The 144,179-nt window shown below is 40.9% G+C and overlaps 5 protein-coding genes across 6 annotated transcripts; 3 read left to right on the plus strand and 2 right to left on the minus strand.

The window, feature by feature from the left end:
- Window positions 1-18,226: 18,226 nt before the first annotated feature.
- LOC118114119 (lysophosphatidylcholine acyltransferase 1) lies at window positions 18,227-39,841 on the plus strand. The gene is made up of 14 exons (XM_035164367.2): window positions 18,227-18,742; window positions 24,816-24,955; window positions 26,241-26,455; window positions 29,334-29,446; window positions 29,908-29,968; window positions 30,248-30,306; window positions 30,745-30,779; window positions 31,579-31,633; window positions 31,945-32,027; window positions 33,564-33,689; window positions 34,189-34,342; window positions 34,697-34,795; window positions 35,233-35,374; window positions 35,582-39,841. Exons 1-14 carry the CDS (start codon window positions 18,620-18,622, stop codon window positions 35,803-35,805), a joined length of 1,629 nt encoding a protein of 542 aa, XP_035020258.1. The 5' UTR covers window positions 18,227-18,619; the 3' UTR covers window positions 35,806-39,841.
- Window positions 39,842-40,884: 1,043 nt separating this feature from the next.
- LOC118113689 (transcription factor 7-like 2) lies at window positions 40,885-43,772 on the minus strand. The gene is made up of 6 exons (XM_035163625.2): window positions 43,137-43,772; window positions 42,097-42,161; window positions 41,903-41,989; window positions 41,549-41,708; window positions 41,145-41,252; window positions 40,885-41,027 (listed from the first exon to the last, which is right to left on the minus strand). The coding sequence occupies exons 1-6, from the start codon at window positions 43,770-43,772 to the stop codon at window positions 40,965-40,967; spliced, it is 1,119 nt and encodes a 372-aa protein (XP_035019516.2). The 3' UTR covers window positions 40,885-40,964.
- Window positions 43,773-46,544: 2,772 nt separating this feature from the next.
- slc6a3 (solute carrier family 6 member 3) lies at window positions 46,545-61,717 on the plus strand. The gene is made up of 16 exons (XM_035162479.2): window positions 46,545-46,888; window positions 47,733-47,875; window positions 48,179-48,389; window positions 49,460-49,591; window positions 51,694-51,910; window positions 53,066-53,204; window positions 53,441-53,575; window positions 54,319-54,422; window positions 55,868-55,992; window positions 56,506-56,618; window positions 56,793-56,921; window positions 57,129-57,228; window positions 58,838-58,938; window positions 59,491-59,658; window positions 59,824-59,895; window positions 60,049-61,717. The coding sequence occupies exons 2-16, from the start codon at window positions 47,789-47,791 to the stop codon at window positions 60,070-60,072; spliced, it is 1,857 nt and encodes a 618-aa protein (XP_035018370.1). The 5' UTR covers window positions 46,545-46,888; window positions 47,733-47,788; the 3' UTR covers window positions 60,073-61,717.
- A 4,499-nt stretch (window positions 61,718-66,216) lies between these two features.
- On the plus strand, window positions 66,217-89,227 carry LOC118113914 (doublecortin domain-containing protein 2). Its single transcript, XM_035164038.2, has 9 exons — window positions 66,217-66,990; window positions 67,965-68,019; window positions 71,246-71,322; window positions 71,988-72,122; window positions 72,602-72,751; window positions 73,666-73,720; window positions 74,095-74,278; window positions 86,728-86,798; window positions 87,602-89,227. The coding sequence occupies exons 1-9, from the start codon at window positions 66,704-66,706 to the stop codon at window positions 88,817-88,819; spliced, it is 2,232 nt and encodes a 743-aa protein (XP_035019929.2). The 5' UTR covers window positions 66,217-66,703; the 3' UTR covers window positions 88,820-89,227.
- A 2,410-nt stretch (window positions 89,228-91,637) lies between these two features.
- Window positions 91,638-100,081, minus strand: nrsn1 (neurensin 1). Of its 2 annotated transcripts, none has more exons than XM_035162835.2 (6): window positions 99,966-100,081; window positions 96,637-96,752; window positions 96,315-96,407; window positions 96,069-96,187; window positions 95,524-95,711; window positions 91,638-95,380 (listed from the first exon to the last, which is right to left on the minus strand). In XM_035162835.2, the coding sequence occupies exons 2-6, from the start codon at window positions 96,733-96,735 to the stop codon at window positions 95,277-95,279; spliced, it is 603 nt and encodes a 200-aa protein (XP_035018726.1). In that variant the 5' UTR covers window positions 96,736-96,752; window positions 99,966-100,081; the 3' UTR covers window positions 91,638-95,276. The 2 variants fall into 2 exon arrangements, with proteins under 2 accessions (XP_035018726.1, XP_035018728.1); XM_035162837.2 differs by having other exon boundaries at window positions 96,637-96,755; window positions 99,966-100,077.
- Window positions 100,082-144,179: the final 44,098 nt, after the last annotated feature.

Raw genomic sequence — 144,179 nt, forward strand, 5'->3', positions numbered from 1 at the left:
GAACAAACTGGTTTATGATCCAAGAAACACAGGGAAATGTCACAGTCTACAATATGGGAACTCCCCCCTTGTTTCAGGGATTTGTGTCATACTAGATTAGCTAGCTGCTGACAGTATAACTACTATATACTTAAGAGACTTTTATCAGTCTCAGCTTGACTTACTGCAGTAGCAGAGAAACGCTCAGATATTCCTATGAACTCGCACTGAGTTTGAAGAACTTGCCTTGCATGGTGAACAGACTGGAGGAAAATGTTAATTTTTTTATTTGTATTCTGTTTACTTTGTACAAATAGAAAGATTCACTTTATGGAGACATAGATTTGACAGATCTGATAACTGAAGTGTTGGATCAAAGACATAAAATGTGAAAATATCAATAATGTTGTTTCATCTGTTTGAGGGAGGACTGTGAGAAAGAGGTACAGAGAGAATGGCACTGAGAGAGAAAATGGGAGAGAATTAAACCGTTAGTCAAATGTTATTAATGACTCGCCCATATGCATGTGCTGGTCAATTAACCATTCACAGGTGAATGTATCCGATAGGCAATGCGCTTTCTCTGTGGCAAATCAAATGAACTTCGATAGCATCAATGGCATCCCTCTCTTATTCCTGCACTCATTCATTCTGCCCGTTCTTTTAATGCATTGTCGGCGGCGCGCTGGTGTCCTTTTGGTTATCAAACTATCGCCAAAATTTGCCCACCCCATCTATCGAGGCAGAGAGAGGGAAGGAGGGCGGCGAGGGAGGAGAGAGGGAAGAGCCTAATTACTTTAGCCTGTTCCTCTGTCAGGTCATTAATAAAACCTAGTTATCTTCCCGTGACACCCAGCCAGGAGCCTCCCTCCGCCGTATCTTCACCTTATCTACCATAAAATATTTGGGAATTTTTTTTTTCTCTGAAAATAATTCAAGATATTTGTCTGGGTTAGATATTAAGAAAGTTGCCCCGTGCCAGAGATATTCATGGCATAATGGAAAAATCCCGCTAAGTGTGGGAGCTTGTGTCTGCTCCCATGTGCATGTCTGCACACGTGTGTGTTCCAGCTGGATAAATGTGCTAGAATTACACTGGCCTCGGCTTCATAAACATTGATGGATCTGGGCAACCTGCAAATGCAGATAAGGACTGTGGAAAAATCACTGGGGCAGCTTTTTACTTCTTGGCCAATGTATATTTAAAAAGGAGTATATATAGGTTACATATGCATTACTTATTCCTTTGCCCACATACATCAATGACAAGCGGGGGGAAATGAATAGTCAATAATAGCATGGCGGGGGTTGTCCTGCCGAGTCCAGCCTTGCATATTTTACACCTGCCTCTATCAAAAAGAAATAGTAGCGTGATATTGAGTTCATTTCCTGTAGTCTAACCTGTTTGGCCTGTTTGCTCGGGAGTCTGGTAGATAGAAAACAGAGTGCAGACTCTGTAAATCAGGTAGAAAACATGGGCCGGTCCTGTTTTTTTGTTGCCTGCTATCATTTGTCTAGCTACAAACCAAGTTTACATTTTAAATCCACGGCCAGCTGTATCAAATCGGACAAACTGCTGACTGGGCCTGTGAGAGCTGGATAGCACCACAGTGTAGTAAAGTGATCATTCATGGATATTATGCCAAGGTCACTTGGGTAATTTGTCTTTTGGTTTGTGTTAACGAAGTGAAATTGGACCATTTCAGCTGTGTGGCTCAGGTTACTCAGGTATTACTATGAAACACACATGTGTGTGTTTGATGTCCCCATAATCCTCCAGATATAATCCATATAATACCCATCCACTTCCCTCTCATCTCCCCCGCAGCTGATGACAGATCTTTTCCAGCTGCTTTGAAACAGTAGCGCCCTCAGCTGTGTTCAGGTCTCTGATCGCACAAGAGCCGTATTCAGCGGGAAATGGAGTCACTCGATAACTTGGATATGGATCATAAAATATGCTGTTCGCTCAGAATGTCTCATCCAAAGCATTCCAGGGGAACTTAACCCGACAGGCGAGGGAGGAGGACAGAGAGCTCAGAGTGTCTGGAGAAAACATGAACAGGTGTCTCCTCGTGTTCACCGGTCAAAGAGAATGAAAAACTATGTTCAACCAATTTCAGCTAATAAAATATGTTGTATCTAAGAGCAGCAACGTAGGCAAAATATCCTCTAATTCTCATGAATTGAAGTTTTCTCATAGATATAACTCTGTTATTATATATGTATAATATATTGTCTTATTGTATCCAATTATACCCCTCTAAAACATTTACATAATATGTACAAAAATGTATCATCTGTGCTGTGATTATTTGTGTTTGTTGATTTTGACTTTATGGAGTCATTTTCCATTGGAATACATCGTAAAGGACATATGTTTAATTTCAGATACTCGTACCAGTTCTTCTGCATGTCTTGTGCTGTGGGTCTTGTCACCTAAAATGCAACCATATTCTAGTTGTCTAATCCCACCTCTGCCTTAACCATGACCTTTACCACACCATGGTTTCCATGAACAAGCACATAATTAACAGAATTGGTTCAAATTTAAACATTTGATGTTTTATTAAGATACAAAATTGCTTTAACCTACAGCGACCCACCAATGGGACACTCTGACCTTGGTAACACTATTTTAAGTTTGTTCTGGTCGGCACTGAAATCAATCTTCACGCAACCTTGACAGAATACACATTGTCTGAAAACTCCACGTTTATTGGGCCTATCCGTGCAAAGCATTTTCTGATTTGATTGCAGCATGTTGGCACACAAAACGGAAAAGCTTCTTTGTAAGAAGATTACAAAGACACACGTCAAAGTGGTAAAGTGGTTCCAATGAACCAAATATTTTTATGTGTAGTCAAATTACATTTTGACAGTGGGGGAAAAAGTCCAAAAACTTGACCAGTCTTGTTTGCGATTACTGATAGTGACGCTGAAATGACCATAACCAAAAGTCTTGTAGAATATCAACTATTTTTATTTTGCATATATTATTTTCAGGCTTGGGCCCAAAAATGGGGTTGTCCACAAATCAGTTGAGTTAACAGGTAATTTCTCATTGAATTACATATTGTTATTTTATCAGTCTCAACCTGAACTGTCGGACCTGTACTAACATATATTCCGTTTTATCAATTCCATGAAATCAATATTTTATGTAGATTTGAGGGTAAAACGTGCATAACAACCAGTTGGATAAAGATTTAAGGATCCGATCTTTTCATAAATGTGTGTGTGAAATTGTAGTGTATGATGAGAGCTAATCAAAGTTGACTATATCCTTAAAGTACCCCTGCATGAGCACACGCTCCACACTCTCTACCCTCACTGTCAAAACTGGGAGTGCGTGGGCACGACGAAAGAGCATGTTTTATAAATAAAGATTGCATATGCTCTTTGTTTATCTTAGATGGCCCTGTAGATAAAGTCAACATCGCAGCTGGCGCGCACCAACTTTGATTCAATCACACAGCTTTCATCTAATATCCCCCAACACACACACACACACACACACACACACACACACACACACACACACACACACACACACACACACACACACACACACACACACACACAGAGCCCACCCCCTATGATTCAGGGTCAGCCATGCCCATCTCCTCTACTCTGCATTTAGGACTCATGAATAAGTAATGACGTCTCTCATCACCTCAGAGCACTGACAGTCAGGCCAAGAGCTTTCATCTGCTCCAGCCCATGTTCAATGTTAATGTTTTTTCTTCCTTCCTGATCATGTGACAGACAAGCAGCTGACCCGAAACCACCATAAACAGCAGCAACCTGTAAGTGCATGACGGTGAGGAAATGGAAATATCTCACCAGATCATTTGATTTTCATTTAAAGTCATTACTCAGGCAGGGTCAGCTCTCAAGTTTGCAAAGTTTTGTCACAGCCCAGTGCAGAAATGTGTGGGTGCTAAAATGAATTTGTGAAATATACCGGAGGAAGAAAAAAGGAATTGAATTTGTAATGTTACCGTCTGAGTTGCTTGAAAGTGATATAGGATCTTAAATACAGCCCACATCTGCCAGGAACTAGAATAAAACAATGTTTTTAAGTCTCAGAATAGCAAAATAGATGAAATATCTTAGTCAAGAGAGAAAAAATGGGCATAAAGTTAGTAAATGCTTGTGGTTTTATTACCTCCAAGGATGTTATGTTTTCACCTGTTTGTTTGATTGCAGGATTTGCCAAAAAGTGTTGAGCTGGTCTGCATCAAACTCAGAGGAAAGATGAGGATGGGGCCAAATAAGAGCCCATTCAATTTTGGTGCGATAATGGTCCAAAAAGCTGATTATTGATTTGTTTCTTTCCTCACTAGCGTTTCCATGGGCACCAATATTCCCATAATAACCTTATTATACTAAAAGTGTGAATAATAGCATTTTCTGATGACCTCAAGACCTCAGAACATCATCTGACACATTGGTGTAGTGGACGTAACAATGTGCATCCTAATCAGACTGTGCTCTTTGACATGTAAATGGGAATATGAATGGAATATTTAGCAACTCGTGTAAAAACCATAATAAAACAATGTCTTGTTTTGATTAAGGTCAATAGCTGTTCATGTAATGGTACTCACTGAAAGATCATTTTGATACATTTTTAGGAAATAACACGAATATTGATGTGAAAAATCTGATGTTTATGGTGTTAAGATCTATGAGCTTGTACAACTTCATGAAGATTATCACACTTCTCTCTTGTTGGACAGACATGTAGGCTTGTTAGGCCTTGGAAGAGGTATGAGCTCTACTGATTGTCACTCTAGTTATAAACATGTCTCCGAGGTCACAGTATTGAAAGAAGCACCTAATTCAACATGTGACCTTTTGATGATTTTGAGTCACCCTAGAACCCAATAGTCAATCTTGCATGTTCACGGATTTATAGACACATGCCGTCTTCAGACATGTCAAAGCATCATCATTAAAGTTCCTAAACGGGATTTTATTGGGTGATCAGACAGCTCTCGTCCATATAGGATTACATAATCAATACTTAAACCTTTCAGTTCAATACCAGACCAATCAAAGTCAGTGTTAATGTTTAATAACTGGTCTGTGTCTATAGCCTCATCATCCAACGTCACCGATATATCGATTCTATCACCATCGATGTAGCTCCAACTTATTCACATAAAATGTTCAGTATTAGACTGTCACTAGATGGTAACACAAAGCTTTCACAAATATCACTCTATAACCTATAGCCTATAATTTCTCCTCTCTCTCCATGTGATGAGATTAGTTTCACGACCAGCCCGTAGGAATTCATAGTAGGGCTGACACTTTTTATTCAAAATCCAAACAATTATTCAAACGTGGGGGTAAATTTGAACTGTAAATTCAAAATGTACAGTCTAGAGGTGGGTGCGGCAGTCTTTTGGGTTCTACACCTGATAGCAAAGTAATAAACACAGGTGAGGCTTTTTGTCATCTTGGTACTGTGCATCTGCCCGACATAACAAATCTGTGGGCTCACCTGTTAGCAGCATTGAGGAGATGAGCGGAGCAAGCTCTAATACATAAACCCTATAAATGAATTGGAATTGAGAGCCGGTCCCAGTTGAGAACCAGTTCTAAATTGACCAAAATATCAGAATCATATGCTTTCCAGCTAAGTTACATTTTTACTGACGGATGCACATTGCAAATCAATGATGTCAAACTTAAGTGTCTGCTCTGCTGGAGGTCATGGCAGAGAGGACGAAACTGTTCAAAATGTGGCTTCATTTCACAGAGAATGATGTTTTAATTACAATTAAATACAGGTGGTCCTGAATCCAACAATATAAAGGTCTAAATTAAAGATGGCCTATGGAGCTTTCTCTATAACTTTACCCACAAAAACCCTTTGAACTGATGCTAGACACAATTACTGCCGTTTTCTTAGATTCATGATTACTTGCTAGCAGTCATCTTCTTTGTGGGTGCATTGCTGCATTTCTTGGAACACTACCGCCACCTCTAGATGAAAGGAAAAGTGAAAAACTATTCTTCTACTTTTTAATGGGTGTTGACATTGTTCATTTACTAGTGGTCAAACTTTCCACAGGGTACCTTTACCATTATATTTAAGGTTGCAGTCCCCTCTCTTGCTTCAAGTCAGTGTTCATCTATCTACTAATTCTAGAAACATATATAATGACAACCAGAATCTTTTTGGTGTGTGTATCGTTAAGGGCCCAAAGAAGTGCGGTGTCGAATTTGGTGCAATTTGGACGCGCACTACCTCATCAGCGTAAGTGACTTTGTCAATCACAGCAACAACATGTTCAGGACGAGTGTGTTCATGTTAACGGCAATGATAACTGATTCCCGAGTTCGGGGTTTCGCGTACAGAGTCGACCTTCACTGAACTTTGAAGAAACGGGTGAACAGCTCTTTGTGCAGCAGCGGTGGTGCAGCTTCAGGGTCTTGCACACTGAGTCGTCCAGCCGGTCTTTGCTTGCCGCTGCTCAATCACTGCAGGTCACTTTTACAGTTTCAGAAAGAAAGCCTCCACCAGCATCACCACGGGTCAAACAGTCCCTTCCAAACAGGCAGGTGCAGATCGGCCCCTGCACTCGTTTAACCAAAACCACAATCTCTCACCAACGTACCCCTCGGCGTACCTGGACCTTGTTCCAAAGTTGTCCTACATACATTCAAGGCATTGTGAGTGTTGTCCTTACAGGTCTGTTGATTCATCTCGAACAATGTTACGCAGCTGATGTCTTCTCATTAGGTGATTTATTGATGCAGGCGACAATGAATTGTGACCGTGATTCTGGCTCCAGCGCATCTTATCTGTCATGTTGAAATATGGTGGAAAAACAAAACATCTGCTGATGGATTCGCCTTGAAGATGAGAGTGTATGGCTTTTTTTTTTTGTAGGTGGTAACTAATAATACAAACCCATCCCCATCCATTACGTTCTCTCTTTCTCTCTCTCTTTCTCTATCCTTTCATTTATTCGTCGTCCTCTTTTGTCACTGTTGAAGAGGTTGCCCTCCCTTCCCCGACAACCCCCACACACACACACCATTGCCACTTTTGCATTTTGCATATTCATTTCATGTTAAATTGATGGATTAAGTTATCCCTGGCTCAAAATCAATCGTGGCTCGCCGTTCCGTATTCCCTTACACTGGACCACAATCCCAGAGAGAGCGAGGGAGAGGGACAGTGGGAGAGACTGGGAGAGAGCGAGAGAATGCATTGAGACACTGATAAGGCTCACTCCCATTATATGTCATTTTAAACAAAGAAGCAAAGCAGCCTGTGGAGACTCCCTATCAGCTATTAAACAGAGACGTAGCATGCAGCCTGAGATTGATGATTAGCATTTTCTCCTGGTAGAATAAAGATGCCGGCCTGGACCAGCGATAACCGCAGAGAGTGGAAAGCTCCCCCCTTTTTCTCCCCCTCTTTTTCTCCTCTTTCTTCTAATATTTTCTCCTTTCTCTTGCTCTTGATTCCATAAATATTCATAACTGGAAATAACTATTTCTTACTCTTTTTTTTTTCTTTTTCTTACACTCTCTTTTTCTCACCCTCTTAACCTCCAGCCGCTCTCCCCCCTCGTCTCTTTTCCAAGGCAAATAAATGCACAGGCCTTGTTGCCGTCCTTTTGTCTTCTGTCCTTGTGTAATCTGTTAGGAGTGGACAACATGGAATCCCTTATGTCACAGCCGGAGACTTGTAAGTCCTGGCCAGATACAAGGCGGAATGACACAGAATGAAAGCAGGGTAAAAGGGGGGATTTCAGCGAGAGTTTGATAGCAGCGTGTCGGCCCATTGTTTTCTTTGCTGCAAGACCAGTGTCGACCATTGTGCTGGGACAGTTTTAACAGCGTGTAAGGGCTACAAGACAGCCGGCTTTTAGATGCGAAGAAAGGATGGTGGTGCTTGATAATCTGTCTGCTGTTGAATGTCATTGTATTTAGCCACATTGGGAAAATTACATTTACTCTTCAAAACTGTTGTGGAATTCTTCATTTACCCTCCGGAGTCCTGCTTTTTAAAAACTTTTTCCTTTACAAAAAAGTGTCACTCTGACCTTCACATCTTTACTTTCCTCTTTTTTTAAACCACTCCCTGGGTCATGGAATTATTTTATGATGAACAAAGACCTCTCTCTATATTATTTGAGCCTTAATTCATGATGCCAATTCCTCATAAATGCCCCTTCCTCTATCACTTTTACGAAAAAAAAACCCATTTAGATTTATTTTACAGGTTTTATTTTTACCTGATGTACTGAACTTCCGATGTACTGTATGTTGTTGTCCTCAGATCCTCGTCCACATGTGAAACCTTGATAACTTCGATCTAATAGTGCTGTGTAATAGGACAGTTTATACATTTTATAGGCTTCTTATATCAAACCTGTATTATACTCCTTGGACTCTGCTTTTTCTGTTTGTTTATTTTGTTTATTTTTGTTCCTATTGTATGGTTTTGCACATTGTATACAGGTCATTAAAGAGCAAACTTTCATTTTTTCTTCACCTTGTCCGTTATCTCGCTTCTCTTTTGAGATAAACTCAAATAAAACTAAAACTATGAAAATAAAACTGCAGCTAAACTAATCTTATAGTTTCCTGATGTTGTACATGTGACACCTTAAGTCCAAATACAAACTTGGCTAATATGTGGTAAATCAGTGCTGCTATTGCTCTTTGACACTTCCAGTTGCCTGTTATGATCTCCATTATTACTTACATGGGATTTTTTTTTTTACTTTAATCAACATCGATAGAATTATTAACATTGTACAATCTAGTAAAAACTCTCTGTCAGATAGTCCGTTGTGTGACTGGCACAACCAAGCAAATTGTACCCTTGGTTTTATTTTGACTTAAAAGAGCAACATTTTACTTATGACCAAGGCACCAGACATTCTAGAAATGTATTTGTTGCATCCAAAACAGCATTGTTTTTATTTAATGTGCTAGAATTCACATTATCGCCCATGCATAAACAAAATGCACATTGGGACATGCATGTATTAAACACGAGTATGCATATACATAAAACCACACTCCCCCAAAAAAAACATGTGCACAAATGCATTTGTGCCGTGGTTTCCACACATAATGTACATGCAGTAGTAGCTCGTAAACACGAGCAGGGAGGAGGCTTGTACACACGTTCATGCAAATTTAGATGTTCACAGACACACAGAGACGCAACATTTGTCTTTTGGTCGTCCCAGTGGCCCTCCCCAGTGGTCCAAAGAACATCACTAGAGCTCCTCCTTTTGCTCACAGCTAGTACTGCAACAAAGAAAAAAAAAATCTTTATGAAGGGTTTCACCTTTTTGCAGTTGATAACCAATATGTATCTATTTACATATATTTTTTAGAAATATAAATTAACTTATTGTGTATAACATTGTAACAGGGGATTTTTCATATCATAAGAAAATGTCCTCAGTTTCTAAACATAGTGCAAGATTGATTTTCAGTCACATGATTATTTTATTCTACAAAAAAACTTAATTATACTGTAAAAATGGTACATATGTGATTATGGACTTTAACATACAGATACAGTCCTACAAGAACTTGCATAATTTTTTTTTTACAGGATATGATAGTCTTGTAACACAAGCTTAGATATCATGTACGAGGTGTTAAACTATATGTTGACTTTCTATATTTGTCATATACTATGTATCTTGTAGCTTAGGAAAAAAAGCAGTAAGTAAGTAAGCAAAGTATAAGCAAATGCAAAGAAAATAACATAGATTATGTATTTGATAAATTTACACAAAAACAAATGTATTTGCAACTTTACCAAATAGGTATATTGTTTATTTCTATCAAAATCTACACATTTTTCCCAAGTCTCAGAATACAACCGTCTTCCCTGTAATCACAAAGTTTAACTTCAAGCTTGTCCCGATAGACTTTCACTAGATGTCAGAAGATGAGGAGGTGACTGAGAGAAGGGGAAAGTCCAACAGGAAACGAGAGCGTGGAATTGAAATCCCAGTGCTTTGATTCCTTTGTCATCACCGTAGATGGTTGAATTAGACTAAACAGTACAGAACAGGACACGATGACAAGAGCGTCTGACAGAAGCAAAGAGAGAGAAAAAAGAAACATCTGTTGCAGTGTTGACAGATGTGGGGACACATAAGGACATTTCCCCCCAGAAAAACTTACCAGGAACATTTAACAGAAAAAATGTGACATCAGCCTTTCATCAGTCTGACTAAAAATTCATCCTCCCCACTTGTTTCGATCAAAGGGGAGTAATTTCGGTTTTGTCAACATTTTTCTGCTTGTCAAGAAAATAATTAACCCTCTGTCTCTCTCTCTCCTTCTCTGTCCAGCCTTGTCTGCTTGATATCTGTTCTGAGTGTTGATGTGATGTTAGTGTTCGTCCTGTAAAGTGTCATCTAATTGGGACAAAGCTTTCTTTTGAATGACTGGTGATGTATTGCACGTTACTACAGATGTAGTGTACATTTCTCCGAGAGAGTCCAGCGTAGACAGAGAGAGGAACTGACAACAGCCAAGAACGAAAGCAGGAAGAGAATGAGCTCAATCACTCACTCCCAATCACTCAAAAGAGTCTTGGGAAATGCACATAACAAGGGCCTGTGGCTACATTCAAAGAGACTATAAAGTCTACAAAGATGGACGGTGCATCTCCACTTCCTCCCACTATCCAGAAATAAAGCTAAGTATCCTGGATATGAAAATAGCCATCTTGCACAGTTGGACAATGGAGCTGTGGTAGCGAAGTCCCGTTGTCGTGAGTTAGTCTCAGCTGTCATGACCCCAATTTTTTTTTTCAGTCTATTTATTTTTTGTTAAGCTAAACGTCTTATCTTGCTAAGTTAAAGACAAAGAAAACGTTCCCCTGATCTGGATCTGCACCAACTTTCATGGGTTCTTTCCTGAACCATAATGCATGATTCCATCAAGTTTCTGATAATCAGTCCAGTTGTTTTTGCGTAATCCTGATCAATAACAGACAAGAAACGGTCGAAAATATAACCTCCTTATTAGAGGTAACTATTCCTGTAACTTTAATGTTCATGCTTCACTGTTGATAGACAAAGACCTTTGTGGGCACATGCTTTTCCAAAACATAAAATATACCATAAAATGCCTTTCCATCTTAATCTCAGGGCTTCAACTCCTGTTCGTTGTCAAATGAGAGACACACAGGAATTTTATATTTGGCAAACTGCAGGCCATAAATGGAACATATTAGGATTCCAAATTTCATAGTTCTCTTCATCTAAGAGTAACAACAGAGAGGTGGATGTTTGTGCCTTTTAGTGAGTATCATTCAAGCCAAATGATATACATAATGGATAATCCCTGCTAAATTATGAAGCATAACACCTGCCACACTGTGATGATTTCAGTGTTGTTTTATACTTTGAAAGCCAGTGTTGAAAGATTTGGTTCTCGACCAGAGGATCATGGCCGTCTGCTGAGCATTGTCGGGCTGCTCCTCATATGGTAGAAAACGTGATTTTCTCACTTCTGTTACAACTAGAGAAAACAATATTCACAGCCCGTAGCTCTTGGGTTTTTCTTTCTAAAGGGAAACCCTTTATTTTCATGGGCATTTCTCTCCCACTACACACACACACACACACACACACACACACACACACACACACACACACACACACACACACACACACACACACACACACACACACACACACACACACACACACACACATACAAATACACACAGACAGGTCACAGATGTCCTAGTGCCTTATCAAGGTTTTAGCACTGAGGCAGATCAGTGGTTTCTGTCAGCTAACACTCGACCCTTGATGATAGCACAACAGGGTACATGTATCTCTCTCTCTCTGTGTGTGTGTGTGTGTGTGTGTGTGTGTGTGTGTGTGTGTGTGTGTCCACGCGCACAATGGCTGAATGCAGGAGTTTATCTGTTTCCTCTTCCTGCTCTCTATCACCCAGTCACATTCCAAAGCCATGACCTCCGCTTTCATCCCCAAACATGTTTGTGTCTCTATTTATTGTCGCTCTTCTTTTTATTTAACATTTTTCTTTTCTTTTCTTTCACAAGTGAGAGTGAAGCTTTACAAGGAGAAGATTAAATCACGTCAGAAAACCCAGATGTTCAGCCACCCAGTGCTCTCGTCGGTCGCGGCCCGGCTTCCTCTCAAGGTCAAAGGCCATCTCGCGAATATTCCAGCGACATCTTTTCGGTGTCAAGTGTCAAATGTCACATTCATTTGATCAGTACATCAGTCTCACCTCCTGAGAGGCTGACCCTTTTGAGGTGGAGGGTGATGATGTCCCCCGTCAAACATTACCCTTCCGAAGAGGCCACTCAACACCAGTTACTGTGTTCTTTACAGAAACACGCGGGCACAAACACACGTCTGTGTATTATCCGCCTTTACTCGCCTCCCCCCTGTGTCGCATGCCTTTGTTTTTGCTTGTGTAAAATTACAGTTGTACAGGTGTCCAGCCGGCGAAGCAGCGCCGACAGACAGGCATGCGAGAGCACAGCCAAGCACTTCTGTTCGCCACAAAGATCTTTTCTTGTCTTACAACTGGCCGTCCTGCCCAACATGTGGCTTTGGTTACAAAAACCCCGCTCTTCCAGCAGGAGGCCCCTTCATCTCCGCGACGAACACAGAGGACGACGGAAGGTGCTTTCCAGGATGAAGCGGCAAAGTGGCTTCCTCTTTCAAAGGGCCGCAGACGTACACGGCTCACGGATTCCTGTGTTAGCTGTGAGATAGCGCGGCACCTGGAGAGGCCAGACAGGAAGAAAGGACAAGAGGCGGGAGGAGGGAGATGAGAAAAAGGGGGGGACAAGAGAGAAGCCGCTTAGATTTGATGCCAGGGACGAGACTGGCAGCTCTCTCAGATTTCACTTGTCCGTTGTGTGAAAATGTGGATTCAAATGCGAACAATCCGACTGCCTTCCCACCCCTATACCCCTCTCATCCTGCACTCATCATCCCCGTATCATGAAATGCGAGGATGCACATTGAAAAAAAATTAAACAAAAGCGTGCTGCACCGAGATGAATTGCACCCTCACCTGTGGCTTTTGACAAAATCCCCTTTACTGAAAAAAAAAACCCTGTTTCTTTCGCCTCAATCCAAAGGCAAAACAAAAAAATCCACGTGTTTACATTCAAAACAAAGACGAAGGTAAAACGTCTTTGTTCTCAAAGCTCGGGACAAGGGTAAAAACAAAGGGCCGTTGGTGATTGACACGTCCAGAGAGTCCCCCTGCCAATCTTGCGCACAATCCATTTCCTCAAGCCAAAGTGTTCTCTTTGTGTGTTGAATATGTTTTGGAACATGCCGCCCATTGATTGACATGGGCGCAGGGGCTGGTAAAACATTACTGTGGTGTGAAGCAAACAACGGTCCGTCTGTCACTCGGCCTCAGATGTTTGGCCTGAGGGGTATAGTGGTATAATAGTGGTACGGAAATCTGGACAGTCTCTCTCTTGTTCTCATTCTCCCTCCTCTCTCTCCCCTTTCACTCATTCTGGCCACGGTAAAATGATCATTCTCATGTTTATTTTAAATTCTTTCATTGGCCACTGATCTGCTGTACGTCGTTCTCTGAGGGCCTCTTCTTCTGTTTCAACAAGACACAGTTGGTCTTCGAATTTCCTACATGGCAAATTATTAACGTGCAAGAAGCTGTTCAAGTTTAAAGGAGCACCTACTGAGTTCAATGCCCACTAAAGTTTATTTTGTATTATTTTATTTCTTATAATTACAAAAAATCTTTGTACATAGCTATCAACTGGCATGAATAGGCCTGCAATGTCAATGTGGAACGATAAAGTCCTGTACCCCTATGTCCATTTTTGAGGGTCCCGCTTCACCTCCCTCCTCTCTACTGTTGTACTCAGAGACATTTCAGTCATTCAAGTTTTAGTGCGTCATCCTGACAGAATAGTTCTCCACTGACCTCTACTTTGGGAGGAAACATATGAATAATAAAGGCTACTTTTAATGATGATATACCACTAACATTCACTGATAACTTTCCCATTTTGGGTTATCCAGTATCCAGCTCATACAGCTTTTGGGTAAATACAATGTAGAACAATGATAATAACACATTTATACTCGTTTAGGATATTGAAACTTTTTTTTTTTCTCTCTTCAAACAGTTGGAAGGCATAGCAGTGACACCCAGTGTGAGTCACCACCTTACACCTTTTTGTTTCAAATGAAAACAATAGGGGAAAAAATGCCGTCTATAAAACGTCCTGGTACTTGTGTATTTCCAAAATGTCATATGGATTGATTCAACACTGGCATTACAATTTTAATCAGCAGTGTAGAACCAGGTGTTAAAACGCATGCGGCAGCCCTCCAGGCCATAAGAAATTGGACAAGGCAGCAGGAAATTGTGTCTCCTCCAGAAACAAGTGTTTTGTGATTGTTTACCCCATGTCTTTAAATTGCATTTCTTCCTTTTTAATTTAAGCACCTCAGCTATGGGATTGAAGGGGGAAGAGTGAGGGAAGGGGGTGTGGGAGGAACAGGGGAAACCTTTTCCACTATTTTTTTTTTCTATCCATCCACTCTCTCCAGTATTAACCCTGTCTGATGTGATTCCTGTCAAATGCAAATGTCACGACCTGATATGGTCAGCCCACAGGGCACTTTGACGACATGCTCCACACCCAAATTAAAATAAGAAGTCGAATGGAGTGTGTGAGTGTGAGTGTGTGTGAGTGTGTGTGAGTGTGTGTGAGTGTGTGTGAGTGTGTGTGAGTGTGTGTGTCTCTGCCCGCAAAGTATGCAAGCCACATTTGTGCACATGTGTGTGTTTGACTAGTTGATCTTGACATGGTTGCAATTACAAAAACGTAAGCAAAACATGATTGCCGTGAGAACAAAGAGAATTCAAGTGTGATGAATAAAGCCTCCAAAATACAACACTTTTTTCATACTATGCTTGAGTACCTATATGAACATGTAGTGCAGTCAATTGGTTTGCGAATGGTGAAGTGCTGTGCGTGCACAATTCAGCTTATAAACACTGTGGTGCAGGTGAATGATGCTTTTGTCTTACTCAACAATATGTTCCTTTTGTTTCCAAAGAACATTTCTCTCCAAGAGGTTATTGCTCAGATTTTTTTCAAAACTGACCACGTGACAGCTTTGGTCTGAAATAAATGTGAAACTAAACTACTGCGCTCACATACCCTACATACTCACATACTCTCACATACCCCCCCTCACAAACACACGCACACAGACACACTCACACTTTCCTTTTACACCCCTTGGCATGGTTTAAAAGAATCAATAGGGCATAGGATATTATGATAGAGAACAAGAGTTCTTTAAAACAATGAAGCAATAGTGACAAAGAGGTCACTGATGACATTAATGGTACATCCAAATCAAAGACTGGTGAATTTTTGCTGGCACATATATCTATAACAGAATTGCAGCTTTTGCCGGATGTTGTTCTGTAGCTTTCTGAATTTTCTCAATCATTCTATTCCACACTACTTGGTCAATGCAATATTTGTTCTGTGTTGAGGATGGAAATCAGCCAATAATTATGCACCATAAATGCAGTATGTTTGTTTAAATGATAAACTTCCAATCCATCTCTATTGTGCAATAAAACATATTAGTTATTATTCTCATTCAAGTCCATACTGACCATGGCTGCTCAAAAGGAGGCTGTACCTCCTTCACAAGTGAAAGGGTTTGAGTATTATAAATGGACGATAATTACTCTCCAGCTCTTCTTAAGGAGTGGGTGAAAATATACTGGAACTTGCTTTGAATGATCCATGAGAACTAAAGTGTGTGTTCACGTGTGTGTGTGTGAGCATTCTGTGTGATCGAGAGGGCGGAGCTTTCCATCACTCAAGTACAGCTCCTCTGGTTGTACTGTGAGACTTGTACCACTAGATGGAAGCACATAATCATTCACGAAACTGAGACCAGGCTCAAAACTAAATGCAAACGAAACGAAAAACATATCAGGCCTCCATATGAGAACGAAAATGATTAATGATACATCTGTAGAGTAATAAGTATTAACCTTCCTTTTAAAAGAAAATCTCTCAATATTTATTTTTACTGTGAAACATATATACAAAAGATCAATGTCAAGTGCTCACACTTCTCATTTAGAAGTTTATTTTATGTGGGTCATCATTCAGTAATTAAAAAAAAAGTGGCATAACTTCACCCTTGCTAAAGCAAATCATAAATAGCACAAGTCATATGCATTTGATTTCACTGGAATGAAATAAATGAAACAGCTGGATATATTTTACCCTTTTTGCTTAATTTTAATATGTTGGCTATTAACTTCTAGCTTCAGTATGCAACTTAGAATTCCATGCAATTACATGAAAAACATCTACAAACATAATCTATGAACATAATATCTATGATGTCATGACAAATCCAGCTGTTATGAGTCATTTCATAGAACTAACTGCACTCAGTGTTACACCCACTCGATTGTGTGTGCGCGCCGCGTGTGTGCGTGCGTGCACACACCCACGCAAAAGACAAACAGCTCTCGTGGCCCTTATAGTACATTTTCATCTAGCCATCCAATAATATAGACCAACTCTTATAGCCCACAGCTCCCACTCTAATGCTACATGAATACACCAGTTCTAGTCCGCTAATAGTACTGTAGGTATAATACTCAGGAAAGTGGATGGTACTACCCTCACATTAACAGCCCTACATGCTGGAACACACATCATTAGTCGGACAGAATATTGATGAAAATATCAATAAACAATAGATCTAATCCAGAGAGCGTGCTCGGTAATCAAAGATGGTGCCAATCTTTCAGCTGGTTGCACAAAGATACATGGAGCTGCAGGTCTCTCTACATTTGTCTACTTTGCATTTGTGCACTCTACCCCTCCATGAACCCATTAGATGTAGCACATGGTTAAAATGCTTTGTTCATTTCAACTTCTCAAAGAAATACAAGAACAGCATTGCCTGAAATGAATGGCAGCAATACAGGAAGCTACATGTGCTATATTTCAGCACTTTTTATCCACACTCTGTTTCAGCAACATACAATACTCTGTTGCAGTGGTCTCTTGTTATGACGTCTACAGTTAATCAAGATCAACTATGTTCTTGCTTAACTTTTCTCACAAGTATTTGCAACAATGTGGGTTAATTCAAACTGAGAATAAAAGAAATGTACAAATGTTTGAACAATTACAATTCCACTTCCATTATACACTTTACACAGATCAGGGTGCAGGGCACATTTAAAAACAACATGAGATACGTCATCCATGTAATGTTTAACAATACCAAACAGAAAAAGAGAGCAGAGTTCAAACTTAGAAGGCAGTTAGTGGATATTTTAAGAGCTATGCAAACTATGCATATTTGTCAGTGGACAGTCCAACCATTGCTGTATTTCAGACTTGTGAGTCCATATCACTATGAAGATAAAATTAAATAAATAAATTACAAAATACAGTACAGTCAGACAATCTGATATACGCATCTTCATTATAACAATCCAGGGTTGCAAGGAACAGGTAGTGAAGCATATATAGTTCAGTTAAGGTTACAACATAGGGTGAGTTTTTCTTTCCTAAAAATAAAAGCAATAACGGTCACAACATTTTCCGAACATATAGTTTAGATAAACCTGGTTTGTACCTGATTATATTTAGTCCACGATAATAACATACACCACTCATATTGCACATATCCTTTTTTTGTTGTTCCTTTTCTTTACCTAGTTTCTAGCATTTGTAATATTTCCTATACTGTTTTGATATTTTTAATATTTTATATTCATGCTTGCACAAACACACCACAGCAAATTCTTTGTATATGTTTACCTACTCGGCAATAAACCCAGATTCTGATTCTGCGATGTTATGTTAAGACTTCCAGTCTTTACATGTGATGTGCACATAAATTACACACAGCAGTTGCTGGCAATGAAATTCTTTGGTCACAAGCTTCCTCTAACCATTCTTTAAAATATTTAGAAAGAGAACCGCACAAGCAAATAAAATAGAATATAAAAACTTAAATAGATGTATAAAATAAAAATAGAACTAAAGTAATTAAAGTAATAAAATACTGTGAGGTGGGCTGACCCCAACAGACGTGCTGTGAGGTGGGAGACTGAGAAACATCTGGTGCAGATGTGAAATCACTGCGATCACACCGCGAGAGACACCCTGGCGTCCTCTGCGCACGCGCCCCCTGTCAGAGCGGAGGAATCGTGGCTGCGCTAGCATCGGGCTAGCATTCCGGAGCTAACACACTGGGAGCGCGGTGTGTGCGCGGAGGGAGGAAGGCGTCCTGCACACGGGGAGGCACAGAGACAACGGCGACTTCAAATACCCCCAGCTAATCCTCGAGCTAACCATTATCCCTCCATGCTGCCCGGGGAGGGAAGATAACGTTAATAACCCCGGCGCTGCCACCTCAATTAGCGAGGCGGTGTGAGGCAGATAAAGAGGAGGAGGAGGAGGAGTGGGGGGGGAGACTGCGTTTTTTTTTTTTTAAAGCGTGAAGACGACCCTCTCTTCCCTGACGGAACCACAGGTTTCTTCCAGCGCTGAGGAATCCATCCGCAGCCTCGCCTCGTCTTCAGCATGAGGCTGCCGAGCCACCGACAATGCGCGACGGAGGCAGACGGGAAGAAGATGGACCAGGCGCCGCCGTTCAGGAACCCTTTTGTGCACGTCTTGAAATTCAGCCCCCTGGAGAAGGCGAAGGTAAATGTTGTTGCCTGCGGACATGTTGCTCCGCACGCTGCCCCGCTGTAGCTGCTTGTTGAGCCGTGTTGCCACCGGTGCCACCCGGTGCAGAGGAGGCTGTCACCGCAGGTTAACTTGGCAGGGTTTTTTTTTCTTCCTCCTCCTGATTGCTAGAGTTAGCCATCCTGCTAACGTTAGCTGCATACATGTTGCTCGCTGCAGCCCCCTAAGTGCTGCTGTACGTTTTAAAAATGGATGCTCGGCTGCAGCCGCGGTGTGTGCTTCACATGCGGGTGAATAAAATGCGAAATTCAACATGTCACAACCCCCCTGGATTAAAATGCAGGTATTTGAGCACGGCCGCTTGACCAGGATGGGCCTAGCTTGTTGCTCTTTAGCTGTTACCATAGTTATTGTGCATCAACAGCACGTGTCTTTGCGGGGAAATTAGCATTTATTATAATAATGGCACAGACCTCTAGCTTCCTATGCATTCGCACCTATCTCTGTTGCCTAATATCGGGTCGTCCCAGTCAGCCAGCGGCCAACACGTGTGGATGTGCAGGCTGGAGAATGGGATGGGGAAACTGACAGTCATGTTCATATTTGCCCCTCATCTGCAGCTCGGATGGATTTCCCCCCCCTCCAGCTGTTCAAGTTCATAACAGACCAGTCACCTGATTGAATTCAAATCAGAACAGTTTTGCAGACATGCTGCCCAGTTACCCGTCAGTGCTGTTGATAATCAGATTTAGGGCTTTCAGGCTCCCCTGGAAGAGGTGTTCCCTTGCAGGCTACCTCCAGCTTGAAGCCACAGGTCTTGTGTTTTTGAGCTTCGCTGGTCACAAACTATGGATATATACCATTTGAATGCAGCTTGCCCATACATTAAATACAGATAACTTAAAGGCTCTGTAGTCTGATTGATAGAATCGTGTCTTTCTTTCCAAATATTACAAAATGAGAGTAGAATTATGTGCAGATGATGCAACTCTAAACTCATCCTGTATACGTCTGAGTGTCGCAATATCCTCCTTTAAAACTGTAACTGCTCACAGTTTGGAAAGACGTGTGGGCCCTTGAAGTTCACCTCAAATGATCTCAGTACAGCTTAAATGGTTAAGGAAGTGAGTATGTGATCATCCTGAGCCCGGAGTTGGCAATAATCGTACACCGAGTAGATCCTGATCCATACATTTGGAGGGATTCAGATGATGTGCCTGTCCCTGCTGAACATCATATACTACATTTTATCTTGTTCAATTGTGTTTAGTTCATTCGCCCCAGGTTAAAAATGTCACAAGTGTATTTAAAATGTCAGCCTGTGTTCTAAAACAATTTGATATGAGTGTCTTGTTGGTGAACTCGTAACTCTCACTCACAGCTCCAGGATAAGACAGGTGAAGACATGTTTGCCTTTTAATCGTAAAGCTTCCACAGCTTCCCAAAGTTGCAGTGTACTGACTTGATGCCATTACCATGATTACATTGTTACCTGTAAGCACAAAACAGTAGAGCATATTTATTTCTTAGCATGTTGAATGACAAAACTGTTACCTTCAAGATTAGAACATAGAGCATTTGCTGGGTTAGAGTTAGTAAACAGTGTGGAACTGGGGCACAGGTGTGAGGTATTTCCAATAACACTAAAGTATATTGGGCGAGCCTCATTTTATGAATGGCGCTGCCCTGGCATACAAGGTGTGAGATCTTGTTACAAGTAAGAATAGTGCCTAGGGGAGGTTCACACACATTTCTTTCCTCTTTGCTTTTCTGTGAGAGGTTGAAAAATTAGAACATTAGCTAGGTCAAAGCGAAGGAGAAAGTATGTTCTCTCCTAAGTATAACATAACTCTACAAACAGAACATTAAATGCACCTTATTTCTTTAGACTAATCACATGCTGCTTGTTTGTTTTACCATGAGAATATATGTGCATATTATAATTTGCAGAACGTTTTGACAGCTGGGCCAAAAGTAGATATCGCATGCGACTCCCTCACTTTAACATAGGATCACATTTAGTTGGCATCTTCTTGGCAACAAAGCTTTTTCAGGACACAAACGACATGTGTTTTAACATTACATTAAGGACGTCACGGTAGCTGGGCACTTAAAACCCGTTTCTTGTAAACAGTAAGTGCTGAACAAAAACTGGGTCATGGAATGATGGAACATGGTTTCCTAGTAGTTCGGATGTTACTGGGAACAGCTGTTTTCAGCATGTTGCGCTGGTCTTGCTTTCACATCCATGAGGACGATGCAATCTGAACTGAAACCCAGAGAACTAGAGCAAAACATGATACTTTTGTGTGTGACCTGACCAGACAATACATTGACAAACCCACAGAATCAGTTTCAGGTTGAAATGAGTATTGAATGACACTGTGAGTCAAAAGTATTATGATACCCAATTTCTAGTAATTTCTATTGAATTTTAAACAATACAAGTTGTTCATGAAAATTCCTGCATGATTAGAAATACATTTTTCAGGGATTAAGAAATTAGTTGCAACTTTCCTGCTGCAATGGAGGTAAATGTAGCCTTGAAAGTTAGTGCAAACAATTCTTACAGGTTCCCCAACAACTGTCTATACAAAAGGCAATGTTGGAACAAACTGTTACTACACCATCTGTTGGTTTATTAAGACAATACTGTACTGCAGGAAGTAGTGCTGTATGTTGTTGTTAGAATGGTGAGAAAAAGACAAGTGAGAGCTGATGGTCAGAGGATCAACCTACAGCAACATAACAAGGCAAAACATGAGAAGGAAAGATCCAGATGATGGAAGAGCAGCTCAGTCTCCAGACTTGAACCCCATGGAGCTGGTTTATTATGAACTGGACAGAAGCTGAAAGAACAGCAACCTGCAAGTGATACACAATCTCAAGAATTCTCTGGGCAATATTTGATTTTCATTGTAGATAAAATGCCACAGGTTGTAGGTGACAGACTAAATGGATGATGTATGAGTACTCATTTTGAATTGTTTGTATTGAATTGTTTGTTTTTCTGGTGTCACCCTCACTATAATGAAACCTATTTTTTGTGTTGCAATGGTTGGCCACAAACACATATGAGTGTCTCATAATTGTATTTTGACAAATAAGGACCATAAGACCATTGCATATAAATGCAGGAGCTAATGAAGCACTTCTTTTTGTAAAAAGTCGAATTGGCATCGTGGTTCACAGTGCGAGAGTCTGTTAGGTTCTTTTTGAAATCTATGATTCTCGGTTTTATCAAAAGGAACAGCTGTTAAGAAAAGGGGACGTAGTTAATAACATGGCAATTTCGGACTAATAGCCACATTAGTCAATCGCCTGAAACGTTGGTTTGAGTGTGGTGACTTGCAGATGCTCATTAGCAGGCTCTACTGTAATTCAGTATCCTGACCTTTGAATCCACATAAAGATTTGCTCGCAGTTTTGCACTTTGATGAGCTAATTAATGGATCGACAGAGGTTGGCATAGCCCTTACATGAAATCATTTTGCTGTGTTCTTTTGAGATTTGAGAGTATGTGAAAACATTTCAGTCCCAAAACAGCCACAAACTCTTAAGACTGTTGTTGTGGTGTCAGACTGAAAGCCTCAAACGTTAAAGTAAATGTAGTTGCCAGCTTAGCTTTGACAAGCCTAATTTATATTCCTGTGTGATTGATTGGGGAAATCCAACAAAGACCTAAATCTGTTTTGATCCTGTCAGAGTCAATAGATTGTTCCCACACTATATAGATCAGTATTTCTGTCTATTTGCGCTTTTGATTACATGAGTAGTTACATTATCATCGAATGGATTTAGAAGGTAATGTTTTCTCAGTTTAAAGCCCTAGGTTTAAAATGTCAGGTGTCAGTAACGTGAAGTATTGCTTTCCATTAAGCCCAGAGGGTGTGGTTGAAGTAAAGCCAATAAGGTCTCCACTATAAAATTGCTTTTCCCGTTTCTATTTCACTGTGTTCTTCCATCTTACAAGTTTTTTAACTCATAGATATATTTTAGTTTTCCTATTCTTACTGAATACCTGAAGTAACTCAGGATGTTTCCTGCTTTGACAGTTACATAGTTTCTCTATGATGTGTACTTGCACATTTTAGCGTAATAATTTGAGTAATAAATTGTTCTGCATGTCCAACTCACACAGAGAGAAACCTTGATGAGTTTGAGAAACTAAATGCATCGCTGCATCTTTCAAGGAAATTGCTTTCAAGTGTGCAACATGTGCACTTTGGGAAGAGGAAGCTCATACATGCGTCTACTTGCAGTGAGCAGTTGGTCAACAAGGTAAACCCTGAAATGAAGCCTGATCTGTAACCATGGTTGTGTGTTTGTCACTGACAGCACATATAGACACAGTTTATAACAACCGGAAACGCATGCAAATGGTATTCCACAACATAAAGCCGGCCCTGAACGCCTGAAGTCAGTGTAACTTCTAAGTAACCTCTCTGCTTTTTGTAGCATTGGCTGTATTTAAATTCTAAGTGACATTCATGCATTCTCATGCTTTGGGTCTGAATAAATCTTTTAACAAATGCATTATCCAGTGGCTCTCAAACATTTCTAGCAAGACCTTTTTATAGTAAAAAAAATTCTTGACTACTTGCAGTGTTTGTTCTTTTCTTGAAGCACATAATTCATGTAAGAATCTTTGTAAAGTAAACAGTTTGCATGTCTATAAACAGAGAACTGAAACTAATGTGATGTGTAATGTGAAGTGGTAGTATTGGTGCATAATGTCCTAAAAACCACATAATATAAGTATGGTCACGGTTATGTTTCGGGTTTACTTGACAACCAAGACAGAAATTATTTTGGTGCTCATTCTGTGTCAGTAGTTTAACAGGCAAATCTTCAGTTGATTGATGTCAATTTACAATACCACCAGACAAGAACTGTCTCTGGATAAGAGACTTCATACTCATTTGTAGTGGTTGTTATCAAGGCAAATATTGACATAAGATAAGCAGTGTTATCAGAGAGTCATAAAAAGAGCTTAAGTAAACAGCCACCATTTAACTCAAACAGTGAAGCTCCAGGTTTTGTCAGAGCCTTCAAGAACAAACACCATGTCTTGTATGTAACATTTACATGTGTATGTTTGTGAAGTACCGTATGCACGAAGGCTGGGTGTCACTGTAATTTCTTTAAATTGTCTATTACATGTAAGACACACAGCTCATCATGTAGTGTTGCTGGTGTTTTGTATTGCTAAGCTGTTGCTGGTAGTTGTGTGCAGAGGCCATGCTGCAGATCTATTGTCCTTGTGTAGTGTATTGGACACATATATATAAGGGAAAAAGTTAAGTTCAGCTTCATTAGATCCTGGAAGTTGAACTATATGCAGCATTTTTTGTCTTTACAACAGTTCTTATCCAATAGATAATGCTGAATATCTACTGTGCTCTCGGCTGAAGTTTCCTTGGGCAAGAGAATTGCCCCTCATAGAAAAAAGTGCTGCCCATAGATTCACAGTATGAATGAGTGTGTGAACGGCAGAAAACTGTACTTCAAAGCACTTTGAATGGTCATCAAGAATAGAAAAGTGCTATATAAATGGACCATTTACCATTTTCAGTGAATTGCCACGGCCCCAAACCATGACCAACACATCTTAGAGGATATACTGCATGGACTAAAGTGAAACTGAAACTGTCTCCAAAATCCCTCCTCATTTACTGCACACTGTTCTCCATTAACCTTCAATCCTCAAAAACTCCTCAGTGGAACGAAAGCAGTTCCATTGTGTCCGTGGCATACTTACTGCTTTCGATCACACAATGCAATGCTCAGCACTGTACAGATGCAAACAAATTATAGTTGATTGTGTGTGATTAAGTGTGATTTAACAGTTGTTACTGATGATGCAACATGCTGATAAGTGTGTATCCAAAATCTCAATTCACTGCCTACTATTTTGAGCATCTTTTTTGCTGTTGAATGAGTGAATGGTGCAGTGATTTCTTTTTCCGGCACAGTTTGTATCTTGAATCATTTTTTAAAGGAAAACTGTTGTGATGAGTGACAACAATTGTATCGATGTGGATCTATTTCTCTAACAATTTTTTCTCATTTCTTCAATTTCTTACAGATTGCATTGATGACAGTCACACTATTCCCCATCCGTCTCCTCATAGCTGCATTCATGATGCTGCTGGCTTGGCCTTTTGCCTTCCTGGCCTCAGTTGGGCGCTCAGAGACAGTCGTTGAACCCCAGTGCCTCTGGAGGAGGTGAGTGCTTCATATGTATATTGCATGAAACACTACAGTTCTATCCATATTGGGACATTTGCCTTGGAGAGATTCTTGGGACTTGACACCAGCAACAATAGAATGCTATGATACACGCAAAACAAGCACCAGTGCTGCTTTCAGCACGATAGAAGAACTGTATTGTCAGGTTTTAAATTTTTTTGATTAGAATTAGTTTGATGCTTGATTTAAAACTAGAAGAATTGTTGCTACTAGTAACTTCTGACTGCAGCTATGATATTTGAGAAAAAGGTCCAAATTAAAAAGATCTTGTTTTGAGTCAAACAAAAAATGAGAAATCTGATAATGATTTGTTAGCTGTCTCCTTTGATTCTGATTCATCCTTGAGCTTTGATAATTGTACTGTTTGACCCTCTGCCTTGTGCTCCTTACTCTGATTGTGTAATGGGCTGTGCAGGGAAGCACACAGCAGCTGTCTAAAAATACAACCTGGAAGATTTATGAATAGGAAGGTGAACGGTGTCATATTTTCAATGGAGACTTGGGTGTAGACAATAGTAGTATTTCAAACGTGTGGTTATGGCAAATATAGATTTTTTTAAAAAAAATTTTAAACTGAGTAAGGGTCAAGCAGAGTAGAGAAAGCACAAGTCAGTAAAATGCAGAAAACGCCACAGGTGGGTAGCAACCGACATCATCATACCATGATTCAGCATATAGAGGGATAGTTACTAATGTGTTTTTGTGTTTGAGCATCTTAACGACACCAACTGGCAACTATTGCTCGAGTTTTGTTTTGTTTTCTAATCTTGTATTTCGGTCTTATTTAATTATGGTGCATTGTGCCTTGCTGATTTAAAAAGCTTTTTTTTTAATGATGTTAAGCTTTCATCTTATTAAATTTAAGACCCTGGTTAGACTCTTGCTTGGTCTAGATGACATCAGTTTCGAGCTCTCGCCAGTCTCTCAAGGCAGGGCAAAGGCAGAACAAAGACTCGATGGGCTAAATGGCACTAATGTCAGGTCCTACACATTGTGGAGATGTGCCTAACAGGGGGTTAAGGTCTTATTTCTTGGTGTTATCTCTCTTTTCACGGCACACAAACCATATTTATTTTCTGCATTAATTCATAACTTTAACTCTACTCAACCCTGTCATTGGAAATATGCATCTCTTCTATTATGCAGTATTTGTCATTAAAGCTTATTGACTTCTATTTTAGAAAAGTATATTATATCAGTATAATGTGTCTACAGCCTTTTTTTAAATGAAATTACATATCATGTATGATCTTCTTTCCAGACTGGTGGACATAATTCTGAAGATCATCATGCGGGTCATGTGGTTTGCGGGAGGTTTCCATTGGATTACTGTGAAAGGGCAAAAGGCGTTGCCAGCAGAGGCACCCATCCTCACCCTGGCACCCCACTCATCTTACTTTGATGCCATCCCCGTCACCATGACGATGGCCTCGATTGTCATGAAGGCAGAGAGCAAGGATATACCTCTCTGGGGCAGTAAGTAACACTACCTCTATGACAATAACCTTTATTGCAAAGAGAGGGAACAGATATATGAATCAAATCTGGAAAAAAAGATCTGATCTGATTCTTCTTGGCAACATTACAGTTTCTATTGGACCACAATCCAGCATCTCTATCCTTAGGAAAACGTATTACCTATGTTGGTTACTCAGTACAGTACGTGCCTTATGCTGTAATGTGCTCTGAGGCAGGCAAAGGCACTTTTTAAAGGGCAGGACACAACAATTCTCTGTGATGTTGCCGTTGTATCAGTAAATAAGAGGGAATTGCCCAGAACAGGAAATGTTTTCACACACAAAAATGCACGTACACCTACCTGTTGTGGAAGCACAAGTCAGTTTTCAGTTCTGTCTCAGCAATTTAATTCTGTAAAATTTTGGGATTGTCTTGTGCTTACAGTTCTGTAATGGTGTTAGATGTGATCTACATGACATTGTTTCAGAAAGAAAACAAATCAAATGTTTTTGTCTGTTTTTTCGATCTCACTCATGCAAGGAAAGGAAAAACAGTAACTCACTGCATCCCTAAAACAATGAATGCTATGGCTATATAATAAGCTTTAGATTTAAGGGTATCTCAACCACCTCATCCACCTGTTGGAGCAGAATCTCTTGTTGACCAGCAGAGTAATGCGAGGCGATGCTGCCAAGGGGCCAGGTGGGGCCACCTGACACAGTAAAGGCTAAAGATGCAACACACAAGTCTAAACTGAATGAATGTCAAATCAATGTGGAGAGCACTAACCACTGTTGTAATCAGATTTTTTATATTGTAAATTACAGAACACTTGTAATAACAGTAACAGTCTAAAATACTTTTTAAGCAAATCAGGCTAGTAAACCAGGCTAATAAAAATCAGGCTATGCAGACCTCTAGAAGTCAAGCAGTGATCCAAAAAAAGAAATCATTTATAGAAATAAGATTCATTGATGCATCGATAATAGTTGTATAATCGAATATTAGCCCTCTGAATGGGTATTGAATCGAGGTGCCTAGAGATTCCCACCCCTATAAGTCAGTAATGAGCCACTTTTCTACCTCCAGCCTTAGTGAATCTTGCCAAGTCACTGCAGCCGAATTTGAACACATTTGCACATTGACAAACTGATATTTTTCTCAGCAACATGCAGTCACCATAAAAAAACCATATTTTGTTGCAGGATTCATTTTAGTGTATAGGATTATTCTGGTATGTCTGCCACATGATAATGTCTGTGTTTTAGTTAGCTTGACTAGTCCTTTGGCTTTGCAGAAGCAGGTTCCAGGCCTGGCCAAACAAGTGCAATCCAGAATAAGCATTAAGAGCTGATCAGCCACTGTGACGTGTGTAGTGTCTCTCAGGCCACTTGCTCGAGCCCTAATCCCTTCGTATAGGCAGACAGCTCAGAGTTGGAATCCGTTTCTCCTTCTTCATGGTCTCACCCACTTCTTTCTTCATCTTGTGTTATCCTCGCTCTCCTGAACTTTTTCTCCCTCATTCTTTTTCTTCTTTCCTCTCCCAGTCAGAGGGCTTCCAGTAAATTTGGTTTTGATAATTCTTCTCTGTCTTAAAATGGGATGCACAATACATGTCTTCAGTATCTACAGACGCCTGCAAACGTAATCTAATGTACTTAAACACAGTCTTTCTGTTTGCGGTTCCTTTTTCATTTCATTGTACATTTTCCTTTGTGGTTCAGCTAAGCTAATGGGTCTCGCATCGCTAGAGAAGAGGCGCTCTCAATGTTTGCCCTGCAGATTATACACTATGCAAATATCATTGAGCCGAGTGCTCTTTTAATAATTCATCAACTTTTTCGTCATTGCATTACATCTGAGGAGTTTCTCAGTCTGACACTAACAAGTGGCTGTGCTGTGGGAAAAGAAATTGGCAAGGTGTGTGTGTGTGTGTGTGTGTGTGTGTGTGTGTGTGTGTGTGTGTGTGTGTGTGTGTGTGTGTGTGTGTGTGTGTGTGTGTGTGTGTGTGTGTGTGTGTGTGTGTGTGTGTGTGTGTGTGTGTGTGTGTGTGTGTGTGTGTGTGTCAGTCTGCAGTTTGGAACTCTGGCGCTACTGTTTTGTTCGTCTAAAGTCCTCACAGGATTGGGTAGGATGTCGCTGAAATTACCCCATCCTCATTCCTAGCCTCTTATAAGAAGAGGGACAGACTTTTTTGATAAACATGTGAGAGTCATCATGCAACCAGCATTAAGGGAGCATATGACCATGTCTTAATACAGAAGAATGTAGCTTCCAAAAAAGACAGTTTTGATTATTTTATTTTCCATATATAAGGTTAGGTTGGCTGCTTCCACTCTCAGCGTGAAGAATCTAATGGCTGGTTAGCAAGGCACATAAACTCTGTAATGCTGTGATACAGATCAGTAAACATTAATGGACACTTTTGTGCCTTTTATCAATGGTAGTTTCTCATAGGTAACAAGATTTGTATTTAGCAGTGCTTTGCTGTTATATGAATGTCACATTCAGCACAGCTACATTCTTCCACACTTCCCCCCTGTGCAACTCTGTTAGATTGATTAGGATTTAAGTGTTTTGTTAAGCGATGCCATTAGAGTGGTGGCTGCTGTAAACAAGAGGATTCCATTTCTAGTCAACACACTGAATTGTTTGTGCAACAGAATTCATCAGATTATTCAACACTTATAATCTTATTATTTAGTGCAGAGATATTTTAGTTTGATCCTATTCGGCTGTGACATTTACATAACGCGTGGAAAGGTCTTACTGGGTTCTTGTTGTGTTCAACCAAAGCACGACATGTAGTCGATACAGATAATGAAAAGAAGCTGTGGAAGGATATTTCTTTGTACATTTATATTGTCTCTATTCTCTCTTTGATTTTTGCTTCTAGCTTTGATCAAGTTCATCAGGCCAGTGTTTGTATCACGGTCCGACCAGGACTCCAGAAAGAAGACTGTGGAGGAGATCAAACGCAGAGCTCACTCAGGAGGGGAATGGCCTCAGGTACGTGAACGCAAGTCCCACAGCTGCCAGATTACCAAATCATCGTAACACAGCACCTGAGATTTAACAGTCAGCAGATCATTTTCATTGAAGCACTATTAATGAAGAGCAGCCAGAAATGATGTAATAAACACTAACTCTAGTTTATTGACTCTATGGCAGCAAATAAAAACCAAAGGTTATTGGCGACTTTTTATCACAGCAAAATGTAAACACAATTCTAAAATGGCAGTTTAATACATACAAAACCAGGGCTTCAACACAAACTGCAGTTTTCATTCTAATGATGACGCTGCTGAAAGACCATTCCAATCCAGCATTATTGACAACAGTGTTGGACTAATTGCTCATCTTACTTACTGTGACTTGCATTATTTTGCTAATTAATAAAACTATAGATACAACATGCTGTCCAAACTGTATTTTCCAATCTATAACCTCTTGCCCTCTCTTTCCAACAGATAATGATCTTTCCAGAGGGAACATGCACCAATAGATCCTGTTTAATCACCTTTAAGCCAGGTAGCTCCTCTGCGATCCCTTCTGTCCTCATTGAACTGTCTTCTCCTCTTTTGAAGCCGGCTGTTTCTGTTGAATGTGATGTGAAAATTAAAAATTAAGTAACCTTTAACTTTCCACAAGGCAAAGTCCTTGAATATACAAATTTAAAAATTGGTACGAAACAGAAATGTGATTTTTATTCAACATTTACAAAATTAATTTTCTATTTTGTGCGGTGTTCTCAACCCAGTTTATTTTTTTATGCAGTCATGTTAAATTGAAACATTATTTCTCTCATAGGGGCTTTCATCCCAGCTCTACCAGTGCAGCCTGTGGTGATTCGTTACCCTAATAAACTGGTAAGATTGCTTCAGTACATTTTGCTAACACACCTTAATAATTGCATATTTCTATTATATGTAGAAAAATCATATTAACATATTTTTATGCAAATAGTTAAAATAACATGTATGACGCTGATAGTTTAGCCCATGGCAATAATTATAGAAATAATCATGTAAGGTTTTTATTAGGAAAGCATTAAATTACCCTGTTCAAGTTGCAGGAACTTAATGCAACCCATTTTATGACCAACTGATTTTCTGCCTGAACCTGATTGCACAGTAATCTGGTTATTGGTCCACAAATATGCGTAGTGTCGCCTTTCATTTAGTCCAAGGACAGCTGCAGTTAATGTGAAGCATTACTCCAATACCCTTTGTATAAATGTTACATAAATAAATAAATACATTTATATTCCATTCTGTTTATTGTATTGACATTATGTGCTTTTGCAGGACACAATCACATGGACATGGCAAGGACCTGCAGCGTGAGTCCACAATTTCTTTTCATATTTGTAGTTCACATGTGGTGTTTATCAGATTGTTTTATGATAGAAAAAAATACATGTGTTCATTTTGTACTTTTCTCAAATTGAAAGAGAAACATCGTATTTCTTCTTTATCTCTGTTGTGTTCTCACATTACTAAGTCAGTTGATTCGGCCTCCGTCTTTATGGTGCCTCTCTGGAAGCTGTTGGCTGTCTTCTCAGCTCAGTTTAACAGAACTATACACCACATAGCGATGGCAGTAGCTGCCAGTGTAAACAACAGACAACCGCGACACGCAGCAGAACCACTGTGCAGTCATTACATGGCGCAACCGCAACCAGTGTGGCCCCGGCGTAACACTTGTGACCACACAATATAACATTACCTTTCAATCCAAGCATGACACAAAAAAAGGTTAATAGTAAGAACACATTTATGTATCCACACGATTAGATTGGCTCTGACAGTAATTGAGCTTCATAACATCTTGTTCTTTGTTCAAGGCTGAACTGAAACATTTAAAAACACCTGCAGGTGTGTGTCCAGATCCATGTAAAATGTTGAAAGGCATCTACTAGAAAATTGGTACCTGTAAAGTTTGGCAGTGATCAAACTGTTTAATTTAGAAAAATAAAAGAAAACCTTTTTTTACTATGAGGAGTTTTCTTGTGGTGTCAACCTTTTTAATGTGGGCCGAGAAAAGCAGGTTCTCAACTGTGAAATAATTTGCCCTGTTAGACATGGACCCTGTTTTAGGCTCCTTGTGTTTATTGTTGTTTGTGTCTTTTTATTATCCAGGTTTGAAATTCTGTGGCTGACCCTCTGCCAGCTGCACAACGAGTTTGTGATTGAGGTAAGCATCACGTTGTTTCTCCATACTGTATGCATCAACAATAATATAGATCATGTCCTGTTTTCCCATGATGACCTCTGCAATGAATTCCAAATTAATAAAAGATGCCAGACATTCATTCTATTCTATTTGTTTCTTAAAGATATTGTTATGTATATGCATGTCCCTTCCTTTTATCTAAACTCTGCAGTGTTCTATTTTCCATCAGTTCTGTTTGTGAATTTTTTATTAAAAATTCTTGAGTCAATATAATATAAATAGACTTTTAATAATATATAAAGTTTAATAATTATAAACTTCTCACTCCACAGTTCCTTCCCATCTACACACCCTCAGAGGAGGAAAAGAAGAACCCTGCTCTGTTTGCTATCAATGTGAGACGCATCATGGCAAAGTAAGTTGAATGTGTTGTGTCATTATGTTGGCAGTACATCTTTTAAATAGATAAAAGAAAACTTGTTGCATTTTTAATTATTTATTGACATCCAATAAACAACAAAGCAAGTAATGCAGTATAAAAAAAATCTGTGTACAATCATATCAATATTAGTAAATGAGGACTCAAAATGGTTCCATTTTACAATAAGTATATTATTCTGACAAGTGGATCTTTTATTTTGTTTCAAATTTAAAACAAACTGGTTGCAAAGACATCGTTGAAAATACAGTTCCCAAAATACAACCTCAGTATAAAAGAAGTGAACATGCTGGTGATTAGCTATTAAGGCCACTTGAATGAACAAGGTAAGAATACTTGTGAATAGCCCGTTTCTATGTCTAAACAAATAAGAAACCTGGTTAGGAGATATCATTAAAAACGGGGGCGACGGTATAAGAAGAGCCATACTACCAGTTACAGAAGCCCCAGCAGCTGTCCTCAAAAAACCTCAAACCTCAAAAACCTGACTCTGCAGTGAAAAACGCATGCGTAAGTGCTTCTGTCTTGACGTAACGATTATCTGTGAAAACCGGTGTTTCACTGACTACTCAGTGTCAAGGACATTGCATGAAGTCGCCGTTCAAGAATGCAAACATTACTTTTTACTGCATAAAACTTGAGGAGAAGACTGATGAATGTTGGCACTTTGTGTGGTTGAGTGAAACAAAAATAGATTTGTTACAGCCGAGTCCAGCATTTTTTTAACCCGATTGGGTTAATGTGGTTTCATGAGCACAAAAGGTGTAGCGGAGATGACATTTATACATGACGTTATAAATATTATTTGTGTACTGAAAGAAAAGATGACTTTTCAGCGTGACAATGATCGTAAACAAAAAAATCATGCAAGAGCTGGTAAAGCAGAAAAAGAGAGACAACTACTATTGACTTTTGTTATTTGGTTTGTTAACATGGACCTTTCATAATATTCAATAAACCCTCACATTTTTCAAATTAATTGTCTGCTTTTTTCTCGGGCTTTGACTAAAATGTTAAAATGGCATTTTAGTGTGGTGGGTTTTGTTGTATATTGTAAGTTACTTTTGTCGGTCTCAGCAGTTCGAAAGGACAAAGACAAGTTCAATTCCTCTTTCTCACAGAGCAAGTGAGAACAGGTCCACCTCTGCACAGCCTCGGTCTGAACTGTGGTTATGAAGGCCCTCAACCACATGCACAAGTTTATAAATATTATCCTGCTTTGAGTATGACACCTTAATCATGATTCACATAATTATGATAACACAGCACCTTCCTTACTTTTATGCCAACTCCTTTATGCAGTGCTTTCTTTAAAGGCTACACTAACAACCTGTTCTCTCGTACACCCCCACACACTGTGCTTCACTGCTGTGAGCCTGGAATTCTAAACTTGATGCATACAAAATATGTATATATTTTTCTAAACATCAATGTTGTTATATCAGCCTTAAGCAAAATGTTCATGGTTTTGCACACAGTGATTATTTATTGTCTCCTCTGTTCTCTGCCCAGAGCCCTGGGTGTACCCATCACAGACTATTCATTTGAAGACTGCCAGCTGGCCATGGCAGAGGGCCAGCTCCGACTGCCAGTCGACACCTGTCTGCTGGAGTTTGCCAAGCTCGTCAGGAGACTGGGGTGAGTCACTCAAACCTTCCAATGGGATGCACCCATCGGTGGGAACTAAGTGAGGGGCACAAGGGTGAGACGGCTAAAATACTCACAGCACACTGTGGGCATCCAGACTAAGTTTCTGTCAGTGGTATCTGTGGGTGGGGGGGCCTTTAGGGATCCATGTCCCCTGGCCCCTAGGGATTTCCAGTAAATGGTGAGCTGCCAGGCACAGGATGGGATCTGGAGGGGGATACTGTTATCTCCACTCACGTACAGTTTCTTGGTAAATGACCGTCCACTCCCTCTTTGGTGTGATGGTGGAGGTGGCAGTGAGGAGGACCAATGCATGGGGGGGAAACAGGGGTGGGAAAAATGTAAATAGATGGACCATTGAAAATAATGCAGCCCAACAAAATACTGGTTAAATAGATGTTGTAGCCTTTTCTGCTCTTACTGTGTCATTTTATTTGTTTTTCTCCAAAGTTATTCATTAACATAACTTCTCCTCCCCTCACTCGTCCAGGCTTAAACCACGGAACATCGAGAAGGTTCTGCAGGAGTATGGGAACAGAGCCAGGAAGCTGGAGGGGCAGAAGCTGGACTTGGATGACTTTGCTCAGTTCCTCGACGTGCCAGTTTCAGACATGCTGCGAGACATGTTTGCTCTTTTTGATGAGGTAAAGATTGAGGACATTTTTTACTGTTCATCTCGATAGAACCCCAGTCCTCCTCGGTAGCCAGTATTAAATAAATTATAACGTGTGGTGTTAGCAATATGTTTTTTACCTCTGGGCATGATACAACTCCTGGCAGTTGACAAAGTGCTGTGAAAACGCTGCTTAGCCGAGAAAGTGGGTTTAATACAAAATGCATTCATAACACTGATCACAGCACCTTGTTTGTGTCACTGGGGGGGATACATTTGCATCGTAGTACATAAACCCTGATTGTTTTATTGCTCTGTGTAGTGGTCTTTTTCACATGCTCTGTCTTCATCCTTCATAACGTGTTGTTCTCTCTCTGTTTTCCAGCATGAAGATAACTGCATGGATATCAGAGAGTATGTGATAGCCTTATCTGTCGTATGCAGACCTGCCAAAACTCTGGAAACGATGAAATTAGCCTTCAAGGTTTGTCCTGTTTGAAGCTTCTCTAATCGCCCGGCAGAATATCATTTCCTGTGCTCGCTCGGGGTCAATGTGACATTTGCTACCTTAAAATGCCACATTGTGTTGTTGTCTCAAATTTTGCAAGCAGAGTTTATCATTGCAGCCGATCTGTTGTGGTTGCTTGAAAATCAAAATTGCTCAAGTTTGAGTCACTTCCATGTTTCGACTTGAATTGCTTTGTATAATTCTTAAGCAAGTTCTTTGACCTTAGTGCTCACAATGCCTCTGAGAACAGATTCATTATTTATGTATAGCCGGTGTTATTTTAGACGAAGGGGCAATCCGTTTAAAGACTGATTTCCCTGGCATGTAATCTCACAACCCTGTCAGAGTGACAAGCCACGAGGTAACGTCAAAGAGATGACTTCTGCACTTCTCCCCGTTTTAATCTTCTCCAGATGTTTGAGGCAGAGGAGGACGGTGCCATCACAGAGATGGAGTTGGCAGTTGTACTGAAGACAGCTTTAGGAGTGACTCACCTCAGCGTGTCGCGCCTCTTTGCTGCCATCGACTCTGAGGACACAGGGAAGATTACATTTGGTAAGAGAACAAATCAAGTAATAAAACCATCCCTTGTTTATTGATTGACCTAAATATTTCTTGAGTGAATCTTTGTCCCAAAATTGGGTTTGTCATCAAAGCAGTTGTCATCTTTTCTGTCTCGAGGCAGTAGATTCAACCACCTGGTCACTTTTTTTATATGTTGTTTTTCTTTGTCTCTGGTGCCCTCTTGTGGTCTTTTCACAGACAAGTTCAGATGCTTCTTGGAGCAGCACCCAGACTTTGCTGAGGAGTACCTGCACACAGAAAACACAGGACTTTACAGCGGCCCCTGCCACGGTCACCAAATAAAGCCCAGCCTGTCTTCCCTTAACCTGCGAGGCACTGCCACCACCAAAACTTCTAACGGTATCTGCCCCGATTTTACCCACAACGACACAATAGACGGACTCCTCAAGAAACACAACTGAAAAGGTTTAAATTGTAGTGGGAGAAAACGTACTCCTCTCCTGGTGAGAGGATGTTTATAAGGGGAAAAAGGTTGTTGGTTACATGTTACTAACTTGTTTGAACAGTAAGGGACTACATTTCAGTAACCATGACGACACAAATGATGAAGGTTACCTTACCCTTTTTTATTAATATTGTATCCATGAAGTTTTTCTGAGGTTATTTTCTGCCTGGCAACAGTTTATTTTGTTATAAATTCCTTATTATTATTATTTTTTTTTTTCATAGCAAGAATCGTCAAAATGCCAAACACTGGTTGTTTCTGATAAAATGATTGAATACGTGAAGGGAAAGCACTTCCTGGGACAAATGTTTCTTTTTTTCTTCTCCCTCCAACATAGTACTGACTGTGCATGTTTTTAACAAGAGGGAGGCAAGAAAAAAAATCGAGCCCCAGAGAGTGAAGTGAACTGACTTCAAGTGAAATCAGTGTTCGATTCTCATTTTATTTGTAACTTCGGACGGTTTCTTTTCTTTAATGGTAGCTGCCTTTTGCGGGTGCAGAATGCATGGGCTCATGTTATTTTGAGCAGTATTGAGGATTATTTATCTTATGGTGGGAGGCCCGAGGGTACCAGTGACCATTGTTGGACCACTACAAGCGTTAAGCTTTAGTTGTCACATTTGAGGTGAACTCAGGTCTCTAAGAATTGATGGTCATAATTGCTATGAGCCTGATATATATATGTATAAACATATATATACATATAATTATATATTTGATTTAGCTCAGGGTTCAGTGACAAAAATGAAAATTTAAACTTGTATGATGTCATCATTTTTGATGCTCACTGAGTTACGTGCATGTTTTTTTTCTTATGACATCAGTACTCTTCTGCCCAGTCATTCCTCATCCACATAAACATCCCTGATGTTTTCTCTATCAGGGCGGCAGATTCAAGTGTCTTTTATTTTTTTAAATTACACAATGTGGACCAAAAATGTATTGGGTGATTTGATGTCACCTGTAAATGTCCTTTTCTTTCAGTCAGTGGTGTAATGGCTTTAAAGGAAAAGATTCACAACGTGTGACCATTGAAAGCACATTCTGTTGGGTGGTTAAGTTTGGTTTTCCAAAGGCAAGGTCATACTTTTTCCGTTTTCTGCATTACACTGCTATAACTTCAAGTGAGTCCTCCACTCTTCACAGCATATGATTCCTCAGTCTGTCTGAAATGTCCAATGTTCCAGCATATTATCACTAAACATTGGCCCCTTTGTCACGTGTAAATTTACGATATTTCAGATGTGCATGTTCTTCACTAACTGATGCTTGTTTTGAAAGTGAAACAAGCATCTTTGCTGTTTAATCACATTGTAGGGACCAGTCTGGAAATATCCATCTGTGCTAATATTTATGCCTCATTTTTTAACATTTTTTTTAAATGATGGCGGTATTGGCATGAACACATTTGTCACAAATATAATTTAATGACTTTAATAACTTCTCACTAAACTGACATGCATACTCTGGCTATAAAATGTATTTATAATTATATAACTGGTGGTCCTATGATTTCTGGTTGAATTAACATGAAGGAATATTTAAGATAACCAATTTATTTTTGAATTAGGCAAAAAGTAGAACTGTTCATTAGTAGCTAATAGTCTTTATATTATTGATTTTAAATTAAAGTAACTGGGAACTCATACTGGGAAGAAGCAATTCTCCTGTGACATTTTTACATTGTCCAGTACTCGTCGTCCTTTTTGTCTGATTTTAATACAAGAAACCTAATCTGAAATTACAATCAAGTGACAAAGTGTCATTACAGTAATGCTTATTCCAATCATCCAAGAGTTTAATAATCGGCTGTTTTTTTGCCTTATTGTCTCTGGAAACAAACAAAATAAACCTAAAACTATAGGAAAACACACAAAATGAAATGTAGATGACGCTGCAATTTATTTAGAAATGTACGTATCGTGCTTTATATCATGTTTTATAGGAAAATGGTTTGTTAAAGGGAATACTTCTCCTGAGCAAGTTAAAATAGTTTTGCAAACAGTTTTAGTTGTGATCTATAAAATTTAGCTCACTGGCAATGAATGAATTTAAGTTTTTCTTTTTTAAATCAGTGACTTTGTCGGTGAGCATCACATTCCCCTCACATTCATGACCATGTGTGCTGTACACGTTTCCCTGTTATGGCTTTTAGTGAAGCAATATTTCACATCTCTTAAGCCTTCTCCAGACGTTTGATTTTGAAGAGTTCTGATATGTATTTTGAATATTCCAAATGCAGGACATTTTGTGAATTTTTGATATACGTATATGAATGATTTTTATTTTCACTGCCATGACAGAGATCTGTGATCTTCTCTCCTCTGCAGATTGTATTGATGGTGAAAATTGAGCCACATGTTTTTTTTTTTTTTCTTTGTATAATACTGCAATTGTTTTGTGCTGTATTCCTCCTACACAGTGTAAAGTTTTATTGTTGTTATATTATTACTATTATTGCTGAGTTGACTGCTTAAAAACAAAATGCAGATTTCATATGGAAACCGATAGCCTTGAATCTATAGAATTTTTATGCTAAAAAAAAACAGAATGTATAGACAATCCTGTCACAATCAGAAGCTACTCAAAGCGCTGATCTCCAGTGGACATTTTCCTAACACGGTTTTCAAATGTACATTTTTTTTTATCCTGTCTCATTTCCCTTTGTTTGTTACTTTTAAGGCGTGCAGGTTGAACTAAGCAAAGGGTGAGTGTGTTCAGCGTGTCAGGCCTTGAGGTAATGTCTGCCGCCACATGACGGGCCGCACAGCACAAACACTCCAGACTGTACGCACTCGAGAACTAACATTTGATATGTTCTATCACAATCCTTTAGTTCTACGTTGTCCTTTTAAACTCTCTGTATTTGTGCTTGCACTTTAGATTGTTTTCTTTATATTTTTTTTTAAAGAAAAGTCACATTGCCGTAAAGCATAGGTTATAATATCGTATCTCACTCCTCTTATAGTTTGGGATTCATATATTTGCAATGGGAGCATAGAGAAAATTAGGGATCCCAAATAACAGAAGCTGCCCTATCTTCCACATTTAATTTTACTGTATATAAGGGTTGAGTTACTTTAAAACACCTTCTAGACCGACTGCTTTGTTTCAGGATTGTGGAAAGTCTGTAGCTTGAAAACGACCTCTTATACGTACAGAACTCAATATCGTACAGATTTAAACGACCACAAATAATTTGCACCGTGGAATGGATTAAGTATTTAATGTACTCCAGAGTGATGTGATTTTTACAACAGGATGTTAAATGTACAATTCACCATGTATGGGGAAATCCCGCTGTTTTTTGTACATAGGTAGGGGAATTCTGATTGTGAGTTATGACACATGACACAATGATATGAATCGATATTTTAATCCTGAAATGTACTGAGCCACAGTAAACCCCCCTCATGCAGTTTTGTAATTTATTTTTATTTAAACAGAAAACGCCATTTAAAGGTCTAAAGGTTGATGTCACACTTCATGGGCAAGTCAAATATACATTTATATATTAAATATTTTCAAATGATTCTGCACTAGGGTTGTATGAAAATACTGGGTCCATTTCAGTTCACACTTGTTTTACTTCCCTTTATTTCAAATACCTCAGTAGAGGAGAATCTCAGTTTCTACTTGCTGAGGAAAATGTAAACCTGCGAGAGATAAACTTGTATTTATGCTACTGCTGCCTGCTCACCACAGTTTGTCCTGCAGTGAGCCTAAGACGAAAGACTTGTGTACTCTGACCGAGCGATGGTGTCTTTCTGATGGCTCTCTGTGTGCGGACCGAGAAACTGAACTCATCTTTTCTCTGTAGCTTTACTTCCTGTCTTTTTCTATACTCTACAGGTTTTATTTTATTAATGCATTTTGATGATGAAGAGTCATTACTGCAAGCTACTTTGAATTTGTCTGTTCAGGACTGCTATGATATAACTTGTAAATGTGACTCTTGGATTGAATTAAAAAAAGAAAAATTAACGCACAAATTGTGTCACTGTCTTAATGGTGGTTTATAATGTGTGTGTGTGTGTCTAGTCGCGTGATGTAGAGCTAGAGTGTGTAGATGTGCAAGTGTTGTATGAGGAGTCACACCACAACAGTACAAGAAAATGAAGCACTAAAATGCACCTCACACTAGGCAGTAACCAAATTACTTTCTTTCCTCATGTGCCAGCTCATTGCATAAATGGCGCCCTCGTGAGGGAGAAAGATGCATGATCATGCAGTCCCTGAGGTAACCTAACATTCATACAAGACATTTTTCAGACAGCTGTAATGCAATTCAAGAAAATTGTACTACCAAGAAATTCATGTTGTCCATATTAGTGGAATGAACTGTTAATGCATTTTAAAAGAAATGTCTTGACTCTTAATTGGTAAATTGACTTTGCCATTATCAAAGTTTTCTTTCACTCAAGGTGTAGTGTGATTTGGTTGCTTGTCTGATGAATGACTAGAAATACTCCCCGTCTCTTCTCGGGGCCTCGACAGTCCAGAGCCGAAGATGTCAACAACTGTTTGCTCGGTTTGTCCTGAAATTTGTATACAAACATTCCTGGGAGCCAGAGGATGGATCCTTACAATGTCAGTGATCCTTTGGCTTTTCCTCAAGGGCCGTCAGCTGGTCACTGGTCACTTCTCCAATTTCTCAGCAGCCGCTGGAGGATTTGCACGTTATTTAGCAGGAACATTCATGGATCCCAGACTTTAAGTCATCACCTGATGCCTTGTGTAAGTATGCATGTTCATGTTTGTGGTTTATAGGATCAATTCAACTTTTTCACGGCAGCCATTTTGACATGAAATCGTGTGTAAACGCAGTTCCATAGGACTGAAAGTAACGTTTCACTCTGTCACCTACTGATGGAGATTTTATGAAAGTCCTAAACAAATACTTTAGTTATTTTCCTTCTTGCATTGATTTTTTTTCTACCACATGTCAAAGTCAAGAGAGAAATCTGAAAACACAAGTTGATTTTGTACTTGATGAATAACCTGACATGGATCAGAATGACACTGCAGGAAATCATTTCATTTTTAGTATTTATTAAAAAAGGTCCTTAGTGGACAGACGGTATAAAAGTAGCACATCTGAAGGTCTTCATGAGTTCACATGGCAGCAGAATATGCCGTCACAGGACCCTTCCTCCTTATCCGCTTCTTCTTTTGGCCCTGTACACAAAGACAAACATTTCAGACACGTGTGATATCAGCTGCAGTGACCGTGTTGCATCACTGAGTGTAAAATTATTACATGTACTGCATGTGAGCATAGTACACGGTACGTACGTAATTGTCACCGGCTGACCACTCAGGGAAGAGCTGAGAGTGGAGCTGCTTCTCCCTGTCTGCATGTTCATAGTATTTTGCCTGCTCCTCTTTGGGCAGTGACTTCCACTGTGGACACACAACAACACAAACCTAAGTACACACAGATCCACATGAACAGGTGTAGGTTCTGCAATGAAACCACCCACAGTTTGTTTGTGACATAAAATGATGGAAATGCTTTAGATTTGCTCACTAGTCATGTGACTGTACATACAAAACTGTTAAGATGTAAAGAATTATAGTAGGAGGAACAATTTAACATTTTGGACGTGTTGTCGTCGACAGTGCTCGATGGCAGAAAGCTTTTAAATCTTTTATCAAACTGTGGTGAAGTTTCAAACATACAGAGCAAAGACACTTACCCTCTGTCCGATGAGTCTGTTGACAGTCGCACAATTCTTGTTATGCAGCTCTGCCACAACTGTTGGCCTCTGTTCCGTGCGGAATATCATGAAAGCGTTTGGGGGCTTCTTGACATAAGGCTTGTTCTCATGGTCTGGTTTTCTGCAGAACTTTCTCTTTCTGTGGGAAAACAGGGAGAGCATGAAATTCCGTTGTGTAAAACTCTTGAGGACAGAAACAAATCAAAAAAGTTGACAAGGACGGGGTACATAAATAGATAATAAATATAAAACATATAAGGTGATTGTGATTTAATTTTGAGTCTGGCTTAGTTGTTGTCAGCCACAGATGATGAAGCAGTCAGGCGGACTTACTGTAGAGCGTGGGCCTTAACTACAGGGACATCAGGAGCGACAGGTGGAGCTGTATAGGTCGGAAGACCATAAACGATCTGTCCATTTCTGTATAGACACAATCAGGCAGACACATTAGATGACAGGAGAAGTGGGTTTGAAGAACAGAGGCTCACAGTTGTGTGTTCGTTTGCATTTATGTGGGAGATACATACATGAATCCAAGAGGAGTTAGGCTCGTCTCCTGGCCCCAAGGGGTGGTCACTGGCACGTTTTTGACCTGGAGACACAAACACAAAGTTTAATTGACTGCTTGAATGAGCTGCCGTGGTCTAAAAACACAGACTGTACATACGTATACCTAACCCAGACTTAATAATCCCTGTCCTGATGCTAATACTCTCATCCCAACAATGACAGCACAAAGATTGATAATCTGTCATAGTCGCTCTGTGGTATATCCCACAACTCAGTCAGGATCACTGCTGTTAGTCCCAATCCCATTTCACCCCTACCCCTGGTAATGGCTGAAAACTTCCCCTACGTATTGGGACAGCACTTCCAGGAGCCGTGACGTCATCAGTAGTCGTCATAACATAACATAACATTGTTGAAATCTTAAATCAACCAATTCTATTGCTTTCAGTTACGAAAGTGACAAACATATAATATCCTAATAACATCTATGCTAATGCAGCTGAATCAATGACGTTTGAACTTGAAAAGCTTGGATGATCGGCATTATTTCAAATTTAAATAAAAAGCGCACAGCTTCAGGTTGCTAGGCAACCCTGTCAGGATGCATTTTGTTGTTGTTTGGGCAGTTCAGCTCAGTAACCTCGATGCTAAACGCGGGTTAAATCAAGTGGATCGTGGGTCTTCAGGGGGGGTGCGACATGACATTAAGTAAAAATACGGGATTATCATTCAAAAAAAAGATCGCTAGCATGCTAGCGTTAGCATGCTAGCGATTTTATTTAAAGGTTGTTATGAAAGAAAAAATGGCCATAATACATTGGAACAATATCAAACTGAGATATTACAATTAGTTTCATAATGTTTAAATCCCTATTAATGAATAAAACACTACATTTGTGGGTATCTCTCCCAGCTTGCCAATGAACGCGCTAAGCGGTGAAACAGAATTGGGTTTAGTATCCATGGACTAATCGTTAATAAGTGAATACGAAGCATCTTGTCACATAAGTATTGACGAACTTGTTATGAATGGATCTGTAACCAGTGAAGACCGTACCTTTCTCTGGCGGCAAGGAGCTGCCGGGTGCATGTAGCTCGGCTGCCGGGCAGTTGGTGGATGGTACATGGGAGGAGCCGGTCCAGGTGCACTCAGGGCTGACTGCCGCAGGCCGAACGGCGCTGCTCCGTGAAGCATGTCGCCCCCTGTCGGAGGCTGCTGGGGGTCAAACCCTTCCTTAGCCGGGGCATAAAAAGGAGGAAGAAGAGGAAAGTCGGTCGATGCGGCATGAAATCCAGGTGCACGCAGGGCTGGCTGCCGCTGGCCGAACGGCGCTGCTCCGTGGGGCATGTCGCCCCCTGTCGGGGGCTGCTGGGGGTCAAACCCTTCCTTAGCCGGGGCATAAAAAGGAGGAAGAAGAGGAAAGTCGGTCGATGCAGCGTGAAATCCAGGTGCACGCAGGACTGGCTGCCGCAGGCCGAACGGCGCTGCTCCGTGGGGCATGTCGCCCTCTGTCGGGGGCTGCTGGGGGTCAAACCCCTCCTCAGCAGGGCTCTCATTGGGAGGAGGAGGAGGAGGAGAGTGGACAAAGTCTGCCTCCAAAAGTCCCAATATCAGGTCGAAGTCCAAAGTGCTGTAGGTCATGGGCTCCATCTCCTCTCTAACCGGGTAAGTCAGTGGGTTCAGCTCCTTCATCCTTGCTGATAATAGTCAAAATACTAGCGAAATGAAGTTAAAATGCCGAATTCCTCTCTGCGCGTCTCTCTCTGAGGTGAACTGCCAAGGCAATGAGCGAAAATCGCATTTGTGGGCTAAAATGCGTTTTTCAAATGATAACAGGATCAAAGGAGTGTGAGGTCACAACCTGACTTCTCACTTTGGAAGTAACCTATGCAACTCTATATTACATGCATTTGAATATCATCACGTGATTCATAAGATGCATCTGTATTTATACAGACAGAGAATACATATCAGCATGTTTGAGGGATGCAAACTCATAACCGTGTGGTTGACTTGGATGAAAAACACCAATGCAGGGACTTTTAGCAGCAATCAAATAATTTGAACATAAACAATATAGGGTCCTGCAGTGTCAGTGCTCGGGCCCTAATTAAAGGGCCAGTACGTCATTTATATAGCTATAGCTACTCATTCAGTTTGTAAAGTTTAAAGATTCAAAATATTCCCTAGTGTGTAACATGTGTAAAGAACTTACCGTAAACGTTTTATTCAAGTGTTTGCTTTTAACCAAGAACTGTTGTGTCTCTTGCAGGTTTTATTATACATGACATTTCCCTGTGTTGATGACAGACTTCATGGAGAGTCCCCGCTGTGTTGCTCAGCAGGTAAGATGGCGTTTTCTGTTTTGGGGGCAAATTCCCAATTGTCTGGACTCAGTGGTCATGGTCATTACTTAATATGCAAAGAATTTGTCCTCATTCCTCTTTTGTGTCATTTTTCTGTCCCTCCCCACAGGAGTAAAAGAACACTGCGCTCATGACGAAGCAAGACAAGTGTAAGTTAAGTGTGTGGTTCCCCATTTATTCTCATATTCCACATTTTTAATTTTTTGTTGCTGTTATTTTTGGCCCTCATTTCTTGCATCTCTCCCTTCAACCCCTTTCCCCTTCTGCACCCATCGCCTCTCCCTCCTCCTCCTCCTCTTCCTCTCTCTGGGTCTCAGCTGTTGCGTTTATGACAACAAGACACTCGATAATGTTCACCTCATTGTTGTCCGAGCTCTGTCGGGAACCTCGTACATCCAGCACGGCTTACATTGACCCAACGATTTCTGTTGGGAGGCCTGAGGCTTGATGGATGATTGCACTTCATAGGTGTGTGCACTGCGACAGCGGCAGTGTTAGTGTAGGGGATTAGTGGCTCGATTGATCACAATGATTGGCTTGCAAACCATAAGCCGTCGTTCTGGACGCGACAGTCATAAATCTGTCCGTGGGGAGCCGGCTGATTGGGTTATTTGATGCCCCGGCCCTGTTTTGGTTGAGCTTGAAATGGGAGAGGTCTGGGTGTCAGGGCTGATTGTGTTTAGGCCTGTTGGACATTTACAGGTAATGATATTTCTGCCAATTGACAGGGTGGGTAGGTGGGTCATTGGGGTCTATTGAGGAGGAGGAGGAAGAAGAGAGGAACAGAGAAAGGAAAACTGTTTGAGGGACTTTTTAAAAAATAATAATACCAGATGAAAATAGATTTTATATCCACGGAAAGGTTGCTTAAAACTATTTTTCAAAACTTTTGTCTGTGGGTTTTGAGGTCTTACAAAAATGATTTCCTTGAGTTTAAACTGTTTGGGGTATTTTTAGTGAGAGATTTCATTAAATATGATTTTTTTCCCCCCTGTGCTTTTCCTAATGGTTTCAGGTGGTTTAGTTGGAAAACCGTAAACCAATCAGGATTCAGCATAATTTGAACCAGAATTTGATTGTTGGGTTAATTGTGTTGTCAGAGCACATGCGACTGGGCAAATCACACACAATCCTGATGATACTCGTTTCTTTACTCTTAAACAATAATACCTAATGTCTTTTTTTATTGTATATAATTTACCAAGGTTGCTGCTTATTTATTCATCCATTTTTAATTTTTATCATAAAATATTTAAGATGTCAAACCAAGTATCCAAGATCTTACAATGACTATTCTTTTCTTGCACCATTTGCAGCCGAAGACATTATGTAATGTTCCTTTGTTTTTCAGACAAATCTTTATTGATCAACGTTGAAAACCCTCATTGATTTTTGGATTATAATTTTAAGAGGATGAGAAAAATGATTTGTGAAAAATAACACCAGGTAACAAATGAGAATAATGTCTAAGAGACAAAGAGACGAAAAAATTGAATGTATTTCTCCGTAGTGACGTTTTTTTTAACTCTTTTATTTCCAAACATTTTAAATCTCGAGACACTCAATCTACAGATATTAAATAAAAGCATCATCTGGTGCATTTGCACATTATACGTTGTCAGCAGCTTCCCCTGCACTTAATTTTATGAATATGAATCCACAACCCAGTGATGATGATGGAGCTATAACATGTCAACTAACTTTAAGCAACCACAGTCATATCCTCAGACCAAGAAAGAACCACTGTAAGCTTAACATGTTATTCAGTTCATCTTATAATAAAACATCTGGATCAGGTGGATGATGGAGAAGATGAAGGTGACCCTATAGGAAGAAAACAACTATTACAGGGGCATAAAGACCTCAGTGGAAATCAATGTATGTTTGATTTATTTTTTAAATTTCATTCATTTATTTTGTGTTTATTTTAACCAGACAGAAAGACGAGTCATCCGGTAAAAATGCAACGATATAGGAGAGAGAGGAGCAGGAGCACAAGAAGCTCGGGTAAGGAGGGGGAAAGGGAGGGAGGAGAGTGATGGTGATGTGAGGGGGGGGGTTGTTGATTGTTTCTCATATTTGAAGAGTGGTCCCGCAGACAGATCTCCACACCAGACCACAGGGTACTCTGGGCTCTGTGTGTCTGTCACTGGAGCCAAAGAGGGTGGGAGGGCTTTTCTACAACTCATCGTAGATTTACCAGTCCCTCTCTATCTTTTTTTTTCTGTCTTCTTCTCCTCATACTGTGAGTCTGTCTCTCACTGCATTTTTCTTGTCTTTTGTTTTTCTTTAACCGACGTCTTTGCCTTAAATCTGAGTCTAACTTCTCCAAGGACGCTCTGCGTAAATATGGTCAGCATCAGTTTGCAGCACACGGACGAACGCCAGCACAACTGGAATTAAATTAGTTCAAACTTGAGGAGTGTCTGTCATTTTTGAAAGGTGAGTGTTACATTTCTGGAAATAAATATATATATTTATTTATTTATTTTTATTGTATATGTGACTAATAATACTATGTCCAATAATACAGAATAAGGATGCAGCCTGCAATGTTATTTGTTGAAATTCCAAAAGTGTACAGAATTTATCATTGAATTTTAAAACATTTAGTTAAAAAAGGTTTAAATCCAAATGTGATTGCTTGAGGAATTGAGTTGTTTTTAACGCTGAAAATGTTCACATGTTCCCTAAAGCATTGATTCAGTTTTCAACATCAAAATTCACTGCGTGAAGATATGAAAAACCATGACAACTATTGCAAATAATGCACATTATCTATTGCAGAAATTATAATGTGCTAAATATGATCACTTTCTTGTATTGGATGCATAAACCTGGATCTTTTAAATGTCATTTTTAAGAATAAAAAAAATCTAAACTGAAAGCGTGTTGTGGTTAGACGGCGGTTTGCAGACACTGGGACAAATCTGTGAGCAAAATGGCGATCAACAAGTGTGAAATGAAATGAGCACGCTGTGGTGGCCTTGTAGAGACACTCCCCCACCCCCCCCATCTCCCAGTTACCCAGATCCCATTACCCTGTTTTCTTTTTTTTCCTCTGACAACTGAAAGCTGGAAATTCATTTCAATGTATGAATTAGATTTTTCATATAAATCCATGATTAAAAGGGTTTTCTTTTTTCCCCAAACTTTATTGTTGAATTCTTGCTGCACTGTTGAGTTTTCCCATTTTTTTTTATATTTGCATCAACAGCCTCATTTGCCATAAAGGGAATGATAAAGTTTCCCTTCCTGTGTTTTCTCTTTCATTCCTCACATTCAGCTGCTTCCTCTCACACAACCACCGGCATTGCTCTGCTGAAAGCTGTGCACCCTTCCATGCTGACGGAGAGAGTCGCTGTCGGCCTCATGTCCTCGGTTGTAGCCCCCGAAAAAGCCCCCTCCAACACCATGGGCCCCAAAGAGGTCAGTGCAGATACGACACATTAATGTGGATTAATGGCATGCAAATCAGCCTGATTGTGAAAACCTCATTGAATCACTGCAGGATGCAAGTCTCCTAATTTCGTGCATTTCTCAGTTTGAGCTTGATTTAAAATGTGTTGGGTGGGAAATGAATCATAAAGGTATTTAAATTCCAATTTTCTGACATTCAGTTCTGTCATTTCAAGGTTGTACCGAAATGATGCACGATAAACATTAGTACAAGATTAGAATGACAGAAAATACAGATCTCTGATTCATTCTACGTTGTGTCCGACCCTGCAGGTGGAGCTGATCCTTGTAAAGGAGCAGAATGGGGTTCAGGTCACCTCGACCACCTTAGTGGCGCCCACTCCGTCTCAGACCAACCCCAGCGGGGAGGAGGAGAGGGAGACCTGGGGGAAGAAAATCGACTTTCTCCTGTCGGTCATTGGATTTGCTGTGGACCTCGCCAACGTCTGGAGATTCCCCTACCTCTGCTACAAGAACGGAGGAGGTGAGATGGAGGAAAGGAGATGAGGGAAGGAAGCTAGCCGAAGGGTCTAAAGAGTCGATTAGTCTGTGACGATGAGAGAGTCCAGGAGAAAGGAAGCAGAGGAGGGAGGGGAGGTGGTGGAGTTATGCGCAGGGTTATTTTGAAAAGAAAAAAGAAAGAGGAAATAAGATGGAGTAATCGAGGATGACACCCATTTGCACTTGCAATACACATATGCACGTGCATTGGCAGGTGTCTACGTTTGCATGAGAGCTTCAGGCCCTTGTGTTTGTTATTCGCCATTGGTGATATGTCCAAACCCTTTAGTGGGATCAAAATAGAGGAGAAACCACCACAGCTGCTCCGAATAGATTAGCTCTAACAGTCAGGGCCGCTAATTATGGCTGTTTAACATAGAGCTCTCATTGTGTTTAAGAGCTGGAAATGATACTGTGGACGTGACCGAGGGTGACACCCTTCTCTGGGGACACTGTGCGACCCCGAATCCAACATGATGTCTGTATACGGACAATATTCCTGGGTTTCATTTGAGACAGTCGTCTCAATCTATATTCACATTTTGCATAATTAGGACCAAAAGCTAAATCAAAGGTCTGGCTGGAAATTTCAAATCATATTAAATCTCCATCGAATTTTCATTACTTGGTGTGATTTAGCTATTTGGTTGCAAAACCAAAATATTTTTCAAACTGATTATCTTCTTCTTTTAATTAAAGTATGTTTGCATCAAGGGTGGATCGAGGGGCGGGGCCAGAGGGGCATCGGCCCCATCTGATTGGCCCCTGAAGTGCCCCTGTCGTGTCAGTGGTCTTTTTTTTTTTTATGATGAACTAGCTTTTTTGAACAAGGAACAATTTTCAAAATATACTCCGTGATGTGTGTCTTTGCCCGATGTTAGAGTTAGAGCTAACCTAAATGTTAACCTCTCTGAATCAGGAATTGTGCATGAATGTTGGACATATAATTGGCCCCTCTGTGTAAATTGTGGCCCCTCTATGGCCCCTGGTAAAGAACAATCTGCCACTGGTTTGTGTAGCATTTGAATTTTGTGTGTGTGTGTGTGTTTGCAGGTGCGTTCCTGGTGCCATACATGTTCTTCATGGTGATAGCAGGCATGCCCCTCTTCTACATGGAGCTGGCTCTGGGACAGTACAATAGAGAGGGGGCAGCAGGGGTGTGGAAGATCTGTCCTATATTTAAAGGTAGGAAGTGACATGTCACATGAGACATAATCATACATACAAACAGTGCCCACACACTAGAGGATGAACACCTGCAACATGTTCTTACAGGAGTCCCTGTTAATCTGTCCACCGCAGCATGACTTGCATTCTCTCCATCCGTCCATCCGCCTGCCTGCTCCTCTGTCCGTATGATAATATGCTTCCTTTAATATCCACGTGTCGGTTCTGTCTGCTTGTCTTCCCACATGCCTGCCCGTCCACATGCCATTCTCTTTTGTCTGCTCGTCTCCGTGTTGAGCGGCGACAGGCATTGTTTATCCTCCACGGAACATCAGGTTCTGTTGGCACTCAGATGGAAAGCAAATGGAAATTGGGCTTTTAGACTCGAGTCCCGATCGTCCAAATCCATCTGTCAAAGACACTCTCTCCGGGTACTTGTCAACACATCGATAAGCAAAGCGCAGTTTAGGAGAATGTCATCCAGGCGCACGCAGGGGAAACGCACATCAAGACCAATCCGCTCTCCTGAGCAAAGTCACCGGGTGAAAATATAGTGCAAAAACTTTTCTTGGTGTGACAAGATGTGAGTTGTGTGCATTCACTTAAATCCACATTTAACACATTTCCATGAATTTAAAAATGCATCATAAATGCATCATAAATCCCTGTTATTAGCAGCAAACCATCTGTTGCTTCACAGTATGAAGCCGTACCAATGCCTTTTTGTTGATTATGTCCTTTCTGGTCTAAAGGTGGCCCACAGTGTGTACTGTACGTGTGTGTCTGTGTGTGTGTCTCTGATCCTCCTGTGTGTGAACATGTGCCGTCTCTCAGGGACCACACTGAGTACGTTGACGTTCTAATCACACGCTTCACACTCTCCCTGTCTCTCAGCGGGGGGATAACAGTAATTATTCAAACACACACATACACGTGCCCATATCGACAGTAATTATTCTGATCAACAAGCTGGTTTCCTCTCAGGATCAATGCATCGGAAGAAAAGGGCTGAGGAGGGTTGACGGAGAGAGACGGAGAGACAGCCTGGACACATGTGGCGCTAATAAGAGGCATCGCTGCCTGGACAAATATCACATCCAAATTACAAAGGAACCAATAAGGCACAGTCGCGGTCAAGCCTCTTAGCAAAGGTTAACAATTAAATTCAGCCTTAAAAGATTGGACATAGTTTCAGGTTTATAGAAAGGGTAGATGTGCTGATAATTAAAGCATGAAAAGGCAAACTTGCTGGTGTATTCATAGACTACTGTACTGTGTGTGAATGCAGTCACTGTTCAGCCCAGCCGTGCCTAAGTTTGAACTGTATGAGGAATATATAACTGTTTCTACAGATTCCTAATGGTTCTAGAAGACCACATGACCAATACAGAAAAAATATCTAAGATTAGCACTAATACTATCAAGGGATTAGATATCATTTGGTTCACTTTATCTTGCATGATATGCTAAAAGGTGTCTGTTGCAGGAAAGTGTGGAAAGGGGACTCTGTAGTCAACGTTTGGACAATCAATGACTTCCTGGTCATTTAAAATTCAATGCATTGTAAAAATGTAGTGGGGTAGAAAAATACCAGAAAATAAATCGACTTAATTAAAGTACAGATACATGAAAAGTGTACATACGTATAGTCAGTAACTAAGTACATGTACCTCTGCAAAGGTATTCCTTCTACCCTTCTCTGCTGTAACATGTTATTATAGCAGATGAATAAATGCAGTGGAAGGAATGCTGTATAAAGTGGCAAAGCAATTGACATACTTAGGATTATTCCCTCAAACATTTTACAGAAGTACAGTACTTGAGTAAATGCACTGTACTTAACAACAGTAGAATTTTTGCAGCCATGGAAATCAGCCATGAAAAGACGAATCAAATCAAATAGTATTTATATTACCCATATTCACAAATCACAGTTTGCCTCAAAGGGTTTAATGATCTGTACAAGGTGTGGCGTCCTCTGTCCTTAACCTTCTCCTATAGGGTGAGGAAAACCCAAAAGGTGCCCCTTTCAAATATCAGGAGCTGATTTGTAAACAGCAATGACCTCCATTTCTCCGTCTTTACTGTCAACGCTGATTCATGTGTGTTTGTCCTGACAGGCGTCGGCTTCACAGTGATCCTCATTTCCCTCTACGTTGGCTTCTACTATAACGTCATCATCTCCTGGGCGCTGTTTTACCTCTTCTCCTCGTTCACTGGCGACCTACCCTGGGTCCACTGCAACAACACCTGGAACAGCCCGAACTGCTCGGACTGGGCCGACAACAGTTCAGTCATCGACATTTACAAGGCCACTCCTGCTCAGGAGTACTTCGAGTGAGTTGGTCCAAAACTTCAGAAGCTTGAATCTGTAACTTTCCATCAGATTCTCAGTATTTGTCGAGGTTTTTTTTACTCTACATGCAAATATTGGAAACTGCAATTAGAAACACCTTTTACTTTGACTTTGGCTGAACTTAGTCTTAACTGTACTGTAAAGTCCACAGGAAAAAGTACAATCTCTAAATCTACACAATAGCTGAGGTTACTGTGATTACTGTCTTCAAATATCGTATTAAATAAACAATAAAATATTCATACATGATGTACTTTGCTCAAAATGGAACTGGCGTTTGGCTGCATTTAGCTTTTTCGCCGCTTCCTCCCCTGTGACCAGGTGTCTCTTTTTCCAACAAGTGAGGGGCTGGTCTGTTGTGACAGTTGAGGCATTTCATCCCTGCTCGTTGAAATGGCAGTGTGCTATTTGCACAGAGCCACCTGCAGACGACTCTATCATCGGCTGATCTTATTCAGATCACCTCTGAAATTAGTCAAGGCGTCAAAAATGTGCACTGACTTTACAGTCTTTCAGGTGACAAATTGGATACATTTATAGATGTGCACTTTCAAATCGGTTGCCTTTTATTGCTCGTGCAATTTTCCTTGTCACCGAAGAACTCTAGAGATATTGATTTTGAATCCAGTTTTATGCTTGATCCGGATGCCGTAAATATATCATCTGTTGGGTTCACTATATAGACATTGCCTTTTGCTGGAACCTATATATGAGTTCTTTATTTATCTATAATCCCTTAATTCAATGCAAGTTATAATGCCTCTGAGTCAGGACACAAAGTGCACCTGGGTTCGACAGCATTTTAGTCCCAGTGTTGAGGTCGTCTACCTGTGCTCAGCTTTACCTTAAGTTTATGTACATCTCAAGCTGTGGCCAGAAAACATGAATCTTGTTCCAAGACGATTCCTTTGCAATTAGATTAGTGACTGTAGCTCTGACACTTTCCTACTGGAGGCGCTTATCTCAACAACAGGTAACCTCAGGTTGTGAGGCCAGGTGTTGGCATTGGTTGATATAGTTCTTCTGAGTCTTATTTATTCTTTATTTATGCTAAACATAAGACCTCCAGACTGTGTGTCCAAATGTTGGACTCTGTTGTAGTTATTCTTGTTAACCAGAATATTCCTTTTCCTTAGTCGAGGCGTGCTCCACATCCAGGACAGTAGAGGCATCGATGACCTGGGTCGTCCACGATGGCAGTTGACTTCCTGTCTTGCTGTGGTGATTGTTCTGCTCTATTTCAGTCTCTGGAAGGGAGTCAAGACATCTGGCAAGGTAGGATGTGACACCGTAGCCCAGAGAAGAACTATAAAATCATCAAGTGACTGTAAGCTATGGACTTACTTTGAGGAAATGCTGTCACTGACACCACTGTATGTGTGTATACAGCATAAACGCTTTCTTTCACCCTAACTTGCTTCTGAATGTGTGTGTGTGTGCCCGGCCTTATTTCCTCTTGTGCTGGAGTCATATGTATGTGTGTGTGTGTGTAACGTGTACAACCCTCTCAGGTTGTGTGGATCACAGCCACCATGCCCTACGTGGTCCTGACTGTGCTGCTGCTCCGCGGAGTCACCCTGCCTGGAGCCATCGATGGCATTAAGGCCTACCTCTCCGTGGACTTCCTGAAGCTCTGCGACGCCAAGGTGAGAGGGGGGGGCGGGGGAACAGGTGAGGTGAGAGTGGTGGTGGGGCAGAGGAAGAAGAAGAAGAAGAAGTGCTATGAGGGGAGGCAGAAACAGCGGCTAAAATATTTTTATATTTCGTTTTTTTTTCATTATTTAACATTATCACTTGTATCGTGATCTGTGCCCACGCACTAGTAACAACAGCTATTTTATTAAGAAATTGGTAGTAGTGACAAATCAGAATTTACAATAGTGGAAATCAGTTCAAACAACTGTGGGTTTAATTCATAACATCTGAGAGATGATACTAAAATGAATAAAAACACTGGTTTACAATGACAAGTACCATTTAAAGAGGGATTCCCTCAAGAGGACAAACAAATGTGAGGAAACTGTTGCCATAACTGGTTTCTAATATTTTCCTTATATCTGTGACACCCACTATAACATAACAATATCTTATTTACCTTAATAGCAGGCACTAAGAAGCTCAATAAGTAAGCATGCAGGACTCAGTTATGGACAAAGAGAGACAAAGCAAGAAGGAGATAGATGGAGAGATGCACCGCAGCAATTGGAGAATTAGATTAGATAGATGCATGGAGCAGTAATTTGCAAAATTACCCCCCGTATTCACAAGCGTCTTTCATCTACTGCCGTTGAATGAGTTTCCTGCAATTATCCCTAATAATGGCTTTTTTCCTCTCCTGTGCCTTTTGTTTGCCGCTTCACACAAGTGTGCTTGTTCTGTCGCTCCCCAGGTCTGGATTGAGGCAGCGACACAGATCTGTTTCTCGCTGGGAGTGGGGTTTGGTGTGCTAATTGCCTTTTCCAGCTACAACAAATTTAGCAACAACTGTTACAGGTAAAGACGCATGGGGGCAGGGGCAGGGGCAGGGTGGAGGACGGGCACTGGCCCCTACACACACACACACACACACACACACACACACACACACACACACACACACACACACGGCATAAGCAGGTGAATTACAATAACCTTTGAAGCTCCTTGAAACACGCTATGTCTTTGACAGCATGCTGTGCAACAGACAGCCGTAACACTGTTCAAAACTGTCGCACTCTTTGAAAATCATCAGCATCCCACAGGAGGCTTTTATCTCCTTTTTTGCCTTTTTTTATGTTTCTGATAACTGACACATGACACCGTCCACCTCGAGGATTCCTCCTTAAGCTCATTTTATCATGGGGCACTTTTTTGTTAATTTGTAAATTTTCTATATTTACTTGACCTGCTTTCAGACATGCACTGGCATCCAAAGTTCCTCCGTATTTCCTCCAGAGGAGGTGCATGTGTGAACGCAAATGTCAGAGTGAGACGCTGCGCAGTTTCTACAGACTTTATCTGCCTGACCTCCTTGTATAATGTCAGTAGAAATCCAGGAGAAGTCGATGTGTGAACACAGCAGGGGATCTTCCTCTGGATTCACCGCAAGCCAGTGGAGGGGTTGATGACAGCTTTTAACGTTAACTTTTTATAGTCTTTATAGAGTTTTTATACAGTTTCCTATATTTATATTTTTATATTTTTGCTTGCACAAACACGCCTCAGCAAATTCCTTGTATGTGTAAATCTACCTGGTAATAAACAGATTCTGGTCAATTTTACAATTGCAAGAGACTATACAGGGGTGTTGCACTATAGGGGGGGCAAAGCAGACAATTGTTTGGAGCGTAGAGATGAGAGGGAGCCCCCAAGAACAGCTGAAAACATCTGTCCACAGCAACGGCAGTTATATAGGAAACCCCTTCAACTCCAAGTTTGACCATGTAGAGGAATGGTCGTAAAGCCCCTAATGAGGCTCCATGCCACTGACTTTCTGCCTAATGCTTTGGTTTGTGAACATCTAAATGTGCGCCTGTGATGTGTCTGCGATGTTGGTGGGTGTTCTGCGCTATGACCTTGCTGTTATTAATTTGGTTGGGTTCAATGAAGGGCCCCCCAGGACCCTTTTATCTAGGGCCCCAAAAGTGAAACACACATGTGGCAAGACTCTATTTCAAAAGCCAGGATGACAGGTGGCTAGTATTACACAGGATCAGACACTGACTTACTGACTGACATAATAATCCATAAAATCAATCCAGGTTCTCCAGATTGTTCTGACACCCAGACTCATTAAACCTATCCAGCGTAAATCCCATGTGTGAAGCCAAGAGATCCGACCTTGACCCACCCCCGAGATTCTCTTGTGTATGTGTTGATATTGACTGTGTGCTGACTAATGACTGACCAATGAATTTTTTTCTTTTTTTCCCCCATTTTATTTGATGTTATTGATCCAGAGACGCCATCATCACCACCTCCATCAACTCTTTAACCAGCTTCTTCTCCGGCTTTGTGGTCTTCTCCTTCCTCGGTTACATGTCTTTTAAACACAACGTGGCCCTGGACAAAGTTGCCAGAGATGGTGGGGTGTTATACGCCTGTGTCTCTATTGTGGTGCTTGTATTTGTGTGAAAAAATTAAACCACGCCAGCTTGCTTATATTTATTTTGGGATGTACGGGGCCAAGTCAAGTGATGAGAGCTTCAGCTCATTTCTCATAGCTTCTTGTTGAACCTAATTTTGTAGCTTCTTGACATATATCAGTAATATGCTGTGGGAAAGAAGAGAGTAGAAGTCAGACAAGCATCTCACAGAGGAATAGTCGATGAATAAAATCTGTATTATGTGCATTTGTTAATTACGAGTGTCAGCAATATTTACCATGGGCTGCTTTTAGTTTCCAACTCTTTAATCAATGAAGGAAACCCACAGGGAACTTAATAACTGGATTTAAATGCCGCCAATAGTATTATTTATTTCTCTGACTTTTTTTTACAACACCTATGTCATGTTCTCTATAACTGTAACTATAACTCTTAACTTATGTTGGAGGCAGCTTTAAATTTCTTTTCATGTTGAATTTCTTGTTCTTTAGGTGCTGGGTTGGTGTTTGTCATTTACCCAGAAGCCATTGCAACATTACCTGGGTCATCGGTGTGGGCGGTTATCTTCTTCATCATGTTGCTGACGCTGGGCATTGACAGTGCTGTGAGTGTGTGCCCTGCCCACACACACACACGCACACGCACACACACAGACGCACATAACAAGTCGTTTTTGTCTTGTAGCTACAACTACGCAATAAACAGGCATATTTAATGTGACTAACCACTTATTTCTCACTGACTTTGTGTTTTCCTCTGACTGTGTGTGTTGTTGTAGATGGGTGGGATGGAGTCGGTGATCACTGGGCTGATTGATGAATTCAAATGCCTCCACAAGCACAGAGAGCTGTTCACCCTCTTCATCGTAGTCTCCACCTTCCTCATATCCCTCTTCTGTGTAACAAATGTAAGTATCCAACCAAAGAGTCTGCTTATTGTCTTGTTTGTTCAGTCGTTGTTCATTATTTGTTCACTTCATACATTTTACTATTCCCACCGACTCTGGTTGTAACACCGTCCCAATAATTAAAGGTGGCCGGGTGTGTTTAAATGCTGTGACCTGAATAATGAGTATTTGTTTTACTGTTATCTTCCCTCTGTGTCTCTCTTGCAGGGTGGGATGTATGTGTTTACTCTGCTGGACCACTTTGCAGCCGGAACTTCAATTCTCTTTGGAGTGCTTATTGAAGCCATCGGCATCGCGTGGTTCTATGGTGAGAGAGATGGACATGTGAAAAGAGGAGGGAAACAGATGATTCATGTTTCCATGGCCGGCAAAGCTGATGCTATATTAGGAGCTTGATGAGAAATCAGTTGGTCTATAGATGTTCTGTGCCTCTGTGCCTCAGTGCCACATACTTCTATTAGACAAAAGGATACCTCAGCTACAAGGTCTGATTCCCACTAATGGCTTTGGCCTCTTCAGTCTCCGGCCAGGTTTTTGTGCATGGCCTTGTTCAGGTCCACGTCATGCACTGCGGCCGTGATGGTGGTAAGAGGTCAGTGACGTTAAGTGGCACAAGCTCTCACCCCTGCAAGGGGCCACACAAAGAAACTGCAGCCGAGGGAACGGGCGTTTCCCAGTTATCATGGACAGGAGTCAGCTGTCTAATAGCTGGATTTTAGACTGTTGTGGGTGGCAACTGGGGGGGCGACCCCGAATTCATTTTCTCTGCAGATGTTCAGATTCTGCTGATGCTTTATTTACATTTGTCATCACCTCCACAATGCTTTTAGGTTAAATTATTTTCAAAAGCATTTTTTGTCTATAACTCCATGAAATAAGATAATTTTCTGGAGTCAATGCCTATATACACTATACACATCACAGACTGAATAGACACCCCTGTCTGTCCTATGCAGATTAGTGACCTCTTATGGTGACCAAAGCCATTGACTCATTGCAGTTGTTTTAGCTGTTTGTATGTTTCCTCAGTGGCCGTAGATTACTGTAAGCTTCTCCTATAGTCTCCTAGGTTTTGAAAGCTAATTACTGAAGACTAATGAATGAAGATAATGAATATTTATCTCTGCATGTATTTCCCTGTTTTTCACCTCCAGCAGAGAAACTGATGAAAAAATGTGAAAACCTCACCCCCATTTTGAAACCTCAGCAGGCATAAAGTATAATAAAAACAATCTTAAAGGTCGGGGAAAACATTTGACCTGAACTTCTGTATCGGGTTCCTTGTCTCATGTCGCCTGAACCTGCCTGTGGTCAGATCCATAAAGGGCTAAAAACTAACCAGGCCCCAGGCAGTGGAGGTCAGCGTACCGGACCGCTGTGGTGGGTCGCGACCTTGGCAAGCCAAATAAATCAAGCCTGAGGCTTCACAGGGCCTTTTCCCCCACTTCCCCTTAACTGCTGACAGGGAACCGTAACCCCTGGCCACTGTGGTCTTTCCCTCGTCCTTCTGCTGTCCACTACATGAGAACGTTTAGCTGCGCTGAGTACCTGGTCGTCAGTCTGGATCTGTTCCCCTGCAGTGAGAGATGCCTTCTGGGCAGGAAGAGGAAATGTAGTTTCATGAGAGAAGGAAAATCGTGATATTGTAAAACAATATATATATATGTGCAGAAGCTTAATACAGTTGACTCTGCAGAGTGACTTTAGTTTCTCTAAATGTTAATTTATGAATTGTATTTTAATAATTATCTGTGTCCTCTGTGGCATACAATGGCCATGTGTAATATAATAATAATATATATAATAAAAAAAAAATTATATATATATATATCCAAATACTTGATATTTTCTACTGGAAACACATCAAGCTTTAGGGATGTTGAACGTACCCCAAACCTGCTGTGAATGTGTTTCAGGTGTGGATCGTTTCAGCGACGACATCGAGGAGATGATTGGCCAGCGACCAGGCCTGTACTGGAGGCTGTGCTGGAAGTTTGTCAGCCCCTGCTTCCTCCTGGTGAGTCGAACATTTTGAAACCTTACAAGGGGGAAATGATATAGAAAGAAAAATTGGGTTAAATCAAGATTTTATTCGCTATGTTTTCCATGCACAGTGACACTGCAATCACAGATTTTCTCACTTTGATACTCTGTCCGACAGTCCAGCTTCTTATTCGGGTCAAGTACACCTGCTTTAGGTTTTTTCCCTCAAAACCTCCTCATCATCCTTAGCACTGCTCAAATGCTTCCACCCCTCTAGTGAGACTTACCACAGGCAGGTTGTGCCTCGTACATTCCTTCCATGATCTTCACCTGTACTTCTCTGACCTGTAGCTCCCAAGATACATAAAGAAAAACACTCCTCATCCACAATAAACAGTCCTGAATGGGACAAAAAAGGGGGTTTGAATGAACACAGGGCTTGGTATCCGGCCCATGCTCCACCCCACCCTGCACATGTCATTTTAACCACTTGACCACAGGGATATTAACACATCCATCATCCTCCTGTGACATCTGATAGATGGAATTTTCAAGTCTTTTGCATTGATACCATCTTCTCCCATAGTTCATGGTGGTGGTGAGCTTTGCCACGTTCAACCCTCCAAACTACGGCAGCTACGTATTCCCTCAGTGGGCCAACACGGTGGGCTGGTGTCTGGCTATGTCGTCAATGACCATGGTGCCGCTCTACGCCATCTACAAACTCTGCACGCTGCCTGGAAAGTTTTGCAATGTAAGTCTGAGTCTTGCCCAAAAATGAGTTGAAATAAGTCATATAAATGTTAATCTTTCATCTTCAGTTTGCTTTGTTATGATGGAGCCCTCTCAGTAAAGATAAATTGCAGTGTTCTGCTACGGCAGAGGCTCTAAATGTCCTTCTCTCCCTCTGTTGGAACAGAGACTGGCTTATGCCATCACCCCAGAGACAGAGCACCATTTGGTCGACAACGGGGAGGTTCGGCAGTTCACTGTAAGTGTTGACTTTACTGTGATCATGCACATAAATGTCACATCTATGCATGCTTTATATGAATGTGCATATTTATATTCCATATCAATTAAATTCAACCATTCCGATTTGTTTTAATTAATGGGCATATCTCAATCTCAATTTCTCCCACAGCTGAAACACTGGTTGGTGGTCTGAGTGCTACACACAGAGAGAGAGAGAGAGAGAGAGAGAGAGAGAGAGCGATGGAGAGAGTGAGAGAGACAGAGAATGAGAGTATGGACGTTGGGTGGATGAATGCCTGCACAGCAAAGGCCTGGGAAGCAAAGAATAAGAGAGAAATAGCCATTTAAATCTACCATGATTGCGGCTGCGGGGGTGGGAGCTGTTTGAAAGTGCCGAAAAAAACAAACCCATAGAAAATCGTGTTCTTTTCCATAAATACAAAAAAAATCCTATAGTCAAGAAATCATACTGTGTAACTTTTCTTCACTTTGCACGTAGATAACAATATAATGAACGTACCCGGGGTTAGGAGTTTGAGATGCTACACACAACAATAAGCATTTTTTATATATGTTTATTATAAAAAGATTTTTTCTTCATTCTTTAGCTGTTAATGACATTAGCAGTACACAGCTTTTTTTATTATTAGTGTAATACAAGAACGTAGCAGTCGGGTGTGTGATAAATGTCACAGGTTTCACTGAATTCATGTAATAATTTATTGACTTTTAAAAGACTGTTATGATGCTATGTCACAGGTTTATTGTCGGCTTTGAAAAGGAGAAAAAAAAAAAGCGACTTACTTTTGTTTACATAAAAATATCTTACAGGACAGAACGGCTGCTACATCAACAGACCAAAAGATTTGCATAAGATAAAACCTGAGCTTTCTCACTTTTATTTCTTTTTTTCCATCAGCACAAATAGACTTCGATCAACAAAACGTAACGTAAATATCTAAAAAACAATCGGACACAATCCATTGTTGATTTGTTTTGTAATATTCCTTTTAAATTAGAATAATGTAAATTACATAAAATCCTACAATTGAAACCGTTTATCATTCAGATACTTAAAAATGTCTAAGGTGGAAATAATGAGACTTAAATCATTTTTAACAGCTGTCCAGTGGTGATAAAAGAACAAAAACTCCAAATAATTATCACTGAGAGAGGAAAAAAAGAAAATACATAATCTGCCACGTTGTTATTCGTCACCATTTCTCCTCAGTTTCAGGTGATTTCTTCCTCCAGAAGCTTTAATTTAAACTGTTTACAGAATCTCACTCCGAATCTCAAGACTGTTTAAAACGCTGCTTTTTATGAAACTGCAAATAAATAGTGTGTCATGTACCATATGAAGTAATTTAAGTTATACAGTAAATCTGTGTAAGTAAATGTAATGTAGAGGGGCTTGTATCGTATTGTATTGTATGATATTCTGTAACAAGACCAACAAGATTACATATATTATATAGAATATATGATCTGAGATTATATATATATCTGAGACCACTTTCCTGTTCACTTCAACAGGAAAGTTGTTTTAGACCTTTGTATATAATATATTATAATATTATTGCTTTGTTTGCTGTGAAGTTGATATTAGCCTTAAGGACCTTGGTGAGGATTACATGGAGAATCCATAGGAGCTCTTTCTGTTGGAACCCTTTTCAAGCGGGTCAGCAGTGACTCGTTCTCACCTCGTGCTACATGTAACACACCGAAGGGTTCATTATGTCCAAAATCGTATGCCTGTGCTGCTGTACTGTGGTGTTCCTGACCGTATGACTTTGTTTTGTACTGTCAAATAAAGTATAATTAATTCAGTTATTACATTTAAAATCACACCCTGTTTTTTTTGTCTTCTTCTGTTGTCTCTGCCGTAGTCATTTGGCCCAAAGAAGGCAAAGTAATTACTTGTTCCTGTATATTTGATCTATGTGTTTGAACTTTAAATGTTCCTTTGTTAGATGATATCATAATTCACGTTGCTGAGTCACTATGCACTACTCATTGATAGTCCTGCTTAATCAACAGAGCTTCTATTGTGAGATTAAGTGACTCGCTTCATTCTACCAGTACACTTGATTGAAAATCAGATGTAAAGCACAGGCTTCAACACTCTCACTGTATAAATGTCAGTGCTCCTCTTTAACACTTGCACTGAAACAACATGAATAATTACGACCCATCACCAATGTTGTGTTCAATACTCTATTGACGGATCTGCAGATCTATATGCAAGTCTTCAATCTGAGCAGAGATAAGGGGGAAAATAAGCTCAGTCCTAACACAATGAAGAGCAGCTGTAATTGTTGTGGCTCTTCTTTGAGATTGGTCAGCATGACCCTGAATCAACAGTGTTCATCACAGTAACCAGAGAGTCAAAACACACTGTCTCAGGGACAATGTGCAAACACAGAGGAACCAATATCTGCAGCAGACGCCATCTGAGGATGATTAGCGTCTGAAAAGCTTTGGGACATATTGACATGTTTTCTAATCAGTGTGTTCCCTGGTCATTTTACTTGAATTAGGTATTTTTAAAATGTTTATACAATATTGACTTAGCCTAGCCTGCATTGTGCACATAGGCGTATGTGTTCAGTGGTTACTTATTTATAGGCTACATAAAACAGAATATACTCCGTGTACAAAATGTACTCCATTTCATCCCTGACCAAGCACAAAGCATTTGTCCCTGTGAAACCAAAAATGCCTGAAATACTTCCAGTACAGATATGACCCAGGAGGAGGGATTAATGTTGTTTTCTGTATTCCATAATAACCTGCACGCACCAATCTCTAATGTTGTCACCCTCTTCAGCTTTCAAGAAAGAGATTAGCTGAGAGAGCAACCTTGGCATTAAGCTACATACATAGAGGACACATTTGTAAAACAGAGACCTGATTGAATGTCTTGCAATGCAGATTAATCTAAGACCATTGTCCACATGTGGCAGTGAACATGTTGATGTCCCTCATACCATCATCTGTGATACATGTGTGTTGTCCAGGTTTTCACAGTCATAGTATGGGGACTTGTCTTCCTTATGGGGACAAAAAAAAGTCCCCATAATGTAGATCATTACGTTTTAAGGTGAAGATATGTTTAGGTTATATTTTCAATTAAAGGACTATGACACATGTCTGGAGAGGTTTCCTAACATTGTCAAGCTCGCAAAAACTGCAATTTTGTTCCTACAAGGATAAAGTTTAAAATGAGCCATTATCACATCCTATTAACAACAGTAATTATGTATGATTCCGTGTCTTGACACTGGTGTTGAGACTGAAAGGATGTAAGGAAACAGAATTGACTTGCTTCTATCTATGCAAAACAAGCTCTGTCTTGGAATTGAGGTGAAGAGGATGCACATGATCAGCATCCACTCAGTGGATCTGCCTGAAATATCACTGACTCTCCAGATGTGAAAATGATAGAGCGGATGATTGATATTGTGATCACTGGACACTGAAGACTTAGACAAAACACAGGGGAGCAGGAGAGCGATGATTTTGATCTAATGCAACACACACAGAGACAACTACGGAGCAAGATTCACTCAATTTTGTCCCAGATTTCAACAAACATTGTGTTTAGAATTTAACTTATTTCTCAGATGTGTGTTGTTGGTGTGTGATGTTGATGTGTGGCTACGACTTGTTATTTGGTTGACACTGCCCTCTACTGGAAGAACACAGGCACAGCATATCACTCCATGAACAGCATCATTGAGCTTTACATTACATTACATATAATTTAGGGCATTCAACATCAGTCATCATCACCACAGAACACATGTTCACACAGCTCCACAGATTAGTCCAAACAGAGAACATGTCTGTGTCATAGTGAGAGCTCAAAATCACAGAAGTGACTCACGTCTTCTACTCTGTTCAAAGCCCCTAAACAATTATACAACATTTACATTTAAAAATACATTAACTGCATAGACAGTGACACACAACCAATGAGCAATCATGTGAACAAAATATTTTTAAATGTATAATCTGAAATCCTCTGAAAACACATTAGGACCCAACGGCGAGCTGCTACTGGTGACCTGTCCATCACAGTGTGTGTACAAACATTCCCACTCACATTCAGACCTTTTAATTTAAAGTCCCCACTTAACCTGCACGTCTTTGGAGTGTGGGAGAAAATCCACATGGACACAGGGAGAAGATCATAGAATAAAATCACATCCATACGATTTGAGTTTCATCAGCCGTATCTGCTGGAATACATCTTTAAAGTGGCACCTGCTAAAACAACAACCACATTGATCAATATGCCTGCCCACGTACTATTACTGACAATACTGCTACTGCTGACATCATTACAATTGTCATTACTCCTCCGTTCATCTCTGTCAGACTTTGTCTTTTTGTATAAATTCTTACTTTATTTACTTTAAAAACTGACATAACATTGATGTAACACCTTTAAATGTATGTTAGACACTGTCTCTTCTCATGCATGTGTACATATTGTGATTTTGTTGATGTGCTCTGCTACACGTGGCATCGACTACACTTCCCTCTGAGGGATCCTCACTTGTGACTCTCAGAGTTTTCTGCATTTCTTTCTTTGAATGATTGATTGAATCATGACTGCAACGGTAAATTTGGAACATTCAATCAATATGTCCTGTATATTTTAATCTGTGGCTAAAATTGTAATCCACACCACATTCTATAGCACCATCAGGTGACTTCAAGAGGGAACTGCATCCAAAGTAATATGTAGTATACTTGCACTGTGCATGTGCAGTGATGCATCTTTGCCGTACACAGGCAACGCTGTTATAAGATATAATAATGAAGGTACTGTTGATGCTAAACTATGTTTTTATCCAACTTTTTAAAAAATCACAGAAACTAAACTGTATCAAACCATATTCTGTGGTATAAGGATCAGTTGGGGACATTTGAACATTCATTATTTTGTTCCTGTACATGATTACAATCTATGGCTATAATTGTAATCAACACTATATTCTATAGTACCATCAGGTGGCTTTAAGAGCAAATCTCTTCCTAAAGAGTTTGTCGTTGGACTGTACAGGTGCAGTGGTGCATCTTTGTAGCAGAGGCAATACTGATATATGCTAAAATCCTCCAGATCATGATTAACCATGTTTTTAAACATTTACTGAGAAATTCATGGATATCAAACTATATCCAACTGTAACCTGTCGTATGAGGAATCTATTGATAAGATTTGAGCATTCATCTTTTTTTTTCTGTATATTATCTGTGGCTGTAATTGCAATTCATACCGTTTACTATAGCACCATCAGGTGTCTTTAGGAGGGAATTGCATCCAAAGGAGCAGGTACTTGGACTGTGCAGGTGCAGTGGTGCATCTTTGCAGTATAGAAAACACAGTTATATAATGGTCAAGATAGGTAAATGAAGAACCATGTTTTCGTACATAAAACGTACAGACATATAACTGTATCAAATTTTGTACGATTTAAAGATTCTGTATTTTTACTCCTGTGTATAATTATTATCTGTGGCTATAATTGTAATCCACACCATATACACCGCACCACCAGGTGGCTTCAAGAGGGAAGTGCATCCAAATGACAATGTAGTTGGACTGAACAAATGCAGTGATGCATCTTTGCAGTATAGGCAACATTGTTATATTATATGATAATGAGGGTTTTGTTGATAAGCATCTTTATATATACAAAAATGTGTGGGCTGGACTGTGGTATAAGGAATATGTATTTCTATATATATATATATATATATATATATAATATTTCATGGCAAGTGGAAAACATACTGTATATGCATTCACTCTCAATACTTTGGATTAAACATAGCGATAAATTCTGCTAGTATACTTCTGTTTATGCCCATCACGTTTTAAATCCTAATATATTGCAGGTGCTTTTAATTGGGTCAGCAGGAAACGTACCACCTGACAATCGAATGTACAAAACGTACAGTACAAGTGTCCCTGTGGTGGAGCGGCACCTCCACAACACAAACATGTTATTTGTCCCACTTTCTGCGTGTCCCCGGCAGCCTGTGGTTTGCAATTGGTCTCTTGATGCCCAATTAACTTTCCACAGTGGCTGCTGCAGAGTTTCCTACAGTTCAAAGAGCTGCGGCTTGATTTACTTTAAACTTGTCTCCACTCACGGAGCTCGTCGCGCACGTTTGCGGTTGTGGCTCCTGCACGCTCGCAATGTGCTTTGAATTGAACCGATATTTGCTTCTGCTCTTGAGATAATGATTGACTGCCTGCTGATTACGACAGTGGTAATCGGCGAGCGAGCAGCGGTGTGTTCCCATAGATACATCCCAACACATGAGCTCTCCTGACGCTCGGGCTGCATCGTGGGGAAACCGCACGAACCCGCCTGGCTCTCACCGTCACCTGCTGCGCGCACTTGGCGCCGATAGGAGCACGCGAGGCAGGACAACTCCGCACAGTTTCCTCTGCAGCGCATTGAGACTCTGCGAAGCTTGTGGACAGTTGACTTTGACAACGGTGGATCACGTCTACGCGAACGTGCATGTGGTTCTGTTTTGATTACTCTACCTCATTTAAACCTGTGGGCAGCATTTAGCTCTGGACGCTGTTGTGCGCAAAACAACTCCTTGAACATTGGCGTGCCGCCTTCAGCTCCACTTAACCCTGTACGTGTGGCCAGCATGGAGCAGCTCTAATGTAATTACAATGGCCTGTAAGCCTTTGTCTTGCAGCCCGTATCATCCTGTCCCAAGTTTGTTTTAACAAAGATCCCCCACTCGACTCTCTCCGCCGCGCGTCAGCCCGCTTTTACGCACGAACAATGGGCTCGGAGAAGCCCAACTTTTTGTCGCAGCCGGTGGTGAAGAACGTTTTCATGTTCCGCAACGGCGACCCGTACTACGATGCTCGCCGGATAGTGATAAACCAAAAGAGGGTGTCCAACTTCGAGACGTTGCTGAGAGAGGTGTCCGGCGGAGTCCAGGCCCCGTTCGGAGCGGTGAGGAACATCTACACGCCCAGAGGAGGCCACAAGGTGGACTGTCTGGAGAGCCTGCGGAGCGGGGAGCAGTACGTCGCTGCCGGGAGGGAGAGGTTCAAAAAGCTGGAGTAAGACTACATTGCAATTATGACAAATGATGAACTACTTGATACTTTTCTCATAGTCTTGAGGATATTGCAACAATGCGTAAAAACGGATCCATTAGGCTCCTTACCGGCATATTAACATTGAATATAAATGTGGGGGGTGTAGGGTCTTACCTGCCTGCTCAGCTAAGATTACAAGTAGTTCCAAGTAACTCTAACTTCAAGCTATAAATGCATATGGCTGTATCCCACACTGGGTTCCACGGTCAATGTTGTCAACCATGGTCTTAAAGTGACTCAACAGTTTTACACCAGTGGATCTGAATCACATCACCGGGATAAGCATGATGAGATCAGCCCTGTAGAGAGGTGTGCTGCCTCTGGCCTGGCTTAAAAAAGGTGGACTTATGCAGCAGGTAATGAGATTTGAGCAGCCGTGTTATTCATAGAAAGCAGTGGTGAAGCAGCTGAGTTGGAAGGATTTCTGGGGACATGACGTTTGAATACTTTCACCGAATATCCAGGGAAAGATCACTTTTATAGAGCTTAATACATATTGCACTGCATCGTCCTCCTGTCCCACTCAATGCATATATACCACATTATCACTTTAGACTTAAAAGTGTTGGATCTTAAATGCAATTGTGTACAAAAAAAATCAGTTTTAATGCAGAAGGTAATGCAATAAATGCAATTATTAATTCCCCAAATAAGCATATACTTGCACTAAATATGTTTATTTTTGTGTTAATATGTTTTAAAAGAGCAATGTACATTAGTTAACCTGCACACTTAAGTCCATCTTGTAAATTAGCCATGCAGGGTCCTTTTCATCTGCAGCCCCTGGCAAGTTGATGGTAAAGAAAAGATAAATAACATATAAACATGAATAAAAACACACTCCTTATATGTTAAATGTAACTTTGCTATTTGGGTGCTGTAGATGATCACTCCATGTTTACCCTTCACTTTATGTTTTTGTTTCCTCTCTGCAGTTACCTCCACATTGGATCTAGAAAGAGGAGGCTGCTGCAGACTCTTCCGATGCAGGTGAGTCAGGAGAAAATCCTCTCTAAGTTCCTCAGAAGCTTATTTCTGTCATAAAGTGACTCAGAAAAGGTAAATTCACGATGGCTGCAATCAGATGCCAGAGCTCAACATGCTCTGTTTGTTCCCTGTGCATCAGTTGGGACTTCATCGTGCAGCATGGTGACTGTGCCACTGTGCCCATCACTATGATCGGTGGCCCCATATAAACAATCTGCTGAGATGGAAGCTCTTTACATAATTTAAACTGTCTTGTCAGTCACTCAGACAGTCTCGGTGTTTGGTGGATCCTCAGCCAAAGAAGACATGTTCATAAAAAAAATCACACACTGGAACTTATTTAAGGATTTGCTTTTGCTTGATTTCCAGTTGTGTGAAATCTGCGATGTTATAGTGTCGTTATGATGACAACGAAAACCCTAATCACAGACGCGTTGTGTGAACCTTATCGTCAGTGAGATTTAGTTTTGCAGATTAATGAAACCCTTCAGCGGCGGCTATGTTTTCAAGGACGGGTTTCAGTTACAATATCCTGACTCAATCCAACCCCTTCAACATTTGAAACTGCCACTAAATGCAAGATACATGAGGATTTGGGAACATCACCTCCACACTTGTCCCCGCCGCCCACAGTGTAAAGGGCTTAGAAAGCAAGGTGTTATGTTGAGCTTTTCTCCCCCTTTGTTCCCTGCAAAGAATCACTATGTTGTTGTCTCAGTGGCCATGAATTATTGATTTATGGATCATAATCATCCCTCCTTTGAATGCATCTTTTATCACAGTGAAGTCACAGCCAAGACAAGGGCGGCTTAAAGCCGGGCTCGTCCAGGTCCTGTTTCCAGATGAGACGGAATGTTCTTTTCTTTCTTTTTAAATACAAAGTTCATTCTGTGGAAGAAACTGAAGCGTCTACTACACCTAATACACCAAACTTTTTTTTTTTTACTCCCCTCACATTTTTATGGGGACAGCAATTCTGACACACTCATCCAATGGTTCACACAGAGTCTCCGTCAGGACCCTCGGTACTAAATATAAGTCCGAAACTTTAGTCCCTGGTCTTGTGGTCAGAGCCTCGGAGGTGTTTCCTGTGTGTGAGCCCCGCCTCTCTCCACTGTCTGATTCTGTCTTATCACCTGCTGGCAAAAAGCTTTTTTGTCATCACCGAAAACCTGAAGGGGCTGTTGTTGCTGCTGTGATTGGCGAGCATTAAAAAGAACCAATTTAGTTCTCAAGGGCCTCCTCACTACCGCACTTGATCTGGCTGATTGTATCGATTAATGATGAGAACTCTTAGCTGGCTGGACGCTCGGCAAGTTAGGTTTTTTTTTGTCCTATTGCTTTTTGGAGCAATTGTAGGTTGGATTAATGAACTCTTTGATGACTCCTTTTGCATCTGTCTCATTTCTTCAGCATCTTTTTTTTCTTGCACATAGTTGATCTGAATTTGTTGTTTATTTCTCCTTTAACATTGAATTTTGCATTTGGTTGTTATATGATGTTGATTACTTCCACCAAGGATGTTATGTTTTGTGTTTGTTTATTAGTAAGCAGGATTACGCAAAAACTACTGGAAGAAAAGGATGTGTTATGAATCAGAGCAGAGCCCATTCAATTTTGTTTTGGATTGTTTTCCTTGATTCCTCAAAAAATTATTCATGGTTCTTGATGAAGAAAAACAGCATTTTTAGGGAACTGAAATTGAGTGTTTTAAACAGATCCAAATAGCTCTCAGGATCTACTTTATCTAAAAATGGTTTCACAAGGACACTGGTCAGCCTTGGCGGAGGTATACATACTACTGAGTGTCACGCTAGTGTTTTCATTGCCATTTGTTTGTTAGTTAGCAGGATTACTCAAAAACTACTTAACCAATTTCTATGAAATCTCGCGGAAGGGTGGAGAACGACTCAAAGAAGTTCAATTTTGGAATCGACCTGAATAAAAGGGTTAGAATGTTTTTTTTATTTCACTTCTTGAACTTGGCGAGATGGGTTGTGAGCCTCGGCAGGCGTATGTGCTGTACGAGCGCCCAAAGCCTGAAATGAAGAGCCCTGATTTTGCTGAATCTTGCATCTACACTCTGTACATAGAATCCAGCGGATGAAATGGGAAGTTTATCAACTGTACAAGATGTAGAAGATGTTTTCTTGGTTTCCTATTAAAGGTGCAATAGTCAGTTGACTTATTAAGCTGTGTAAGATCACCGTTAACAGCTCTAAGTGATGGATGGACACAAAAAAAAGAGCTGAGTGGGCTTTTTCTTCACCGTTAAAAGGCCACGTGATGTAAAACAAATCATTGCCGGTAGAAAAACATCAAATCTAGTATTTACATTTGCTCCCTCGAGACTGATTGGACTGGTTACCAGCTGCGCTCTGTAGCAGACGTGAAAGGCAAATTGGCAAAATGGAAGTGCAATTGCTTTTTTAATGAGCAGCAAATTAGGGAATTTTGATGATTTCCGCAATCATGTGAACTAAAATACACTGTAATGTTTTATGATGCATGTTATTTTGTAGTTTTTAGCCTGACATGTGGTGCACAAACAAAAAAAAAAAGAGCCTGTCCCTTTTACAGCACTTTATTATTTGTTTTAATTCCACTTGTGGCCTAAACCTCTGTTACCAGGGTGCACTCACAGACCCCAGAGGACTTTTAATGCTCCTGCTCTCTTATCTCATTCTCTCACAGGATTCAAATCTCAGTCTTAGAGTCACAGTGTGTTACCAGGTGCTATGGGACAGGACCTGCGGAGCTCGCTCTCTGCGACCTCGCCACCTCAAAGGGTTATGGAGGGGATCGTTCTTTTTGTCGTCACAGCGATTAAAAACAGATTATTTTAGAGTTGAGAAAAGCTCTTTCTCTTCGGGTTTTCGGATAAAAGCGTTTGATGTCAAACAAGAATGTTTTTTTGTAACTTTAACTCAAATTTCCACAGAAAAAAAACGGAAAACTATTTTGAAACGTGAATGGATTTAAAGAAAAAAATGCACACAATGCTCCATCAGACTCCCACCACCCATGTTGGCTCTAGTTCTCCAAGCACCGCTGCCCCTAGAGGACGCACACGTGGTGCTTTATTTGCACAGGTCTGTTCTCCTGAGCCTCCGCTGGGAAACTGAGGCTGTCCCTAAATCCCAACTGGAACTCACTGATGTGCCAACAAACTTGCAAATCCTTCATAGGTTCACAACATGTTTCATTCTGTCTCATCCCTCTGTTCCAGGCCAAACCGCTGCCCCCGACTCGAATCATTGTGTCGGCTCGATTCCTGAAACCCATCAAGGAGCCATGTACAATATTGTGAGTTAAAGTTCCCCAATTTTACCACATTATATTAGATTTACTTCTTTATACTGTATATACACAGTGGTATGATGTCACAAAGTACATGTACTTCATTACTGTACTTAAGTACATTTTCATGTATCTATTCTTTACTCAAGTAGATTTATTTTTGGATACTTTTTCCTTTTGCTTTGGACTCATCAGCATTTTTACAATGCATCAACCTGGAATTAATTCAGAAGAGGTCACTGCCGAGACTCAGTCATTATTTAGAATGACAATGTGTTTTCAGTAGCATCATCTGCAGCATTTTGAATTAACATGACAAAGTCTGTATTATTTTTGTGCTAAAGAGAATTAACAGTAACCCCAGTTAATAATATAGTCGACCGTTGCATTAGGGAATAGGCTAAATTCTGCTAGTACTTTTACTTTTAATACTTAAAGTGTAGTTTAAAGCAAGTATTTACTTACTTTCACTCAAGTAGAAAAGTTCATGTGGTACTTTTACTTGAGTACATTTCGAATACTTCCTCCACCACTGTATATACACAATAATGGAGCTGCCATTGTCTTTGAATGAAGTGGAAGATAATGTCATAGACTGCTGATTTCTGTCACATGAGCTCAGAGGGAGACCGTCACCATGGAAATCCCTCACTGTCACTTTCTTCTCGTAGCGTGGTAGCCAATGGCGACGTGTTGAACCCTGCAGTGAGGCTGCTGATCCAGCAGAGGATGCTGGGCCAGTTTGAGCGGATATTAGAGATGATCACAGAGAAGATGGGTTTGAAAGTCCTGGGGGGTGTTCGAAGGTAACATTCACCAGACATCGCTCTACATGAGGATGTAATGTCTTCTTCTTAACATAATAAATCAAGAACACTACACGACACAAGCTTCAGACCTACACCACATGTTCGTCCCTTATAGCAGATGATCTCATTAGATTTTCCATCACCTTGCTGCATAAATTTACATATAAATGAAAAAGAGACCGTTTTACTTTTTTTTTAAATGCTTCCAGTCATTTATGCTAACATAGACTTTTTAAAATAACCTTACACACACATACATATACTGGTACTGGTACAAACATACATGATGGGGCTTTTGACTCTCTGACTCACCTGGCATTAACATGTGTTTCATTTCCACTTTGTATCTATACATGATTTTAACCTGATTACATTTACACCTGTACGCTCTTATGGTCAAGATCACCAAGAACTGGGTGTAAATCTGGTGTGTGTGTGTGTGTGTGTGTGTGTGTGTGTGTGTGTGTGTGTTCTAGTCTCTTCACCTACGAAGGCCACCAGGTGACTGAAGGGAGTCAGCTGGAGAGCAGTCAGCTGTATGTGGCTGTAGGAAGAGACAGGTTTAAGAAGCTGCCGTACAGTGACCTTCTCTTCGCCAAGCTAAGAGGGACCAGGAGGGTGAATGGGTAAGCACTGCTCTACAGGAGAGGGTGTATGCAGCTGGACATCCTGATCAAAATATGCAAACAAGTCGTGATGTTATCAAACATCTGCATTGTGTTAGTTGCCTTTATAAAAAAATATTGATCATAAAAGGCGTCATTTTATAGCAGATTGTTGGGTGTTTCATATTTCTTTTCCACTTTTACAGTACCTGCACTCACCCCTATCCTACAATACAGAAATTTATAATTTTCTTATTTCACAAACTGATAGAAGCTTGACATTTGACATGTTAGTAGATTCAACAGGACCGTAGCGAAGTGTGTGATTATGTGTTCTGATATAATTACTTTAAATTTGGCAAGGCCTCACAAGGTATTACAATAAACAATGAACTACTGTTACTAATCAAAAGTATGAAGAGGGAGAATGAATGCTTTGGAGAGATGGTTCGTGGAGACCGTTCAGTTTGTGTTTGCATGTGTTCCAGTGCGGCAGCTAATTACTCCTCCAGGGTTAATGTCCTCTTTCAAATCTCCTGCAAGCTAAAGTCCCTCAGCTCCAAATAGTATTTTCAACATGAATAATTTGCATGTGAGCAGAAAACCCAAGTGCATATAAAAAATTAAAAAAAGGACAAATTAAAAATGTTTGCTGTTTTCAGGCACGTATTGAACACAAAGCAATTTAATGTTTTTGTTTTTAATATCAAAAACACACATTATTTAATAGGTTGTTTCCATATTTCAGGTGTTTGGAAGATCAGAGCACCATTGATTAATCACATATTACACATTACTCAATGCTTACATTTTTATTTTCAATTTTATTTGTTCTGGTATTTATGGAGCTGACTTAAGGTGCATGTGTTCATGATTCTGTGTTGTAGAGAGGAATTTGACTAAGTCACATATGTTTTGTCTTTTTTTGTCCACAGAGTGAAAGCTCACTCTCTCCCACCTATCTACAGATTCTCCAAGCAAAATGGAAACGTAAGAACTGCTTTCATTTTGCAGAGATTATTTAGATCATTAACAAAACCTTTTAAATTGAGCGATTTCCCCTCAGCATTTTGTTCAGGGGGAGGTGCTGTTGTTCACAGACAAGGCCAGAGTTAACTGTTTTCAGTTAATGAGGGGTTGAAAAGAAAGATAGAAACACATTTCCCCAGCTCTGGCCAGTTTAGATTTTTAAGCGCCTCACTCAAGAGTTTTACATAAACAGATGTAGAAACATTCACCAGAAAACCTTTTAATCTCAAAGGGAGGTGGCTCCTGATATTTTGTGCAGCCGCTGTTTAATTTCCATAATATACATAACTCTTTATTGGTCCTTCATCAACTGACAAGACTTCCACTTTTCCCAGAGCAAGTCCATAGTCCGGTGCAGTGATAGTGGAGATGGAGACTTCAAGGCGTCCCCTCCAGGCCACACTGGAAACAACAGGGAACACCTGTCGTCCATCGTCAGAGAAATCTCTCAAGCCCGACTCATCTCTCTCAGGAAGAAGAGGAGCGGACAGAGCATGACCCTCACCATCTCCGACAATGGTAATTTAAGATCGTATAAAAGAATGTGAAGAGGAATGACACATGATGTGTTTATACTCATTCAGAGTCAGATATCAGGAGAAATGACTCTGTGTTTTATTTGGTTGAGTATATGCAGAGTCGTTGAAAAACAAAGCACTGGGATAGATAAGCAAAACCCAAAATACGTCTGTTTGGAAGAATATGTAAAAAAACATTCCACAAGCTGCTCTTTGTTGTAGGGATGTACAATTTTAATGCAAAAGAAAAGAAACTGAGGCACTCTTGCTGTGGAAACAAATGTAAAACCTTATTAGTGTGGATGCATGGCAAAGAAAAAAACACACCTATGTGTTGTAGCACGCTGACATCATCAGGGTGACTGACCAGAAGCGAATAATGAACAAGCCGTATTGGCATGGGAGATATCAGGAAATGACATCATAGCTCATTATCATAATAGACACAGCCAGTGACACAAATTAGAGGAAAATAACAAATAGACTACAGACAAAACACAATACAACTGCACTGGTACATTTCTGTAAAGATCTCTGGTTTAATTAGCGGACAAATATATATTTCACGATACAACTATATTCTATATCAATACAGCAAACATTCCTAACGATTACTTCTACTTTCTGCAGCCACCACACACAAGGAGGAAATAGGCTTGGATGTGATGTGCTGACATTTAAAAAATCAAGTGTCCTCACAACTATAGAGAGATAAATGAGTGTGTGCGCGTGCGTGTGCGTGTGTTTGTGTGTGTGTGTGTGTGTGTGTGTGTGTGTGTGTGTGTGTGTGTGTGTGTGTGTGTGTGTGTGTGTGTGTGTGTGTGTGTGTGTGTGTGTGTGTGTGTGTGTGTGTGTGTGTGTGTGTGTGTGTGTGTGTGTGTGTGTGTGTGCGTGCGTGTGTGCGTGTGAGTGCATGGCTGTTTATGAATCCATGATGAATTGAATATCCAGGTGGGCGTGTGCATACAAGTGTGATTGCATGTGCTCATGCAATTTCAGAAGATGTGTGTATGGCTTAAAAAAAAAGCATTTTCCCTCCAACACAACAACAACATGACACTGACATACACTGTAGTAATTTGCTCCCCGGTTATAATGTCTCTATGTCTGATACGTCTTTTGTCATAAATAATTACGAAAGCATGTGTCCCAAACAGGGCTCTATAACCTACAGGATTAGAAACTATAGAGACATGATGTAATGCACGCTGTTTGAAATCTTATGTAACCTGCTGCCTTCTTAAATGCCCACATAGTGGCGCTGTTGCTCTGCACAAACTCCAGTCGGAAATATTGAAAGTAGGTCTCGTATGATGACATTACCCACTATAACAAGAAACACATTACGTCACCTTCTGGGCTTGTGATTAATGTGTTTTTACATCCAAGCAGAAACTCTTTACTTTTGTGCTTTTTTGCTACTTGTACTCCTCCTGCCATCGGGATGTTCAGCTGCTATGGGAGCCGAACATACATTCTCCGTGAATGGCGTTTGTATTTTATACTATTATAATAACAAGGGGAGAGGTCATTGTATGATGAAACTCTATAGGAGAAGGGAGTTAGATTTTCTGCAGATTGCGGCTGACCTTATTGTAACTCCTGCTGCTGTGTGGACTGCATTACATCATCGCGCTGCTCGTGATAGATGTGGCCTCCTTTCTCCTCTGGCAGGAGAGTTGACGGCAGAAGCCTAAAGGAGCGTGGGGGACTGTGTCTGTGGTTTGAGGGGAGCTGGCAGTTTGCATCAAAAACAGAGGTTCAAGGAGTCTGTGAGTGTGCGTCTGAAATACATAATGTCACCGTCAATTATCCTCTGTACATCAGACTTTGTGGCATGTCATGTTATACCCACAGAAAACGACGTTGCGTTATTGGTCCCCTTGGGTGACATTGACCAGAGATTGAATTAACAGACAGACAGCTCGGAAAACAAGATCAGGCATCAGACAAGATCGTTTGAACGGCTCAGAGAGAGCATATCACATTCTCATGCACCCTCCACTGTTTGACCTTTAAAGTATTTTTGTGTAAAAGCTGCCATGTTCACAAGGAGCCCATATTTGACTTTTTCTCCTGGTTTCGTCTCTTGGCGTTAAGTCTGTCTCTGTCCGTGGTGCTGAACAGACTTCATTTACGGTACCGTAGGTTTCAGGTTCCTTTGCTCTTTTTTTGTTCATTGCTTTTTCTACATAAAATATATATATATGCTTACTTGTTATTTGTCCATTTATCTTTCTTAAAGTAAACATGAGCTAATATCACAGCTGCTTGGTTCTAAATTGGTTTTATTCCCCTCAGCATTCCAAGGGCAGGTAGTGTGTTTTGGTCTTGTTTGTATACTTTAGCTTCAAAGTAGGATCGTGGCGTTCTGATCAACTCTATTTAGTGATTCACAGCAGAGCCGCCATGTTTTCAGTGTTATTCTCCCCTCGGGGAAATCCTGCCCTGTTTGGGTATGAGGTAAACACATCCCCGATCTGCTGCCAGGAAAGATCCCAGCCAAAAAAAAGTTGGCTGACTTGCAGATAGTGTGGAAAGAACACAGTATGTAACCCACACTTCTGATCCCTGGCGTGATGGAACATTGGAGCAAAAACAAAAAGATTATTATAAAAGTGTCATGTCATTATAAATGTATTTGTGACAGAGGGGAGATAGGGATTGATGGATGTAAAGAGAGGTACGAGAGAGAAAGAGAGAAGAAGAAGACAAAAAGACAAATGAGACAGAGTGACCCAGTAACTTGAGATTCGCCCGCTGTTCTGCGCTGACTCTGTTGTGACAGCGAGGTTCGTTTTTTTTGTGTGTGTGCGTGGGTGTGTATGTGTGCCGGTACACCAGTCCCCATTATTCACTGTCTATCAGCTGCTGGGAGCCAGTCGGAGGATGACTACAGCGGTTTCTGTCTGGTGTATTGTAAAGCCTCTGACTTTTCTGCTTCATTAGAGTGAACACAGCGGTTAGTGACAGCAGAGACAAGGGGGAGGCAGTGTGGCAAGTCATGCAGCAAAGGTCATGGAATGAATTTGAACTTACTATAACAAAGGCATTTGACTTAAAAGACTTAACCAACAAGACATATTGCCTGTTGTCCGCTTCACACAACAGAGTCATCCTCTTATAGCAGCTCCTTTTTAAATTAGTTTAGTGCAGTGCCCCTGTTCTAAACCTGCCTGTTTGGAACGGTCTTAATTATTCCTGTGTTAATGCTCTGGTGCTACTTGACAATTATGCCTTGTCATTAGTGAGTCCACCTCAAACTGTCAAATTTGTATTGTTTATGCGCTGGATAAGTGAGTCTTTCCTAAAATTAGTTTACTTTATTACTGTTTACGTGTGTAGTGACAATCTGTGACAATCCTGACTTCACAACTTTTCAAAATAAATGATCTGTAATTCCACTTCATATAAAGCATTGCAGCAGCAAAACGAAGATGGTGCTTTTACATTGAAGACAAATTGACAAACAGCATGTGATTCTATGAATGTTGTTGCCACGACAGAGATCTGCATCTGCATGTGTCTCAGTTTAATATGAAAAATCTAACATCAGTTTTATCTGTTTTTAATTTTGACCCAGGGTTTGACCCAGTTACAGACCACTGCTGTAGTATATCCGAGGACGTAGAAGAAGACATGTTCAACTCACACACACTGACTGCTACAGAGCGCTGGTGGCTTGTATATTCAATACATATTATACTTTATAAATACTGAACCTGCTGTGTGTCCAAATTGCACCAAACCCGGCACTGCACTTTCTCTGACAATTTACGATACACATGTCAAATGTGAAGCTGATAGGATGAAGGGATCAAGAGACATCTGTTCCACAGACAGACACAGACATTGGTGGAGTTAATCGGTGGATCACTGGTCCAGTCTGGCCAATGTTAGATTTTCTTCCAAAAAACACATCCAGTTGTGTTGCTTATGTTCAGTTTGTAACCAATTAGCAGCTGTTGCTAACCTCAAAATAGAATGTTTATCAACGTTCCTTTTTCCTAAAGGGCCTTTGTGATCAGTTCAGTTTAATGGGGCCCTTGAGAAGAGAGGGGAGAGGAAGTGAGAGAAGAGACCGGCAGGAATGGGAAGAAAGGGAGCAGAATAAAAGGTGGAAGGAAAGAGGTCTGGACAGATGAGGGGGAGACAGGAGCCAAAGAGAAGGGATGATTAAAGAGAAGGTTAAAGAAGAGGGAATGAAAGGTTGAGACGCTGAAGGGAGGAGAACATTATGAGGAAGCAGAGGAGAAGGGGAAAAAAAGGAGCACAGGTGGAAACAAAAGGTGAATATAATGAATAGTCTGAAATGGTAAAGCACAATTGCTGGGAGTAAAGAAAGGCACAGGGATATACTGTAGGGAAGAGGTATGGACGGGGTTTGGATAATTGCCTTTCACTTGGATAATCTCTCCATTTAGAGTAATCAAAGCAGAATTTTACTTGTCTCTGCCCTTTGCTGGGGCCAAATTGCTGCTCGGAAATCAACATAAGTGCCTTGTACATCAAGAAGGGAAGGAAGGACAGAAAGGTATGGACAAGAGGAGGAGGGGGGGGGGGGGGTCCGTTCACTGATTTTTGTGAACTCGTATATGACGTAGCATGCACATGGGGGGCACACTATCATAGGCTTTTTTATAGTTATATAAGTGCTTCAGAAAATACATGGGAATAAAACAACACAGAACAAAACAAGACAAATAAAAAATGAGAAAGATGACGTAAAAGAAAGTACTAAAAGCAAATAAGATCCTTTAAAGCCAGTAAAAATCTAGCATTCCTGTAAAAAAAGCTTTTCTAAGAATATGTTTTTAGCAATGATTTAAAAAACTGGTAAAGTGTTGGCACGTCTAATTTCCTCAGGCACCGAGTTCCAGAGCCTCGGGGCCCTGATAGCAAAAGTCTGGTCACCCTTAGGTACCGGCCTCCGCCTAAAACCTACAACAGCGTCAGTAAGTCTGAGATATAACCGGTGATCCCACCGTGCTGAGCTCTAAAAGTTATTAAAAGATTCTTTAAATAATTCTGAAATTTAACTGGCAGCCAATAAAGGGGAGATATGGGCCCTATGCTTGTTGTTAAAATGTGAGCGGCAGCGTTTTCCACTTGCTGAGGCCATGTGCATGTAAATAGTGCATTGCAGTCGTCCAGACGTGAGAAGACAAGGGCATGGATAAGAAAATTATCTGAATCTGTCAATATAAGCAAACTATCATCCTAATGGAGTGAATTCAACAGAATCAATACTGTGTACGACAACAGGTGCTGCTTTTAAAAAATACAAGTTTTTCCACTGGATGAATATTCAAGCGATCTCGGCAACCGTGTGGCACAGTAACAAAATCGCTATCCATTATTAGTTAAGTTTAGCATTGAATCCTCAAGGGCGTCCACCTCACTCAAAATCTCAAACCCTCGTGCTCTGAATAGCCTGTTGTTTCTTTGTTCATGTTTGGATACTGCAGCAGTCTGTCCCCATTATTGTCATTGAAGGGGCTTTGATTCAAAGTCAATGAAGTTGAGATATTTTCAAAAAGACGGAAAAAAAAACTTATTTCCAAACTTCATTGAAGGGGCTTTGATTCAAAGTCAATGAAGTTAAAATATTTTCAAAAAGACCGAAAAAAAAAAACTTACTTCCAAACATAAAAAGGAAAGATTCTTGCTTTTATTGACAAGTTGATTGCGAAAGGAATGAAGGTTGTTGCATATGCGAGCGCTGTGCACTGTGTCATCCCTTCATGTGTGTGTGTGTGTGTGTGTGTGTATATATACAAGACATCCAGCCAGATCAACCTCCTGCCTCTGGTGTCATAAAATGTGAAGCCGCCGTGGGGAATTAGCCCTGTTAGCATATGTTTCTATAATGCCTGTCAGCGTGAAATAGGGTTCAAAACAGCCTTGGGAGACAGGAGACATGTACACAAAGAGGCTGTGTGTCTTAAATCGTGTGCCTGTGTCAAAAAGAGGCTAAGCGGCGGAGGATGAGAGATGGCAACATTTAAAGGAAGTTTTTTTTTCCCTCCCTTGCCAAGTTCTTAGAAAGTGCGAGAAGTGTTTTTAAAGTAGTCATGTGTGTGTGAGTGTTGATTTTGTTCTTATATTATTTGTGCACAAGCTCATGTGCCACATCCCAGACAACATGACCATCTTTTCCTCTCCCTCTTTCATTCTCCGTCTACTTTCATCTCTCCCCCTTTTTTTCCACTATATACGACAGAAACAGGTTCTTCATGACCCTTTGATGCCGGATTAGCGGATTAAAGAGCAGGGTAGCTGTGCTAATCTGCCACGTTAATCTGTTAACAAGTGTTTCGGCTGCGACATACAACTGTGCCGCCGATGACATACAAAGTATAACGTAGGGGTAACGTGTGCCACTTTCACCGACACAAATTTCTCCTAACGTCTGTCACTTCTCATGGAGCCTGCTTTGCATGTTTCAGGAGGGTTTTTTTCTGAGGTTGAGCTCGTAGACGTGCAGCTGAAGTGAAGCTGTGATCTGAGCAACGGTGACTGAAACAACTTTGACGCAACGAGTAAATGTTGTTCATGTTTACATAATTTGCCAGTTCTAGTACAAACATGTGGGTCAAAGAGAACATGAACACATGTGACAAAGAATGTGCAATTCTGAATTTTACAGAACCTGAATTATCATTCTAACTTGGTTTAATGATTGATTATTCAACCATAACAAATGCTACTGGGTTAATTGATCATTAATTGAATAGCTACAGATACATAGCTTCATTTAAGAGCAGCAGTCATTTTTTTGTTGGTGTGCTTTTAGAAGAGAGAAGAATCAAATTCAAAATCTGTTCATATTCCACTGAATAGACAGAAGCCATTTGGATTTCAGCCTTCATGTAATGGAGATACTGGCTGGCAACGTTTCAGGAACCTGTGAGACAAGTGACAGAGACCTACGCCTTGAATTATTAAAATATTTAACTAAATCCATAAACTGTAGAAATATGACTGGGCCTGTCCGACTGCAACACTGGGAAGCCCAGCTTTGCTCTGATTTAGTGTCAAAGCTCTTTAAGCAGAGGGCTTCACACAGGAGGCCTTTTCTAAACTGCTGGAAATAATGTATGGTATTTTTTTAATGCCGCAGATCCATCTGAGAAACAAACCTCGATGTAAAGGATGTGGTACACTGGCAATACTTTATATAATCAATTTGATAGAGCACAGGGCCCCACACTGTACAGGACCTGTGTATCTGGTTTGGTGCATACAAGATATAAAAAATGTTTTATGTATATATACAGTATTTTATAGACTTTATGATATTTAAGTCCCATTATGCTAATTGATTTTAAAGGTACACTTCAGGAAATGAGTTGCCTGGAAACCAAACTTATCAGCAAGCTTGTGTTTATTTGCTCTTGAAGATGGGTCTGCCCACATTTCCAAAGCCATACATCTCAAACAGGTTTTATACGATGACGCCACTGAAGCATTTTCATCAACAGCCAAAATGTCTGTAACTAGTGTGGAGGGGTCTGTTGCAACTGTATTAAATTAACTAAATGTCAATGCTTCACCATCACAGCTCTTCTCTGCATGTTGTATGTTGCATTGTGCTATGTTAGCAATTTCCTTGCTCTGATTTGTTTGGGGGCAGCGTGGTGGTGCGGCTTCCTCCCACAGTCCAAAGGCATTCCAGTTGGGGTTAGATTCATTGGAGACCGTACATTTCCTGTAGATGTGAATGTGAGAGTGAATGGTTGTTTGTCTCTGTATGTGGGCCCTGTGATATGCAGGCTGTGAAAACAAGAGGCAGGAAAGAAAAAGGTGAAACATGTTGTCGCAGTAGCTGTATATTTTTAATTTTAAGTTGTCTGCACTTTATATGCTATGTTCTGGACCCCATGAAGACTAGAGGCACACCCATGTGCTTCTAATGGGGCTCAAATAAAATAAGTAAAATCAAATATCATGACTTTTAATCAGCAGTATGGGTCAAGCTCCAGGGAACATCACTTCAACCCTGAGGCTTATGATTCTCCTGACACCCTGACTGTAGCTCGTCGACCTTATAAACCTATGCTTTACATGAGAGTTTACTGTGTGTATGCATGAGAGAGAGAGAGTTAGAGCCAGAACCAGATGAAGAAGAAGCAAACAGTCCAGTCATCAGATTTGAAGCAGCTGCAGTGGCTTCTCTGTGCAGCATCACTATAAACCGAACCTCTGTGACGGTAGCCGGCCACACAGTCATTAAACCCTTTTAACAGGACCCTGGTCAGTGACTGGAGGACGCTTGCTGAGTGGCAACATTTCCTAATTACCATTCGGAGTTAGTACCCATGTTGTTTTACACTCCGCCATTACTCAGGCACGTGCTGACTGGGGTAAATCAGACTGTATATACAGTACGTAAGCAATATGCTGTGCTTTATGGTGATAGTTGTGTGGAGTGATTTAGGTACATTAGGTAGTGAGTGTGTATTTAACACTACAGAGGCTTGTTGTGGATGTGTCAGTGTTTCCCAGGCTTTGGTTTATAGGCATAAACACACTGTGTATTACAGCTTTGGGTTTATTTAGCGCTGCAACCTCTGGCATTTAGTTGTTTTGAAAGAATTAATATTCTGCTCATGTGCAGCCAGAACCCCCCACACACACACACACACACACACACACACACACACACACACTATTGACCATGACATCCACAGCGTTTCCAGGAACACGTCTTTCCAGTGCTTGTTAGGCAGATGTCCGCCTGTCAGAGGTGATAATGCCTGAGTGTCTCATCGTGCCTGTTGACTACAAAAGGGATGTATTAACAACAGTGGTTCCATCAGGCTGTGGGGACAGAGGCTTGATTTCATTCAGCATTCCTCTCCTTTCATGGACTACATGGGCAAAACAACCAACCGTGATTAACCTACACAGTGGATGATGGGTGATCACTAGACTTTGCACATTAAATGTCGAATAAAGTTGGTTTTTTTCAGGTGATTTTCTCATAAACAGTGCAGTAAGTTAAATATATACAAAATCGGGAATACCAATATTTCTCTATGGCTTGATATTTTAATTCTAACATTTCAATACACTCAAATCTCGATTATATCATTAATAATGTCTCAACACTTTATGGAAAGATTTATTCGGTTCGTGTTCATGTGTCACTGCTCTAAGGACGTTCAACCCCCTGAAAAGTTATGTGACAGATTAACAACTAACTCTGATGAAGGACTTGTTTATAGGTTTTTAGGCTGGTTCCTCTCCAGTGCAGTGACTTCACAGCCATTTAAAAAGCATCACACACCCTCAGTGAATCTTTTCGCGGCTCAATTTTGCAATGAAAAAAAACAAAACACATTCTTGAACTTGACTCCACAGATTTCCTGTGGAGTCAAGGACTTGAATGCACTGTGTGGTTTTTGCACATTAATGCTTCCTGGAGGAGCGGAGAAGCTTTTAAACAGGATATTGGACCTCACAACTCTCTGCTCGGCACTGCTGCTCACTGCAATTCAACATTGGACGACAACAAAAACCCTGCACTTTCTTATTTGCCGTTAGAATTGCGTATTCATAAACAATATGGTGATGGAACATACAACGTGGTTCTTTTATTTCCGTCCATCGTCCGACCCCCTGTTGAGTTTAAACTCGTCACTTTGACTTCAGTAAACATGGAGATGATTGGTAACAATCTCTCACATCCTGCAGAATACAAGGGGAGCATGTGCCTGTTTGCTAACGGTGGTGCCGGGAAATAGTCTGTGGCAGTTGTTGACGTGCAGAGCTCTCAGGGAACCACAGAGGGTTGTGTCGAGTGTTTTATTAATTAAGTCTATTAATGTAATCCTTACATATTTCATGGAATAGTATCTACATCATATTACCTGGTGTCAATTGCTCTCAGGTTTCCCCCCCCAGTGTGTCAGTGTCTTTATGAGAAGTGAATGTGCACATCAAGTGGAAGCAGAGACCAGTGAAATGTGCCACTCTGTATTGTACAGTGTTTCTTTCTCTGCTTTATACACAAGGCAGTGTGTGTGTGTGTGTGTGTGTGTGTGTGTGTGTGTGTGTGTGTGTGTGTGTGTGTGTGTGTGTGTGTGTGTGTGTGTGTGTGTGTGTGTGTGTGTGTGTGTGTGTGTGTGTGTGTGTGTGTAAAGAGAGACATACAGTAGTTGGCTAGTTGAGGCTTGGGAGGTTGTTGTTATTTACTTGCTGCTATCACTTCATCTCCGGTTGTGTTTTATTGCCCTGCTCTGCAACACCCCTCATTTATAACTCTACCTTTCATAAGAATGGCAGCGAGAGCCATTTATATGAGTAATTATACCCGCTTACAGTTGCATCCTTGTTTTACCTCTCGCTGATGGATGAGATGTTGCATTACCTCTGAAATGGGGGTGTGCTCCGTCGCTGTTTGTGTGCCAATGTAAGTGAATGTAGGAATGTGTTTGTGTGTGTGTGTTTGTGTGTGTGTGTGTGTGTGTGTGTGGGGTTGTGTAATTTCTGTCTGATTATGACAGAAAAAAGAAAAACACTTGCGCACGCACACACAAACACACAAAACTGTCCGGGCAACTCCAAAGTCACAACCCAAATGTACTGGATTTAATGAGGAGCGAGGAGGGGATGTTCTAAATGTTGTATTTAATTTGATTTAGCATTTTCATGAGCCCGTGCCTCATCCTCAAATCACGTTAAGATGTTTAGAGTCGCGGCGGCTCATCCACTGCTTACGCTCAGTCGTTCAGCCATCGCCGTTAATGAATGCAGCCGATTTCCATAAAATATTCTTAAAGAAGTCCGTTATTATTACCATAACGTTTCATCTCCCACCATAGCTAAACTTCAATCAGTTTTGCATTTGAAATGCATTAAATGTCTCCATAAACTCCTCTAATCTCTACCTGAGTCATTTTTCTTCTTTAACTGGTATGTGTGGAAGGGGAAACTAATATTAAGGACATTAATTACACTGTTTCTTCTTTTTTTCTTTCTCCACCACTCTTTTGCCGCTTATTTCTGATTGGAAATTTCAGTCTCATCCTGTGTTTCAAAAACAAGTGTGTAATTATGTTGTTTATCAGAGCGTATAGTTGTATTCCTCTTATGATGTTTAGGGTTAATTATTCCAAAGGCCTCCGATGCACATGCTCACATGAAAACTGAAAATCCCCCTTATTAATTTTGCACTCCAACAAACCTGCCTCGCTGGGCTGAGCGCTCCGATAGAAACGAGTGTGTGTGGCTGCTGTTGGGTTTGTGTGATGTCCTCATTTAAACAGCAGGAGTCTCAGTATCACTTTGTAATTGTTTAGACTGCAAATGGTGACAGGTGTTTCCTCAGGGGGCCACCGAAGGATATTTGCCATAGCTGAAACTAATCTGGCGATTGTTATAAAGGCTCGTCGTGCGTCTTTGTTTTTCTTGTCTTTTTGTGCTGCTGTACGCAACCAGCTTCAAGTACTTTGTACAGTCTGTGACTTGCACTGTTGGTGAAAAGAAAAAATCGAAGCTTCAGCGAAGGAAACCGAGCATTTCTTCAAACTAAACAAGAAAATGCAGGTTCCATCCTCCCTTCATGTTAAATCTAAGATCCTGAAGATAAACACCCCTGGAATCTCTTTAATACATCTTGTGTGTGTGTGAGGTAATACGAGCAGTAGGTTCTCTGAGGTACAACAACCTCCACCTTATCAAAACAACACCAGACACTTCCTTTGTCTGGGCAAGTTGTTTACTTGCCTGAAAAAAAAAATGTATTGGTTGCTTCCCCCTCTGACCACCAGGTGTCACTCTTGTGCTGTATTTGTTCAAATCTGGGGGAAAAAAGCAGCTGCTGAATAGAAGCTGTATAATTTCAACAAGTCACTTACTGCGTGGTGAATAAAAGCTCCCTTATTTATAGGAGGAGAGCTTTATGGATTCCTGAAATGATGTAATGGGCTGTGATTGAGGAATTCAGGGTTTAGGGTCCTGGAAAGTCGTCAGCACATAAATCCAACTGATGAAGGTTTTCACATAACAAGGCCGGCATTGAATTAATCACAATTCACCAGCATGTAGCCAGTTTTTCATTTTTTAAATTCCACTTAATTTAATTCTGTTGATTTCTCTCAAATATTAAATGATTATTCATATCTTTGCGGAGCTGTACATCAATTTACGACCTTTCTGCCTCTGTTTTGTCTGATTAGGCCTCGACAAGTCTACCTATGCCCGAGTGAGATGAATAAATAGTCTCATATTTACACTGCGATGACACTTATCACTCATCTTCAACTTATATTCCACCTAACAAGCCCATACTCAAAACTCACTATCACACATTAGGATGATGAAACACATGGTTTTCCACATGTTCTATACTTTTTCATAACCTGCTTTGATTTTCTTTTTTTTTTTAATCAGCCTCAGTTGTTTGCGATGCTCAGTGAGTCTGTGTTCTCCTCCTATTCCCAGATGACCAGGAATCAAAGGCTGATGATGGAAACACTGATGACAAAGCCCCTCAAGAGCAGCCAGCTGAAAAGGTAAAAGCAAAGAGCAGTGCACGTGATAGACTATTGCACGGATCAGTAATGACGTCTTTATGAAGATAGACTGGAGGCAGGTGTACATTCGGTTTGAAGGGCCCGGATGTTGTTATGATTGCATATTTATACCAGCAGTAATTGGCTGAGTCTGATGCAATGTTTGAAAAAAAACTTATAATCAAGGAGGTTATGTTTTCATCTGCATTTGTTTGTTTGCAAAAACACTACTGGACAGAAACTTTTCTGATGGATGCGATGAAGGTCAGGGAAGGATCCATTAAATTGTGGTGCACATCTGGATCAGGGGGCAGATCCAGGTTGTTTTTTTTAGAGATGGGATGCAGAGGGCACTTTTCCACATTGTCACATCCTTCTCTGAGAATAATGAATTGGTCTTGATAAAAAAACGTCAGGCACATTTAGGGGATGAATATTTATAAGTTTGAAATTTTGAATAAATATTACCAACATCACCCATTAATGTTTAACCGGAAAAATTATATAATTATATAATTGTTATTTGATGACATCAATTAATACTCATTGGTTAATAGACCATTGGAGACATGCCTTTCTTATTCTCCACTCCTCATTGTGCATTGATTGACATTCCATTAGAAGGCTCTCAGGGAGAAACACTTGATTTGTAAGAGCTCATGACTCTAGTGCTGTCACTCCTCCAGGAGAGTGTAGGGCACAGGAATAATTATTGTCAAGCAATCTACTTATACCATTTGCATACCTATTAAAATACAGTATTGAGAGCTATAACTTGTTTCCATGGTATTATCCCATTACAGAAACCTGCAGATGATGATTCAAAAGCTGCGGAGGAGAACAGCGAAAAGTCAGAAGAGCAGAAACCTCCAGACGAAGACGCAAAAGCTGCGGAGGAGAACAGCGAAAAGTCAGAAGAGCAGAAGCCTCCCGACGAAGACGCAAAAGCTGCAGAGGAGAACAGCGAAAAGTCAGAAGAGAAGAAACCTCCAGACGAAGACGCAAAAGCTGCGGAGGAGAACAGCGAAAAGTCAGAAGAGCAGAAACCTCCAGACGAAGACGCAAAAGCTGCGGAGGAGAACAGCGAAAAGTCAGAAGAGGAGGAGGAAGCTGCTGCTGAAAACACCAAAGAAGAAGAAGAAGAGGATGCTTCTGCCGGCAAAGCAGATCGGGAGGAAAACGAGGAGACAAATGGTGAAAAAGGGGGAGATGAAGAGAAAAAGGGAGATGAAGAGCCAAGTGAAAAAGAGGGTGAAGCAACAGCAGAACCTGAGGAGAAAGAGGACGAGGTAAAAGAAGAAGCAGCAGAGGAGGTCACGGACAAGAGCAAGGAGGAGGTTGAGGGCAAGGAGGAGGTTGAGGGCAAGGAGGAGGTTGATAGCAAGGAGGAGGTTGAGAGCAAGGAGGAGGTTGAGAGCAAGGAGGAGGTTGAGGCTGAGGAGGAGGTTGAGGCTGAGGAGGAGGTTGAGACTGAGGAGCAGAGGTCCAGCGGTAGCAACAGTGATAAGAGCCAGGACAGTACAGAGAAAGAGGATGGAAGTCATGCATCTTCTGAGGGTGAAAAGGACGAGCAGGGCAAAAACGCAGAAGAGGAGAAGCAAGATAAAGTCAGCGAAGAGGGGGAGAAAAACAGCGAGGACGAGAATAATGATGTAGACGCAGAGGAGGAACAGAAGGAGACGGAAAACGACAGCGACCCAGGGAAGACTCAGTCAGATAACGAGACAAAAGACGACGATAACGACAAAAGCAGCAGTGGCAACAGTAACCAGGAGGAAGATGTGAGCGAGACAAAAGAGGGGGCTACCGAAGGGTCAGGGGAAGAGGAGAGGAAGGAGAACGGGGAGGTCGAGGGAGTAGAAGATGATGAGGTGGAGAGCGAAGCGGAGCTGGACACAGAGGACAAAAATTCAGCCGGACCCAAGGATACGGCAGCAAACGGAGAGACAGGAGAGGGTGATGAAGAGAAGGAAGAGGAGGAAAGACAAGGAGAAGGATTAGAAAAGAAGGAGAAAATGTGAAAGTTTATTGGGTTGAGCGGTGCTGAAGATGGGAAGCAATGTTTTACAATGTGTAAAATAGCAAATACATGGAAGGCAAAGCACGACATGACTGCAGACATATTTACTAGATGGCCTTGTAGAAGTCGCCCTGAAAATAAAATGATTTGACATCGCAGAGCAATATAATCTTTGAAATGCTGACGGTTAAATATAGTTTTAAAAAAATTCAGGTAAACTGTTTTATTCATAACTAACTCTTCATTTATCCATGTCTGAAAGAGATAAACAACAAATACAAACTCTAATAATATACTTTTATTTTCCATTTACAAGTGCTGTGAACTTCGGAGCTGCTTTACACTGTGAGAACGTGTAGTGAGTGATGCAGGGGAAATTGAAATATACACATTAATATTACATTTTTAAATCAAATAATATATATGTTTTCTCACAGGTATGATTCTGTTAGCTGCTTGTTTCAATGTGTTTTTTTTTGTATGTATGGTGTTATTGTCCCAGAGCAAGTGAAACACATGAGCTTTTAAAGTGAGTACAATGAGCTGTATGTGATTCTGCATGTGTCTGAATGTAAAGCTATATAGGTTATGTGATAAGGAATGTAGCTGGGAAGTCTTCTTTATAAAGCTGTTCCATTTTGTTCCACTTTATTTGTATTTATTTTTCTTCTACCAAATAAATAAATAAGAAAATGAAAACCACGGTGCTTTATTGTATCAGACCTTTGTGCCTCTCAATCCTCTCAGGTCTGCTTGATGATTCATCATAAAAACTAAAAGCTAATGTATTAAAAAATGAAAAGACAACTCAAGAGTAATGGTCAAATTGGACAATCTACTTTATTATAGTATAAAAGTATTTATGTTTACTGTGGTGAAGGCGGGATGTTCTTTACTCTTTATTTTTAGGTACAGCTTCACTCACTGTAACCTTTTGCTCTTACTTTTGAATTTAAAGTAGAGTCAGAAGAGTCATTACTCTCCATATCGATTCTGGACGAAGTATCTGCATCTGTTACTTTGAATGAAGGTAGCAAATAGCAGCAAAGGAATATATATATATATATATATATATATAATTCCGTTAATTCACCCAAACACTGTAAACCTAACACAACCTAAAAACAAGGACGGCAGCACTAAAATGACTTCAAATATAGGAATACACGTTTACTTAAGAGCAGATGGTTTCTAAGTCAGAAGCAATTACAATTTCCAGAATAGTTTTCATTATGATGTTTACAATAAGAACTATTTCCCGGGGTAAATAAACTGATGGCTGCCTCCAACACTGAACACACGGAATCTATTCCATTTCTGCAGTTTCTCCACAAACTTAGTGTCTTTTTTGTTTTGTTTTTGTCAGACACATCGGTGCCTCCACTCTTAAACCCTTGGATTCAGGTCATGAAGACTTAATAAGTGTCATAAGAGTTTTTCCATCATTTAATGAAAAGGGGTTAGTCTCTCTAAGGACCTGATCGGCCTTGGCTTCATTAATTCACTATTTAAAGCCCTAAACATATCTGGTCTTCGGTACTAAAGCTTAAAGTCCTGTGTGCAGACAAGAACCACAACGTACCTTTCCTTTAGCCTCGTGCTGATCCACCTCAGGTATGTACACATATGTAGTATATCATGTTGCTCTCGATATGACATGATATGACAGAGCTGAGTAACCCTTGTGCAATACAGAGACTTTCATTAAGGAACGTTGACATTGTTCACCCACTGTGGTCGCAGGAGTTTGCAGTGTTCAATAACGGGATTCATTGTGTGTCGCTGAGCCGACTGATCCTTACAGCTAAAGGTTAGCACAGGTTAGACATAGGAAGTGTTTAGTTAAGTTTGAATGCACATCATACATGGTCAGTGTAAAACCTTTATGTTTTTTTTATTATCATACTTTATAGCTAATTATACTGCCAACATCATTTTTTTTAAACTATATTAATGTAAAGGATATTTCTCTTTTTTTGGGGGGGGGGGGTTTATTCTAATATTTCCTTATGCTTTTAACCTTGTTTTCCATGTAACACACACACACACACACACAGAGGGGCCGGCAGCGGAGGATGTAAGACAGAATTAATGGCAACTCCAGGAATAGCACCTTAAGGATCATCACCCCGACCAGTCGGGCTTTATGACTCACTCACACACACAAACACACACACACACACCAGCCCCCACCTCCCCTGTGTCGCTTGCTTGTTCCTCTCTCCTCCTTCCTCACCCTCTCTCATCCGTGCTCTCCCTCTCCCCTTGGATGGTGACTCACAAACACACGGACTGCATGAATCCCAATTTGAGCAGCTGCAGGGATGAGAGGGCGGCGAGGCCATCGCACTCACTAAAATAGATCAGAGATCACACTGCAGTTTCCGTTCTGCGTGAGGCTGCTTGCAGCTAATTTACACAACCGACTGTTTCATGGAAAAACACAGACACAGAATGACTGAATGAGGAAGTGCATCACGGTTCTTTAGTCTCTTTTAAATTATCATCTCTTTTAAATTATCATTGACTGAAAAAATAGGTTGCATCAATTTATTATTGTGAAAGTACCTGCAAATCTACCCAGTGTATTTACATTAGACTAAAAATCCAAAATATAATATGCGCTTAAGTTTTAGGCTTTGATGCAGATTAACCAATTGTTTGTATGAATGGAAAGACTGAGCGAAATAACAGAATGAAGCTTTCACCCTCACTATAATGCAATACTGGTGATGATGCTTATTAAGTGAACATGGAAATGTCCCTTTGATAGTTTGGTGATAATGTTTTGATATGAGGATACAGAGAATCTTCACACGTTTTTTAAACTACAGGTATTTCAGGTTTATTGTGTTCTTTAAAAATAGACATACTCTCTGTAGACACCGATATACAGACGGGTGACTGTTGGGACCGTAAAGGAAGAATCTGAATAAAGTGGAGTGGGGAAAGATAATGAATGCAAATATATAAGTGTAAGTATATATAAGTAGTATGAGTATGTACTTCACATGTGGCATGTTTCAAAATGCTGAGCAGGACCAGTTAATTCAGATTTTTCTATCAAGATGGCAGGAGGATAAGATCTTCGCTTTGACAGAGGGTTTATTGTCAGGGCACAGATGGCAGGAGCTTCAGTTAAAAGGCTCAACTGGCCAGTGTTTCAATATGACAGTGATTACGTGACATCTGTGTTTGGATCCACGGGAAAGACGTCAGTAACTAGGGTCAGGAATTGTGATGTGACAGCTCACATTTGATGCTCGTGATGCTCGTGAGTTGCTGTGATACATGAAAAAATAACCTCGTCTTATAGTGTCAATGCAGGACCGTGTTCAGGAGAACAGTTCTGTCGGCGGTCGCGTAGAGCGGTATTATCAAACTCCTCGTTGAAAAGATGAAAGCACCTTTGTGAGTTTAGAGGTGCAAATAAACTATTGACACTGATCTACAGATATGTGTGTGGGGGGATGGTCAGATGAATCACCCTTCACCATGTTCTCGACAAGTGGGCGAGAGCAGCAGCGGAGCGGTGCAGGCATGAGCGCTTCACTCCTGCAGCGAGGGGATCTGGTGGCTCTGTTATACTGCGGGGGATTTTTAAGGATTTTCTTGTGAGAGGAGGTCTTTTCTGCTACGAGGACAAATGTCCATACTGACAGGAGTGGTCTCTTCCAGTATGAAAATGCCCCCAATCCAAAGGGTGCAAGGGGATCGCTGAATGTTTAGATGAAAACTTTTGAAACACACAACTATGGAGATTTGGCACTGATATGTTTGTCAGCACTCATTGAACCACAGTGATAATCCCACCATTAGAGTTCAGAGACTCGTGGGATCAATGCCGAGGCCCATTGAATCTGCTCCGGTGGCTCAACGCCTCGTCAAGATACATTATGTCGGTATTTGCTTTGTCACCCGTCTGTATATTTGTTCTTTATCCGATCCAACCTTCAGTAAGTACAGTCGACTTGTTTTATTCACTGGGAGAATCCACTGTTACAGCAGGAGACAGTAGAAGATAGAATCAGAGGGAAATAAGATCAAAAGCATTTTTTTTTAGATACATAACAGAAAAGAAATCTCCCAGATTCTGGGCTGGAATAAAAAATTAAACTAAGGTCGGTTAAAGCAACACCATGTAACTTTTACTGAGCAACAGCGCCCTCTGCAGCCACACGTGGTGATCATTCTGTCGGGGTTGCGTGTCTGAGTGATTAAGTGGTTTTAATGTAAAACCAAAGACAACAAAAACCAAACTGATTAGAATTCTTAAGTTTTTTTCTTATTTCAAAAGTTTCCTCACAGAATATCGACGTTAAACGCTGTTTTGAAAATTATTTTTAAGTCTTTTTAACTGATCTTCAATTGGGCATTACTCTTGAACTAGCTGGGCCTGATTTTATCATTATAAGCACAGACTAAAAGTAACAAAGGGCAAGAACAGATGTTCAGGGTGAGGAGTTGGAATGAAACTGGCAACCTTCCCAATGTTCCAAGTCAGTGAACCGTCAAACTAATTTTAAAGCTGCTATTTTAAGGTACAAAAAAAGTTTCATAGTGTTGCTTTAAAGAATAAAAAATTAAATTCACAGCATGTAGCAATACGTCAGCACATTTATTATCCACTTACTAAACACTGGCCCAACTGGAGTGTTTGGTTACAGCAGCTTTGTTTTTCTTCTTGTATTGTTCTACTTGACAGTTGGTTCCTTTGTAACATCTCCTTTGTTAGTATGTTGTTCTTCAAAGCTCTAGCTACAATTGTTTGTTTTGAATGTGCCGAATATGTTTAAGCGTTGAAATGAAAATCCAGAATTCCTCAAAGTGAAAGAAGAAAGGCAGTAAAGACGGGAGCGGAGGCTGTGAGAAGTCAAGTTACATGAACAGTACAGTATTTCATACAATGAGCATCCACCATTCTTGCCGCATGAATTTGAAGGAGCTGCTGCATCGATACACATTTGGAGGCATGTAGCTTGATGGCACTTGGACAGTAACTACCACTGTAACACATGATTTTGAATCCATGTCCAGTGTGTTGCAATTCATGTAAAATGAAAACAAAAAGAAATAATAATAATCATTTAAAATGGCATGGTCACAAAAATTCAAAACACATGTTTATGAAACATAAAGAGAGAACGTTTTCAAAAACAGTTGTGCTTGAAAGTTACGGTTACAGTATGTGAGCTCGAGCTTGTGCCAAGCTTGTATGAAATAAAATAAAAACCTTATTGATGTATTTTCTGTCTCAGATATGGTTTGCGAGTGATATAATGACCGTACATTGTCTGTGAATTATCACTTTACACAATGTAAACAGTGAGCGCTGTCAGACACAATCACAATCTCCTCATCCCCCCCCCCCGTTACGTAACATATCTGTCATGTTGTCTCTCCTCACGCACCCTCGCACCATCTCCATCTCTTTGACCAGCTCAGGAGGAGAGGGACAGAGAATGAACGGGTTTGCTATATACGACATGATGAAGGCCTTGTTTATCTCACCCAGAAAGTATAAGCTGTTTGATTTAGTGGCAGACTGTGCCGCTCTGCATGTTCTGTCCGGTTCAATGTAGCTTTCATCGGTCTGTCTGGTCCGGTCTCATCGATCCTGTCTGAGGATTTACTGGAGGAGACAAAATCAGAGGCCTAACAAGACAGATGAAAATGTCAGTGTGGGATCTACCCGCAAGGTTTGTTCTAATCAGCTTGTGCCTAATTTGTTCTGACTACTTGCAGAAATATCTGTTCTGTTCTGTACTCATCAGTTATAGTACATGTATTCGTGTTGTGTGGTCGTGATGGACAGGGTCTGGCTCACAGTTCAGGGATAAATACACAGAGTATGCACACAAGAGTATAGCTTCCACAATAACACTCTGCTGTCTCTGCTTTTAGTCACCAGGCAGAAATAATGGTTGTCGGGCCTGGTGCGTCTTTTGATCATTTCAGTGAACAGGGCCCAATCAGCAATAACTTCAAACAACACTGCATCTGCTGCTCTGCACCCTCCAGCACTAACACCCTCCTTTTCAGTTTTTTTATAATGTGAATCCTCTCGGCAGGAAAATGCTCTGTGGAAGCTGCGATTATGTTGTTCAGCAGCCGTGTTCTATTGATTTGTGTCTGAGGTTTGTTTTCTGGGCAGGGCTCGAGAGCTGCATGTGCTTTGTTAGATAACAATGAGTTTTAGGCAACTGATATTCCTTTTGATCGTCTCTATATTAACTCTGCAGCTACTGTATGTAACCGTAAAATCAAACTTCAATGTCAAACACGGCAAATAAAGACAAGGAACCGATATAATAAGTAACATGTAAGTTGACCTTTCAAAGGAGAAAATATACATCTAGATCAACACCCACAGGTGTGTATACGCACTCGCACATAGTCTGCTCTCCAATCACTCCTCATACACTCTTCTTCACTTTATGCCTTCATGTCGACGACTGTCAGGTGTCCAACTTTGAGTTTGCTGGCTGGATGTTCTGGACTTTGGAAAGCGTGACTGGCACTTTTCCCTCGCCGGGGGTGGGTGCTCTCATTATGGGGGTACCTGCGACAAGAGCAGATCGGCTTTCAGGGGTGTCCACACGCGACCAGTACAATTTAACAGCTAAACTAAATTTATTCTACTGACAGTTTGGCAAATTTATTCCATTTTGTGTTATAATGAGACAGAACGGGACCAAATCTTACCAACTGTTGCGTGCAGATCTGCCAACCTCTCCTTAAACTTTTGCTGCAGATACAATTCTTCTTTGGAATAGCTTTTGGCAAAGGCTGACAGCAGGAGGCCCACAGCCATGGAGGTGCCGCCCACGCAGAACAACACGGCGCCCGTCAGCTTGCAGACGTCCAGGGCGCGGTTGAAACTGACAGCATGGCTGTTCAAGAAAGAGACGAGTAGTTTAGTGCTTTAATTGGAAATGTAACATTGTGTTTCTGTACAACTAATACCCGCAAACATGAAACATGAAAAAACTCTACAATAATGAGACCAAATGTTACCTTTTACCTTTTTTTAAATGTGGTTAATCAATATTTTGACTAGTTCAGCAAAATAAGAGCCTTTGTTCAGTTTGCAATCAAAGACATTTACAATGTCTACCCTTATATATAACTTATGTCCCACTAGGCAGGCAATAAATGCAAATACAGCCATTATTACAGCTGTTAGATCTACAGTAAAGCCATATAAGAATATGATTTTTTACTTTTATTTGACTGTATTGTTTCTATACCTGTCAACAAAAAGTAGATCATCCTCGCCAAATGCCTCGATCCTGGTTGGAGTGGTGTACCCCACCAAAACAATGATGAAACCTGACACCAAGATCAGGGAGCCGAACACGAGACAGACCTGGACAGAGGAAAAAGGACATTGGGGGGTGTAAGAGAGACTGTAATCAAAAGCAAAGTCTTGATAACAAAATGATAATGAAAGCATCTGAGGCGTGGTTTTGTTGTTGTTTTAAAGTTAGCCTTACCTTCCAGAGTAAAGAGCTCCACCTGCTAGGTGATCTCTGAATCTGAAAATCTTCATCGCGTTCCCAAATAGAAGCTGTGCACTCCTCATAAAACTGGGATCGTAGAGAAAGAGATGCTTCACTCACATTTCAAATACACAAATTAAAACCCACAAGAAATCAATATCTGAAACCCCAAGTTTCACAAAGAAGCAGTAAAGTGATTACGATATGAGACTGTGATGATTGGAGTTTGTAGCAGAGAATGGTTCATATGTGCATCCCTAACCCCTAACCCTATATACAGCACGTGCGTGTGTGTGTGTGTGTGTGCGAGTTGTACCTGGTGTAGGTAGGAGCGGACTCCATACTGCTGGCAGTTCCCGCTGGCTTGAACTTGCTCTCCGTACTCCGACCCACAGATCTCTGGGCAAGAAGTCATCCTTCACATCTGTGTACCTGCTTGAGGGCACATACACATGCAGGCACACACACACACACACACACAAACACACGCACACATATACACACACATGCATGAATGCACGGCTGCACGCTTGCTCGGAGGAACCACCCATGCGGTTTGTGGACAAACGCTGCATAAACATGTACACACATGCGAATACTGTACATTTAAACATTCACATCCACAAACACACACACAAGCGCTCACCCCTAACACGCAGCGCCAGATAGTTATGTAACATCCAACTGAAGGCAAGGCTGGCCCGCTACATTGAGATTAATGATGCATTCTCCTTGTCTGCCATTATGAAATAAGCCCATGAAATATTACATCGCTCCTCCTCTTGAGATTCAATATTGTGTCTGCTAGTTGCAGAGAGTGCTGACATGCACAGAATTAACCCGTTCCATGCAATCAGCACCCATCAGCACCCACAGTTTGTGCCGTGGATCAGAATCTAGACAATATATTTTGTATATAGCAGGTTGAAAGCTTTCATAGAAGATGCAAACTAAGGACATGCTGTGTAAGTTGTAGCATGCTTTTTGTTCGACAAGACAAGTATCAGCCTTTTAACAAATATAACAAAAAAAATATATTCTGTCCTGCAGAAGAAACTAATTTCTGTAAACGTATTAGTTTTTACTAGAAAAGCTTTAAATTCATGATATTCTGTTAATATAGCTGCATAAACACTGTAATACCTGTTACTATATTCTCTGTTTGGTTTCTTTCAAAGTAACCCATTTATCCTTAAACTAAAACGAGAAGACAAGAAAACATTTGCTCTAGGAAATGTTAGCTAACACACAGTTGTTATTCCCTCAGTATTAAACATCTCCGAGGCATTACACAGCTCGGTGCCTCTGCACAAACACACATAACTATGTTTCAAGTTTATGGCAGACGACACTAAATCTCAACTGCTGTTGCTGTAGCACCGCAGCAGGAATAGACTGGGGACTAGAGAAGTGGGAATAAAACATTGATCCTAGTGTTGGCAATATTTCTTCACGCTATTATGTGGGTCTGGCCAGAACCAAACAGGGCATGCATCCCAGTGAAATATATTACGGTCTCCACAGCAGCAGTGCTGTGCTCTCCTGACACATGTGACAAATGGGAAAAAAACAACTTGTCCCTGAAACCAAACCAGTGGCTTAATTGGCTTTCTGGTTCATCAGGGTCGGTCTATAAATCAAGTGGAATTACTGTAGTGGTTGTTTAATGTTAAATAAAGTAGCTGTGGATACACACTTCTTGTATCAGGCGTGCAACTGGGAGAGCTTTCAGGTAAACTAATTAGGGAACCAGTTACGGAAGTGTATGTACATCAGTAGGAGAGTAAACAGTATAAGTGCTTTGTGTGTAAAGGTGTGCAGTGATAATCTGACATGAAATTGCCATATGGGATGAATATTTAGGGGCTTTAAACTGCCAGATTGTATTGCCATTAATATCATTACACAACTTCTGTGTGGTTAATCTGTGAAAGACACACAAAACTAGGCTCTGTTATCAAATAAAGTATGGAGGACATTTCCGGTGTCTTGCTTATTCTTGCTCAACATTACACAGTCAATTCAGGTTTGTTTATTGCCCCAAACCACAAATTGTCCCTAAAAGCAATTCGACATTTGATATAAGATTAACTTATTTCATTGGACTGATCAAATGTCAACCAGCACAAGCCATAAATCGTTTTATTCTGAGTTAAATAAATGGGGAAGGTCATGTTAATGTCAGCAAGACACAGCTGTCGTTGAATTCTGCACCGTCTATCTTAGCTGTCTGAATTCCCCTTGTAGATGTTCTGGTTATAAAGAGGACGAGAAGAGGATCTGGACAGTGTCTCAATTCATTAAATGACTAAACATGAATTCAAACGGCGCACTAAGGAAAATGACATATTATATGAGTGGGATGAGCGAGAGGCTGCATTAAGATGGGACACATTGTTTCCTGGTACATAATGTTCATCGTATTATCGTTTAATTTGTCCATGCGGAGGACTGTCATGAACATCTGGCTGGGCCCAGATGTTGTGAAATCTCTCTGTAGCCATATCTGCATATGTCCAGGAAAGTTTGAATAATTCTAATCAAAAAATTAAATTATGATAGATTGTTGATTAGAAACTGCAATTACTTTCAAAGTCACTGAGACTCCAGTGAGGCCGCATCCCTTTTTTGTTGTCATATTTCCATTTATAATTTTACAACTTTTTAAACAAGGCTAAATTGTCTTTTGTTTGAACTTAATGAATATGACCTTGACCTAAGGAGGCCCAGGACAGAAACATACAATCAATTTAAAAAGTTAAACCTGATGTGCACATGAGCATGAACGAATACTGAATAAGAAAAAAAATTAAATAAAAGAGTGAGTGCAGGGTGACTAATTTAAAACAACACTATACCAAAACGACCCGTGATTTGTCAAATACTGATTAAAATACTCTTATCTACAAAACAAGATGTAGCTGAAATAACGTTGAACCTGCCAAACCAAACAAACTACGTAGATATCGACCTTGTCTTGACCTAGACCGAACTGGAGGAATATAACCGTCCTCCATGAACACGATGATGGAAATTGACGGGTAAAATGTGATAACACTGCCCATGATACAGAGTGTACTATCGCCCTGAGGACTGGGAACTGTCCGTGGTGCTGAACGCCATTATTACCATCCACAGCAGGAAAACACACAGACGTAACATGTGACGCCAGACTGAGCACAGATCTCGTCTGTTCGTCATCCCGACCCCCCCAAGAGACGCGAATAGAAACAGAGAACGCTTTTAATGCATTTAAGCACTTTGACTAAATCAGGTCGACTGATCACCTAAAATAATCTAATCTCTGAGAAAAACACACGTCTACAGGTAAAAGCATTCGGATTATCAGTAAGTTTCATTTGATGAGGACATCAACGACCAGAACACGTATATATTGATGTCATTTATAATAATCGAATTAGGTCAAGGTGGAAACACAAAGTTGACATTTTATTCCACATTATTCTCCACATGGAAGCTACTTTCAGATGTGCGGGCTGATACCGTGCGCACCGATGACGCACGGCTGAAAGAATCTTTGCAGGAAATATGAATCCGCAGATGTGTTTTTTAGCGAAGCAACAACCAGATGTAGCTGCCGCGGCGTCAGAAATATGATCAAAAGTCATTAAAATCGTCATTTACCTGACATCAGCAGCGCGGAGAGTGATCACTCGCTCCTGTTCCCTCAGCCGGCTCCCATCACTCTACTCTCACCTCTCTCTCTCTCTCTCTCTCTCTCTCTCTCTCTCTCTCTGCTCTCTCTCTCTCTCTCTCTCCCTCCATCGATGATTCAAGATTTTTACGACGTCTACTGCGCAAGCGTCACATCCTTGACAATATATTATGATTGAATAGCGAATATAAATAACCGGGGAGGAAGGACGAGCTGAACAGGAGGACATTCATTCAACATTCAGAGATGGAATAATACATGAATGGATTTATGGAGGGATTCAATATAGTGCAGCTTAGATAGATAGATAGATAGATAGATAGATAGATAGATAGATAGATAGATAGATAGATAGATAGATGGATAGATAGATAGATAGATAGATAGATAGATAGATAGATAGATAGATAGATAGATAGATAGATAGATAGATAGATAGATAGATAGATAGATAGATAGATAGATAGATAGATAGATAGATAGATGGATAGATAGATAGATAGATAAATGGGTGGGTGGGTGGGTTGGTCAATGGATGGATGGATTTAGATAAATGGAGGGAAAGACAGATGATGGATCGAGGGATGCATGGATGGACAGACGGACAGACAGACAGACAGACAGATGATGGATGTATGGATGGACAGACAGACAGACAGACAGACAGACAGACAGACAGACTCTATGTATTCATAAAGGCATGGTTGAGTGTTATCTTCATGTTTCAAATACCTACAATGAACAAAGTTAGAGGAGAAAACACAATGTGGGTAAAACCAAGGCATCTGAATCCGGCTTCCACTACAGGTACACAAAAGTGCACAACGCACATGCGCACTCTCTCACACCATTATCCAGGATTCCAGTCACATTCCATGAGTCTATTTTTAGTGCGCTCAGTGACGTACATTGCTGTAGAAAGAGGTAGTCACCATCTCAGTCATCCTCCCCCCTGAGAAAATTGCAAATTGAGAAATTTAGATTTCAGATTTGAAATTGTTTAGCTATTATTTGTTTAAAACTACCAAATTATTTCAGATTTTTAGAGAAGAAATCCTCGATACAAAAACACACTGTGGAACAAATACACATTAAAGTGTTCGCTGTGCTCTGTACGACCCAAGAGATTCCTGGAATTCACTAAGAACAGTTTGGTTTTCACTCAGTTTTGGAAACAGTTTGATATGATCAAGGCACTCAAGTATGACAATAATTATTATTTTTTAATTACCACTCCAATTGTCATTCACTCTGTGATTTTTCCACAGTTTAGATGTGTGTGTGTGTGTGTGTGTGTGTGTGTGTGTGTGTGTGTGTGTGTGTGTGTGTGTGTGACAGCTAAAATGAGTGATTCCCACTTAGAGACAGGCAACATCAATCAACATTTATTCATTTTCAATGGCTGTTAAGAGAGAGGGACTATTCCTGGATGACAGATGGGCTGCCCCCAAAATAGATTGAGGAGGCAGAACAGTCTGGTAAAGTCAATTTGTACTTGGTCAGTCTGGACCATAGTCTGTGTCACACCAGGCTAACATGACCAGGGGAGTAAACTCACTGTCTTCTTTAATAATAGAGGCTTGAGAATGAGGGCAGGTGACTCAGTCACATGACGCTCTGTGGCAAGTAACTGGAAAGTGCCAGCTGGTGGGCAGGTGTGAAACGGCAGGTCTGTGTTGGCAGGTTAGTGTGTGGCAAACATCCGCGGAAACAGAGGGAGGAAATAGGGAGGGAGAGCGTAGGAGCAGCTGTCGCCATGACGATGTCTGAGGCGAGACGGTGGTACAGTATGTCTCAAAGGACAGGAAGTGTTGTGCTGTGCTTAAACAAGCATTTCGTGTTGTGTTGCTCTGGAAAGACGAGATATTATTTGTGGTAATTGAACAAATTAATATTTTACTGTTTCATTTATGACAGATTTTTCCTTTCCATGACTCATGATAAGCCAAGATTAATAGTAGAGTTAGACTGGTGACGGTGCATATTTATTGTACAGCCTATGAAACCACATACATATGATGAAATGTGAAGGACTGTGGAGCCTAAGTGTGTCCCTGCCTTTGTGCCTGATGTATGTTGTCATAGGTCTAAATCCACATGTATTGAATAAGAAAAGGGAAAATGAATGAAAACAATAAACAAAAGAACAGTACTTTTGTGACAACAGGACATGCTTTTTAAAATGAATCCAATCTCTCTCAAATTTGTAATGGTGTTAAATCAGAATAAGCCTATTTGTGACAAGAGACTTTAAAGCTCTCATGTGTTGTTGTTATTTCTCGAGTGGTGTTATTGAATAACTTTAGACAGCCAAGAATATCTCTCACAGCATTAAGTTGTGGAGACACTGCATGAACACATTCCTGTGTGGAGTAACACAAAATAGTACATGAACATATCACATCGTGTAGAAACGAGGCAGAGAGTGTGTTTAACTGAGGCTTTGACAGGCTGCATTCAATTTGGGTTTGTTTGGAGCTACATTCACATTTAAAGAAAACAAACAATGTAAATAAAAAAACAAACAGAATGTTCCACACATGTCTATTCAATTGAAATGTTTTTTTTTTCTATTGCACCAATAGCCATCCTTTAAATATAATTTTAAAGCATCATTCTTCATATAGATAAAGGGAATGAGTTACCTCAGACTGCAGAGACTGCGTTTGTGAGATCTGCCTCCAGGTCAGAGGAGTTAATGGACCTTTGCAGCCCTTTTTTAAGATGAATTAGATGCAATTAAGCAGAAGAAATGGAGACTTGCGGATGCCCCTATGTTAAATAATGGGCAGGTTCATGTCTATTTATTATTTGATAACAAAATAATCTGTAGTTCCGCATCACAAAATGATTTGTGCGGATGTGCTATCACATTGCAGCATACTAATGCACTTTTGTTCCAAAGAAAATGTTCTGTTATCTCTCTCTCTCTCTCTCTCGCTCTCTCTCTCTCTCTCTCTCTCTCTCTCTCTCTCTCCTCCCTCTCTCTCTATCTATCTATCTCTCTCACTCTCACTCTCTCTCTCTGCCTGTGCGCCTCTCTCTTTTCCTCTCTCACTCTGTGTACGAGCAGAGCATCTCCGAGCAGAGAGAGAGGTGGTTCCTATGGCAACGTGGAAAGGTCACCTTCAGGAAGTTCTCTGGGAGCGTGTGCAGAATGCCAGTTGGATAATCAGGCTTCCTGTAATGACTGATAACAGACCACAGCTCATTAGAGAGAATGAGAGAGACGGGGGTGGGTGGGGTGGGGGACTGGGTGGGGGGGGTAGAGTCGAGGAGAGATTATTAGTCATAGAGCAAAGAAACAATAGAGCATTTATACTAATGGTATGCAGCCACACATACACACCGCGTGCACATGTGCTGTGTGAATGTGTTCGCCCCCTCACATGCAACACAATTCATGTGCGATGCTGTGCAGGATTCTCACTTTATTCACACATGGAGTGATACAACTCTTTAACGCAGCCAAGAAGACATGAATACAACTAACCGAGCTGCTGAGTGTTTGCCTTTCTCTCTGATTCAGGTGCATTGTGATGCTGTAGGCAGCAGCTAACCAGGAGACAAAAAGGATTTGATGAATTAATCTGCAATAAATGTCAGTCGGTGTGGTCTCCTTTCTCAGATTTGATCCAATTAGTTTTTCTGTTTAAAAAGTATAATTTCCAAATGCATCTGTGATACAACTGTGACAATAGGGTATGGGTTTGATTCAAGATTGTAATTATTCTTTGCCACATGAAGCTGTTCAGATTTATTGACATATTATCTTTCTCTCTCTCTCTGTGTGTGTGTGTGTGTGTGTGTGTGTGTGTGTGTGTGTGTGTGTGTGTGTGTGTGTGTGTGTGTGTGTGTGTGTGTGTGTGTGTGTGTGTGTGTGCGTGCGTGCGTGTATTCTATTTGTCACCCATGACTTCAACCCCTGCCTGCTAAATTACCTACGGATCAAATTGTGCACAAGGTATTTACATATGTGACTCACAGGTTCAAGCTGCTTGAGGCATATTGCTGTGTGAAAACCTGTGGATTAAGCATTTAAACTCTTAATTTCCTAATGAACTATGCTGGAGCAACATTCATTTTAAGCTTTTAAGTTTTGTATAGGTCTGTTTAAGGAATTAAAGTCTGTGTCTCTCTGTATGGGATCTGTACTTGTTACTCAAATCAAAAATACAGTTACATTCAATTTATTTTAATGTCCAGTTCTGGATAAGATCTGGATAAGATCAAGTTTTTGAGTCTGAACACTGTATTGTTGCAGGTGCAGTGTTCAACTTCCTTAACAAACATCTACAACAACCTTAACAAGTTTTATGGATTGCAAAGTGTTAAAAACTTATATAAAGTAATTATTTACCATGCAGTGCGTATGTCACATAAGTCCAGTGCAAGGCTCTCAGAGCAGAATAAACTACCTTGTTATCTCTGAGTGGAATCATGAAGATAAATGTTTGCAACAATGGTAACTTCTTGCCCCCTATTCTCTGAAAACTACATTGTCATGGTTCCATGTTCACTAAAGATGGATTCAGTAGCCACAATATTATTCTGGCAGCACATTAGATAAGCTGATAAAACATTCAAGCAGCTCCGCACAGTTCGGGCACATTATTTGATTTTTGTGTTCCACTGAGATCATCGTCCATGAAGTCAATGACTTCCTTCTAACAATGCTGACATCTACTGGACATAATGGGATCTGCATCAACAGTAAATACATGCTGGATACGGAATGAGTTAAATTACATCATTTACATTTACACGAAAATGTCTCACTCATGTGTTATGCAGGGATTTCGACCTATGCTCTTGCCTGCACTGTTTACCTTTCATTTTAAATAAGAATGCAGTGTTAATAATAAAAACCTTTTGAAAACTGCAAGAAGTGTAAATAAAATCAAGTTTTTGCTTGGTGGTTTTTGTAATAAAATGTGTTCATTTCATTTTGAATTACAAAAGAATAGAATACAAAAATTCAATGACATACATCTGTCGTATTATGCTGTCAAACAGTTCTATTTACCAAGTTACACAGGGCTCTGGAAATGTTGTAGTTCTGGACATGGATTTGGCTTGTCTTGGGTTTGCCCGCCCCCCAAGCTGTTATATTGTATGATAGATGAGAGGGAGGGACGGCAGATCCATCCATCTCAGGAACCTTAGCCTTGGTGTTTCTGTCGATTCTTCATCTTATTGATTCCTCTGTCATCCTGCCATACCAGAGCTGGAAGCTCGGACTTTCCACTTGGGCCATTTCATAAACCACTGACTGGAAGGGGCGAAAAAAAAAAAAGTGTCGCTACAATGGAAGTGATCTTTCTTTGCCGGACAAAGCTGTCACAGTTATCGCTGTACGGGCATTAAAGTATATCAGTATTTTTACAGGCTCAAAGAATGGTGGCGGAAATGTGAGGAAACAGAAACTCTGTTGTCTAATTTGAAAAACTGGATTAAGAGGTCAGATTTGGCGAAACTAATTGGTTTAAATTCATCTTTATCTTGAAATAATGGAGGCATCATATAAAAGAGCATTGACATGGCACGATTATTTTTCAGCTCAGACCAGAGCTTTAATGTTGCAATACCTCTGGAGAATAAAAGTGAGCAGAGTCCAGTTCTCTTTTGTATTACATGAAAAAGAAATCATACTCATAACTGTTATGCAAATTTCATTGTAATCCTAACACACGCTCCGCCAGCACTAATGACATCCATATATTAAGACTATGGCCAAAGGCTATCTGTTTTACTTGGTCTTCAGCAAATCTAGTTATGAGAACACATCACTTACGTTTCCTCTTATCATTTATTTACGTGCTGGGAAGCTTCGGGGGTGGATACGGAAAATCAGGTTTTAGAAGGTGAGGCCACAGTTATGGATTCCTAAACAGATCAGTCACATAAATATTCGAAGAAAGGGGTATACGGCTGTTTGTTATATTTCTTCATTAGGAAAGGATAACAGCATTAGACACTTGGACTTCCAATACAAATTAAACTTACACCTTTTTCTTATTAGATTGTCCAGGTGCAGTTTTATATTAATATTGATTCTAAGATTGAGTATTATTAAGTAATTTGGTTAAGAAATACAATATAAAGAAATCATGAATAATACAGTTATGCAATGGATTGTACTTAATGTGGAATTAACATATGAAAAAAACTGTATTTTAGGCTTCCAATTTCCAAAAAGAAAGCCAGGTGAAAAGTAAATGTTTCTACATGGGGGGGAAAGTGTGAGTTTACAGATATCAATCATACATAACATGTGGCAATGGATTTGGTCAATCTGTTCTACTTTAACTCTTTACCTAGAGGACCCAGCACTCACACACACACACACACACACACACACACACACACACACACACAGGTCTGCTGTGGCTATAGCCTGCTGTTCCTCAGTGATCCTCAGTGCCATACCCCCATATTTTAATTGTACGATTCCAAACATTTGTGCTGAGTGGTCATCAGTCACCGGTCTATGGGGTTTGATGTATGGGTCCGAGCTGTAATAGTCTCTGCTTTGCTCTCCAGGCACAACATCACTTATGAGAGACACACTTAACAGCAATTAATCATTCTGGATCACACCCCACAGACTCTCCCTCTCTCATGCACACACACACACACACACACACACACACACACACACACACACACACACACACACACACACACACACACACACACACACACACACACACACACACACACACACACACACACACACACACACACACACAAGCACACACACACACAGGGACACACACGGACACACACGGACACACACGTTTCTTTTCCTATTGTGTGTTTCAGGCCATTTAGGTGAACATTGCCAGGTAAAGTGATGGGATGGTGGTTTAGGGAAGCTGGTTTTATTTATTTTAAATTAGACATGGCTGAGATTTTGTGTCCTGGTAAAGTTACAACCACAGTATCTATAACAAGCCACTCTTTTCCCAAGACTGGAGGTTTTTGGTTCATAATTTTTTCGCTTTTCAGTTTGCACGTCCTCCGCTGGCATCTGAGCTTCTTTTGCTTTCACCAGGCAAGATGTAGACCCTCAGGTGTAAACAGTTCTAGCGTAAAACGCCTCGTGAATGCATCATCTCTTTTCTAAATATGGAGCATTGTGTGAAGTTTTGTGGAAGAGTGTGAAGATGCTGAACTTGAGTTGAACTTGACTCGTATCTGAGCTGCTGTGCGTGCCACCCTGCACCTGCCCCCTCGCAGTGTGTGGGGAGGAGGGTCCAGCTGGATTTTACCATGACACACACACACAGCGGTGCCTCTCCATCTACAGTGCTGCTCTTTTTGTAATCTGTATTTCCATCTGCCATTCAGGTCATTCTCCTCCTCAGCCCCCTCTGTACTTTGCTCCTTTTCTCTGTCTCCCTGTGTCTCTGTAATTGTCCATTTAAATGAAAAAGCCTCAAATTGGAGGCTCAGAGGTGCCTGTCTATCGCTCCTTCTCTCTCTGTGTGCATGTGTGTCAATGTGTGTGTGTGTGTGTGTGTGTGTGTGTGTGTGTGTGTGTGTGTGTGTGTGTGTGTGTGTGTGTGTGTGAGAGAGAGAGACAGAGAGAGTCCCATGGTGATATTGCAGACAGTCTCTAGGGGATGTCCTTAAGAACAAAAGCATCTGGAAGAGGCCTCCTTTGCACTCTCTGTTACCATGGTTACAGACTGCTTGTGTGTTTGTATAGTATATGAGTCTGTAATGTCAGCTTTAGATTGATGCTGATTGAGAAATTTATTGGTTTTAAACATTCTTTATTAATTTCTTTTTTTGCACAGCTGAGGTTAAGAATCACATTATAGCGTAATAATTGTGAGCTCAATCAGGAATGGATTAGAACAAATATTAGTCAATGGAAGACACTCAGAAGTTTAACCGTCTGCCCGAGTGTGTGTTTGTGCTTCTGTGCGCGTGGTGGCGTGTGTGTATGTGTGTGTGTACATGTGCATAGACAGGCCGGCTGGCGAGCAACTGTCACCACGTGGCAACAGCCAACCACGCTTCACTTCTGGCCGTGCCAAGCTCTCCAATTACAGAAGCAAGCTCTGCCAAAGGCCTCCTCTTTTCTTCTCAATAGATGGAATGACTGGGCTGCATCCTCTGACACACACACTCACACACACACACACACATGCTGCTCTCTCTGTCTCGTGGTGCACCTGCCTCCCTGCTCTCCAGGCCAGCTCAACTCCTATCAAAGGAGCTGAGCTCTTTTCTTCCAGAAAGCTAATCCAACACCTGTCTCCAGGCTTTATACTGGGAATAGAGGGCCGTGTGCTGTGTCAGTACAGTGTGTGTGAATGGGGGTGAGTGTAGAATGAAGGGAGTGTGTTTTTCAGGGGATCTCACAGTTTGTTTTTCTGTGAGATCAAGAACAAAAAATAAAGAAACAGTGTGTGCGGGGATCTTTTGTACGAGGATTTGAGAGCGGACATATGGAGACCACACGGCAGACTGTATTCTTTCCACTGATAATGGAGTATCAAAGGGCACGTCGGAGATAGATGGGGTTTTATTTTGCAGGGGGTCAGATTAGCAGTAACCCACAGATCAGGAGAGGTTTTATTGAACTGTGAATACGATCTAGTGTAACTGTTGTAAGTCTGTTTTTTGACTGAAGATATACTGTATCTCAGACACATTATTCAACAAATAATGTCACACAAAAGGCATTAACCACAAAGAGCCGACTTCAAATCTCACAGTCCTCATATAAATCCTTTAAATGTGCCTTTTAAATGGGTTTACTTGTCACATAAGGGTTGTTCGGCTACACCCAATTCAGGGTTTTTCATGACTTTTCAGCTCCGGTCATATTTCTGGGGACCAGTGGTAATGGGCCCTGACTCTCAAAGCCACAGAAACCACGAAGGTTAGTGATGCATATGACTCTGTGTACAGAAAACAAGTGGTGTTCTGCTCTTGTTGCAGGAAACATGGGGAGCCATTGAAATTTCTTTGCCATTTTTTACAGACTTTAATTTAACAGGACGACTCACATCAGGCCCTCTGAAGATTCGCCTCCAGCAGCGGGGGTCTCTCAAATTGGAAATTGGAGGTAAAATAAATCTAAGATTGCTTCCCTCCCTGTAGAATCCTGAAAATGGCTGCAGGGGAGATATTAGAGAGAGAGTGGCTGAGAGGGAGAGTTAGATGGATAGAAGGCGGGGGCAAGGAAGAGAAGAGGGAGAGAGAGATAAAGAGAGGGAGAGATAGAGAGAGAGAAAGGATGGAGAGCACAAGCGAAGAAAGGAAATAAACAGAGAGGGTGATAGAAAAATGGAGAGAAGTGTAGAGAGAAGGAGCGAGAGATGGAGTTAATGGAGCTTTATTCACTTTAGCCATTGGGGCCTGAAATAGTCATTTTACCAGAAAAGGGTTTTGAAATCTCTGATGTGTGTGTTTCTCTCTCTCTCTCTCTCTCTCTCTCTCTCTCTCTCTCTCTCTCTCTCTCGTGTGTGTGTGTGTCCCTGCACATGGGGTCTGGGTGCATGTCTGTGCTTGCGGATGTGTCCTGGATTTCACAGCGTGTAGGCGCGTCTACATGGATTCATACATTGTTATGTATTTCTGCAGTCATCAGAGGACAGCAGGGATTGGATACACCTCACCGTGGCGTGCCAAGGTCACACGAACATGTGTCACTGAAAATGAAACAAGCTTTATTTGACTGAGACTTGCCAATGTGGCTGCCGATCGGTCACACGGCACATAGAGGAACACTCGGGTTCTCTCTGTGCTCAGACTTGTCCTTACATGAAAAGCACTGGTTAGATGATAATCTAAATGTGTTACTAGGTCAAGTCTCAGAGATTGTAGGATGCATGTCCAATTGATTGGCCGCAAGAATGGGAGATAAACTCACAGCCGTGCGACACGTAATTATATTGTCTATGGATCTTAAGTCTCTGGTATTTATAGAACTCGTGCATGCAAATTTGCCAAAGACTTTGCATAATATTTGACATAAAATATGTTTTTTATGACATTCAGAACACCTGTAGGAGACGTCTGTAATGGCTACAAGGCACACGCAAAAATGCAGTTGTCACAGGCAGAACTAGAATAGCACTCACCGGAGCACATACCTCCACCAAGGCCCATCAGTGCCCTGAATTCAATCAAGCTGCACCAGCTTTCACAAACTCGTAGAAATCAGCTCCCTAAATGTGCCTGATTTCTTTCATCTAGATCCATCTATTATTCCCATGGAAGACGGTGAAAATGTGGAAATATCAAAATGTTAAAGAAAACGATGAAAAAAACAATTCCCTGGATCCACCCCCCCGATCTGGGTCCATACAAAAATTCCATGGGTCCTTCCCTGACCCATACTGCATCCTTCCACCAGGTTTTTAGTCATTTTTCCAGTAGTTTTTGATGTAATCTTGTATACAACAACTCCTTTGGTGGAGGTAATACCATACCATACCATGTTGTGCCTAAAACCAAAGTTTGGCTGTTGCCCCTCCTACCAACCTGGACAAACTGTTTGTTGGACACTTTCACTCTCCAGTTTTCCAAAGGGGACTGAGAAATAGAGGGAGTGGAGGCTCAAATTGGGCGAGCAAATACAAGCAAACATACAAGATGATCATTAATTGTTATAATGTAGTAATTATTCCAGGTAATCTAGCTTAATTGTGTCTTGAGTGGTTTTATGAGTAGTTGTCAAATCCAAGGGGGAGAAAGATGCCGATGCCGCTGCTGGTGGATGCCAGGAGGCTGTCCTCTCGTGGGGGCCGTATTAAATTCCAGTGAAGATTGGGTTGCTGATTACTGCACCAACCTCGGGAAGGGATGTCAGGACATTTCCCTCCCCTCACATGAGACAAGGAAGTCCAAGATGTGCGCCAGAGGAGCTGTAATGATCTTCCTCTCCCCATTTGTTCTCAGGAAATATCCCCCCACAGGACCGATTGTCATATAAATTACTATACATATTCATGTGCCCCAGAAGATGAATCATGTATATTTTGGACTCTCTGGCATAATCTCACAAACTGTAAATTTGATGGCAGGATATATGTTCCCGAGAGGATGAACCCCTCACGTTTTAATGGACCAATCCCTTGTCCTCTAAAGCCACCATCAGGCCAAACAGTGGTTTAATTAACTACTTGTTGACGAAAGCATTTGAAACTTAATGTTTATGGCATAATGATAACACTGTAGCCTACACGGTTATTTTAAGTCATATCTATATGGAGTTTTCTAAGGAACTATCTGGACCTTTAGGTGGTGAGACATGTGCAGAAGCAAGTCAAGGTAAAAGAGCTTTGCTTCCCATCATTTTCTTCAAATGAGCTGAAAACCCTGCAATCACATTATGACTTCTCAGAAAAAGTGAGTCATAACTCTTTCAGCACATTCATCATATATGTGCATTGCGCTCAGATGTCCCTGCTTTATTGCTTCACAGCATGTATAGGCTACATTGTAAAATGGATTCTTTTAAAGGCTGCCAGTTGTCATTAAATCCATCGAAATACCTTGAAAATCAGATTTTGACATGTACCACTGTGTCAAATAACATTCTCCGGTGCCATATATAGTAAACTCTTCATATAGAAAAAGTAGCCCTTGAACAGAGGACTTATAAATGTTTGTCATGGCAGAGCTGCTGCAGTTTCTGGTTAGTCTGAAGTCACAGGAGGGCCAACCGGTGCACACAGGGTCTGACTAAATGCTGAAACGCTCACAGCAGAGTAATGGTAACAGGAAAGAGTGAGACCCAGAGAAACTCACAGAGACGCAGGTGTGGGTAAAAGAGACGGTCTTTACTCAGGATCCAAAGGGTCATAGGTCGACACAAACAGTCAGTCCAAGCAGCAAACAGATCAGACAGGCGGCAGGAAAAAACACCAAAAAAGAGTAACGAGGCAAAAATCGAAACTGTGGAACGGCGCACTTGGAGAAGCGTGAGAGAGATAAGAAGACAGTCTGTGAGATGACAGGGGCAAACAGGTGAGTATCTAACAGGCTGGACTGGCAGGAAACAGCGGGGGCAGGCGAGAGGGGGGATCTGGAGAACAGAAGGGAAGGAGACAACATGAGTAATTCTACTTCTACATTAGTAAACATTCCTTTAAACTCTACAGTACTTTTACAATGAGTGCCAGTTGTCCTCATTGCTGGCTCATGGCTTGGTTGGGCTACAGCCCTATTGAGAATTGTGTTGGCTACACTTTAACCCCACCATTTCCATCCTACCTGAATGCTAGCACCTCCACATACTAACAACATGATACCATATAGACTGTACATAAGGATGGACGACGCGTTTCCACTTCCTCCCACCATCAAGAAATAAGGCCAAAATGTCCCGGATACGAACACCGCCATCAAGCTGTCATCAATTTAATTTCAGCACATTTTTATAGAATCAAATAAGTGATCAAAACAACATATCAGACACATGAACATTTGAAAAAAACATCAAATGTGAATAGAACGACCTAAAATGACAGAAACCATCTTTGAGAAAGATTTATTCGATGCATACTCTTTAGTTTGGTCCAGGTCCCATCCACTAACAAGGAGGTAACAGATTAAGAAATCTTGTTTTTATATTGTTCAACATCTTAAAAGAAAATCACAGAGGAGTGTTTTTTTTAGCACTAAATGTATATTTTGTATACATTTAGCATGAAAAGTATCTTCTCTTCTCTCAATTTTTTTTTAGGAGAAAATAAGCACCACGTTCTCCCCACAATAAAAGAAAGTCTTTGAAAAATATTATGAATGAAACATTTACTGGAGGTTTCTGTTGTGGGGTCAAATTTGGGTCACTTCTCCCCACTGTTTCGATCGGCAGGATAATATTCGTTATCACTTCTCCTGGATCAGTGCTGAGGATGACCTCACCTACGTCACATGGCTACGTCACTCGAGTGAGCCCGAGCTCGCGGTCAGTTCGCGGTGCGTGTTTTCTTTCCCCACTGGATCATATAAACAGTTCGCGTGTGAGAAGTTAAAAGTTTGTAAGTTGTCAGCGTGGATCGCTTTGTGTGAGTCAGAGCGGGAACATCTGGAAGAAAGACAGATACATGACAACTCAACATCTGCTGGAGTTTGTTGTGGAGGGCCTCCGCTGAGCGCGCACCTGTTCACCACACGCACACACGCACACGCATGGTTTCTACCTGGTAACTGACAAGACGTGGGGGAAATGAAAGGACGTTTCTGAACCGGGGCTGGAGGTGTCCACACCTGGAGAGTCCGAACATGTGTCTGTCCTGCACAACATGTGTCTACAGTCAGGTGAGTTCGTATTCATTCTAATAGATGTGCGTGTAGTAGCATATACGGTCATGTTATCGGGTTATAATGGTTTGAACTGGGAAAAGAGTGGATCCAAGTAGCATGATAATAAGATACAACTTTATTGTCCCAGTGGGAACTTTGCTATATCACAGTGTTTGCAGTATGTAGAACACAATCAAATACATGCGTCCATCACGCATTCATCCAGATTGATTTGTGAATATTGGCTATACAAATTCAATCTGATTGATTGATTGTTACTTAAAAGGATGGAGGACATGAGTTTTTGGGCCTGACTGACTGATTATAGTTTGTTAGTTTGCTGACCTGGGGGATCGGGACGTTCACGGACTCTGATGATTTTCACGGATGTGTTTAATAGTCAGTTGATCTGGGCCTTAGACTTCACAGTCAAGCACTTTCAAGTTTATACCTGTTATTTGTTCATATTTGTTGGGAGTTGTATTGTGTTACAGTTGTTTTAGTCGTTTGTTTGTGCTGTAGTCGGTGGGAGCCGGTGATTTTCTGTTGTATAATAAAATTCATTGGCCTCCACTTGTTGCCCTGTGACAAACTTGCATAACATCATATGCTACAAGATAAAATTGCTAATTAAGAGAATGCAAGTGACATTTACTTGAAACAGTCTTGCACTCTCAACACTAAATACTCAAATCCACACTAAAGTTCATCTAATATTAGACAGAAACTCATCAACCCTGATACTCTCGTCCCTCCGTCACATATTTGCATACATGCACACACACACTAATCCTTTCCTCTACAAACTGAACACACTCCCTCCCTGCACACGTGCATTTTCCATGTTCCATGTTCACCATTTTTCTTAAAACACACAGTCACATTTTGCTGGGTGCCTTTTAGATGTAATTTATAGTCACTTTCCCATTGCAATGAGATTATAACTGTGTCCCTCAGTACTGGCTAAGCAGAGCTGGTGTAACTGGAAGCATTATAAAAAAGGACAACTGTTCTCACTCTCAAGCTCACACACACGTATTCAGACACACACACACACACACACACTTATTCAGACTCACACACTCACACCAGCCAGGCTGTTAAACTCATATCAGCAGAGGCTCACTAGATTAGCATATCTGGAGGAGATAAAGAAGCACACGATGGTTACTTAACTTTGACTTAATTTCCCCCATCTGCTTCTATCTCTTGCTCCTGCCGTCTGGCCGTCTTTGTCATTCCTTCTTTCTGCAGAACTCAATGATTTTGACTAATTGTCTCGGTGTCTGTCTCTTCTCGCCGTTTCTCTGTCTGCGCCGTCTCGTCTCTCTCTCCCTCCCGCGCTCTCCCTCCCTGCTTTTGGCAGCTGATGATATCGCTGAAAGCATATTCGTATGACAATAAATTTCTTATCATATTGCATCCACCGTGAAGTTGGCGGATTATCTGTTTGTGCATTAAACTGGCCTGTCTCTCACCGCACACCGCTGACACAGTAAATCAAGGACATCTTGCGAAAACTAAATTTTACCTGTTAAGTCCACCTGCAAACACAGATACACACGGAACAGTCACAAAAGCGGAGGCACGACAAAGAGCCTGTATGCAAGGAACACAAAAGATTAAACTCACTAAAGGCCACACATGCACATGCAAACGCACGTGCACACCACACACAGATGCGGTGATAAACAAAGTTTATACCCCACGCTCAAGAAATGTCACGGGTATATACATGAGATAGAGAACCATGACATTTTATTCCCATTTTGGGAATTTTGGATTATCCAGATAAGGATGAGATGGAAAAAAACGTTGCATGGTGCCTACCCAGCACATCAGCGTGGTTTAAATGGGATATCCCTTACTCCCCTAGTTTCCATGCATGTTTAAAATAGAAATTGCTTTTCTGAGATTATATACTGCTTTTTTTTGACTGATGCAATATGGCTTATCCTGTACACAACTTGTATTTCAATGATGCACAAATACACAGTTTAGAGAAGTATAACCGTGTGTTATTAAATAAAAAAATATATAACATTTTTTGTTTTTATCATCCCTCACCGTGCATTTTTCCTGATCCTGTGACAAAGCACCCCCAAAATAATCTTTGTTAAAAATATAACAAAATTTGCGTATCTGAAAGGTACTTTGTTTTGTAGATGCATTAGAAATCGGCACTTCTTCAGGACAACATGGAGCACTGTGGCTAGCTTTGTGTGTCATCTTGAACTCGGTGTAATTCGATCACGTCCATCATAGCTTAATAAAGTATTGGTAGTTGGGGGTCTTGAGTCCGAGCAGAGTTAACCTTCCCTGCTTGGATGGTCTGAGCAGACTTTGTTCCGTCTTCAGCGCCGGACATTACCAATCACCGACGATAATGAAATCAGACTGCATTACATTACATTCCACAATTTCACCTCTTGTAAAACCTGACCTGACAGTGCTTCATGGACATGAATGTTCCATCGGAATCAATTGCAGTTCAAAATGTCACAGCCATACATAATCATGAGGCCGGTGCAGGGGTGATGGTCAAGAAAGCAACTGCACCGAAACCTATGAATCTCTATTTTGGAGCAAGTTAGCATTTTCATTTGTCAGAACCTAATGGTGCTATTAGGAAACTAATTGGCATTTGCTGCCCCACAGAGTGAATTCATGCATATGGCCGTTCATCCCAAAACGGGGACACACGGTGTACGGGCACGCACACAAACATACACAGAGACACACAGCGAGTAATACATCTGGCCTTACTGTGTAGGCATAATGGTAATATATTTATTTCACTGTCACCTGTCAGTGTAATTGAGATTTGCTTGCTCCTGACCACCCATACCGCCTGGGTTTAACTCCCGAGGGTAACATGCTGATTGTGGACGCTGCTACATACAGTAATTCAAATGGATAGTGACTTATTAAGAAGGGTATACAAGCAGGTTCTGTGCATGTTTATAAGAATGTGTTTCCAGGCACAAATTAATGACAATGGCTCCTGCAATGATACAATAATGTCGCTGCATGGTGGCAGAATAAAAATATGCACACATGCAAACATGATTACAACAACAAAAAGTCTACAGTTACACACACACACACACACACACACACACACACACACACACACACACACACACACACACACACACACACACACACACACACACACACACACACACACACACCTTTGCATGCACACACACAGAGAAAAACGATGATGACTAGAAACTTAATAATTCACTTGGACAGGTGCACAGCGACATAAATATACATTGGCATATTTTCTGCATAAAAAACACTTTTATTCACTGACACATGTGCTCATAGAGTATAAACATGGCTGCTTCCATGGCAACAAGGGGGAAGTCGTGCTTGGCAATCTGACATTATCTACAATCATTTCACCAATGATGTAATTCCCAGTGGAGTATGTAGTCAATGCAAAATGGAAGGTTTTGCATTAAGGGCACCTTGTGATGGAATCATTCTTTAGGTCGATTTGCAATTACGTTTAATGACAGATAAATGTGTTTTTAAAATAAGTGTGGCACCATAAGTTTTACCTACTTTCACTATGAAATCCTGTGTCTTATTTATATATTTTCTCTTGCCTAGCATCTCTTGTTTCTTTTCATGGCCCTTCTCCTCATCCTTTCCTCCATTTTCAAGCTATCATATCGTTCTATGTCCTGCATGTCATCCTTTCTATCTCCTTCTCTCTCTCTCCTCTAATTTACCTCAATTCAGATCCCCCACATGCCGCAGATAATAAGATACTCCCACTGGCCTGCGAGACTCATTCCCCCAGCATCTATCACTCCCAGAGTCACATTACTGCCCTTTACAAGCACCGGAATGTTTTTCTCCTTAATTGTAGCTGTATACATACCTCACCCACCAGCAATAATAAATGGTCTTGTTCTCCATTAAGGCCATTAGGGAACTCACACTGAGAGTAGCACGCCGCCCACAGTGAGCAGGGCTCATTTGAAGTTGGGCGTCGTAGCCAAGGAGAGGAAGAATGTCCCTGCTTTCTGGAAACACATGTTAACACCTTCAGGTTTCTGGACTAGAAGGGTGCCGCAGGGATGTCCTCACTCTCGCTCTCAGTTCCTCTCTTCCTCGTCGCTCCTGACAAACACACGAGTAAATAGAAACACCAGGTTGGACAGGAGAGGAGCAAGAGGGAAGGACTGGGGCTCCAGGGATTTAGCAACATTATGTGTCTGCAACCAGATGTCTCAGACAGCGTGCCAATTTCCATCCAAGAATTGACAGTACCCATGCGGACCAGAAGATGGCACTATGTTCCCATTGTATTGCAAACACCATGCCTTTATAATAATGTAGTAATAGAAAAGGCAGGACTCTTCACAAAATAACATTAAAGATTAGATGCGAGGGCTTGAATGAAGAGGTTGACTTTTTACAGTTCTGGCATTTATAGTGTTGGCAGTCTTTTCTGTAGCGTAATTTTTTTTTTTTACCAATTACAGAAAACGTAATGATTCATGTTAGATGGCGATGTTGCATTTCAGAGGTTTTTGTGTGCAACTTATTTACTTTGTGAACATTAAGTCAACAGTCGAAAATTAAATTTGAAATAAAGCAGACACAGCAGGGATGCGTCAGTAATTTTCTGTTTTGCTTTCTGCGGTGTAGTGCTCATCGTTCCAATTTTCTTTTCATTATTTTTTTACTCTTGCACATGTGGCTGATGGAAATTTATGAATGAAATCACTGCAAGTAGCGAATTCGCAGTAAATGTCTGCTGTGTCTTCATTCCCCCACTGAAGTGCAAACAGGTGCTGGCTGGCGAGGACGTGATATCTCTGCATATCACGCTGCACTTAGTGTTTATTGATAACGCTTCTGCCCAAGGTGTCTTTCCCTGCGAAGCCAGTGATTAACCATAATACTCCTGATAAATGCATATCAGTAGCCTGGAGGAACCGCATCTCCCATCCAGCCATTCAGACGATGACTGAGTTTATTCTGTGTTTTGTTAATGACTTTAGAACAACATCAATATATTTAATTGCATTGAATTTATTATATCAATGCTGGACTTTTTTTTTTCGTAAGTGGAACTTGCTTCTTCTTTGGCAACATAAACAGCATAACTGACAAGATAAATGGTACTGGGTTATTTAAGTAAATGTGACTTGACATTCATAAAATATCAAAACCCAACGGGCATGACTAGAAAAACATCTATCTTCCTAATTTTGAAAAACGTACTTTTTGCAAATTAATGTTTTCATTTAGCAATGTATTTTTTTCTTTCAGGATTAATAGCCTTTTTTTTATAACTCTTTGCAAATACACAAGAGTTTTCAAAGTCGAACACGCTACTTGGTGTTGTTTCCTTGTCCCTTCTCTCTAACAACACCCCCCACTTTCTTTATAGATTGATATCATGTGTTACACTGAGACATTTCATCTCTTTTTCAGCAGTCTGCTGTCATGTCTGTCGCTATATGGGCCTGATACCAACAGGCCAATTTACAGATGGCGACACGAGAAACGGACAAGGAAATCATTACGGACAGATTCATAAATATCGGCTGCTCTGTTTCTTTTAATGGTCAGGAGTCAGAAGTTTAAGGTATGGGAGTCCTGGAGCTAAAAGACTCAAGGATAGATCAATGTCAGTCGTCAGGGGGAATGAAAGCCAGTCTGGTGGAAAAAGAAGGAAGCAAGGAAGGAGCTTCAGGCACTGAAAAGTCATATCATAGAGTCGTCAGGGTGGGCTGTGGTGGTTTCAAATCATGAATTCTTTAATGTACTAAGTCCAAATGGTCCCTTGCGCCCCCACAGTGCCTTGCCTGGCAGTCTGAAAATAATTGAGGACTTGAGCTCGAGCAAAGGGAGGGGTGAGTGAGGCCAGGCAGTGAGGATGCGGGACAAGGAGAAAGAGGGAGAAGGGGAGAATAAATAAATGACAGAGAAAGATGGAGACTCTGCTCATTACAAAAATTACCTTACCGCCACACTTACACAGCTCTCTTGTGACTCTGGGGCGGCCATTTGTTCAGTGCTCCTGCCCCTGTATCACTCACACTGATGATAAAGCTCTGGTGGAAGGTGGAAGGTAATCTAGTGGCATTTCAGGGAATGGACCTCAGAGGAATACTTCTTTCATCTGAGGTCATTAATCGCAACGTCCAATCACGCCGCTCGTAGATCAATAGCACTGGCCCATGCTCAAAATGAAGGCATGAAAAGTGATGCTGAAGTATAAAACATGCGACGGCAGTGTATGTTCCCCCTCAGCAAGTTTACAGCTGGTAGGGTCAGTGAGTTGCGGTGTGGCCTTTCCGATCATCACGAAGGAGCTGATCCAGAGGTTTGGTTGCTTAGGCTGTGATTAAGTACTCAAAGCTGCTTGCACGTGAACTTTGGATAAGCCTGTTTTGGAGGCTATTTTTTTGTGAGTGTTTCATTTTTTTGCCTCTGATTTACAGATTTGGAAAAACATGTCCCCCAAAAAGAGTGTGATATCAATTGTGTAATAACGAAAACCGCTGCGGGGCCGGCTGCAGTAAAACCAGCATTTCGAAAAAACCAAGGTTAAAAACATTGCTCTGGGCGAGCAATCCTCGATTAGCGCTGTTTGGGAACCTTGATAATTGCCTTTCCTGGTTTCTCTGTTCAGTGAGTACTGGCCACTAACTCTCTTAGCTGGTTGGGTGTTCATTAGAAGTCCTCATTCAGTAGTTAGAAGGGATATGAGTTTTCAGCCAGCCCATTAAAGGCCAAATGTCACCAATTTAACTGTGTGCAAGGCTCATAAAATAAGTCATGCATGCTATTGATGTTCAGTACCTTTCCATTCTTTATAACGAGCTGCCTGCACAGAACTCCAGTGTGTAGAATGGATTTCTCTGACTTTAAATGGACAGATAATGAGCATGACTATTCCATCGCAGTAGTGTGTCTGTCTGCTATAGATAGAGGATTATTTTAACCTTTGTTTGTCAGATTTGCAGCCACTTAAGATATTGCACCAATTTATGTTTCATTAATTTGATTGTTTATTTTGTAAATCTAGAATGTCTCAGTAGGACCTTCGTTTCACCTTCGTGTCTGTACCCTCACAGCATTTATTGGTGTTTCACCGTGTTATTAGCTCTCCATTACCTACTTGATACAGTAATAAAGTCCAGGTCCGTGGTAGCAAAGGTCTGTGAATTCTTAATGAGAGTCTATTGTTATGTTAGCCTCTGATACTGCCAAAAATGCTGGGTCGGGCATTGGCCAGTGCGCAACTATTTGTACCAATCAGATACCACATATTTAAAGTATATTAGTTTCACCCAGATAGAATTGCAATTTTATTTTCCCGTAAGTCACTTCTTCTTTGCCGCTCCAGAACAGCAGTTGTGCTGTACTGCCACTGACAGGAGCTAGCTATAGTGTCAGCAATCCTGGCAATATTTCCCACTAGAAAATGAAACGGCATAGTGTAACCATGTAAAAGACTCTCATCAATCTCATGAAGCATTTGAAGAACAATCACACGAGAGAGCACGAGGAGTTCACCGAGGCGAAGGGGAAAAAACGACAAACTGCCGTAGCAAACTTTGGAAATCGCATTCAAACAACGCAATTCATTTTACAGACAGCCCCCAAAGAGAGAAAGATAATCAACAAACGTGTCAATTTCATTGTTGTGTATTCCTAGATTTATTTGTGTTTTCTTTTTCAGTTATATCTGTCAAACTAGATGATAAAATACATGCAGTGACATTCATTCTCTGTATGTATTTGTATTTCCAAGGGTTTAACCTGAGCCAAGCCAAACAACAATGTCGGCAATCATCACATCAATACAGGGTTAGTAGCATAAATATGTCATAATACATCTTCTATGTTATTATTTTTTTGTAAATGCACTGGTATCTGATCAGCACATGGTGTTGGCCGATGTGCAAACTCCAGGTATTGGTATTGGGATTGGAAAATCATGTCAAAACATTTCTAATACTAAGCTAACTGAATGGTAGGCTTCAACTTCTAGTGACCATGATTGTCTTTACAAAAAATGTCTTGGCAATCCACAATATACTTTTTTGTGTAATTTCAGCTCGGGCCAAAGAAATGAACTGACTGACCGACCGACACTTTCACCATGCCCTCGAAAAACATTAGAAAGCATCATCAGTTGTAAGTCTTTTCAATCTGCTGCAATAGTGTGGAGCATGCCGCAACAACAACTCAAATATACTTACTCCATGTGTTCGGCATGAGGGGACAAATAACCCACATCAGCAAGCCTCTCAACACAGCCACAAGGGGGGAGAGAAAGAAAGGGATTGGGTTATTCCAAAGATGAATGTGCCTTGCAGCTTTTGGGCACACAACACAAAACCAGCGAAAGGGAACATCGGCATCATTTGATGAGGCATTCCAAATGTCTCGGGGGGACTGAATTGCCATGGGCTAAATGACAAATATATGTTGTTGGTGGTGGAGAGTGATTCTGCTGGCTGCCCTAAGGTGCTCTGTGGCTGCCAGCGCTATTCCATTTGTCCTTGAAGATGTTGGCTGAAAATGTTGTCATCTGCTTGGGTTGTCTTTTGTGCCTAGTGTGCGTCGGTGCAGTTACCTACTCTAAATCTCTCCTGTCCTCGACTTGGACTTGAGTCTCACTTCTTTAACTCTCCAGGAGACTGTCTGTCTTCCAATGCGAGCTTTACTCCTCCCCTGTTTACGACAAATATTTCGATCACATTTCCCAGTACAGTTTTTGAGGAAGACAGGTAAAGCTACATTTCCGTACAAGCTTGTACAGTAGGAGAAACAGATCATTGTAGCTGATGACATGAATCTGTGTGTCTGTGCTAGAGTTACAGACTGGAGTTTGTACATATACAGAAAAAAATATATATCCTCCAAGGCCACACTAAACTTTGGGAAAGTCTTCAAGTCACAAGGTACAGAAATTACATAATATTCTAATAAATCAATTTCAGCATAATGTAATGCAGCTGCCAACGCAGACAAAATCTACCATTTTCATAAACTTCACCCTCTGTACTATGCAAGACATTATTCCCATTTCAAGGTTTTATAATTCCAAAAGGCTCTCACTTATGAAATACATGAAAATGAATAATTCTACGTGGGAAGACTTACGTACGCCTCTCTTTTCCTTTTTCTACCTATATGCCTGAATTATTGATATAAGTCTCAGAGAATTTCTTCTCCATGCACGTCGTGGATTATCTATGCATACGCCTAAAGACAAAACAACATTGTAAAAACCTCCATCAGAGAGTGAGCGCGAGAGAGATGGAGTTTGAATATTTACAGTCGGTTAATGACATTTCCATTCTGTGGGCTTGTCAGAAATAACAAAGCCTCGCATTTACCCTCTGCATCTGCTTAAGTCTCTTTTCCTCCTCCCTGTGCCCCAAGTGGCTCAGAAATTCTACTTTATAGCGAAGAGGTGTCAGAATTTTAAACAGGCCCCGTCTTTATCCCCTGCTTCCCCGAGCTCTTTCCCTTTAATTCCTGGAAGACTAGGCCGCGGTCGCCTTTTAACCCTCACCTGCTCCTCTGCTAGAATAATGTTGGCTTCTCTCTCTATTCTGTTGCGGGGGATGATGGAGAGAGAGGAGAAGGGGAGGTTATGAGGGAGAGGAGAGTGTTCCAGACCGAAAAGAGAGATAGGGTTAAGATGGGTGAGGAAAGGGTGGGAGGTGTGTGTGTGTGTGTGTGTCCGTCGAGGTGGGGAGTGTCTGACGGAGACAGCGAGTAAAAAAGAAAAAAGAAAAATGGATAATACTGGCAGAGGTAGAGGCAGGAGGCATGGACAGACAGCAAAGGCTGGAGTTGTATTATTTTCTGGTGGGATGCTGACTAGCCATTTATCACACCTCACTGTGAAAGGAAAGAAGGCGGGAGGAGAGTGGTGGAGGGGTTTTTCTTTTCCGTCTCTTGTCAGACAAACCTGATGACAAAGCACTATCCACACGCCAGGTAACTTCCCCATTGTGAAATTGGAACAACTTTATAGAAAACCAAAATAAGAGTTGGGGGGGGAGTGGGTTGGTGATTGGCCTGGTGATTGGCCTACATATGAGGAGAAATGGACGTGTTCCTTTGTCCTTACAAGAGTACATGCACTCGGTTGCACGAGCGAGTAATGACAATGTGAATCATGTACGGAGGATGTAATGACCGCTCAGACATGTTTTGTTTGAATTCTAACACATTTTGGAAATAGCTCCACTCAAAATCACACCTCATTCGCCAACTATTCTTTTCAGGGAGCAAATCATAAAAAAAAAAAATTTGCTCTGTAAGGAATTATTACTAATATAAATATTACCATACCTGAGACATTTAAACTCCACGTTGTCTCGAATTCGCTTCGTGCTCAAAAGGAATAAATAGGCAGAAGTTTCTGCTGTATGAGTAATTGCTGCAATTCACTCCCCTTTGAGTCAATCTCATGTGTGAAGTCAACGCTGTTAATTAGACCTGTTTTCATGTTCAGGGAACCAGCTGAGCCTCTCTCTCTCTCTCTCTCTCTCTCTCTCTCTCTCTCTCTCTCTCTCCATAGCATTTGTACTTAATTACTGAGGGACTGCTGTCTGCACCAGCGAGGCATAACAAAGAGATGTAATGCCATTAGCAAGCACAAAAAAGGGGAGAAATTTAATCATTTCTCTTATTCCCCGAGTCTTAAGAGAGTAGAGTGGTTAAGATACACTTTGTAACTAGCTGTAATATTTCTCTATGTCTACTATTACAATTGGTGATTACATTTCTGAATATCCTTTATTTTTATTTTTTGGACTCTGTGTTAAATGTGTGAACAATGCTGAAAACACTAATACTGTTATAAATCCTTTGCATGCCATTTTATCACAGGGGTTGAACCCAGGAAATCACAAAAAGCACATGTGTTAGTGATATAGAATGTTATTAAAGAGGTATTTCTATATAGCAGAGCTCTGTAGCAGTAAATAAAACTCGTGACTAGGGCTGGGCAATTAACAAAAAACTAAAAGTACATCTATGACCTCTAACCGACTTAATCTTCGGTTGATTCGGTTAGTACACTCCCCATTGCGTGCATTCACGAAGTGTCGGGTTGTCCGCTAAGTTTTGTTTTGATTCACTCTAGAGTTTATGAGACATGTATTTATTGGAAATTTATTGGGGAAAAGAGTCCAAACATTTCGCACGCAGTTCACAAGCTACGCACAAGATGGGACGAGATATGACGCGCACAGTCAGGACATCAGGGTTAATGTGACCAGAACAATCCGGATGAATGTTCAGACACATCCATTAATAACTAAATACATGTGACTCTCTGTTTGCGTGAAGAGCGACAGAGACGAACACAGCAAGTAAATAACAACAACCTCCCAAGCCTCAACTAGCCAACTACTGTATGTCTCTCTTTACACACACCCACACAGACAAACACCCACACAGACAAACACACACACACACACACACACACACACACACACACACACACACACACACACACACACACTCCTGCAGAACGTTGTGTGAGTGATTAGAAAAGAGCAGAGGAGCAGAGTCTCTTGTTGACCGGTGCTGAGTAATTGCCGACATAAAGTGTTGCATAAAATAATCATTCATTAATCGCAAATGAGGTAAAACTTTGAAATTATCGATTTGAAGTCATATCGCCCAGCCCTACTTGTGACAACATTTTAATGCAAGATTCAATGTTGCTTTTTAAAAGAAATCTACACGTTTCCAATGATCCGAGTCTTGCATGCTCATTGGTGCACCGTTATACAGTATATGTTGTAGGTGGTTTCACTTATGTGAATCTATGAAGATGACAGAGCACTGTTTAATACTGGGGGGGTGGCAATCTGGAGCACTGATGAAAAGCTGTGCGTTGTGGTATTAAGTATGATCACTGTTGGTGAAATTAATGTTTTAATTATAATGATGTAAGTGAAATGTGCAAAGTGGAAAGATTGACATAAGGCACACAATGACACCTACTGGGTGTTAAAATTGGATTCACACCACAGCGGTTAGTTCCATTTGTTGTTCAAAGAGCAGTGAGCGATAGGGTGGATATTGACTGGCAAGATAAGGTGCACACATGCACAAACCTTCCATGCGCACAAACGCACACACACACACACACACACACACACTCTCACACATACACGCAGTGTGAGAGGAAGTTTACAGGTTTTGACACTTTTGATTGCATTTCACACCACAGAAGTCCACAGGACATGTAACGTGGAAATTATCCATTGATTACAGACCGCTGTCCCCGCTTTTTATATGGGGGGAATTGAATCAGCAATAACTTTGCTCAGCCCTGCAATACCTGTGTTTATGAAAGAGAGTTCATAACTTAATGCAGCCACAACAGCTTGAACAGCAAAAGCGAAGGCAATCGCGCAGTTTAAACTCATATGTTTGGCTCACTCATTTCCCAGAGGTCCATGGCAATAGCTTGATTTTGTTGATTTCAGTAATTGGATTGATTTCTAAAAGACCACAGTTTTCCTTATTGCATCTAGGTAGCTTTTATGTGATTTGATACATTTAAGAACAAAGATTGGACCGGACGTGTCATTATTACACAATACACAACAGTCTGTGATTGACACATGTGCAACGAGCAGCTTTGCATTTTTTTTTCTTTTTAAGACGCAAACCAGCGTTTTGTGTTCTTGCACAGGCCTGGCTCATCATCAGCAGTATAAAGGTTTTCTGGTTTATAGCATCTTTGGCACCAACTACATCCACTCTAGTTGAGCTCATTTCTGGCTTTTAGTTAAAGGCTGGACTCGCTCCTTTCTCTGGACTCGTTCAGGTCGAAAGGCAACGAGCAGGTGGCGAGGATACTCAGAAAGCCCCAGCTGAGCTCTCAGTGTTGGAGTTAGTCCAGTGTGAGAAGGTCACCTCAATGCTAATGCGTGTTGCGGGGGTCTTTTTAACACTCCACCTGTGGACTCTAACACATTGATTCTACAGTTAGCTTTCAGGGGCTACCGTTGCCAACGAGAAAGCAGGAAAAAAATGGAGGTGAATTATGGACAGGAACATCTTACCTCAATATGTTTTGTTATTGCACCTCTGTCTGAGGCACGGCTGCCCATTTTGATTATATGCAAGCGTAAAATGGCTAATTAGTCTACTTTAGTGTCACCACCTCACACTAAAATTTGATCAGGTTGCTGATGAGCACACATGGTTGAGTTAAACGTACTGGGAGAGTGAACTGTGAAATGGAGCAGTAGGGCCTTTGGGCTTCTGCTCAGCGCTAGGTCAAGTATAACTAATTGTCAGTGGATGTTGGACTCAGCCAGTGGTTACGCATCTGTCGGCGACTGAACAGGACGGAGACGTTGGGATTGCCCTGCTTCAGCTATGCTCCGAAGATTGTACAGCTGACTTATGCGGATGTCACAGTTCTGTAGCCTTCATCTTCTATCAGGTCTGATCTTGAGCCCACACTGGGGCAGGTGTCAAGTAAATATGAAGGGAGCCTCATTGCGGTGTCGCTGCCTCCATGTTGAAGGCTATTCATCATTTCTTTGTGGAAATGTGTGTGTGTTGGCCCATCCGGGATTAAAATGTGATGGTGCTAAAGACTTGAAGTACCCTGAGGTCCTCTGCATGAGTGAGAGTAGTACAGAGTATGGGATCAATAGGACAGCGGTTCTCTTGTGGCAGCCTGGAGCCAAATTTGATCTGCTTTGTGTTCCGACCTCTAACCAACAAAACTTAGGGTGATGATTCACCAAGCAGATCAATAAGCAAGTAGTCCAAATGCAAGGTTCCCATGCTTAGGATATTTTAAGTGTCAGAGAAACTGGCCAAACTACCCGATCAGGCATTTGATCCCCTGCTGACATATTCTGTGAACATATTTCAAACGATTCTAACCTGAAGCAAACCTCGGGGCAGAGCCAGAAAACACAGGAGACATGATGCATCCCAGGTAGGAAGAGCTGAAGGATGCATCAGGCTTTAAGATACTTACTGTTCCATAAAAACACACAGAGCCAGGTTCAATGGACTCTGTAATCTGTACTCCACACTATAATTGATCAATCATGGATGAATGCCTAGATTTCTGGATTTACACATGCCATAAATATGCACACACAATATGCTGTCTAGTAGCACATATCCAGCAACACAGTTATATAATATTTTTTTAAATTACCAAAAGTGTTTGATTGATGGTGAAGAAGATTATTTCAAATTTAGAGGCATAATGCAAGCGCTACCTTTGATTTAGTTCAGAAAGTATTTTAGTCAAACTCCATTATTCTCTGTGTCCCATAAAAAAAGTCCCACCATGCATGTCTATATTCTGCACTTCCATATAAGTTATAGATTTCCATTCATCAAATGCTAAAAAAGTACAACCTGCCTGAGGCTACAAGGGATCTGATGGATCAACCTGATCTCACCTTTTAAGATAATAGTTTGCTTTATTAATGGTTGGACTCATGAATGGTTAAGTTGATTCTGAACTATATTATTCCATCAACATAAAACAAGGAGGATCATTTTAATAGCCTTTGCATTTTGTTGCTGGGGTATCGCCACCTACATGCAAGTTGTGCAATTACACATGAGCCTATGGATTTAAATGATCTTTGATTTGTAATGAATATTGCCTCTTAATTTCTTTTTATTGGCCTAAGTCCAACTCAGTATCAGCCACAATCTCCATTCTGTTCATGAGAAACAACTTTTAAAAACGTTTAAAGTCAAAACAGATGATGTGTTACTACCAAAAAGGAGGTGGTAATCTAATTTCACAAAGTCGCACCAACCCCAGACTGTATACGTTTACGTTAACTTAGTCCTTTGAGGAAATCACGAGAGCTGAGATTATCAGTGGTAGACGTTGCTGACAGAGTGATTATTTCAGTGTGGTTGACTGCTAGTTGAGGCAGTCCCTTTCCTGTTTTGATTGAGGCCCTCTTTCATGCTGTAAGCCAGTCCTCCTTTAGGAAATTGAGCCTGGGGACAGATAGAATAAACACATAGAGGAAAAAACAACATGTGTTTAATTTGGGAATCGTCCAGTTTCTCCATCCACCATCCTGTTCAAAACAAGTGGTGAATGTGGTGTCGAGTTAAAACCTTTTAAATCTTTTTGTAACTTGCTCTGCGCCTATTACTTTACATTTTCTGTAAAGATGTCCGATTGCATTAATGCTGTGTAACATAATATTGGGGTCAGCCTAATTATCACCACAGCTTTAATCCGATCCAACACCGCCCGTGAAAAAAAGTCTGCCTTCACTCTACAGCCTCTTTTCATGGCTCAAACGTGACTGTAAAGATCATATGATGAAGTGGGTCGTGGTCAGTGCCTCACACTGGGGGCTTGGCTACCGCTGTTTATGACATTAGCATACATTGAAACCCCTCATTTTTCATTTAATAGGCATTAGTAAGGGTGACCTTTCACTCCAAACCACTAACGGCAGTTTTGATTATCTAGATTGCACGATAATTACAGCAAGAATAGATGACTCTGTAAGAGCATTAAATCATACCCTTGTAATATGCCCACAGTAATACATGTATTATTCCCATAATGCTATTAGCAGTCTTTTTAATGGTAACTTATGGACTGTGATGCCGTGGTCATGCAGGGGGAATTTGTTTCAAGCCAACAAGCAGACTCGATGACACGATACCAAACTTCTGCGAGATAATTAGGCACCGATGACATAATCAGACAGACCTGAAGAATTTCTGCAGAAAAGTGAGTGTGTTATTTGCAGTGTCAGGCAATCGGGTGCATTTAGGTTAACCTGCACTAAAACTGCACAGAATTACAGGAAACATTTTCTCTGCTTACTTCAATGATCCTCTGTCTGCCTGTTCCAGTGTGTGTGTGTGTGTGTGTGTGTGTGTGTGTGTGTGTGTATGTGTGCGTGTATGTGTCCACTTGTGGCCAGATGTATAATTCACTGCATGTTTAAAAGGCACAATGTATTCATTGAGCTGCACCTCATTCAGCCGTACAATATGTTCTTACAGTACAGGACAGTATATTTTGGAACAGCTTTGAGATCAGGTTTTCACCCCCCCCCCCAGTCTATCTCTCTGTCCATTTGAGTTACAATCATGGAACAACACTTCTTTGTATGGGAGCTGACACAGAAACTGAGTGATGGTGTTTTTTGGCAAAACATTCGACTTCTGCACACATGATGGCACATACTTGCACATGGCTGTTTGCATGTAGTGTGCACATATGTTAGTCTTTGTCATACTCTCCCAACTAAAATCCAAATGTTTAAGTAGGCCCATAAACAGGCTACCACTATAATAAGTAATGATGCTATTAATAGTGACTGGACCATGCAGTGACACATTAACAACAGATGTGTATGTTGTTTTCCCCCAAAATTGTAAAAAAAAAAAAAACTAAACCTGTTGAAAATACATTTTTTACCATTGTTATTAGTGAAAAGGGGAATTGTTTAGGCTGTAAATGTGTTCGAAATGAAACTTGTACACCAACAGTCGTGAGTTGATGTTGTTTCATATTGGCAAAACCCACATGGCCCTACACATCAACATTGTGTGTAATGGTAAAAGCATTATATATTTATGGAAAAATGATGCATACTGCTCTGTATAGTTAAGTGGTACAGTCATGACGGGAAACGCATGAAACGGCCACAGCGATGTATAACCAATTTACTCACAGATTTATTAGGAATGAAACTTCAAACAAACCCACTGTGCTCGTTCAGACCAGTAGCCTATGGCCCTGTAAAGAGCCTCTGTGTGTAGCATGGAGTGATGGTAAAAGGCATCCTTAGGAGGGTATCTTAAGGTCATCACCATCCCTCGCAGCTCACTGGAGCCATAAGTTGATAAATTCAGAGGGGCATTTGCCCTTCAAGCCGCACAATTTGCTAGCGGCCCTGCCTCTGTTAGGCCTTCCCTAATCTAATGCCAACTGTCTGCCTGTGAAGAAAAATGGAAAAATTGTTTGTGAAAAATGAGCGTCAAATCCTTTCCCTCCGCCCCCCAGCCCCTAATCAGAAATACGGTCAGCGGCAGCATTTATTGGGCCTGGGAGAATTTCTTATGTTTGGCCCTCTAAGGAGACGTAAATGCAGGCAATTATAGATGAAGTGATTTAACATGCCAGCGTCCCTTTTCTACATAAGTGGCTCATTGTAAAGAGCAGGCTAAGGGGCCAGAGCATGCTAAGCACCCTATAGCACTGCTGCCGTTATGACTGGGGCCGTAGCAATAATTTCTGACAATGTCTTTAAATGGAATGTGACAAAGATAATTTTTATTCCGTACCATATTTCTCGGATGGTATGGAAAGGGCGAGGAAGACGGACGGGAGATATGAGCAGCTCCACTTCCAGCTGAAGAAAACCCCTTCGCAACCGCAGCAGACACCATCTGTCCTGATCAGTGTGGACTTCAAACTGTGGCCTTAACAGTATCTAATTAATACAATATTTATCCAGACAAAAGCATCTAGACAGCGCATTCAAGTTAGTTGTCAGAATCCCCCTTTAATATCTATAAACCGCAATTTGATTTAGTGGAATGTTTGAGCGCTTATCCTGTGCATGTATGAGTGAAGATTGGCTAATGTTTGCTGTGTTCTCTTTTTTTTTTTTTCTCCAAGAGCAAAGTCTCACAGCATGGCGGTAGCTTTGCCTCATGTCAGCTTTGGACATGCTTCACACACACATGCAGACACACTGGGCAGGGAACGCACACCAGACACACAGTTGCAGACAGACCAACACACGCACACAGACACACACACACAAACACCCCTAACCTAACACCCCCATAAGCGCCTCTTCTGCATGCCTCTGCCATAACTAACTGGATTAGTCAGCCACAATCGATTTGGCACATGCTATCAAAACCAAACAGCCAATCTCCTCTCCCCGCCGTCCATCTCAGCGCCCGCTCTTCCTTCCAGTCACTCCCCCGCCCATCTTTTCCTTCCTCACCCCATCTGTCCCCCGTTCTTTCTTAGTTCACTCGCACTATTTCTCCACCTCCTCATCCCTCATTTCCTCCGCGTCTTGGCCCCAACCTCCCCTCTTTTGTCCCAACACAAACTATCGGCCCATGCAGCCACCCTCTTCTTCTTAATCCCCCCTTTCATTTCTTGATTTATCCTCTCCTCTCCTCTTGTCAGCACTTCCATGTCTCCCCTCCACTCCTGCCTGTCTCCTACCAGTTTCAACATTTCCCCATATCTCTACTTCCTGTTGTCCCCCCTCTCTTCCAGCCGTTGTCCTCTCACACCCGTCCTCTCCTCTGTCTGCTACTTTTTCACCCGCCCTTTTCCCCCCCTCATCTGTCCTTCACTATGACTTCTCTTCCTGTCCTCCATCCTTCCATGCCAGTGTGCCACTGCTCCTCTCCTCCTCGCCACACATCCATCCATCCTCCCTTTCACTCCACTAGCCAAATCACTCTCTAACAGATGCCACACTCATTCAGTTGGTCTCCCAAGTGTACGGGTGTGTGCCTGAATGAGTGTCTGTTGTGTCTGCGTAATTATGCATGTGTGTGCGAGGGAGCACGTGTGGGCATGTGTGCACGTGTGTCTCAGTGGAACAGGCCTGGCCAAGGCTAATTGCTGCCTCCTACCTGGTGGTGACAGGCCTAATCAAGGATGATGAGCTCACTGCTGGTCTCGCTCTCCCCTCCTCTCTCTCGCTTGCTCTCTCTGCTTTTCTCTCCCCTCTTTTTGGCAGAAAAATAGATAGACAGCCTCCAGTCCCCCATTATGGGTTGTTTTTGGAGAGGAGAGGAGGATGGGAGGATGATGGCGGGGGGGGGGAGGAGAGCAGGAGGGAGGAAGGAGGACAAGGCTTTTCATTTCAGCTCTCTCCTCTTAAGGGGACAGCATGGGAGCAAAAATTGGCCAGAGTGCTTGAGGGGTTGAGGTACACAGGTTGCAGCACAATGGGCCTATTCACCTCCTCTCAACTAGTGAAGAGGCCAAAATGATTGGTTGAATGAATAAATGAATGAATAAATTTTGATTCAGGGTGTTTTGGGGGCAAGGTGAGGAGATGGAATTGGGTGGGGGGGTGTATATGCATGCGTGCACATGTGTGTGTTTGTGTTTGTGTGTGTCACAGGCTTTGAAGGGTATGGCTGTCCAACAACTGCCTCTAGTGGTCCAGGACTGCTTGAGTCTTGAATTAGAATAATGGCATTTGGCTTCAACAGCATCATAACAGCTGTGTGTGTGTGTGTGTGTGTGTGTGTGTGTGTGTGTGTGTGTGTGAGAAGCTGATTGCAAAGTACCTACTACTGTATATGTGTGTATGATGTGATATCTCAAAATAACCCCACAAACAGCACCACTACCAGACTTGTATGGAGTCGCACGGTCTGTCTCTTTCCCTCTCACCCTCTCTGTGTAAAGCACTCATGCACACAATTACTAAGACACTCATTCGTGCATCTATTATGTCACTTTATTGATTTTTTTGAAGGACATTTCTGCTTTCAATTCATCAGGTCTCAGGTCAAGGTCAGGTGCAGGGCAGTTAGGATACAACATTGCACAACCATGTTGTTTGGGGAATCATCTGTGGAAACATCCTAATGTCCACTGAACACAACATAACATGGAAAACAGACAAATGAAATCAAATGAAATGTCTTGATAACAAGTAAATATATTTGTATATAAACTGTAGTGTTGTCTTTTCAAATGTTAACCCATTTCTGTGGGGTAGTAGTGATTTGCACTGAAACAGATGTTTCAATACCCCAACCAGCTTTGGAAATGCGCCCGATACTGCCGAAAAACTTGGGTTGGGACTCAGCGAGTACGCAAAACTTATTTATCAATCCGATACCATGTCCTTACAGTTTATTAGTTTCACCATGATAAAACTGCAATTTTCTTTTACTAGAAGTCACTTCTTTGCTGCTCCAAAACAGCAGTTCCACTTTTAGTGTCGGCGGAGTGATTTTTAGTAGTGCAGCGTTAGCCTGAGCTATTTCACGCTGAAAAGTTCTGCAAGTAAAATGTTAACACCATATGCAAGACTTCAGTTTCAAGTGATTTAAAGTAAACTAATTGTTGTGTATTCCTAGATTTATTTATTTATTTTTCAGTAATGCCTGTCAAACTAGATAATAGAAGTTTTGTGGCATTCATTGTCTGTATGTATTTGTTTTTCAAAGGGGTTGAGCCAGGGCGAACAACAATCATTGAAATCACTTCCTTACAGGGTTAGTAGCATACTCTGGGACATTTTTTTGCAATCTGTTTTACAGATTAGATCAACATATTATACCTTTCTGCAATCCTTAAGATGTTTTCTAACCACACCAGCAGAATGAATGGAAATCTCTGATGAGACATGGCCCAGCTTTTAGTGTCCCTTGTGCCAAAAAAGAAAATTCTGTCTAAATCTGACGATCTGGGACAGGTCACTTTGTAATGTGGGACACTTGTATTAGGCTTTAAAAAAGCCTAAATCACCTTGCTTTATGCATGCCAAGATCAATATTACCATTTTTATTTTATAAAACATTATGAAAAAATTCAAAAGAAAATGTATTTGTACATTATTGATTCATATTGATATATCATCATATCATATCGCTGTCCTAGACAGCTGACTGATTATGTGCTATTTAATCAGTTTAAACAGACAGGGACTGTATTTACCATTCACCCCTGTCTGACAACTGCAGACCGTATACATCTCTTTAGTTTATCTTTTCTTTTAACTTCTTTAAATGCATACTGCATTTCCCCATTTAGAGAACTTGCAATTGCATTTGTATCAGATTCGATACCTGCATCGGCCGATATGCAAAGTCCAGGTTCCAGTCTAGGAATTGGTATCAGAACATGGAAAAATTGCATCGGAACATCTCTGGAAACTGTATATCCAGTACATCCATAACCAGTGATCACAAATCACTGAAAAAATGAATCAAAGAAGATTTCTTTCTGTTCCCCCTGCTCTCATTGCTTTTTGAACAGGACAAAATAAGAGTTGTTATTGTTAAACAATTTCTCGGAGGTTGATGTTTAAACACACATGAGGGAAATCTGTAAAGATTTATAAGGGAACCTTTAAAAAATAATCTATACATTTTCCAAAAAGATCAATTTAGTCAAAATCCGGGGATGTGTCATTAAATAGAAGCATTGACCATTAATTTATTAAATTCTGACAATTCTCCGCACCCCGAAAATTCCATCAGCTTCAGCTCCCTTATTAATTTCTCCAGCATTTCTTCCCCAACATCAAAAATCCCATTCCCATTTTTACACATGTTTTGAGAATAAGCTGTTTAGACCTTTAAAATGATAGACATCAAAGCCTGCAGACCTTAAAGAAGGGGAGGCCTCCTGGTGCAAAGGAGAGTTTCATCATGATGGATTTGGCTGGAAGCTCTTCATCCAAGTATATCTGTCATATGTGCGCCGCTCTCTCTCCCTCCTTCTCTTTCTCTTCCCACCTGCAAATCTCTCCTTCTCATATGCTGCTATTCTCTCTTCCCTTCTTTCCCTTTTGCCTTTATTTTCGACTTTTGCTATCTTCCTCTATGCCATCCCTTCTCTCTCGGTTTATTTAGCTCTCCCCCTCTCTCTCAGACCACCTTCCATTTCAACTCATCTCTTGCTCTCTGGGGCTTGTTAAGTATAGGCAGGATTCACTTGGATGGCTATCTTTAAGTATAGGCCACCCCTGCATATGGAGGTAGTATCTGGCCTTTTTGAATCAAAGGTAATGGGTGGCTGAATAGATCTCCATGGAGTGATTCGGAGTAAATCTTTAATTTATATTCCAGACTATCGCAGTTGGAAGAATATTACTGTTAAGGTGGTATATGAAAAAGAGTGAATGGTGAGAATACTAACAGTTGAATTTACATGGATTGCCTACTGCAATCCACAAAAACTTCAATGCGTACTCTCTTCTCTCTCTATTTACTTTTCTCAGTTTGTCAATTGTTGATTTTTTTTCAGCAGAATGTTGATATTCTAATCTTTAAACCCCTTTGTTGCTCTTTTCTTATGCAAAGAAAGTGGGCGAATCAGACCTTTTGTTCTGTCTCACGCAACTTTGAAATATTTCTTTGATGCATTTTCTGACAAATAGCTCCAGACCGAGATTTATATTTCGCCCATTTAGATCATTGCGGAAATTAAGATTCACAACAGATTATAAGTCATTAGTAGCTGTCCCTTTCTTCTTGTTGTTCTGTGATAATTTGTACTGTTTTAATTGTATGATTAATGCCCCGCCAATGGAAGTGAATCATTTTTAGATCTAGAAGCACAAAGAAGTAATGTTTATGACCTAATCAAATATATGACTGTGGTTGTAATAAAAATTCATAATTTCCCCAGTGCACGATATTACAGAGACATACACTCTGAGTCATAATTTCTGGTTTGCGTATGAATAATGTGACTGTGGCTTTGAGGCCGGCCCGTAGATCATCAGATAATTTAGGAGAGACCGGTCGAGAATATTGAAAAGATGGCTTCATCTCTTATATGCAAACATGCTTATACGCTAACAGTGCAACATCTTTAAGTAAATCAACTTGCAATATTTTCTTATTGCTAAATTATTATTCTCTGCCATAATAATTTATCCTTAGTTAAGTGTAGCTCCTCTGTTTTTTTACTGTTATGACGGTGAGCCGATATCACTACTGTATGTTTGACTGTAAAACATGTTTCAGTGTCAGTTGTTTTAAAACCTCCAGCAAAAGTTTTGGTAAAGTCAAGTGTCCTCCCCCATGAGTGTAGAATTACAGGAGAAGGATGGGAGTAACTCTGCCAAGGGAAGACTTGCTGAATGACTACATCTTATATGTTTAAAGTCAAGCGTGTCTTTACAGAAAAAAAAAAACAGGAGCAACTCCACTTCCTTCCTCTATGTCCAGAAATGAAGCTAAAGTATCCCGGATATGAACGCTGCCATATTGTGCCAATAACATCATTTAGAGCCATGTACATGCTCGACTAAATGCCTGGTGTCTAACATCTACGCACCACGTTTATATATCACATCAAATAACTAAATATATCCAAACTTACTGGGGAAAATAACATTTGGACATACATCAGTGACAGAACCCATTTCTAAGAATAATGTATTTAACAGTGCATGTTTGACTTTTAGTTTGGCCCAAATCCCATCTGCTGAAATTGAGAAAGCGAGGATTATGACCGACACTGCAGCGAGCAACTAGATGGTGATGGAGACTCTTCCACGGAAAGAGTGGTGCCGTCATGTGGACCATCTTTATATACAGTGTATGGATCCCACCCACCACACAGCCAGTAACATGTTGATGTTTCAACACATGCATAGGCAGTAGTCAGCACTGCATCATTACATGAGAAACCAGAGGCTGGACCACAACCACCTGCCAAAAGGCTGTGGTAGATCCCTCTCCAGTAAGTGTCTCCAGGAACACATTATATCATGTTCACACTCCAAACCGGCCCTGCCATCTGTTTACCAAAAGAACTCCACAGCAATGCATTTTAATCAAAATTGGAAATTGGAAAAAAAATTTGAATTGGAAAAATAAACCAAAAAAACACTTTCCAAACTCATTTAAATCCAGATTAAGTCCGACTTTACGGATTCAGCTGGTAGGTTTGTCAAGCAATCCACAATGAAACCACATGGATGTCAGGACAGTACATGTACACGGTATGTGCCCATGCTTTCTTCTGCATAGAAGATGATGTGTGCATAGGCATGTTAGGAACTTTTAGACCCTAAGGGGTGTTCTTGATTGTCCATGACACTTGATGTACCTGCCTAATATCTGCAGCTTTCAACAAAAAGCAGCGACACTATCAGATGTGGGTATGGTTTGTATATTTTCATGGTCGATAGATCTTTCTATTACGCCGAATCAGTATCCATAAGTGGAGGGTATACAGTTCTGTGTGGGAGAGCCGCGACAAATCTTCTCCCGAGATGAGGGGGCTTTTTTTTTCGCACACAAAAAGACACAATCTTAAGCGTATCGGAGGGAGAGGACGGGGAGAGGTAAATTGGTTCAAATAGGAATTTAAAGTGCACTCTATTCTCATACATTCCACTGAGCTATTTTTGACATGTGTAAAGTTGATGGTTGAAGACACTGACCGTACTGAAACAGGCAGTCATAGGAGTACTGGGTCTCCTCAAATATTACATTATGGAACACTCCGGTGATAATAAAACTTTCCTTTTTGCTCTCACAGCAATAACCTTCTAAACTGCACTGCACATGAAAGACCACAGCGGCGTCAGGTCCATCAAACCTAATTGATTCTACTATGTCTTCATTTCCAAGGAAAAAACGTGTTGGGCCGGTGAGAATGATAGAGGGCTTGATTTATGAAGCGCAGAGCACCGAGATGTGGGTGTTGCAGGTTTAGAAAATTTCATCTCAGATCAAGCGCCAGCGCTGTGGAGATAAAAGCAGAAAAGCAGAGGTTTTGTAGTTAAATGGATTATGTTTATGGCTTATGTGTCACACAACAGTGTGAGACTCAACAGTGCGCTGTGTGCGTTTGTGTGTGTGTGTGTCACTTCAGCTTTCAGATACAGAGCTCAAATCGGAGATAAAGTAACCTTGAATGGCTATCAAAAAGACAGACTAATGATTTACAGAGCTGTTTACGAAGCCTTCACCAACACACTGACCTCCTCTTCCCACCTCTGAAGCATGTGTTTGTGCTTGCATGCATGTGTGTCTATTGCTTTTACTCATGTATGTGCATACATTCACATGCATCTGTGGGTGAGTGTTGTGCATACATTCATGCAGACAGCATTCACTACAATAACAGAGAAATGTGAATGAACTTGGACATGAAATAAAAGTGTTGCCTTCACAGAGATATTGTTTTGCCTCTGGCTAAAAGCTGGGGCCTCAGCTGTGAGAACCGGAAAAACCACTAATGGAGCAATTAATGGACAATGAATGGAATTGTCGGCCTCCGTTAAAGTTTCATGTGGCGATATAGCAAAGTAAGTAAACAATATCCCATTCCTGCATGTGAATGGTTTGAAATACTGTACATTAGTTAATGGTAATGCTAAAATAGAACATACGCCAAAGGTAACATGTATGACAAGGTGATGTTTGAAAGAGTCTAATGGTGTGGAAGAAGTTGAAAGTACCTGCAGTTTAGACGGGGTCATGGATTCCAACTGAACTTCCCGACTATCTTACAGTAAGTACTGCTACCACCTCCCTTCCTCCTCCCACCTCTGATACACTGCCTCTGGCTGTGCTTTGTATGACGGAGACCAATAAAGCCTAAAGTACAGACGGCTAGTCTTTTTCAAGTCAGCATTATGCCATAGGAATCCTGCACCTGCTTTCAACTCCTCTTCCTCCGTCCTCTCTGCTGGGCTCAGGCTGTGTGTATAGTGTCCGGCTGGGGGATGTGATAACTCAGCCTATAAGCCCAGTCAAACCAGCTTAATTCTCCCTGTGTCGGAGTGAAGCTTCAGAATCGTCCATTTATGGTTAAAAAAATCTGAATGTTCATTTGGCTTCCAGCAGCGAGGTGGGGGCATCATCTAAGGCAGGAGATCCTTTCTGTTGCTTTCATATAAATGCGCTATGCTATTGGCCCTGTTCTTTGGTTTGGCTTATATCCTTGCAGAACTTCTTGCACTGTGCTTTCTAACTTTCATACTTTTTTCTTTCTTTCTCTCTCTCTTTCTGTCTACTATCGACTAGCAGACATTAAATAAGGGATAAAGCTTTGACTGGCCTTCGCCTGCAGCTCCCAGCCTTGTGAAACCCGTCTGCCCATCAAATAACACTAAAATGGATTCCTCAGCATTTGATTTAGTCATGTCAAAAGGCCAATGAAATGAACCTCTGTGACACCAAATCCTTCTGTGCCAGGAAATTGGAACTAAATGTATTTAATATTAACCAGAACTTTTATATCACATCCCCCATGTCGCCAATCCTTTTTCTTTCTTTGTCCGCTTTGCAGTGCTCTGCTTTGTAGAATTAGAGGCTGTGTTCACTTTATGATGGGACCTGGATCTTTATCCCTTTTTTAAACTCTAGTTTGACCCTTTCCTTCTTATTATGGAGTGTTATATGGGAGTTTCTAGAGTGAAGATCAAATTTACAACATATCTGCATTACATCAATTACATCTAATACATCAGTGGTAAATACGGAGTACGTGCCTGGACATCGTGATCTGCCGTTTATTGCACAGCATGCAACTTCCATCAGATGTAGAAGAACAATGCCAAAATATGTAATTTTATATTAACTCAAATCACATCCAATACTTTTGACTAAACCTGTTTTACTTCTGCACCATCATCTAGTGTAAAATTGCTCATGAGGGAAAGATAACTATGAGCTGTAACCCTATGCAGGCATTAAGACTGGAAACCGCCCTACATTAATACAACACATGGGGCTGGGTAGGTGGAGGCATGTTGATTCAGGCACCAGTGAGACAGAAATACGAAGCAGTAAGTCCACTTAGAGTAACAGATTAATCTGTTTAAAGGTGTCTCAGAAACCAAAACACGGCACCGTGATTTACTCGCGTATTTGAGATTTGACACCTCTGGAAAGTTGAGCACGGCAGCAACAATTCACCGGCTATAGGCCAGAGTGGACACTTAAATGTTGTTGATTGCCAGCATCTTGCCAGATCTTGTTGCGTTGTGGAAAAAGCTGAGCCTGGTTCAACGTTTTCTGCTGAACAATCCTGTTTTTTTTTGTTTTTTTTCAATGAATCCCTCTGCTCCATTAAAATAAATGAGAGGGCTGCATTTCAAACATGGCCTGAAGAAATGCTACAGGGGTTGCTCTGGAAAAACTGAATATTATTTCTCTTTAAAATACATGAATCTTCCTTGTGTGGTTCCATTTTGGCAAAGTTACAATTACATAAAACGTGTTGCATTTATTAAGACTTGTCCTGTTACAATTTTATGCCTGTCTCAGAAAACAATACTTGTACGTTTAAAGACATTTTATTTGCTGTTATTGTTTCTTCCAAGGTTCAGCAAAAGCTGGTAAGAGCATTAAGCATATTTGGTTAAAAAAACAAGTGGCAAATGGCTATCTTCCAGATTTATCGCATTTTTATTACTTCTCAACTGTTGTGGCTCAGCAAGGAAACTGCAAAGAAGAAAAGAAGTAGTAAAGCGAGAATTTCTTACTAGAAATACTCTTTTTATCTTAGTCAGTAAAAGAGAAGTGTGACTAGCATGATAACCTCTAAGTAAATACAACACATGAATTACCCGACATGGATAAAAGCTGAGCTCTTTTTTTAAATGCCTCTATTCTCTGAAATTGATGAATGCATGACTACAGGACATGTCTCCCTAACTTCCCCATGTGCTGTACACTCACATCTACAGCAAACCACGCACTGAACACAGACCCCAACTGTCAAGAACAGGCGCAAGTGGAATTGAAATATCAAGCGCCTGTTATTGGACCCTATGTTCATTAGTGTCTACAGTGATTGAATTATCCGAGACTACATTGTTGTTCAATAATTGGCTTATTAGCATGGCGACCGCAGCACTGGAAGGCCATCAGCCCAACAATTAGCCATCAGGGCAAAAAAAAAAAAAGTGCGATTGGGGGCACGCGGCATCGGCAGCTTATGACAATAGTGGTCAACTCATTTCCATTACAGTCAATTAGTGCTTGGCCTAATTCGATCAAAAGGAAAAGGAATCGCTAAACAATGATGCACGGTGAATAACAACAGCATCTGTTTGAGTTTGTTCATGCTGCAGTGATTGAAGAGGTTACTCCACTTGCTTGATTGAACATTTTGAGTTGATATTTATAGCCATCCGAAGAATTTTAAACAGATCTTCATCAATGTGAAAGTAAGACGGTATTTAATTTGTGTTGTGTGCATCAACACAATAATCTGGTGTCCAGATGTTGATCTAATATCAATTTACTCTGCACTTTAGTTCAAACTTAATATTTCTAGTGAAATATATATATATAGAGAGAGAATATAGGACGAGATGTTGAATATGTCTTGTACATTTGAAGGTCTTCTGCACAATTTAGGTTACCAACTACCAGTAAATGTTAGCAGGTGTTAGTGGCCACCAGCGGATAACTGTGCATCATCAAGTATTGGGCTTGTTATCAGTGATACAGGCCGAACATGAGGACACGCTGAGGCTAAAGGTAAATCTGACTGGCTACTGGACTGAATGGCAGTTCTATGAAAGCCATGTGGCCCGCTCAGTAGATCAGACACCATTACCTCTATTCCTTTTCAAACTAACCACTTTCCCTTTATTGAACATAGGACAAGATGGAGATATATATATATAAGAAATGTACTGCACATTTACATGTAATGCATGTAATGCATGTAAATGTACCAGTTTTGCTGTTGTATTCGTACTCTGAATAGAAAATGGATGTTCTGTTATGGTTCATGGGATTGGTGTCCATACAAAATGTAATATCCCCCCGTTTTGATTCAGCTTTGACTTCAGTTAGAGCAAACCCATAAAGTGAAATGTCTGTCTTGTGTGTCTGTGGGAATCGCCCTCCCGGAGCCTCGTCAATGAGCCAGATCAAAGAAACAGACATGCTGTATTTTTTTTTCTTTCCTTCTGTCTGTGCACTCTTTCTTGAAGTGTAAATCAGACTGTAAGCCATCTTCCTGCTGTAAGCCCCCAGCCTGATCATAACTGAAATGCCAATTATTTTCTCATCGCTATAAAGGCTCATCATGAAAATCTCTCACACATCCACACACCTAATGAGGTTGAGTCGTTCGGTATTGGTTTAAGGACCAGTGAATATTGCACAGACATAATCACATCTCTGAGAGGCTAATTTCCGTGAACTTGCCAGGTCGGCACTTTGTTATTCATAATGTTTTTTTTTTTATCTTTCCTTTTACGTGTTGTTAAATTGCAATGAAATAACTTGTAACTTGCATATTACTAAATCTTTTCATAGCAAGTTAGGGCACATAAATTAGAGTGTATCTCAAAACAAAAACTCCCCCACAAAGCGATGTCTAGGTCACAAAGCTTTTCAGAGCACATCGCAGTTTTCACGAAGGTACCCTCCAAATTGCACAATATACTTTTCCAGAGTAGTTGATCTTACAGTTTGCCTTTTATTAAACTCGCATGAGGGCTCATGCAAATGTGTTACGCTCGGAGGTACAACCAGCACATATCCCAATCTCCTGATGATTGTGAGGGATGCGTGACGACGCGCATTACTAATTTCACAGCCAAGGCATTTACTTAGCCCAGGGTGGAAGAAATCAATAGAGAAGCAGATACTGTTGAGAGAGCAAGTTTCTGCATCTTCTCTTAGACTTCTTACATGCATGGTTTCCATACATATGCAAGTGACAGTATGACTGTTCTGGTAAAAGAAAATGGAAAGCAGCAACACGAACACTCAAAAACTGTTTGAGAAATGTAGAAACTATCAAGAAACTGAAATGTTAGCAATCGAACCACCATTTGAAACTGTAAAATTCACAAATGATTTCATTCATTTCAGTGGAATTACTGCTAGTAAATTTGTTCATGCATAGGAAAGTAAATTTGAACATCTGAAAATCGATGGTAGCACCACTCACTTTTATTCACAAATATTAACTGCTTCTCAAAACTGCAGTGCATGGTTTGCAGACACTTATGAGACAAAGGCACAATCCTGTCTGGATTAATCAATGGAGATTCCAATACCTGGACTTTGAGTATCAGCTCTTTTCTGAGTACCGATCAGATTTACATTTAAAAAAGTTACCTATACAACATCTGTGTGATACTATCCATGTATGAAAGTGGGGTTTGCTACTGTTGTATCGCCTCGCTCAGGTTAAACCCTTTGAAAAACAAATACACAGAGAATCAATGCCATTGAACTTCTCGTTGAAAAAAAAACAAATATATATGAAACAAAAGTCTTACATACAGTACACATCGCTGTTTTAGGACTCTCCAGCATAGAATATAACCACATTGTTGACATTTTAACTAGCTCTGGCTAACGCTATGCTGCCACAAGTCACTTTTTCTTTGTCACTTTGTCACTCTATAATAGAGTGCTTGCCAGTGGCAGCACAGTGCAACTGCTGTTTTAGAGAATTTCTAAGACATGGTATCAGATAAGGTACGTAGATCTGTGTACTCGCCGATGACCGACCCGGCATTGTTGGCAGAATCAGAGGCATTTCGAGGGCTGGTGTTGGTTTCAGAACATTCCTACGAACCGGGTCCAATTATTAACTTGATAGCTACCAGGCAAAGCTAGTGAGTGTGCTTACAATAATCTTTTTTTGACTCGCAATCTGTTGATATAATTACTTGTTTGAATTAAATGTAATTAAATATCGAATGTTCATTTATAACAAATCAAAAATCACACTGGGCTCTGTGGGATGTTGTGACTTCTGCCTGTCCTTCGAATGCTACCCTCACTAAGTAGTCCACACTGCTGATACCTTTTTTTCCAGACACAGTGCAACTCTTTTCCCTTCCTGCTCCTATCAGTTTGTGAGCAGGCAGACCCAACAGATGTTCCTGCCAAGATCTATCAGCAGCTCGTATGAAGGTTTCATAGTGGGCAGGATTATAAGAATAACAAAGGAGGGACCATGTGGGTTGCGTACATTGGAGATTACCAATACTCCAAACACCTTTGCACATCAATATGAACATGCTGCAAAGTTATTAAACAGGGTATTTGTTGGGTATTCAGAACACCTGGAGAATTGCATCACACAAACCCCACTGTGAGAGCAGAGCAGCATCTGAAGGTGTGGTCAGACCAGAAAGGACAGGGTGAACTTTACCTGCAACTCCTCAGTGGAGAGTTTGACCTTC

This window comes from Hippoglossus stenolepis, chromosome 8, assembly GCF_022539355.2.
Source record: "Hippoglossus stenolepis isolate QCI-W04-F060 chromosome 8, HSTE1.2, whole genome shotgun sequence".
In the NCBI taxonomy this organism is placed as follows: domain Eukaryota; kingdom Metazoa; phylum Chordata; class Actinopteri; order Pleuronectiformes; family Pleuronectidae; genus Hippoglossus; species Hippoglossus stenolepis.

Bases quoted from the DNA above. Each gene is read 5' to 3' on its own strand.
- LOC118114119 (XM_035164367.2), top strand. From the start codon at position 18,620: ATGAGGCTGCCGAGCCACCGACAATGCGCGACGGAGGCAGACGGGAAG. The intron at 29,447-29,907 runs GTACGTGAACGC...TCTTTCCAACAG, and splicing joins CAGGAGGGGAATGGCCTCAG to ATAATGATCTTTCCAGAGGG. The intron at 34,343-34,696 runs GTAAAGATTGAG...TCTGTTTTCCAG, and splicing joins TGTTTGCTCTTTTTGATGAG to CATGAAGATAACTGCATGGA.
- LOC118113689 (XM_035163625.2), bottom strand. From the start codon at position 43,772: ATGAAGGAGCTGAACCCACTGACTTACCCGGTTAGAGAGGAGATGGAG. The intron at 42,162-43,136 runs GTACGGTCTTCA...TTGTGTCTCCAG, and splicing joins CTCCTTGCCGCCAGAGAAAG to GTCAAAAACGTGCCAGTGAC. The intron at 41,028-41,144 runs GTACGTACCGTG...CTTTGTGTACAG, and splicing joins GGTCAGCCGGTGACAATTAC to GGCCAAAAGAAGAAGCGGAT.
- slc6a3 (XM_035162479.2), top strand. From the start codon at position 47,789: ATGCTGACGGAGAGAGTCGCTGTCGGCCTCATGTCCTCGGTTGTAGCC. The intron at 54,423-55,867 runs GTAAAGACGCAT...TTATTGATCCAG, and splicing joins TTTAGCAACAACTGTTACAG to AGACGCCATCATCACCACCT. The intron at 59,659-59,823 runs GTAAGTCTGAGT...CTGTTGGAACAG, and splicing joins TGCCTGGAAAGTTTTGCAAT to AGACTGGCTTATGCCATCAC.
- LOC118113914 (XM_035164038.2), top strand. From the start codon at position 66,704: ATGGGCTCGGAGAAGCCCAACTTTTTGTCGCAGCCGGTGGTGAAGAAC. The intron at 66,991-67,964 runs GTAAGACTACAT...TCCTCTCTGCAG, and splicing joins GAGAGGTTCAAAAAGCTGGA to TTACCTCCACATTGGATCTA. The intron at 72,752-73,665 runs GTAAGCACTGCT...TTTTGTCCACAG, and splicing joins GGGACCAGGAGGGTGAATGG to AGTGAAAGCTCACTCTCTCC.
- nrsn1 (XM_035162835.2), bottom strand. From the start codon at position 96,735: ATGACTTCTTGCCCAGAGATCTGTGGGTCGGAGTACGGAGAGCAAGTT. The intron at 96,188-96,314 runs GTAAGGCTAACT...TCCTCTGTCCAG, and splicing joins GGAGCTCTTTACTCTGGAAG to GTCTGTCTCGTGTTCGGCTC. The intron at 95,381-95,523 runs GTAAGATTTGGT...CTCTTGTCGCAG, and splicing joins AGATCTGCACGCAACAGTTG to GTACCCCCATAATGAGAGCA.